This window comes from Odontesthes bonariensis, chromosome 15, assembly GCF_027942865.1.
Source record: "Odontesthes bonariensis isolate fOdoBon6 chromosome 15, fOdoBon6.hap1, whole genome shotgun sequence".
In the NCBI taxonomy this organism is placed as follows: Eukaryota; Metazoa; Chordata; class Actinopteri; order Atheriniformes; family Atherinopsidae; genus Odontesthes; species Odontesthes bonariensis.
The window spans coordinates 32,329,871-32,457,230 of NC_134520.1; the positions used below are offsets into that span (position 1 = coordinate 32,329,871).

Sequence of the window (127,360 nt, forward strand, 5' to 3'; positions counted from 1 at the left end):
CATGCTTTTGTGCACTTATATAAACATGTACTAACATGCATTCTTTTGTGCACTAATATAAACATGTACTAACATGCATGCTTTTGTGCACTAATATAAACATGTACTAACATACATGCTTTTTTGCACTAACATAAACATGTACTAACATGCATGTTTTTGTGCACTAATATAAACATGTACTAACACGCATGCTTTTGTGCACTAATATAAACATGTACTAACATGCATGTTTTTGTGCACTAATATAAACATGTACTAACACGCATGCTTTTGTGCACTTATATAAACATGTACTAACACGCATGCTTTTGTGCACTAATATAAACATGTACTAACATGCATGCTTTTGTGCACTAATATAAACATGTACTAACATACATGCTTTTTTGCACTAATGTAAACATGTACTAACATAAATGCTTTTTTGCACTAATATAAACATGTACTAACACGCATGCTTTTGTGCACTTATATAAACATATACTAACACGCATGCCTTTTTGCACTAACATAAACATGTACTAACACACATGCTTTTGTGCACTAATATAAACATGTACTAACATGCATGCTTTTGTGCACTAATATAAACATGTACTAACATACATTCTTTTGTGCACTAATATAAACATGTACTAACATGCATGCTTTTTTGCACTAATATAAACATGTACTAACATGCATGCTTTTTTGCACTAATATAAACATGTACTAACATACATGCTTTTTTGCACTAATATAAACATGTACTAACATGCATGCTTTTTTGCACTAATATAAACATGTACTAACATACATGCTTTTTTGCACTAAAATAAACATGTACTAACATGCATGCTTTTTTGCACTAATCTAAACGTACTAACATGTATGCTTTTGTGCACTAATATAAACATGTACTAACATGCATGCTTTTGTGCACTAATCTAAAAATTTATTAACATGCATGCTTTTTTGCACTAATATAAACATGTACTAACATGCATGTTTTGTGCACTAATATAAACATGTACTAACATACATGCTTTTTTGCACTAATATAAACATGTACTAACATGCATGCTTTTGTGCACTAATATAAACATGTACTAACATGCATGCCTTTGTGCACTAATATAAACATGTACTAACATACATGCTTTTTTGCACTAATATAAACATGTACTAACATGAATGCTTTTGTGCACTAATATAAACATGTACTAACATGCATGCTTTTGTGCACTAATATAAACATGTACTAACATGCATGCTTTTGTGCACTAATATAAACATGTACTAACATGCATGCTTTTGTGCACTAATATAAACATGTACTAACATACATGCTTTTTTGCACTAATATAAACATGTACTAACATACATGCTTTTGTGCACTAATATAAACATGTACTAACATACATGCTTTTTTGCACTAATATAAACATGTACTAACATACATGCTTTTGTGCACTAATATAAACATGTACTAACATACATGCTTTTTTGCACTAATATAAACATGTACTAACATACATACTTTTGTGCACTAATATAAACATGTACTAACACGCATGCTTTTGTGCACTAATATAAACATGTACTAACACGCATGCTTTTGTGCACTAATATAAACATGTACTAACATGCATGCTTTTTTGCACTTATATAAACATGTACTAACATGCATTCTTTTGTGCACTAATATAAACATGTACTAACATACATGCTTTTGTGCACTTATATAAACATGTACTAACATGCATGCTTTTGTGCACTAATATAAACATGTACTAACATAAATGCTTTTTTGCACTAACATAAACATGTACTAACATGCATGCTTTTGTGCACTAATATAAACATGTACTAACAGGCATGTTTTTGTGCACTAATATAAACATGGACTAACATGCATGCTTTTGTGCACTAATATAAACATGTACTAACATGCATGCTTTTGTGCACTAATATAAACATGTACTAACACGAATGTTTTTTTAAACTAATATAAACATGTACTAACACGAATGTTTTTTTAAACTAATATAAACATGTACTAACATGCATTCTTTTGTGCACTAATATAAACATGTACTAACATGCATGCTTTTGTGCACTAATATAAACATGTACTAACATAAATGCTTTTTTGCACTAACATAAACATGTACTAACATGCATGCTTTTTTGCACTAATATAAACATGTACTAACACGCATGCTTTTGTGCACTAATATAAACATGTACTAACATGCATGTTTTTGTGCACTAATATAAACATGTACTAACACGCATGCTTTTGTGCACTAATATAAACATGTACTAACATGCATGTTTTTGTGCACTAATATAACCATATACTAACACGCATGCTTTTGTGCACTAATATAAACATGTACTAACACACATGCCTTTGTGCACTAACATAAACATGTACTAACATACATGCTTTTTTGCACTAATATAAACATGTACTAACATGCATGCTTTTTTGCACTAATATAAACATGTACTAACATGCATGCTTTTGTGCACTAATATAAACATGTACTAACATGCATGCTTTTGTGCACTAATATAAACATGTACTAACACGCATGCTTTTGTGCACTAATATAAACATGTACTAACATACATGCCTTCGTGCACTAATATAAACATGTACTAACATACATGCCTTCGTGCACTAATATAAACATGTACTAACATACATGCCTTTGTGCACTAATATAAACATGTACTAACATACATTTTTTTTTGCACTAATATAAACATGTACTAACATGCATGCTTTTGTGCACTAATATAAACATGTACTAACACACATGCCTTTGTGCACTAACATAAACATGTACTAACATGCATGCTTTTGTGCACTAATATAAACATGTACTAACATGCATGCTTTTGTGCACTAATATAAACATGTACTAACATGCATGCTTTTGTGCACTAATATAAACATGTACTAACATGCATGCTTTTGTGCACTAATATAAACATGTACTAACATACATGCTTTTGTGCACTAATATAAACATGTACTAACATACATGCTTTTTTGCACTAATATAAACATGTACTAACATACATGCTTTTTTGCACTAATATAAACATGTACTAACATGCATGCTTTTGTGCACTAATATAAACATGTACTAACATGCATGCTTTTGTGCACTAATATAAACATGTACTAACATACATGCTTTTGTGCACTTATATAAACATGTACTAACATGCATTCTTTTGTGCACTAATATAAACATGTACTAACATGCATGCTTTTGTGCACTAATATAAACATGTACTAACATACATGCTTTTTTGCACTAACATAAACATGTACTAACATGCATGCTTTTGTGCACTTATATAAACATGTACTAACACGCATGCTTTTGTGCACTAATATAAACATGTACTAACATGCATGTTTTTGTGCACTAATATAAACATGTACTAACACGCATGCTTTTGTGCACTAATATAAACATGTACTAACATGCATGTTTTTGTGCACTAATATAAACATGTACTAACACGCATGCTTTTGTGCACTTATATAAACATGTACTAACACGCATGCTTTTGTGCACTAATATAAACATGTACTAACATGCATGCTTTTGTGCACTAATATAAACATGTACTAACATACATGCTTTTTTGCACTAATGTAAACATGTACTAACATAAATGCTTTTTTGCACTAACATAAACATGTACTAACATGCATGCTTTTGTGCACTAATATAAACATGTACTAACATCTATGTTTTTGTGCACTAATATAAACATGTACTAACATGCATGTTTTTGTGCACTAATATAAACATGTACTAACATAAATGCTTTTTTGCACTAATATAAACATGTACTAACATGCATGTTTTTGTGCACTAATATAAACATGTACTAACATGCATGTTTTTGTGCACTAATATAAACATGTACTAACACGCATGCTTTTGTGCACTAATATAAACATGTACTAACACGCATGTTTTTGTGCACTAATATAAACATGTACTAACACGCATGCTTTTGTGCACTAATATAAACATGTACTAACATACATGCTTTTGTGCACTAATATAAACATGTACTAACATACATGCTTTTTTGCACTAATATAAACATGTACTAACATACATGCTTTTTTGCACTAATATAAACATGTACTAACATGCATGCTTTTGTGCACTAATATAAACATGTACTAACATGCATGCTTTTGTGCACTAATATAAACATGTACTAACATACATGCTTTTGTGCACTTATATAAACATGTACTAACATGCATTCTTTTGTGCACTAATATAAACATGTACTAACATGCATGCTTTTGTGCACTAATATAAACATGTACTAACATACATGCTTTTTTGCACTAACATAAACATGTACTAACATGCATGCTTTTGTGCACTTATATAAACATGTACTAACACGCATGCTTTTGTGCACTAATATAAACATGTACTAACATGCATGTTTTTGTGCACTAATATAAACATGTACTAACACGCATGCTTTTGTGCACTAATATAAACATGTACTAACATGCATGTTTTTGTGCACTAATATAAACATGTACTAACACGCATGCTTTTGTGCACTTATATAAACATGTACTAACACGCATGCTTTTGTGCACTAATATAAACATGTACTAACATGCATGCTTTTGTGCACTAATATAAACATGTACTAACATACATGCTTTTTTGCACTAATGTAAACATGTACTAACATAAATGCTTTTTTGCACTAACATAAACATGTACTAACATGCATGCTTTTGTGCACTAATATAAACATGTACTAACATCTATGTTTTTGTGCACTAATATAAACATGTACTAACATGCATGTTTTTGTGCACTAATATAAACATGTACTAACATAAATGCTTTTTTGCACTAATATAAACATGTACTAACATGCATGTTTTTGTGCACTAATATAAACATGTACTAACATGCATGTTTTTGTGCACTAATATAAACATGTACTAACACGCATGCTTTTGTGCACTAATATAAACATGTACTAACACGCATGTTTTTGTGCACTAATATAAACATGTACTAACACGCATGCTTTTGTGCACTTATATAAACATGTACTAACACACATGCCTTTGTGCACTAACATAAACATGTACTAACACACATGCTTTTGTGCACTTATATAAACATGTACTAACACGCATGCTTTTGTGCACTTATATAAACATGTACTAACACACATGCCTTTGTGCACTAACATAAACATGTACTAACACACATGCTTTTGTGCACTAATATAAACATGTACTAACATACATGCTTTTGTGCACTAATATAAACATGTACTAACATGCATGCTTTTGTGCACTAATATAAACATGTACTAACACACATGCCTTTGTGCACTAACATAAACATGTACTAACACACATGCTTTTGTGCACTAATATAAACATGTACTAACATACATGCTTTTTTGCACTAATATAAACATGTACTAACATACATGCTTTTTTGCACTAATATAAACATGTACTAACACGCATGCTTTTTTGCACTAATATAAACATGTACTAACATACATGCCTTTGTGCACTAACATAAACATGTACTAACATACATGCTTTTGTGCACTAATATAAACATGTACTAACATGCATGCTTTTGTGCACTAATATAAACATGTACTAACATGCATGCTTTTGTGCACTAATATAAACATGTACTAACATACATGCTTTTTTGCACTAATATAAACATGTACTAACACGCATGCTTTTGTGCACTTATATAAACATGTACTAACACACATGCCTTTGTGCACTAACATAAACATGTACTAACACACATGCTTTTGTGCACTAATATAAACATGTACTAACATACATGCTTTTTTGCACTAATATAAACATGTACTAACATAAATGCTTTTTTGCACTAACATAAACATGTACTAACACGCATGTTTTTGTGCACTAATATAAACATGTACTAACATAAATGCTTTTTTGCACTAATATAAACATGTACTAACATGCATGTTTTTGTGCACTAATATAAACATGTACTAACATGCATGTTTTTGTGCACTAATATAAACATGTACTAACACGCATGCTTTTGTGCACTAATATAAACATGTACTAACATGCATGTTTTTGTGCACTAATATAAACATGTACTAACACGCATGCTTTTGTGCACTTATATAAACATGTACTAACACACATGCCTTTGTGCACTAACATAAACATGTACTAACACACATGCTTTTGTGCACTAATATAAACATGTACTAACATACATGCTTTTTTGCACTAATATAAACATGTACTAACATACATGCTTTTTTGCACTAATATAAACATGTACTAACATACATGCTTTTGTTCACTAATATAAACATGTACTAACATGCATGCTTTTTTGCACTAATATAAACATGTACTAACATACATGCCTTTGTGCACTAACATAAACATGTACTAACATACATGCTTTTGTGCACTAATATAAACATGTACTAACATGCATGCTTTTGTGCACTAATATAAACATGTACTAACATGCATGCTTTTTTGCACTAATATAAACATGTACTAACACGCATGCTTTTGTGCACTAATATAAACATGTACTAACATGCATGTTTTTGTGCACTAATATAAACATGTACTAACATGCATGCTTTTTTGCACTAATATAAACATGTACTAACACGCATGCTTTTGTGCACTAATATAAACATGTACTAACATGCATGTTTTTGTGCACTAATATAAACATGTACTAACATGCATGCTTTTGTGCACTTATATAAACATATACTAACACGCATGCCTTTGTGCACTAACATAAACATGTACTAACACACATGCTTTTGTGCACTAATATAAACATGTACTAACATACATGCTTTTTTGCACTAATATAAACATGTACTAACATACATGCTTTTTTGCACTAATATAAACATGTACTAACATACATGCTTTTGTGCACTAATATAAACATGTACTAACATGCATGCTTTTGTGCACTAATATAAACATGTACTAACATACATGCTTTTGTGCACTAATATAAACATGTACTAACACGCATGCTTTTGTGCACTAATATAAACATGTACTAACACGCATGCTTTTGTGCACTAATATAAACATGTACTAACATACATGCCTTCGTGCACTAATATAAACATGTACTAACATACATGCCTTTGTGCACTAATATAAACATGTACTAACATACATTTTTTTTTGCACTAATATAAACATGTACTAACATGCATGCTTTTGTGCACTAATATAAACATGTACTAACATGCATGCTTTTTTGCACTAATATAAACATGTACTAACATGCATGCTTTTTTGCACTAATATAAACATGTACTAACATACATGCTTTTTTGCACTAATATAAACATGTACTAACATACATGCTTTTTTGCACTAATCTAAACGTACTAACATGTATGCTTTTGTGCACTAATATAAACATGTACTAACATGCATGCTTTTTTGCACTAATCTAAACGTACTAACATGCATGCTTTTGTGCACTAATATAAACATGTACTAACATACATGCTTTTTTGCACTAATGTAAACATGTACTAACATAAATGCTTTTTTGCACTAACATAAACATGTACTAACATGCATGCTTTTGTGCACTAATATAAACATGTACTAACATCTATGTTTTTGTGCACTAATATAAACATGTACTAACATGCATGTTTTTGTGCACTAATATAAACATGTACTAACATAAATGCTTTTTTGCACTAATATAAACATGTACTAACATGCATGTTTTTGTGCACTAATATAAACATGTACTAACATGCATGTTTTTGTGCACTAATATAAACATGTACTAACACGCATGCTTTTGTGCACTAATATAAACATGTACTAACACGCATGTTTTTGTGCACTAATATAAACATGTACTAACACGCATGCTTTTGTGCACTAATATAAACATGTACTAACATACATGCTTTTGTGCACTAATATAAACATGTACTAACATACATGCTTTTTTGCACTAATATAAACATGTACTAACATACATGCTTTTTTGCACTAATATAAACATGTACTAACATGCATGCTTTTGTGCACTAATATAAACATGTACTAACATGCATGCTTTTGTGCACTAATATAAACATGTACTAACATACATGCTTTTGTGCACTTATATAAACATGTACTAACATGCATTCTTTTGTGCACTAATATAAACATGTACTAACATGCATGCTTTTGTGCACTAATATAAACATGTACTAACATACATGCTTTTTTGCACTAACATAAACATGTACTAACATGCATGCTTTTGTGCACTTATATAAACATGTACTAACACGCATGCTTTTGTGCACTAATATAAACATGTACTAACATGCATGTTTTTGTGCACTAATATAAACATGTACTAACACGCATGCTTTTGTGCACTAATATAAACATGTACTAACATGCATGTTTTTGTGCACTAATATAAACATGTACTAACACGCATGCTTTTGTGCACTTATATAAACATGTACTAACACGCATGCTTTTGTGCACTAATATAAACATGTACTAACATGCATGCTTTTGTGCACTAATATAAACATGTACTAACATACATGCTTTTTTGCACTAATGTAAACATGTACTAACATAAATGCTTTTTTGCACTAACATAAACATGTACTAACATGCATGCTTTTGTGCACTAATATAAACATGTACTAACATCTATGTTTTTGTGCACTAATATAAACATGTACTAACATGCATGTTTTTGTGCACTAATATAAACATGTACTAACATAAATGCTTTTTTGCACTAATATAAACATGTACTAACATGCATGTTTTTGTGCACTAATATAAACATGTACTAACATGCATGTTTTTGTGCACTAATATAAACATGTACTAACACGCATGCTTTTGTGCACTAATATAAACATGTACTAACACGCATGTTTTTGTGCACTAATATAAACATGTACTAACACGCATGCTTTTGTGCACTTATATAAACATGTACTAACACACATGCCTTTGTGCACTAACATAAACATGTACTAACACACATGCTTTTGTGCACTTATATAAACATGTACTAACACGCATGCTTTTGTGCACTTATATAAACATGTACTAACACACATGCCTTTGTGCACTAACATAAACATGTACTAACACACATGCTTTTGTGCACTAATATAAACATGTACTAACATACATGCTTTTGTGCACTAATATAAACATGTACTAACATGCATGCTTTTGTGCACTAATATAAACATGTACTAACACACATGCCTTTGTGCACTAACATAAACATGTACTAACACACATGCTTTTGTGCACTAATATAAACATGTACTAACATACATGCTTTTTTGCACTAATATAAACATGTACTAACATACATGCTTTTTTGCACTAATATAAACATGTACTAACATGCATGCTTTTTTGCACTAATATAAACATGTACTAACATACATGCCTTTGTGCACTAACATAAACATGTACTAACATACATGCTTTTGTGCACTAATATAAACATGTACTAACATGCATGCTTTTGTGCACTAATATAAACATGTACTAACATGCATGCTTTTGTGCACTAATATAAACATGTACTAACATACATGCTTTTTTGCACTAATATAAACATGTACTAACACGCATGCTTTTGTGCACTTATATAAACATGTACTAACACACATGCCTTTGTGCACTAACATAAACATGTACTAACACACATGCTTTTGTGCACTAATATAAACATGTACTAACATACATGCTTTTTTGCACTAATATAAACATGTACTAACATAAATGCTTTTTTGCACTAACATAAACATGTACTAACATGCATGTTTTTGTGCACTAATATAAACATGTACTAACATGCATGCTTTTGTGCACTAATATAAACATGTACTAACATAAATGCTTTTTTGCACTAATATAAACATGTACTAACATGCATGTTTTTGTGCACTAATATAAACATGTACTAACATGCATGTTTTTGTGCACTAATATAAACATGTACTAACACGCATGCTTTTGTGCACTAATATAAACATGTACTAACATGCATGTTTTTGTGCACTAATATAAACATGTACTAACACGCATGCTTTTGTGCACTTATATAAACATGTACTAACACACATGCCTTTGTGCACTAACATAAACATGTACTAACACACATGCTTTTGTGCACTAATATAAACATGTACTAACATACATGCTTTTTTGCACTAATATAAACATGTACTAACATACATGCTTTTTTGCACTAATATAAACATGTACTAACATACATGCTTTTGTTCACTAATATAAACATGTACTAACATGCATGCTTTTTTGCACTAATATAAACATGTACTAACATACATGCCTTTGTGCACTAACATAAACATGTACTAACACACATGCTTTTGTGCACTAATATAAACATGTACTAACATGCATGCTTTTGTGCACTAATATAAACATGTACTAACATGCATGCTTTTTTGCACTAATATAAACATGTACTAACACGCATGCTTTTGTGCACTAATATAAACATGTACTAACATGCATGTTTTTGTGCACTAATATAAACATGTACTAACATGCATGCTTTTTTGCACTAATATAAACATGTACTAACACGCATGCTTTTGTGCACTAATATAAACATGTACTAACATGCATGTTTTTGTGCACTAATATAAACATGTACTAACATGCATGCTTTTGTGCACTTATATAAACATATACTAACACGCATGCCTTTGTGCACTAACATAAACATGTACTAACACACATGCTTTTGTGCACTAATATAAACATGTACTAACATACATGCTTTTTTGCACTAATATAAACATGTACTAACATACATGCTTTTTTGCACTAATATAAACATGTACTAACATACATGCTTTTGTGCACTAATATAAACATGTACTAACATGCATGCTTTTGTGCACTAATATAAACATGTACTAACATACATGCTTTTGTGCACTAATATAAACATGTACTAACACGCATGCTTTTGTGCACTAATATAAACATGTACTAACACGCATGCTTTTGTGCACTAATATAAACATGTACTAACATACATGCCTTCGTGCACTAATATAAACATGTACTAACATACATGCCTTTGTGCACTAATATAAACATGTACTAACATACATTTTTTTTTGCACTAATATAAACATGTACTAACATGCATGCTTTTGTGCACTAATATAAACATGTACTAACATGCATGCTTTTTTGCACTAATATAAACATGTACTAACATGCATGCTTTTTTGCACTAATATAAACATGTACTAACATACATGCTTTTTTGCACTAATATAAACATGTACTAACATACATGCTTTTTTGCACTAATCTAAACGTACTAACATGTATGCTTTTGTGCACTAATATAAACATGTACTAACATGCATGCTTTTTTGCACTAATCTAAACGTACTAACATGTATGCTTTTGTGCACTAATATAAACATGTACTAACATGCATGCTTTTGTGCACTAATCTAAAAATTTATTAACATGCATGCTTTTTTGCACTAATATAAACATGTACTAACATGCATGTTTTGTGCACTAATATAAACATGTACTAACATACATGCTTTTTTGCACTAATATAAACATGTACTAACATGCATGCTTTTGTGCACTAATATAAACATGTACTAACATGCATGCCTTTGTGCACTAATATAAACATGTACTAACATGAATGCTTTTGTGCACTAATATAAACATGTACTAACATGCATGCTTTTGTGCACTAATATAAACATGTACTAACATGCATGCTTTTGTGCACTAATATAAACATGTACTAACATGCATGCTTTTGTGCACTAATATAAACATGTACTAACATACATGCTTTTTTGCACTAATATAAACATGTACTAACATACATGCTTTTGTGCACTAATATAAACATGTACTAACATGCATGCTTTTGTGCATTAATATAAACATGTACTAACATACATGCTTTTTTGCACTAATATAAACATGTACTAACATACATGCTTTTTTGCACTAATATAAACATGTACTAACATACATGCTTTTGTGCACTAATATAAACATGTACTAACACGCATGCTTTTGTGCACTAATATAAACATGTACTAACACGCATGCTTTTGTGCACTAATATAAACATGTACTAACATGCATGCTTTTTTGCACTAATATAAACATGTACTAACATACATGCTTTTGTGCACTTATATAAACATGTACTAACATGCATGCTTTTGTGCACTAATATAAACATGTACTAACATGCATGCTTTTGTGCACTAATATAAACATGTACTAACATAAATGCTTTTTTGCACTAACATAAACATGTACTAACATGCATGCTTTTTTGCACTAATATAAACATGTACTAACACGCATGCTTTTGTGCACTAATATAAACATGTACTAACATGCATGTTTTTGTGCACTAATATAAACATATACTAACACGCATGCTTTTGTGCACTAATATAAACATGTACTAACACACATGCCTTTGTGCACTAACATAAACATGTACTAACATACATGCTTTTTTGCACTAATATAAACATGTACTAACATGCATGCTTTTGTGCACTAATATAAACATGTACTAACATACATGCTTTTTTGCACTAATATAAACATGTACTAACACGCATGCTTTTTTGCACTAATATAAACATGTACTAACATGCATGCTTTTGTGCACTAATATAAACATGTACTAACAGGCATGTTTTTGTGCACTAATATAAACATGTACTAACATGCATGCTTTTGTGCACTAATATAAACATGTACTAACAGGCATGTTTTTGTGCACTAATATAAACATGTACTAACACGCATGCTTTTTTGCACTAATATAAACATGTACTAACAGGCATGTTTTTGTGCACTAATATAAACATGTACTAACATGCATGCTTTTGTGCACTAATATAAACATGTACTAACAGGCATGTTTTTGTGCACTAATATAAACATGTACTAACACGCATGCTTTTTTGCACTAATATAAACATGTACTAACATGCATGCTTTTGTGCACTAATATAAACATGTACTAACACGCATGCTTTTTTGCACTAATATAAACATGTACTAACATGCATGCTTTTGTGCACTAATATAAACATGTACTAACAGGCATGTTTTTGTGCACTAATATAAACATGTACTAACATGCATGCTTTTGTGCACTAATATAAACATGTACTAACAGGCATGTTTTTGTGCACTAATATAAACATGTACTAACACGCATGTTTTTGTGCACTAACATAAACATATACTAACATGCATGCTTTTTTTTACTAATATAAACATGTACTAACATGCATATCTTTGTGCACTAATATAAACATGTACTAACATGCATGCTTTTGTGCACTTATATAAACATGTACTAACATGCATGCTTTTGTGCACTAATATAAACATGTACTAACATGCATGCTTTTGTGCACTAATATAAACATGTACTAACATAAATGCTTTTTTGCACTAATATAAACATGTACTAACACGCATGCTTTTGTGCACTAATATAAACATATACTAACACGCATGCTTTTGTGCACTAATATAAACATGTACTAACACACATGCCTTTGTGCACTAACATAAACATGTACTAACATACATGCTTTTTTGCACTAATATAAACATGTACTAACACGCATGCTTTTGTGCACTAATATAAACATGTACTAACACGCATGCTTTTTTGCACTAATATAAACATGTACTAACATGCATGCTTTTGTGCACTAATATAAACATGTACTAACAGGCATGTTTTTGTGCACTAATATAAACATGTACTAACACACATGCCTTTGTGCACTAACATAAACATATACTAACATGCATATCTTTGTGCACTAATATAAACATGTACTAACATGCATGCTTTTGTGCACTTATATAAACATGTACTAACATGCATGCTTTTGTGCACTAATATAAACATGTACTAACATGCATGCTTTTGTGCACTAATATAAACATGTACTAACATGCATGTTTTTGTGCACTAATATAAACATATACTAACACGCATGCTTTTGTGCACTAATATAAACATGTACTAACACACATGCCTTTGTGCACTAACATAAACATTTACTAACATACATGCTTTTTTGCACTAATATAAACATGTACTAACATGCATGCTTTTGTGCACTAATATAAACATGTACTAACAGGCATGTTTTTGTGCACTAATATAAACATATACTAACATGCATGCTTTTTTTTACTAATATAAACATGTACTAACATGCATATCTTTGTGCACTAATATAAACATGTACTAACATGCATGCTTTTGTGCACTTATATAAACATGTACTAACATGCATGCTTTTGTGCACTAATATAAACATGTACTAACATGCATGCTTTTGTGCACTAATATAAACATGTACTAACATGCATGCTTTTGTGCACTAATATAAACATGTACTAACATGCATGCTTTACCTACATACCTATGTATGTATGCATATACATACTTATCTATGTATGTATTTAAGTGCATACCTATGTTTGTATGTATGTATGTATGTATGCGCATACAAACAAGAACATACATAGGTCCACATATGTATTTGCATGTGTGCATGTATATACATTCCAAGCCCTACTCCAAGATATTTGCTCATGTCTCCATTTTCGTATAAGCACATTAATAAAATTGTCTTTTTATCTGTAAAGAATTTCCACAGCCACATCCCTCAAAGGAAGAGGAATATACCACAGACCAGGAAAAACTTGAAACTTTGCATTTGACCGAAGTTGTAGTTCTGAAACGGCTACAAAGATCGACATCTCAGTAACGTAAAAAGATTTAGTTTCTCCATTTAAAGCGCACGTTTGACTTTTGAGGATGGTTCTGAAGGTTAATTTATGTAATGCCTCTTTTTCCGTTAGTTCTGAGCAGTGGTTTAAAACGTGTTTTAATTCAAATACTCACACAGTGCTTCTTATTCAGTCCTCTGTTGCTTTGAAGCTTGTGGGCTGGCGTCATGGTGGAAACTTTGGTATGTTCAAGATGTTATTTTCTGTTTTTCTTAAAAGCATCTAAATTAGATTCAATTACAAGAAACAATGGAACGGAAACGATGTGTTCTCACTCATCACATCGGTTGATTCTTCTGCCCACAAAAAAAAACAACAAAAAAAACATGCTTTATTCAGAGCAAAGTACATCATGTAGCCATACAACAAAATTAACAACTTCATTTACAAGTTGCATGTCTTTAATGCTGAAAAAAAACACAGATATGTGTTAGTTATTTCTTACATACAGGCATTTGTCAGCTGGGAACATCTTGGCACACACGTGAGAGTGGTCATTGTGTATTATGGGGTGTCGTGCAGCGACGGAGGGTTCCTGATATTGCTGGGAACTACATTGACTTCCAGCCTCCCCTTGACCGATCCTTGATACATGCCAGGTGCTGACTTCCTCATCTGTCATCAGGAACTGGAACGTTTTTGAGTTCCTCCACAAATGGAGTGGGGCCATTAAACACCTCCTCAAAGAGCAGCTTCATCAGGTCACAGATGTAGCCTGAAAAAAATGTGTTGACTGTGTCAGCTGTGCTACTTAGAAGGACTCTTTTGTGAGTATATAAATGTATTTTTAATGATTAATTAATTTGTATCTTACAGTGACTTCAGGCTGATATTTTGTTTACAATTTGTTCAAAAATGTATTTTAGAATAAATGGCATTTTGTACTCAGTGGTTGTCTGCTCTGTTGTCACTGGCCGAGCTGCAGGATGACCCTCCTTTGTCTTGGGAACACTGATCTTGTCTGCAGCCAGGCCCCCAGAGCGCTGTAGATGATCAGCATTCGCTGCCAGATATAGCCTGGAACGGTAAAGGTTCTTCAATCTAAAACATCCCCAGCTTAAAGGGATAGTTCGCCTCTTTTGACATGAAGCTGTGTGACATCCCATACTAGCAATATCGTGCATAAACATTGACTTACCCCCCCGCTGCGTCCTGTGAGGAGAGTTCCAGCCTCGTTTTGGTGTTGATGAAGGTAGTCCAGCTAGTTGGCTGGGGTTTAAAAAATAAAGCGTTTTGCTTCTCAAAACAATATGCGTTCAAAAGAGTAATACATTTGCATCACAAAATCGTTCTCCAGGAAAAAGTCAGACCTCACAATCACTTGGACCTATTTTCTCTCCCTTCGTATCACTGCCTGCTGTGCAGACCGTGCAGACTGAAGTGCAGACCGAGCAGTTCCCTGCTTCCGAGCAGCGAACACCGTAACAGGTGCGGCTGTCGGCAGTCCCCTGCTTCCAGTGATACTAAGGGAGAGAAAATAGTGCCAAGCGATTGTGAGGTCTGACTTTTTATGGATGAACAATTTTGTGATGCAAATGTTTTTTGTTTTGAGAAGCAAAACACTTTATTTTTTAAACCCCAGCCAACTAGCTGGACTACCTTCGTCAACGCCAAAACGAGGCTGGAACTCTGCTCACAGGACGCAGCAGGGGGTAAGAAAATGTTCATAAATGATATTACTAATATGGGATGTCATACAGCTTCATGTCAAAAGAGGAGAACTATCCCTTTTAGTTTGAAAACAAGTGTTATTTACTGAAATGACTATTACCTGCACAGCATTCCAATAACGGAAAAACAATTTATAGAGTGAACACACTGATGGACGGCACTCACCAAAGCAATGTGTCAATACAAACACATTTTCAGTTTTAGTTGGATTTACCTTTTTCAAAGTGCCAAACGTCTTAGTACTGTGGGATTTTCCTATCCTTCAGATACTTCTGCACTTGGGTGTTGCTGTCAGTCCCAATGTACTCCACATTTATTTGTTTGGACTCTAGAAGATCCAGACCTTCTTGAATGGGTCCTTCTTTCTTCATGTGGACACTGCCACCAACCTGAATACTCTACAGGAAGGACAGATAACTGCAGCTGCACATAAAGCTGTGAGGCTGCTCACTGTACGGACGGTGAAAAGCTTACCTGAAGAAGTTGAACATCCAGAATTGGGTTGGTTTCCAGGTACATCAGTGTGTAGCTCCCATATTTGACCAAATGCTCTTAATATTGAATGCATTTGTAAATTAGCATGTCACATTTGCAGGATTTAGCAGTCATGGAAAGTAAAAGCATCTCATTTTAGTTTTCACAATCACATTTTGAGCCCTCATATCGCCACTCACTGCAATTTCTCTGTGCTGCTGGAGTTCTTGAAATGTGGCCTGCTGATCTGTCTTCCACTTGTGAAATATGGATGATTCCAGATACATCCGGGCATGCTTCCTGAATGTTTCATAACGGTGAATCTGCAGTTTCAAAGCTTTGCAGATCTGAAAACAAGCCCACAAATCAAGATGGAGGCCCTCTTTGTGACCACTGAAAGTTCACTGTGGAATGCTCCTCTCTGATATACCTTTACCATCTGAATGAATGATCCACCATTAAAATATACTGCAGCAAGTGAGGTGCATCCTTTAACGGGCTGACTGTCATTTTCTGGAGTATTGGCAGTGGCTACAGATCTGTCCAACGGAGACGAACATCGTAAGTTGCTGTTGCTGGACATCACAAGCACATTTGCACACTGGACACGTTTCGAAAAGCTTTCATAAACAATTAACTTTTTGTCCATTGCACTATAAAGTAAGGACAAAGTTTGGCAAGTCATTGAAATGTGCAATACCACGGGTTAACTGATGAACAACACGATACACTGAAACTATATCACCTATTTTCTGTGGGATCCATGACAAAATCATCAGGCTCAGAAGAGGAATCATGAGGCGATGGAATATCAGAAAAACTGATATCTTCCTCTTTTCTCCTCCTCCATTTCCACACAGGGCCTTTTTACAGGTCTAGCATGGAGTCCAGATGTGGATGCCTTTGCACGTGTTGATGACGGCTCCATCCACGTTATTGTTCGGGGGGGGGGGGGGGGGGGGGGGGTCTCAGTAGCAGTACTTGTGCACTTGCAGGTTCTCCGACAGGAAATAACTATAAAAAATATGCATTCCCTTTAAATAAAATTTTTAAAAAGACATACATACCTTTGCTTCTTACAAAAGGTTTAAATGTACCAAAGGATAACTGTGTGGTAACAGATCTTAGAGGTGTCTGTGTTGCGGCAGGTTTTGGCAATAGGCATCTTTGAAGCTGGGCATGAAGGGAGCCTGCCCAGATGTCATCTGAAATGAAAATAAAAACCTCTAGAGACTAAAATAAGTCAGTGGATCTAAGATTATTTGCTGTTATCAAGTTGTTAGAAAAGAATGCGTATGATAGTTTATATGCTGTATGAGAAGTGTATTAACGTGTAGCTTTATTTACACACTCCATCGTTAACTGAAGCTAAATGGCTAATTGCTATTCTTTATGCGCGATATGTTAAGTGCGTGGCAGCTTGGTTCATGCAAACTCATTGCTTGTATGATTAACTTAAGTGTGTCTAAGCTGTTGTAGAAGCAACACATGGATCATTTCAGTTGTCTTGTGTGTACATTTGTGAACACAAAGTATTGTTATTCCCCTTAGCTGCCTTTACACTCGTGATTTTTGCACTAAAATAATTTTATACAACTAATGTCAACACAACTCAGACATCTTAAACAGACTTTTGACTCACTGCTTGTGGTTCAGACTCCTGCTTCAGTCCTGGAACATCCTCAACTTTCACCTCCAGTGGCAGTTCAGTTTCAACTTCCAGCGTCGACTTGCAGTTTAAGACTCCCTGCAAAGCCAGCATCACCCACTGAGCAAAGAGATGTTCACACGACGACTAATTTTGGTCCCCTGAAGGTGCAGACTGTTACTCCAGAGGGCGTCTATTGAACGTCCATTTAGGAGCTATTTCTAGTCCAAAAGTGGTCTTTGGACTCATTTTAGACATTTTATACTGTATTGCTCAAAGTTTCTATGCATAACTGTAGTCCCACATCAGAAGGTGGCATGCTGTTCAAGTTAATTTTCCTACAGCTTTGACTTTCTCACCAGCAGATGGTAACTGGAAATGCATACTAAGACATTTCCACTTCAAATCTGTTGCCAAGCCAAATGAAGCTACAGTCAAATGAACTGGTACAGGAAACGGGTTCCTACCTTCTGGACTACAGTCAGGTTAACAATAAATCACAATCCAATCCCAACTGTTGTTTTCCCCATCTTTATTGCAAACATAAAAAAAAAAAAAAAAAGGATGAAAAAAAAATACAATAAATAAAATTACACCTCTTGGACAATTAAAATACAAAAAAAATAAGTGAACACTGGGGTAAAATCGAACTGAAAACAGAAACATTAAAAGAACGACCAGATTCACCTAATGAAAATAAAAAAATAAATCTGAACTTTTTACACAGATAAATGGAATGACACACATTCCCCTGGTCTATCCCATCATTAAAGCTATGGTAGGTAATCCTAGAGAGCTAGCAAGAGAGCTAGCAAGATTCGAAAGTGTCCACTCCTCTAAGCTCCATCCCCCCCTCCCCATTCCGTCAGTGCTTCATCCAAAGCCGGTGGAACCGCATGCGCACATGGAGCAGGGAGCCGGCAGAGGGGGGCGTAGGCAGAAAGCAGAGGCATCTGATTGGTTTTTTGTAGGCGACCAATCCGAGATCAGCGGGATTGGTCAGCTTTTTCTCAGTCCTGCAGCTGCCACAGAGGTCTGATTATTTTCGTCCCTTTTTCTAAATACATCTTGTATAGATTTCTCTCAGGATAGACGGACCATTTCACCCAGTATTACAAAATGTGTTTCTGAACAGGATTACCTACCATGTCTTTAATAAGCAAAATAAAAAATAAAATACAACAGCAGCTACAGTGTCATATGCACATGTAAAAAAAACAGTATTAGCCGAGCATAGTTTCTTCAAACAAAATCAGCCCTGAGTGACTGAAGCCTGCGTCTGCATATCTGTAAGCAATGTTGCTCATGCTATGCATCAACTACTAATACAAAACAATCAGCCATTGTAGACAGTTGGCATTGTAGTTTAGATGTTAACAGGGAAGGAAATGTTTTGTCCAATCAAGTCAATTTTCAGAGATTTTTGCTATTTTCTTCACCTGTTGAGATAAGTACACGATAAAGTTGACTGACAGTCCCCAGAGGAACCCAACACTGTGCGAGTGCACTGGTTCTGTATTTCAGACTTGTAAAACCTACCAGGGTATCAAAGGCTTCTTTGTCACATAGCTGTTGCTCTTTCTCGAAATCCTCAATTTTGTCCATCCTCTCAATGTGGACTGAAGAGGGAGGCTGTGCTATCTTTTACTGATTCCGGAGGTCAACCAGTAAACCCAAGACCTTCTTCTGGTACACTGAAATAAATGAGCACATTTGTTGATTACAATGGTTACCTCCAATTTCAATAGCTAGGCTAGCAAGCTGTTTCACAATTGTTTTTGTAATCAGCTTCAGTGTTTGTCATTAATACAAGCATAGGTTTTTTTTTTTTTTAAAGTTCAAATGTTATCTGACATGATCAGGGGTGCAAACAGAGGTATGGTCAAAAAGGAGTGAGATTATCAAAGCCCACGCCCCCGCAGGAATTATCATATAATTACATTTTGCCACCACCTCTGCCATCCAGGGCTCACCCTATTCACACAAAAATGTTCTTTATATGAAAATACACTGTCCCAGTTCCTTGGAAATTCTTAAAAGTAAAGAATACTGAGACAACGCTGGAAACATTTGGCATGTCCCCTTTTTTTCAGTTTTTTTGAAAAAGTCTGACATTTTGAATATGACTCAATACACACAAGTTCCAAAATATCACACCATTAACAACCTCAGTTCACTCTCATAGACTTTTATATCACCACAACTTTCTTTAGCACACCGAGAAACAACAGAAAAATAGCCTCAGAGCAGCTAAAAAGACAAGTTTCTCACCGTTGCTCTCTGTATTTCAAATTACGCCGATATCGGAGCTTGCAGCGGCTCAACAGGTGACAGGTGAGTGTTAAGCTGGGCATACACCGTGCGATTTTTTTCAATCGCGGTATTCAGCTGCTGCTCATACTGTACGAGTGAATCGCAAGGGATAAAACGTCACAGCTCACGATTCCTGTTCTCACATGACTATCTCCAAAATAGTCGCACGAGTGAAAATCTTGTCGATATCGGGCCAAAAATCGCACAGTGTATGCCCAGCTTTAGCCTGTTAGACACAGAGCTAGCATTAGCATGGACGACGGTAAGCGTTAACAAGCCTTTATTTTGATAACTGACTCGTCTTACCGACGTACTTGTCTCCGGACTTCCAATCGGTATGTGCTCTGACTTTCTCGGGATTTTTCTCCTTTTTCTGTCATTTTCACAAGTAGCTTCGCTTTACTTCTCTGGTTAAGGTCAGAAAATAACGTAAAAATCGTGCGCCTGCAGTTCACCTGGCTGTTGAGGCACTCCCCATGTGGGGTCATACGAACTGTGCGGTGCATTCAAATGCAACAGGAACATTAAACTTTACCGATGCAAACATAAAATAAATACTCTCCCGCTTCTTTTATTGGTCTCTATGTCAGTCCAGAGATTCGGGGCTGAACTTTGATGAAATTATAATCAGACATTACAACACCCCCCCCCCCCCCCCCCCCACCCCCTAAAAAAAACTCATCGGATCTGCACGATTCACACAAGTCCCCCAGACAGCTGTGAAAAGGGCGGCATCCGCCAAAAGGCGCACCGTTTGCACCCCTGCATGATAACGTAGAAAATATGATGTAGAAAATAAAGCCCCAAGGGATGTGAATCTTTGGGTGTAATGTAAACAAAAAGGTGAGCATTACGTCTGATAAATATTTACCCAGTGTTGACATTTCCCTTTCCCCAGATCCACTGGCAGACCAGATAAGGCTGAAATATATGATTGAGCCTATATCTACTGTCTTGTGTGAAAAGAATATGTGTATAGTGAATATTGCAAAGGGAGAAGTAAATACCCCCAAGGACTGGACATTTCCCTGCCCCAAGAGTCGTCTGCACACTCCACTTGTAGGGACATGTTTTCATCTCCAGAGGCTGAAACGCATCCAAAATCAGCCTGTAACTATCATGTTGTCAATACAACACATTATCATGCTTCATAAGTTGTCATCAGTACTCACAAGCATTGTCTAGGATAGCTGTGTCCTGAATGGACTGCAGCTTTTCCGATGGAGTAGGGCAGTTGGGCAGCTCGACACCTAGAGGTTAGTAGAACAAAAAAATATGCATGCTCATCTCCAACATTTTTCATCAAATTTAAGAGTTCTGAAACTGGCATTTCACAAGTATTGTATTAAAATATTACCCCTGACACTCTGTCCCAGGAACGCTGTCACTTGTTAAACTATGTGGGGTCCCAGGCTCACTGCTACAACTACTCTGAGTCCCAGACTCAACATTGCAATTAATTTCCATGCTCCGATGTTCATCTTCGCTGTCAGAATAACGTAGTTGATCCATGTCTCTTTGGCGTTTTCGCCATTCTCTCATTTTCATAGCCATCTGTAGACACAGATGCAATCAGTTTAGTTTTACAATTTATTTGACTGGGTGTGTGCAAAGGAACATGAGGACACAAACTGTACCTTGTGGCTTGCCTCCAAAGGACAGGACATCTCATTCCACTTTCAAAAGAGGACCTCACATCACCTGATAAAAGGATAAGACTGATTTAGAAACACCCAACCAAAGCTTTACAATACATAGCTCAGTCATAGATATAGAATGGCTAGAGGTGTTACGTCTGAGTTTAGAACGTCCGCACAAGTCGACCATCTTACCACAGGGGGAGATGTCCGGGAGACAGTCAAACCTGAGGTAAACTGAGTTACGGTAAGTGATCTGCTCTGACGCTATTACTCTTATCTCGCAGAAATCTCAACGATTTTACACTATTTTACATACTAAAGGACCCTGTGCGATATTTTATTTATTCGGTCATCTGTGCAATAATTCACGTCACTACTGTGCAATACCTTATCTATTTATGGTTAGACTATGTACATACAATGTGTAATTAACACAAGTGTAGTGCAATATGGGCAATAACTCAACCATAGTGCTATAATTTATTTTATTTAACTCTCTTTACTTTGTATATCTTGTATAGCCTATATTCTTTTTTGCACTTTGTTTTAGATTATTCTATATTAATTATATTTTAATTATATATTATATTAACTATTCTATATTATACTGTATTTTAGATTTATAGAGATCCTATGTGTGTGTTTGGAGCTACTGGGGACTTGAATTTCCCTGAGGAAGTCATCCCAAAGGATAAATAAAGTTGAGTCATGGAGCAAATAAACGTGAAATATTTACGTTTTTATTTAAAAATAAATAAATATGGACTTCGTCTGTAGTGGGATAATTAGCTTACTACTTTGATGTTTATAATAACCTAAACGTTTGAGAATTAAGCAAGTTTGAATGTTTCACCATCAACACAATGTTGTCGGCGAAAGAGCTGCCTGTGGTAAGATGGCGGCCATCTGCGGACGTTCGACTCCGTTGACCAGCAACGCGGACGAGACATCTAGCCATTCTATACATATCTATGAGCTCAGTACTCCGTTGCACTAAATTGATATACGTTTAGCTGCGAACCCCCACCTGATGGCTGTGTCTGCAGGGCGACGCTAACTTCGGCTAGCGGTAGCAGTTAACATCCGCCGCTAACACCTGCTTCCCAGCTAACCTAAACTCTCTACCTTTACTACTACTACACAAATAAACACGTCGTAAGATCGTATGTGTGGTATAACGTTACCCACCGCTCTGTGTATTGATTTTTCGCCGGCTTCGTTGTAAACAAATGGTCGTGTTCAAAAGCTAACGTTAGCAGATGCAATGCTAATTGTAGCGACAACAGGTTTGATGTAGACTAACACAACAAAGCTAAAATGACAAACGCTATAAATTCATAAATGAAGATAAAAATTAACTCGGAGGTCTATGGGCTGATCGAACTTACCTGCAATTTAGTGGACACTAATTTCGGTCGGCTGCGGGTTAAGTTCACGGTGCATAGAGCATGGCATTGAATCGGGCGGCCATTTGCTTCCACGGCAGAGAAACACCTGAGCCAATGGGCGTGGCTCTTAGATGTACGTTGTGATGACGCAATGCCTCAGCCAATCACAAAGGCATTAACTCTTTCCCCCCGCCCAATATACCTTAATTCAATTTGTTGTATTAACAGAATAACACTATTTTAGAAAAGAAAAACAGAAAAATGTAAACAAACCAAAATATCACTTTTATTAAAAAATAATGTTTAATCTCAAATAATCATGTTCATACTACTACACTACATTACATTACGGTCATTTTGCAGACGTTTTTATCCAAAGAAAATTGGGTTCAAAACTTCAATTTTCAATTTTCCAGACAACTCAGAAAACAGATAATTGATGTTCTTTGTTCATTTCATTGTAATGTGTCGGTGGAAAGTAAAATGAGTTAATATTCCAATTTTCAATTTCTGCGTCGTGGTAGGACTGAACCATGCACGCGGGGGCCGGGGGGATGTCTTGGCTCGAGTAGCGCCAGATGTGTTTTGTAGAGATAGGCCTACAAATGAAATGGATGGCAAGTCAGCTTGAGACGTACAGATCTGACAGAACGACTGGAAACGTTTCAATACAAACACAGAACAACCTGCAAACTTTCCAATAGGCTACAGTACCCTATTAAGTTGCGGCATGATTTAATATTGTCATATGTTTTACGCCCTTCGCACTATCAATACTGCACTATCTGTTTCATGAACGAGGACACAGTGGTGTTGGTATACTTGACTATTCATGTTGTAACAAGAGAGCGCAAGTTACAGTGGGTAATCATACAACAGGAGAACCACAGATGCAGTACCACATAACAAAGACAGATGGCAGCAGCACCACATAAATAAAGGCAGGTGGCAGCACACGTCCTGCAACACTATCAGTAAAGAAACGGTGATGCTGAGTGTTGCCTATCCACTTAGGCTATATTTGGGCACGAATAGCCTACATTTTGTTAAACGGTCAGTATGAGTAGCCTATTTAATTAGGTTAATACTAAGTGTGTAAACCCCGCCCTCTGCGTAAACACACTGGCCTATAGGACAATATCCTAAGTTTTATTTTAGTACATTCACTGCACGAAGATGATTGCCTACAAATACGCAGATGTAGGCTACATTAAGAATGTGACAGGAATAAGTTCGTGAATGACCTCTGCAAAGCAGACATCAGCTGAACCGAAACATTGCATGGGTTACAGCGCAACTGCCCCCGGGGGTCCGTGTTTTGCAGTGATTTGCTCCATTTTTAGAATTCACCTGAAGTCAGGCTCCCGTTCCCGCAACGTTATCATTGCATTTATCATAACGTAACAAAATATAAATATAAAATATAAATAATACACACGTAATGTGCATTGAGCAGGAATCAAACCCCGGCCACCCGAGCCGCACGCAGATGCGCTACCACTAGCGCCAACACATGCGTGTAAAAAAAAAAAAGCCCTATCTCTGATACATAAGTAATTGTGAGTCACAAAGTTAAGCCTAAATCTATTATCAATTGAGCTGTGCTCCCCTTATATTAGTCAACGCCCTCCCCCCTTGTGGTTCAGCCCAACTAAAATCGAAACAAAAATTACAAAGAATACATCAACAAATTTTACTTTAGTTTCAGTTGATATTTTGTTTTGTTTTTTCATCGTTTTTGATCACCGACTGAATAAAAATAACGCTATTTATCTATTTACGGACTAGTTTCAAAATTGAAAATTGAAGTTTTGAACCCAATTTTCATCTTTTTCATGTGAATTCTGAAAATGGATCAAAGCACTGCAAAGCGTTACACGGACCCAACACCCTTTATCTCATTTAATTTTTTTCTTTCTTTAATTTCTTCTTAGCTCTTTCAGCTTTTTTGACACAGTTTTTTTTTTCTGCGGTAACGATGAAGAAGACCTTTACTGAACTCACTCTGTTAAGGCCACACTGTCACTTACATTGACTTTCCTGAATATTTACCACTAGCTGTTGTAAACTAAATCACTCATAGTCAAAAAGTTTTGTATTCCTATTATTTGTACTCTGTCAGAACATAAAATGTTTATCTCTAACCAAAACTGTAAATATATTTTGTATTTTTGAGCAGCAGCAGTCACTTCCTCATGGATAACATCTCTCAGTAACTGAGCTGAAGGCATTTTTACTCGTATTTGATTGATTTCTGTGTGAGTTTTCATGTGTGCAGGCAAATGACAACTCACAGCGAAACTTTTCCCACATGATAAGCTACTTATCATGTGAACTCTGTAGTGTTTTTCTGCATTTCTACCAGAATATCTGCCCTATCTGAACAAAGTTGTAAATTCAGACAGACACTTGAAATAACTTTAGTTTTGCTCTCCATTAGGAACAGCATATTTTCAAATGTTAAGTTAAAATAGTTATTTCATTTAAACTTGGTTTAATGCTTCACTTAGACGTGTAATTGAAATCTTAATTGGCACCATAAACAACATGTAGACTAAATTGATTACAGGCAATTAAATAAATGAAAAAATCCATAACATTTGTATTACCTTTAATCTCAATTTTTAAGATTTCCTGGCTGTAAGAGGCCCAAATGGCCAACATAATAAGCACCTGACATATTCCTGACAAGACGTTTGCATTAGTTTTTTAAATAAGAAATATCATAGAGAGGGGATACGATGTGAAATCATTCTTTTGCTTTGGCAATGTTGATGTACTTTTGGTAGATATCATGAGAATTTGATGAATAAAGGTTAGAAAAAGTGATGTGGCAGGTGAGAGCAGCATTATGTGTGAAACTTTTACTGCATATTTATTTCACATAAGTACAGCTTCTCACCAATGTGAATTTTCATGTGGCGTAACAAATTGGTCTTTCGTTTAAATACTTTCCCACACTTCTCACAAACATAAGGCCCCTCACTTGTGTGACTTTTCATGTGGGCAGACAAATTACAACTAAGGGAGAAACTTTTCCCACATATTTTACAAGAATGCGGCTTATAACCTGTGTGAACTGTGATGTGGCAGGTGAGAGCAGCATTATGTGTGAAACCTTTACCGCATATTTTACAAAAGTACAGCTTCTTCTCGCCAATGTGAATTTTCATGTGGTGTAACAAATTGGCCTTTCGTTTAAATATTTTCCCACATTTCTCACAAACATAAGGCCCCTCATCTATGTGAGTTTTCATGTGAATAGACAAATTACAACTGTGGGAGAAACTTTTCCCACATATTTTACAAGAATGGACCATTTCGCTTGTGATGATTTTGTAATGATTCTTCTTCTGGACAGTTTTCTTAAAAGTTTTGCCATAAACACCACATTTGACACCTGTGTCTGAATCACAATGACTGTTGGACACTGAAGAATGCTCTACATTGTTACTGTTACTTGGGACGCTGCCATGTTTTGTCTTTGTCTTCAGTTCTGAATTCATTATTGATCCAGAGTCGACATGCTTGCCTCCCATCTGAAACTGACTTTCAGCTAAAGAAGAGTCAGGAGGACAGAGCTGTTCATCAGTAGAGTCTGGTTTACCGTGGTCACTTTCTTCATCAAAAGGAGTCACCATTATGGTATCAGCCTCCTGCTTCAAAACAAGCTGTTGTCCCTGCTGAAAGGTGCAGAGTTCCTCCAGTTCTTCTTTTTTCTGTGGAGGTGCTGCTTCCTCCTGATCCAGAATAGAGCTCCCTTCCTGGTTACACATCTCCTGGTCAGCAGGAACCTCCTCATCCTCCTTTAAGACATGTTGCTGTGCAGAGTCTTTGAACAAAGAAACAAGTTTATATGCGATTCTTATGAAACGGAAGAACTGTCAGAGGAAAAGGTTAATCTAAATACCCCTCTGATCTGTTTTGTCAGTACATTTTATTGAATTTACAGCGGGTTATCTTTAGATTTATTGGTGTTTCATCAATGAACACATTATGAAACGGTTTCTAGTTCATTTTGGGGATATCTGTAAACTTTTCTCTATTTTCCTCAAAATTCAAGAGAAAATAAAAAGGTTTATTATGTCAATAATCATTGCCATGAATAGATAAGACAAAAAACAGCAACCGACTGGAGTGAAACGTGGAGTGGATTTCTTTATCCATCTTTAATGCTAAAGCTCCATGTTTGTAGCGATTTAGTAGAGCTTAATCTGTGAGTGAAAATATATTTTATAGCAGGAAGAAGGTTCAGGAAACAGTAGAATTGCCAAATTCTTAGATGTAAACATTTTCCTGCATTGAAACAGAACTAAAAAAAAAGCAATTCATACATTTTATAAATATCATGTAAACCAAGATGTTTCTCAAAGAAAAGATGCTATTATCTCGTTCATCAAGGTCATTGTTGTATTACAAACCTATTCTTTGTAGCTTTATTTGCGGCATGCACATCTGCAGCGTTTCGGAGGTTTCCAGCAGTTTGCGCTGACGATCGATCTCTTCTTCGTATCTTACAGTTATTTTCTCAAACTCTGTGAATATTTCCTGAGCAGCAGCTGTTAGCCGCTGGCTGATAAGATCTCTCAGATAATGGACTGAAGACATAGTTCCAGAAGCCACTGAGATACTTATCTAAGAGCAAATTCCGCACAAACTTATTGGGGACTGTTGATTGTTTCTGCCTACTTTTTGTACTACTTCTTCGTCCTTCTTTTCTTCTTCGTGAGTTGTATAGGCGGTTGGTAAATAATTGGCACATTACCGCCACCAAGTGGCAAGGTAAGGCAATTTTATTTATAGAGCACAATTCATACACAAGGCAATTCAAAGTGCTTCACAGCTACACAAGAAGGCAATAAAATCATTAAAAAATTATAATAAAAATTAAAATTAAAAAACCCATTAAAAATAATCATTAATGAATTAATTTAAAAGTGAAGAGTGCAGATAAAATACTTTCAAGTGTCATATGCACAGTTAAATAGAACTGTTTTCAGCCTGGATTTAAACATTGTCAGAGTTTAAAGTGGTGTGGAAGGTAGACGATTCCCCTAACAATTGTTTGATTAATAAACATCACCTCCCCACATCTCTGTAAACTTTTGAATCTTCTCTTCTTTCTTCCTAATTATTATCATTGATTTAATAATTAACCAGAACATGTTCTACTCATTCTGACCCTTGTAGCTATTTAGTCCCAATCTAAGTCTTGATACCAAATTCATCTCAAACGATCCTTTCAATTCTGTAAAACCAAGTATTTTCTCTCCTCCTTCCATTGCTTTTACCATCTTCTTCCACTTTCTGCTTCATCATTTTTCTTTCTGACCAGCTAAAGTTAACTAGCACATCAATGGGATTTCCTTTGTAGCTTATCATGTGAACTCTGTAGTGTTTTTCTGCATTTCTACCAGAATATCTGCCCTACTATCTGAACAAAGTTGTAAATTCAGACAGACACTTGAAATAACTTTAGTTTTGCTCTCCATTAGGAACAGCATATTTTCAAATGTTAAGTTAAAATAGTTATTTCATTTAAACTTGGTTTAATGCTTCACTTAGACGTGTAATTGAAATCTTAATTGGCATCATAAACAACATGTAGACTAAATTGATTACAGGCAATTAAATAAATAAAAAATCCACAACATTTGTAATACCTTTATTCTCAAATTGTAAGATTTCCTGGCTGTAAGAGGCCCAAATGGCCAACATAATAAGCACCTGACATATTCCTGACAAGACGTTTGCATTAGTTTTTTAAATAAGAAATATCATAGAGAGGGGATACGATGTGAAATTATTCTTTTGCTTTGGCAATGTTGATGTACTTTTGGTAGATATCATGAGAATTTGATGAATAAAGGTTAGAAAAAGCTGATATACTGGAATTACTGAAAAATCAAATGAACACTTTCACTGTACCAAGGCAGCACACATCATTTCCACTCACGTGTTTTCATAAAATGATTTTATAAAGTATCTTTGCAAATGTTTCGTGATTTGGCGCTATATGAAGAACGACCCTGCAGTTGGATTAAGTGGGTGTAGAAAATGGATGAATACAAGCAAGATACAGTAAAAAGGTACGACATTAATGAACCTTTCGAACCATCTTGAACAGTGAAGTAGAGCTAAATTTAAATAGAAATGCTCTTTAAAAAAGGCAGCTCGGTTTTTAGCCTGAACATATTCCTATGCTTGGCTTTCCAGACACTTTTCCATGCAGCCGTTTCAGAACTACACCTTCTGACCTTGGTGAGTTTTCATGTGACATTTAATACTACTTCTGTGAGAAAAACTTTTCCCACAGACATTGCAAGAATAAGGTCTATGCCCAGTGTGAATTCTCTTGTGAACAACAAGATTAGAACTATTCGCAAAACTTTTACCACACGTTTCACAAGAGTACGGCCTCTGCTTGGTGTGAGTGTTTAAGTGGTTACTTAAGGAAACCTTATATAAGAAACTTTTACCACATATTTCACAACAATATGGCTTTACGTCTGTGTGTATTTTCACGTGTTTCATTAAACCGGATCTTTGGGAGAATTCTCTGCCGCATTTCTCACAAAAATAGTGCGCTCCAGTTGTGTGGTGATGTTTGAAGTGGGCGGACAAACTATTCCTGAGGGTAAAATTTTTCCCGCATGTTTTGCAAGAAAACGGACCCTCACCTGTGTGAGAGATCATGTGGTGATTCAGGCGCCAGTTAAAGAGAAAGCTTTTATGGCACACTGTGCACGTATAAGGCCTTTCACCTGTGTGGATTTTGCAATGACGATTCAACTGGTATCTTTTCAGAAAGGTTTTTCCACAAACATCACATTTGATATAGTTTTTAGCTTTGTCAAAATCACAATGACTATTGTGATCGTTTTCTTCGTTGTTAGCGTGATTTTGGAAACCGTCATGTGTTGTCTCTACTTTCAGTTCTAAACAATTTATTGTTTCAGAGTCCACGGGCTTGCTTCCCAACTCATCTCGACTTTCAGCTTGAGGAGATGAGAGAGGGAGGAGCTGCTCACTCATAGAGTCCGTCTCACTGTGGTCCCTTTGTTCATCAACAGGAGACACCGCAATGGTATCGCCCTCCTGCTTCAGAACTGGCAGTTCTCCCTGTTGAGTGGTGCAGAGTTTCTCTGGATCCTCCTGGTTAAAACTGGAGCTTTCCTCCTGGTTACACACACCTTGGTCAGCAAGAGCCTCCTTTTCCTCGAAGTCATGCTGCTGGGGAAAGTCTTTAGGAACAAAGAAAGGCATTTATTAATGTAAAAAACAGAAATGTAAGCAGATATACTGTAAACCACAAGGTGGGATCTACAGTGTTGAGAGCCGCAGTCTGAGGAGATGGAAACAAACAGTCAATACAAGCCATCAAACAACACCTACAAGCTGGCGGCTCTGATCAGAAATCTGTGGAAGTGTGAAGTCTACATGGAAATCCTTATTGATCCATTTTTGAGGAGGATAACATCCGACACCTGCACCTCCACAGTCCCTTTCTATATGAAATGCTGCATGGATACAACAATACATCGATGCCAGGTCAGAACTGAAGACGGGCACCAGGGGGCGCCGAGGAGAAGTTCACAGGAAGTGGATTTAGAGCCACTTTGGCAGCTCAGACCCCCGACATGTATACTCTGACATCTACAACACCTCACTGAGTCAGGCTGTTGTTCCCACATGCTTTAAAACCACCAACATAATCCCGGTCCCAAAGAAGTCATCACCCTCCTGCTTCAATGACTATCGTCCAGTTGCACTCACTTCCATCCTCATGAAGTGCTTCGAACGGCTGGTCCTGCAACACATCAGGTCTACCCTCCCCACCTCCCTGGACCCGTACCAGTTTGCATATCGGTCTAATCGCTCAACCGAGGATGCGATCTCCACTGCTCTCCACTCAGCCCTTACACATCTGGACAAGAAAGACACCTACGTTAGAATGCTGTTCATTGACTTTAGCTCAGCTTTCAACACCATCATCCCCCAAAAGCTCATTCACAAACTGGATCGACTAGGGTTGGAAACATCACTGTGCAACTGGATACTAGATTTCCTAACTGGAAAACCACAGGCAGTACTTGTTGGCAGCAACTCATCCAGCACCTACACGCTGAACACAGGGGCCCCCCAAGGTTGTGTGCTGAGCCCCCTCCTGTTTACTCTACTGACCCATGACTGCACTCCTTCACACACCTCCAACCTCTTTATCAAGTTTGCGGATGACACGACTGTGGTGGGTCTCATCAGCAATAATGATGAGTCTCTCTACAGAAGCGAAGTGAGCCGCCTGGCCTCTTGGTGCATAAAAAATAATCTCTCTCTGAATGCAGAGAAGACCAAGGAGATTGTGGTGGACTTCAGGAGAACCCACACTCAGCATGCTCCTCTATCCATCAATGGAGTTGCTGTGAAGAGGGTAAGCAGCACCAAGTTCCTGGGTGTGCACGTCACTGAGGATCTATCCTGGACCATCAACACAGCATCTCTGGCCAGGAAGGCTAACCAACGGCTCTACTTTCTCCATAAGCTAAGAAGAGCTGGAGCCCCCACCCCCATAATGAGCACGTTTTACAGGGGAGCCATTGAAAGCATCTTGACCAGCTGTTTTACAGTGTGGTATGGAGCCTGCACAGCTTCCTGCCGCAGGACCTTCCAGCGCATCGTGAGGACAGCCGAGAAGATTGTTGGCACCCCTCTCCCCTCCCTCTCGGATTTTTTCTGCCTTCGCCTCACGCGGAAAGCACTCCGCCTGGTGGGTAACCCGACCCACCCTCTACACGGCCTCTTCAGCCTGCTGCCGTCTGGACGGAGACTCCGGAGCCTCAAAGCGAGGACAAGCAGACTGAGGGACTCTTTTGTCCTTCTGGCTGTACGGAATCTGAACTCGCTTCCTGCTCTACCCCCCCTCCCCCGGTCTTCCTGATCACCCCAAACCCCCCTCCCACACTGGGTCTTTTAAGAACTGGCATGCACTATAATACCCCTATTAGGACCCACAATCCTTTCAAGACTTAATTTTAGCATAGTTATGCATTGACCACTTTAGCCAGCCTTAAGCTATTTTACAAATTTCTTGCACCTTAAATCCACAAAATTTTATACTGGTTTTATTGCAATATTGTCTAACCGTTATAACCTCCATATACTACCTCCTTATTCCTCCATGAGAGGAACGCACTGTCCATATTGTCTTAAGTGTTTGGTGTCCATAATGTCTTATGTCTTTTCTTATTTTAGTGCCTTATTGTGGATATTTTATTTCTTTAGCTTAGATGTTCTTAGTGTATGTATAAATGTCTCTTTTTAGCTGCAGCCTTGGTAGGAGAGTAACGTAATTTCAATCCTTGTATGTCCGGTACATATGCAGAATTGACAATAAACTGAATTGAATTGAATTGAATTGAATTTAATTGAATAAACAGCAGTGACATGAGGGCTCATTCAAAAGATGATTGTTAAAACTAAACTGAGATGCTTTTACTTTCCATGACTGCTAAATGCTGCAAATGCGACATGCTAATTTACAAATGCATTCAATATCAAGAGCAGTTGGTTAAATATGGGAGCTACACACTGATGCACCTGGAAACCAACAGAATTCTGGATGTTCAGGCTTCTACAGGGAAGCTTTTCACTGTCTGTACAGCGAGCAGCCTCACATCTGTGTGTGCAGCTGCAGTTATTTGGTTTTCCTCTGGAGCAGGGTGGTTGGTGGCAGTGTCCTCATGAAGAAAATGACTCAAGAGGTCTGGATTTTCTAGAGTCCAAACACTTAAATGTGGAGTAGGTGTAAAAAAATAAATAAATAAATAAATCCTGCATTGAAACAGAAATCGGAGAAATGCTATTTCTACATTTTTTTTTAATTTTTAGATACATCTCAAAGAAAAGATGCCATTCTCTCGTTCCTTTAAGGTCATTATTGTACTCCAAACCTATTTTATGGAGCTTTATCTTCGGGATCCACATCTGCAGCGTTTCGGAGGTTTCCAGCAGTTTGCGCTGACGATCGATCTCTTCTTCGTATCTTACAGTTATTTTCTCAAACTCTGTGAATATTTCCTGAGCAGCAGCTGTTAGCCGCTGGCTGATAAGATCTCTCAGATAATGGACTGAAGACATTTTTCTATAAGTCATTGAAACATTTAGTTAAGAGTTAATTCTACACACGCTAACTGAAGTATACGACTGTTTCTGTTTACTTTTCGTACTACTTCTTCTTCGTCCACCGTTTTGTTTCTTCTTCGTGAGTTGTATAAGCGGTTGGTAAACAATGAATTGGCACATTACCGCCACCAAGTGGTGTAAACTAGATAAAATTTCATTCGATTTTATATGGAGAAATGAGTGTCATTATCTAATTTTTTTTTTTGAAAAAATGGGGGTCTGGAGGTCTTAAGTTTGGAAACATTGAATAATACTTTTAAAATTAAATGGCTTACAAAATTAATTAAAGAAGAAGATAATATTTGTAATGCTTTCCCTAAATTAATTTTTTTTTCGTTTTTTTTTTTTATTCAAAAAAGCACAAAGTAAGATACTTTAAATACAATATCTTGAATTGTTTTGTTTTCTTTTTAACTAAACAGAACCCACCCACCCACCACACCCATATACTGCTCAAAGGAAAAGGAAAAAAAAATAAAAAATTCATAAGCATAAATAGCAAAGTTAAATAAATAAACAATGCCATAAATTAAATAAATAAATAAATAGATCAAAGAAAATAACAGTAATAATGATAGTAGTTATGCTAGTAAGAATTAAAGTGTCCATAATGTAATGACAAAATTAAGAAGAAAATAAATAAACAAACACTAATAATAATGAAAATAAAAATAATGACAGACAATGGGGGCATTATATATCCATGTACATGTCAATAATTAGGCAAGGTCAAATATACATCTCAGGGCTTCATAGGCTTATGGAAGGGCCTTAAGATTTTTAAAGTATTCAATTAGAGGTTCCCACATCTTGTAAAATTGTTTTGTTGAGCCTCTAGAAAAGTATTTAATTTTCTCTAATTTAAAAAAACATTAATTCAGTGAGCCAGACAGACACTTTAGCAGCTCGTTCATGCTCGCACTATTTTCTTAGCGGTGGCGGAGTAATATCAACGATCATCCAGTACAAAATGTCAAATAAAACACGACAAAAGCAACTTTTCGCCACGAAATTTGATATGGATTACCAGTGCACACCAGTAACCACTCCGGTGAGTTGATGATTTTGAAAACGGACGTTTATGGTGCTTTTACGGACCTTTCTAGACATGCGCATGACTTGCCATTCTGAAGCAGGTTGAGAAGAATCAAAATTAGGCAAATACCGGAGACAGCAGTAAACATCAAAAAAGCGGTGAGGAGGGTTCTAAAACATTGCAGACGACTCAGAAAATAGGCTTAATGTTGAAAATACCGCAGTTCCCCTTTAACATTTGAGAATATGCTGTTCCTAATGGAGACCCAATGGAAGGAGGAGAGAAAATAGTTGGTTTTAGAGAATTGAAAGGAGCATCTGAAATTAAATTGGTGTCAAGACTTAGATTGGGACACATTGGGACTAAATAGTCTGCTACAAGGGTCAGAATGAGTAGAACATGTTCTGGTTAATTATTAAATCAATGATAATAACTAGGAAGAAAGAAGAGAAGATTCAAAAGTTTACAGAGATGTGGGGAGGTGAGGTTTATTAATCAAACAATTGTTAGGGGAATCGTCTTTAGAACCATGTCACACGTCCACCTTCCACACCACTTTAAACTCTGACAATGTTTAAATCCAGGCTGAAAACAGTTCTATGTAGCTGTGCATATGACACCTGAAAGTATTTTATCTGCACTCTTCACTTTTAAATTAATTTAATTAATGATTATCTTTAATGTTTTTTTATTTTAATTTTAATTATTATTTTGTATTTCTTTTTAATGATTTTATTGCCTTCTTGTGTAGCTGTGAAGCACTTTGAATTGCCTTGTGTATGAATTGTGCTCTATAAATAAAATTGCCTTACCTAGCCACTTGGTGGCGGTAATGTGCCAATTATTTACCAACCGCCTATACAACTCACGAAGAAGAAAAGAAGGACGAAGACGTAGTACAAAAAGTAGGCAGAAACAATCAGCAGTCCCTAAGAAGTTTGTGCGGAATTTGCTCTTAGATAAGTATCTCAGTGGCTTCTGGAACAATGTCTTCAGTCCATTATCTGAGAGATCTTATCAGCCAGCGGCTAACAGCTGCTGCTCAGGAAATATTCACAGAGTTTGAGAAAATAACTGTAAGATACGAAGAAGAGATCGATCGTCAGCGCAAACTGCTGGAAACCTCCGAAACGCTGCAGATGTGCATGCCGCAAAAAAAGCTACAAAGAATAGGTTTGTAATACAACAATGACCTTAATGAACGAGAAATAGCATATTTTCTTTGAGAAACATCTTGGTTTACATGATATTTATAAAATGTATAAATTGCTTTTTTTTTTTAGTTCTGTTTTAATGCAGGAAAATGTTTACATCTAAGAATTTGGCAATTCTACTGTTTCCTGAACCTTCTTCCTGCTATAAAATATATTTTCACTCACAGATTAAGCTCTACTAAATCGCTACAAACATGGAGCTTTAGCATTAAAGATGGATAAAGAAATCCATTCCACGTTTCACTCCAGTCGGTTGCTGTTTTTTGTCTTATCTATTCATGGCAATGATTATTGACATAATAAACCTTTTTATTTTCCCTTGAACTTTGAGGAAAATAGAGAAAAGTTTACAGATATCCCCAAAATGAACTAGAAACCGTTTCATAATGTGTTCATTGATGAAACACCAATAAATCTAAAGATAACCCGCTGTAAATTCAATAAAATGTACTGACAAAACAGATCAGAGGGGTATTTAGATTAACCTTTTCCTCTGACAGTTCTTCCGTTTCATAAGAATCGCATATAAACTTGTTTCTTTGTTCAAAGACTCTGCACAGCAACATGTCTCAAAGGAGGATGAGGAGGTTCCTGCTGACCAGGAGATGTGTAACCAGGAAGGGAGCTCTATTCTGGATCAGGAGGAAGCAGCACCTCCACAGAAAAAAGAAGAACTGGAGGAACTCTGCACCTTTCAGCAGGGACAACAGCTTGTTTTGAAGCAGGAGGCTGATACCATAATGGTGACTCCTTTTCATCCTGAAAGTCAGTTTCAGATGGGAGGCAAGCATGTCGACTCTGGATCAATAATGAATTCAGAACTGAAGACAAAGACAAAACATGGCAGCGTTCCAAGTAACAGTAACAATGTAGAGCATTCTTCAGTGTCCAACAGTCATTGTGATTCAGACACAGGTGTCAAATGTGGTGTTTATGGCAAAACTTTTAAGAAAACTGTCCAGAAGAAGAATCATTACAAAATCATCACAAGCGAAATGGTCCATTCTTGTAAAATATGTGGGAAAAGTTTCTCCCACAGTTGTAATTTGTCTATTCACATGAAAACTCACATAGATGAGGGGCCTTATGTTTGTGAGAAATGTGGGAAAATATATAAACGAAAGGCCAATTTGTTACACCACATGAAAATTCACATTGGCGAGAAGCTGTACTATTGTAAAATATGCGGTAAAGGTTTCACACATAATGCTGCTCTCACCTGCCACATCACAGTTCACACAGGTTATAAGCCATAAGGGTAGCTTTACTAACCACGTAAACACTCACACAGGTGGGAGGCCGTACGCGTGTAAGATATGTGGTAAAAGTTGTAAAATGTACTTCTCATTTGTCTGTTTGCATGCATACTCACAGCGGATAAGCGTTATTCTTGCCACTTCTGTGGAAAAGGTTTCACTCAAAGCTGTAGTTTGAATTGTCCCCTGAAAGCACACACAGGTGGGAAAGTGTAGTCCTGAGTAAACTGGAGTTAACAGCTTTGTTTCTCTTGGTTTATTCAATAAAAGGAACGGAAACTGATTACATTTTGATCTTCCTTTTCTTAGAAAATGCGTAAAAAGTTCCTTAGAAAGTAAAGGAGTTGAAATAATGTGTGCTGTTGGGATAGTTCTTGTTCTTACAATGGTATCTGTTTGTATGTATTCCAATTTCAACTTTGCACATGCATGAAGTTCTCCTAATAAATCCCTGTCTTCTAAAAATTGTCTTTTGCCTTTTTTCAGTGTTTTCCAACCTGTGGCGACCTCCTATTTTAATCATCAAAAAGCTTATTGACCCACACAAATCAAAACACTAATAAAACTCAGTAATCTCCTCTCCATCCAGGGTGTTCCACATCCTCCATGCTGGAAAACTAGAGGTCCAACAGCCATGATTCATTTGAAATGTACACATCAACATCTGTGAAACTGTACCCGTGTGAAAAACTGTTTTAGTTCCCCTTTTTCAAAAGAATCGAGGGAAAGGATGGAACCCACACTTACTTAAGGCCCAAACTGCTTCAATTGACCAAAAAATGGCTGAATGGAGGCAGGAGCTCAGCCTTTAGATGCACTATATTGCCCAAAGTATTCACTCGCCCATCCAGGAGCTGGGCTGGGCCCCTTTGTTCCAGTGAAAGGAACTCTGAATGCTTCAGCAAACCAAGAGATGTTGGAACATTTCATGCTCCCAACTCTGTGGAAACAGTTTGTGGAAACAGTTTGGGGAAACAGTTTGAGGAAACAGTTTGTGGAAACAGTTTGTGGAAACAGTTTGGGGAAACAGTTTGGGGGAAACAGTTTGAGGAAACAGTTTGGGGAAACAGTTTGTGGAAACAGTTTGGGGAAACAGTTTGGGGAAACAGTTTGGGGGAACAGTTTGGGGGAAACAGTTTGGGGAAACAGTTTGGGGAAACAGTTTGTGGAAACAGTTTGGGGAAACAGTTTGGGGGAAACAGTTTGAGGAAACAGTTTGGGGAAACAGTTTGTGGAAACAGTTTGGGGAAACAGTTTGGGGGAAACAGTTTGGGGAAACAGTTTGAGGAAACAGTTTGGGGAAACAGTTTGTGGGAAACAGTTTGGGGAAACAGTTTGAGGAAACAGTTTGTGGGAAACAGTTTGGGGAAACAGTTTGGGGAAACAGTTTGGGGAAACAGTTTGGGGAAATAGTTTGGGGAAACAGTTTGAGGAAACAGTTTGGGGAAACAGTTTGAGGAAACAGTTTGTGGGAAACAGTTTGGGGAAACAGTTTGGGGAAACAGTTTGAGGAAACAGTTTGGGGAAACAGTTTGGGGAAACAGTTTGGGGAAATAGTTTGGGGAAACAGTTTGAGGAAACAGTTTGGGGAAATAGTTTGGGGAAACAGTTTGTGGGAAACAGTTTGGGGAAACAGTTTGGGGAAACAGTTTGAGGAAACAGTTTGGGGAAACAGTTTGGGGAAACAGTTTGGGGAAACAGTTTGAGGAAACAGTTTGTGGGAAACAGTTTGGGGAAACAGTTTGGGGAAACAGTTTGAGGAAACAGTTTGGGGAAACAGTTTGGGGAAACAGTTTGGGGAAATAGTTTGGGGAAACAGTTTGAGGAAACAGTTTGGGGAAACAGTTTGGGGGAAACAATTTGTGGGAAACAGTTTGGGGAAACAGTTTGAGGAAACAGTTTGGGGAAACAGTTTGGGGGAAACAGTTTGGGGAAACAGTTTGGGAGAAAAAGTTTGTGAGAAACAGTTTGGGGGAAACAGTTTGGGGAAACAGTTTGGGGAAACAGTTTGAGGAAACAGTTTGGGGAAACAGTTTGGGGAAACAGTTTGGGGGGAAACAGTTTGGGAGAAAAAGTTTATGAGAAACAGTTTGGGGGGAAACAGTTTGGGGAAAATGTTTGGGGAAACAGTTTGGGGAAACAGTTTGAGGAAACAGTTTGGGGAAACAGTTTGGGGAAACAGTTTGGGGAAACAGTTTGAGGAAACAGTTTGGGGGAAACAGTTTGGGGAAACAGTTTGGAGAAAAAGTTTGTGAGAAACAGTTTGGGGGAAACAGTTTGGGGAAACAGTTTGGGGAAACAGTTTGTGGAAACAGTTTGGGGGAAACAGTTTGGGGAAACAGTTTGGGGAAACAGTTTGGGGAAACAGTTTGTGGGAAACAGTTTGGGGAAACAGTTTGGGGGAAACAGTTTGGGGAAACAGTTTGGGGGAAACAGTTTGGGGAAACAGTTTGGGAGAAAAAGTTTGTGAGAAACAGTTTGGGGAAACAGTTTGGGGAAACAGTTTGGGGGAAACAGTTTGGGGGAAACAGTTTGTGGGAAACAGTTTGGGGAAACAGTTTGGGGGAAACAGTTTGAGGAGACAGTTTGGGGAAACAGTTTGAGGAAACAGTTTGTGGAAACAGTTTGTGAGAAACCGTTTGGGGGAAACAGTTTGGGGAAACAGTTTGGGGAAACTGTTTGGGGAACAGTTTGTGGGAAACAGTTTGGGGAAACAGTTTGGGGGAAACAGTTTGGGGGAAACAGTTTGGGGAAACAGTTTGGGGAAACAGTTTGGGGAAACTGTTTGGGGAACAGTTTGTGGGAAACAGTTTGGGGAAACAGTTTGGGGGAAACAGTTTGGGGAAACAGTTTGGGGAAACAGTTTGGGGAAACAGTTTGGGGAACAGTTTGTGGGAAACAGTTTGGGGAAACAGTTTGGGGGAAACAGTTTGTGGGAAACAGTTTGTGGGAAACAGTTTGTGAGAAACAGTTTGGGGGAAACAGTTTGTGAGAAACAGTTTGGGGGAAACAGTTTGGGGAAACAGTTTGGGGAAACAGTTTGGGGAAACTGTTTGGGGAACAGTTTGTGGGAAACAATTTGGGGAAACAGTTTGGGGGAAACAGTTTGTGGGAAACAGTTTGGGGGAAACAGTTTGGGGAAACAGTTTGTGGGAAACAGTTTGTGGGAAACAGTTTGTGGGAAACAGTTTGGGGAAACAGTTTGGGGAAACAGTTTGGGGAAACAGTTTGAGGAAACAGTTTGTGGGAAAAAGTTTTGGGAAACAGTTTGGGGAAACAGTTTGGGGGAAACAGTTTGGGGAAACAGTTTGTGGGAAACAGTTTGTGGGAAACAGTTTGGGGAAACAGTTTGGGGAAACAGTTTGTGGGAAACAGTTTGTGGGAAACAGTTTGTGGGAAACAGTTTGGGGAAACAGTTTGTGGGAAACAGTTTGGGGAAACAGTTTGGGGAAACAGTTTGTGGGAAACAGTTTGTGGGAAACAGTTTGTGGGAAACAGTTTGGGGAAACAGTTTGTGGAAACAGTTTGGGGGAAACAGTTTGAGGAAACAGTTTGTGGAAACAGTTTGGGGAAACAGTTTGTGGAAACAGTTTGGGGAAACAGTTTGTGGGAAACAGTTTGAGGAAACAGTTTGGGGAAACAGTTTGGGGGAAACAGTTTGTGGGAAACAGTTTGGGGAAACAGTTTGAGGAAACAGTTTGGGGAAACAGTTTGGGGGAAACAGTTTGAGGAAACAGTTTGTGGAAACAGTTTGGGGAAACAGTTTGAGGAAACAGTTTGTGGAAACAGTTTGGGGAAACAGTTTGGGGAAACAGTTTGAGGAAACAGTTTGTGGAAACAGTTTGGGGGAAACAGTTTGTGGAAACAGTTTGGGGGAAACAGTTTGAGGAAACAGTTTGGGGAAACAGTTTGGGGAAACAGTTTGGGGAAACAGTTTGGGGAAACAGTTTGGGGAAACAGTTTGGGGAAATAGTTTGGGGAAACAGTTTGAGGAAACAGTTTGGGGAAACAGTTTGAGGAAACAGTTTGTGGGAAACAGTTTGGGGAAACAGTTTGGGGAAACAGTTTGGGGAAACAGTTTGAGGAAACAGTTTGGGGAAACAGTTTGAGGAAACAGTTTGTGGGAAACAGTTTGGGGGAAACAGTTTGGGGAAACAGTTTGGGGGAAACAGTTTGTGGGAAACAGTTTGGGGGAAACAGTTTGAGGAAACAGTTTGGGGAAACAGTTTGGGGGAAACAGTTTGGGGAAACAGTTTGGGGAAACAGTTTGTGGGAAACAGTTTGTGGGAAACAGTTTGGGGAAACAGTTTGAGGAAACAGTTTGGGGGAAACAGTTTGGGGAAACAGTTTGGGGGAAACAGTTTGTGGGAAACAGTTTGGGGGAAACAGTTTGAGGAAACAGTTTGGGGAAACAGTTTGGGGGAAACAGTTTGGGGAAACAGTTTGGGGAAACAGTTTGTGGGAAACAGTTTGTGGGAAACAGTTTGGGGAAACAGTTTGAGGAAACAGTTTGGGGAAACAGTTTGTGGGAAACAGTTTGGGGAAACAGTTTGTGGGAAACAGTTTGTGGGAAACAGTTTGGGGAAACAGTTTGAGGAAACAGTTTGAGGAAACAGTTTGGGGAAACAGTTTGTGGGAAACAGTTTGTGGGAAACAGTTTGGGGAAACAGTTTGAGGAAACAGTTTGAGGAAACAGTTTGGGGAAACAGTTTGTGGGAAACAGTTTGTGGGAAAAAGTTTGGGGAAACAGTTTGGGGAAACAGTTTGGGGAAACAGTTTGGGGAAACAGTTTGGGGAAACAGTTTGGGGAAACAGTTTGTGGGAAACAGTTTGTGGGAAACAGTTTGGGGAAACAGTTTGTGGGAAACAGTTTGAGGAAACAGTTTGGGGAAACAGTTTGTGGGAAACAGTTTGGGGGAAACAGTTTGGGGAAACAGTTTGGGGAAACAGTTTGTGGGAAACAGTTTGGGGAAACAGTTTGGGGAAACAGTTTGGGGGAAACAGTTTGGGGAAACAGTTTGGGGAAACAGTTTGGGGAAACAGTTTGTGGGAAACAGTTTGGGGAAACAGTTTGGGGGAAACAGTTTGGGGAAACAGTTTGGGGAAACAGTTTGGGGGAAAAAGTTTGGGGGAAACAGTTTGGGGAAACAGTTTGGGGAAACAGTTTGTGGGAAACAGTTTGTGGGAAACAGTTTGGGGAAACAGTTTGGGGAAACAGTTTGTGGGAAACAGTTTGTGGGAAACAGTTTGTGGGAAACAGTTTGGGGAAACAGTTTGTGGGAAACAGTTTGTGGGAAACAGTTTGGGGAAACAGTTTGGGGGAAACAGTTTGGGGAAACAGTTTGGGGAAACAGTTTGGGGAAACAGTTTGGGGAAACAGTTTGGGGAAACAGTTTGTGGAAACAGTTTGTGGGAAACAGTTTGTGGGAAACAGTTTGGGGAAACAGTTTGTGGGAAACAGTTTGAGGAAACAGTTTGGGGAAACAGTTTGTGGGAAACAGTTTGGGGGAAACAGTTTGGGGAAACAGTTTGGGGAAACAGTTTGTGGGAAACAGTTTGGGGAAACAGTTTGGGGAAACAGTTTGGGGGAAACAGTTTGGGGAAACAGTTTGGGGAAACAGTTTGGGGAAACAGTTTGTGGGAAACAGTTTGGGGAAACAGTTTGGGGGAAACAGTTTGGGGAAACAGTTTGGGGAAACAGTTTGGGGAAACAGTTTGGGGAAACAGTTTGGGGAAACAGTTTGGGGAAACAGTTTGGGGAAATAGTTTGGGGAAACAGTTTGAGGAAACAGTTTGGGGAAACAGTTTGTGGGAAACAGTTTTTGGGAAACAGTTTGGGGAAACAGTTTGAGGAAACAGTTTGGGGAAACAGTTTGGGGGAAACAGTTTGGGGAAATAGTTTGTGAGAAAAAGTTTGTGAGAAACAGTTTGGGGGAAACAGTTTGGGGAAACAGTTTGGGGAAACAGTTTGAGGAAACAGTTTGGGGAAACAGTTTGGGGGAAACAGTTTGGGGAAACAGTTTGGGAGAAAAAGTTTGTGAGAAACAGTTTGGGGGAAACAGTTTGGGAAAACAGTTTGGGGAAACAGTTTGGGGAAACAGTTTGGAGAAACAGTTTGAGGAAACAGTTTGTGGGAAACAGTTTGGGGAAACAGTTTGGGGAAACAGTTTGGGGAAACAGTTTGGGGAAACAGTTTGAGGAAACAGTTTGGGGAAACAGTTTGTGGAAACAGTTTGGGGGAAACAGTTTGGGGAAACAGTTTGTGGGAAACAGTTTGGGGGAAACACTTTGGGGAAACAGTTTGAGGAAACAGTTTGTGGGAAACAGTTTGGGGAAACAGTTTGAGGAAACAGTTTGTGGGAAACAGTTTGGGGAAACAGTTTGTGGGAAACAGTTTGGGGAAACAGTTTGGGGAAACAGTTTGGGGAAACAGTTTGGGGAAACAGTTTGGGGAAACAGTTTGGGGGAAACAGTTTGAGGAAACAGTTTGTGGGAAACAGTTTGTGGGAAACAGTTTGGGGAAACAGTTTGGGGAAACAGTTTGGGGAAATAGTTTGGGGAAACAGTTTGAGGAAACAGTTTGTGGGAAACAGTTTGGGGGAAACAGTTTGGGGAAACAGTTTGGGGAAACAGTTTGGGGAAACAGTTTGAGGAAACAGTTTGTGGGAAACAGTTTGGGGAAACAGTTTGGGGAAACAGTTTGTGGGAAACAGTTTGGGGAAACAGTTTGGGGAAACAGTTTGAGGAAACAGTTTGGGGAAACAGTTTGGGGGAAACAGTTTGTGGGAAACAGTTTGGGGAAACAGTTTGGGGGAAACAGTTTGGGGAAACAGTTTGGGAGAAAAAGTTTGTGAGAAACAGATTGGGGGAAACAGTTTGGGGAAACAGTTTGGGGAAACAGTTTGAGGAAACAGTTTGGGGAAACAGTTTGGGGGAAACAGTTTGGGGAAACAGTTTGGGAGAAAAAGTTTGTGAGAAACAGTTTGGGGAAACAGTTTGGGAGAAAAAGTTTGTGGGAAACAGTTTGGGGAAACAGTTTGAGGAAACAGTTTGGGGAAACAGTTTGGGGGAAACAGTTTGGGGAAACAGTTTGGGAGAAAAAGTTTGTGGGAAACAGTTTGGGGAAACAGTTTGGGGAAACAGTTTGGGAGAAAAAGTTTGGGGAAACAGTTTGGGGGAAACAGTTTGGGGAAACAGTTTGGGGAAACAGTTTGGGAGAAAAAGTTTGGGGAAACAGTTTGGGGGAAACAGTTTGGGGAAACAGTTTGGGGAAACAGTTTGGGGAAACAGTTTGGGGAAACAGTTTGGGGAAACAGTTTGTGGAAACAGTTTGTGGGAAACAGTTTGTGGGAAACAGTTTGGGGAAACAGTTTGTGGGAAACAGTTTGAGGAAACAGTTTGGGGAAACAGTTTGTGGGAAACAGTTTGGGGGAAACAGTTTGGGGAAACAGTTTGGGGAAACAGTTTGTGGGAAACAGTTTGGGGAAACAGTTTGGGGAAACAGTTTGGGGGAAACAGTTTGGGGAAACAGTTTGGGGAAACAGTTTGGGGAAACAGTTTGTGGGAAACAGTTTGGGGAAACAGTTTGGGGGAAACAGTTTGGGGAAACAGTTTGGGGAAACAGTTTGGGGAAACAGTTTGGGGAAACAGTTTGGGGAAATAGTTTGGGGAAACAGTTTGAGGAAACAGTTTGGGGAAACAGTTTGTGGGAAACAGTTTTTGGGAAACAGTTTGGGGAAACAGTTTGAGGAAACAGTTTGGGGAAACAGTTTGGGGGAAACAGTTTGGGGAAACAGTTTGTGAGAAAAAGTTTGTGAGAAACAGTTTGGGGGAAACAGTTTGGGGAAACAGTTTGGGGAAACAGTTTGAGGAAACAGTTTGGGGAAACAGTTTGGGGGAAACAGTTTGGGGAAACAGTTTGGGAGAAAAAGTTTGTGAGAAACAGTTTGGGGGAAACAGTTTGGGGAAACAGTTTGGGGAAACAGTTTGGGGAAACAGTTTGGAGAAACAGTTTGAGGAAACAGTTTGTGGGAAACAGTTTGGGGAAACAGTTTGGGGAAACAGTTTGGGGAAACAGTTTGGGGAAACAGTTTGGGGAAATAGTTTGGGGAAACAGTTTGAGGAAACAGTTTGGGGAAACAGTTTGGGGAAACAGTTTGTGGGAAACAGTTTGGGGGAAACAGTTTGGGGAAACAGTTTGAGGAAACAGTTTGTGGGAAACAGTTTGGGGAAACAGTTTGAGGAAACAGTTTGTGGGAAACAGTTTGGGGAAACAGTTTGTGGGAAACAGTTTGGGGAAACAGTTTGGGGAAACAGTTTGGGGAAACAGTTTGGGGAAACAGTTTGGGGAAACAGTTTGGGGAAACAGTTTGGGGGAAACAGTTTGAGGAAACAGTTTGTGGGAAACAGTTTGTGGGAAACAGTTTGGGGAAACAGTTTGGGGAAACAGTTTGGGGAAATAGTTTGGGGAAACAGTTTGAGGAAACAGTTTGTGGGAAACAGTTTGGGGGAAACAGTTTGGGGAAACAGTTTGGGGAAACAGTTTGGGGAAACAGTTTGAGGAAACAGTTTGGGGAAACAGTTTGGGGAAACAGTTTGGGGAAACAGTTTGAGGAAACAGTTTGTGGGAAACAGTTGGAGGAAACAGTTTGGGGAAACAGTTTGGGGAAACAGTTTGGGGAAACAGTTTGAGGAAACAGTTTGTGGGAAACAGTTTGGGGAAACAGTTTGGGGAAACAGTTTGAGGAAACAGTTTGGGGAAACAGTTTGGGGGAAACAGTTTGTGGGAAACAGTTTGGGGAAACAGTTTGGGGGAAACAGTTTGGGGAAACAGTTTGGGAGAAAAAGTTTGTGAGAAACAGATTGGGGGAAACAGTTTGGGGAAACAGTTTGGGGAAACAGTTTGAGGAAACAGTTTGGGGAAACAGTTTGGGGGAAACAGTTTGGGGAAACAGTTTGGGAGAAAAAGTTTGTGAGAAACAGTTTGGGGAAACAGTTTGGGAGAAAAAGTTTGTGGGAAACAGTTTGGGGAAACAGTTTGAGGAAACAGTTTGGGGAAACAGTTTGGGGGAAACAGTTTGGGGAAACAGTTTGGGAGAAAAAGTTTGTGGGAAACAGTTTGGGGAAACAGTTTGGGGAAACAGTTTGGGAGAAAAAGTTTGGGGAAACAGTTTGGGGGAAACAGTTTGGGGAAACAGTTTGGGGAAACAGTTTGGGAGAAAAAGTTTGGGGAAACAGTTTGGGGGAAACAGTTTGGGGAAACAGTTTGGGAGAAAAAGTTTGTGGGAAACAGTTTGGGGAAACAGTTTGGGGAAACAGTTTGGGGAAACAGTTTGAGGAAACAGTTTGGGGAAACAGTTTGGGGAAACAGTTTGTGGGAAACAGTTTGGGGAAACAGTTTGAGGGAAACAGTTTGGGGAAACAGTTTGGGAGAAAAAGTTTGTGAGAAACAGTTTGGGGGAAACAGTTTGGGGAAACAGTTTGGGAGAAAAAGTTTGTGAGAAACAGTTTGGGGGAAACAGTTTGGGGAAACAGTTTGGGAGAAAAAGTTTGTGAGAAACAGTTTGGGGGAAACAGTTTGGGGAAACAGTTTGGGGAAACAGTTTGGGAGAAAAAGTTTGTGAGAAACAGTTTGGGGGAAACAGTTTGGGGAAACAGTTTGGGGGAAACAGTTTGGGGAAACAGTTTGGGAGAAAAAGTTTGTGAGAAACAGTTTGGGGGAAACAGTTTGTGGAAACAGTTTGGGGGAAACAGTTTGGGGAAACAGTTTGAGGAAACAGTTTGAGGAAACAGTTTGGGGGAAACAGTTTGGGGAAACAGTTTGGGAGAAAAAGTTTGTGAGAAACAGTTTGGGGAAACAGTTTGGGGGAAACAGTTTGGGGGAAACAGTTTGGGGAAACAGTTTGAGGAAACAGTTTGGGGGAAACAGTTTGAGGAGACAGTTTGGGGAAACAGTTTGAGGAAACAGTTTGGGGGAAACAGTTTGAGGAAACAGTTTGTGGAAACAGTTTGTGTAAACAGTTTGTGAGAAACAGTTTGGGGGAAACAGTTTGGGGAAACAGTTTGTGGAAACAGTTTGTGTAAACAGTTTGTGAGAAACAGTTTGGGGGAAACAGTTTGGGGAAACAGTTTGGGGAAACAGTTTGGGGAAACAGTTTGAGGAAACAGTTTGGGGAAACAGTTTGGGGGAAACAGTTTGGGGGAAACAGTTTGGGGAAACAGTTTGGGGGAAACAGTTTGAGGAGACAGTTTGGGGAAACAGTTTGGGGGAAACAGTTTGGGGGAAACAGTTTGGGGAAACAGTTTGGGGGAAACAGTTTGAGGAGACAGTTTGGGGGAAACAGTTTGAGGAAACAGTTTGGGGGAAACAGTTTGAGGAGACAGTTTGGGGAAACAGTTTGAGGAAACAGTTTGGGGGAAACAGTTTGAGGAAACAGTTTGGGGAAACAGTTTGTGAGAAACCGTTTGGGGGAAACAGTTTGGGGAAACAGTTTGGGGAAACAGTTTGGGGAAACTGTTTGGGGAACAGTTTGTGGGAAACAGTTTGGGGAAACAGTTTGGGGGAAACAGTTTGGGGGAAACAGTTTGGGGAAACAGTTTGGGGAAACAGTTTGGGGAAACAGTTTGGGGAAACAGTTTGGGGAAACTGTTTGGGGAACAGTTTGTGGGAAACAGTTTGGCGAAACAGTTTGGGGGAAACAGTTTGTGGGAAACAGTTTGTGGGAAACAGTTTGTGAGAAACAGTTTGGGGGAAACAGTTTGTGAGAAACAGTTTGGGGGAAACAGTTTGGGGAAACAGTTTGGGAAAACTGTTTGGGGAACAGTTTGTGGGAAACAGTTTGGGGAAACAGTTTGGGGGAAACAGTTTGTGGGAAACAGTTTGGGGAAACAGTTTGGGGGAAACAGTTTGGGGAAACAGTTTGGGGGAAACAGTTTGGGGAAACAGTTTGGGGAAACAGTTTGTGGGAAACAGTTTGTGGGAAACAGTTTGGGGAAACAGTTTGGGGAAACAGTTTGGGGAAACAGTTTGGGGGAAACAGTTTGGGGAAACAGTTTGTGGGAAACAGTTTTGGGAAACAGTTTGTGGGAAACAGTTTGGGGAAACAGTTTGGGGGAAACAGTTTGGGGGAAACAGTTTGTGGGAAACAGTTTGGGGAAACAGTTTGGGGAAACAGTTTGTGGGAAACAGTTTGTGGGAAACAGTTTGTGGGAAACAGTTTGTGGGAAACAGTTTGAGGAAACAGTTTGGGGAAACAGTTTGGGGAAACAGTTTGGGGAAACAGTTTGGGGGAAAAAGTTTGGGGGAAACAGTTTGGGGAAACAGTTTGTGGAAACAGTTTGGGGAAACAGTTTGGGGAAACAGTTTGTGGAAACAGTTTGGGGAAACAGTTTGGGGAAACAGTTTGGGGGAAAAAGTTTGGGGGAAACAGTTTGGGGAAACAGTTTGGGGAAACAGTTTGTGGAAACAGTTTGTGGGAAACAGTTTGGGGAAACAATTTGGGGAAACAGTTTGGGGAAACAGTTTGGGGGAAAAAGTTTGTGGGAAACAGTTTGGGGAAACAGTTTGGGGAAACAGTTGGGGGAAACAGTTTGGGGGAAAAAGTTTGGGGGAAACAGTTTGGGGAAACAGTTTGTGGGAAACAGTTTGGGGAAACAGTTTGTGGGAAACAGTTTGTGGGAAACAGTTTGGGAAAACAGTTTGGGGAACAGTTTGGGGAAACAGTTTGTGGGAAACAGTTTGTGGAAACAGTTTGTGGAAACAGTTTGAGGAAACAGTTTGAGGAAACAGTTTGGGGAAACAGTTTGTGGGAAACAGTTTGTGGGAAACAGTTTGGGGAAACAGTTTGAGGAAACAGTTTGAGGAAACAGTTTGGGGAAACAGTTTGTGGGAAACAGTTTGGGGGAAACAGTTTGGGGAAACAGTTTGGGGAAACAGTTTGGGGAAACAGTTTGAGGAAACAGTTTGGGGAAACAGTTTGGGGGAAACAGTTTGGGGGAAACAGTTTGGGGAAACAGTTTGAGGAAACAGTTTGGGGGAAACAGTTTGTGGAAACAGTTTGGGGAAACAGTTTGGGGAAACAGTTTGTGGGAAACAGTTTGGGGAAACAGTTTGGGGGAAACAGTTTGGGGGAAACAGTTTGGGGAAACAGTTTGAGGAAACAGTTTGGGGGAAACAGTTTGAGGAGACAGTTTGGGGAAACAGTTTGAGGAAACAGTTTGGGGGAAACAGTTTGAGGAAACAGTTTGGGGAAACAGTTTGTGGAAACAGTTTGTGGAAACAGTTTGTGAGAAACCGTTTGGGGGAAACAGTTTGGGGAAACAGTTTGGGGAAACTGTTTGGGGAAACAGTTTGGGGAAACAGTTTGGGGGAAACAGTTTGGGGGAAACAGTTTGGGGAAACAGTTTGGGGAAACAGTTTGTGGGAAACAGTTTGGGGAAACAGTTTTGGGAAACAGTTTGGGGGAAACAGTTTGGGGGAAACAGTTTGGGGAAACAGTTTGGGGAAACAGTTTGGGGAAACTGTTTGGGGAACAGTTTGTGGGAAACAGTTTGGGGAAACAGTTTGGGGGAAACAGTTTGTGGGAAACAGTTTGTGGGAAACAGTTTGTGGGAAACAGTTTGTGAGAAACAGTTTGGGGGAAACAGTTTGGGGAAACAGTTTGGGGAAACTGTTTGGGGAACAGTTTGTGGGAAACAGTTTGGGGAAACAGTTTGGGGGAAACAGTTTGTGGGAAACAGTTTGGGGAAACAGTTTGGGGGAAACAGTTTGGGGAAACAGTTTGTGGGAAACAGTTTGTGGGAAACAGTTTGGGGAAACAGTTTGGGGAAACAGTTTGTGGGAAACAGTTTGTGGGAAACAGTTTGTGGGAAACAGTTTAGGGAAACAGTTTGGGGAAACAGTTTGGGGAAACAGTTTGGGGGAAACAGTTTGTGGGAAACAGTTTTGGGAAACAGTTTGTGGGAAACAGTTTGGGGAAACAGTTTGGGGGAAACAGTTTGGGGAAACAGTTTGTGGGAAACAGTTTGGGGAAACAGTTTGGGGAAACAGTTTGGGGGAAACAGTTTGGGGAAACAGTTTGGGGAAACAGTTTGTGGGAAACAGTTTGGGGAAACAGTTTGGGGAAACAGTTTGGGGAAACAGTTTGTGGAAACAGTTTGGGGAAACAGTTTGGGGAAACAGTTTGGGGGAAAAAGTTTGGGGGAAACAGTTTGGGGAAACAGTTTGGGGAAACAGTTTGTGGAAACAGTTTGTGGGAAACAGTTTGTGGGAAACAGTTTGGGGAAACAATTTGGGGAAACAGTTTGGGGAAACAGTTTGGGGAAACAGTTTGGGGGAAAAAGTTTGTGGGAAACAGTTTGGGGAAACAGTTTGGGGAAACAGTTTGGGGGAAAAAGTTTGGGGGAAACAGTTTGGGGAAACAGTTTGTGGGAAACAGTTTGGGGAAACAGTTTGTGGGAAACAGTTTGTGGGAAACAGTTTGGGGAAACAGTTTGGGGAAACAGTTTGAGGAAACAGTTTGGGGAAACAGTTTGTGGGAAACAGTTTGTGGGAAACAGTTTGGGGAAACAGTTTGAGGAAACAGTTTGAGGAAACAGTTTGGGGAAACAGTTTGTGGGAAACAGTTTGGGGGAAACAGTTTGGGGAAACAGTTTGGGGAAACAGTTTGGGGAAACAGTTTGGGGAAACAGTTTGTGGGAAACAGTTTGGGGAAACAGTTTGTGGGAAACAGTTTGTGGGAAACAGTTTGTGGGAAACAGTTTGGGGAAACAGTTTGGGGAAACAGTTTGAGGAAACAGTTTGAGGAAACAGTTTGGGGAAACAGTTTGTGGGAAACAGTTTGTGGGAAACAGTTTGAGGAAACAGTTTGTGGAAACAGTTTGGGGAAACAGTTTGGGGAACTAGTTTGGGGAAACAGTTTGGGGAACTAGTTTGGGGAAACAGTTTGGGGAACAGTTTGGGGATTGAACCTTCCTGTTCCAACATGACTACACACCAGAGCACAAAGCAAGGTCCATAAAGACATGGATGAGCCAGTTTGGTGTGGAAGAACCTGACCGGCCTACAGAGTCCTGACCTGATAGATAGAACACCTTTGGGATGAATCAGAGCGGAGACTCTGAGCCTTCTGTCCAACATCAGTGTCTGACCTCACAAATGAGCTTCTGGAATAATGGTCAAAAAGCCCCATAAACACTCGTAAACCTTGTGGACAAAAGCTGTTAAAGCTGCAAAGGATGGGCCGACACCATATTAAACCCTCTGGATTAAGGATGGGATGTCACTAAATTCATATGCGTGTAAAGGCAGATGAGCCAATACTTTTGGGAATATAGTGTATGTTCAAGTGCAACTTTGGCTCGCTATAAAACAGCTGGGAATGAAAGAGTTGGAGTATAAATGAGACTGCAGTTAACGAACATGACGGAGGCAGTTCAAAGGATAAAAACATGACCTTCAAAGGCTCCTGTTGGAAATGGAGACTGTCGTGTTTGGTGTGCATATTTAAAAAGTGAGATACCGTCCTTCAGAGAGGACTTTAGCTTAACTTCAAACATCTTTTAGATGCACTAAAAGCTGAAGGAAATTGAAAACTAAAAAACATTTATGAGCTCTTTAAGTTAAAGCTCATCGAAACTCCATCTGCTGAGGAATGGTGATCAGAAATGATGGGATTCTGGTGCTCAAGCTCGGATTTGCTTATATTTTTCCATCATTGCCTCAAAACAACTCAAATTCTGTCTGTGAACACACCTCAAATATATATGCTGTATTGTTTATTTTCATGTTTGTAGTCGATAACATTTATTAAATATGATCACGACTTTACAATATGTTGTTCTGGACTCATTTCCCAACGTTGGCGCCCTCCAGTGGCGGCACACGGAACACTGCCTGACAGTAATGCACGTCAGTGTTTTTGTGTCTAATTTATCTGCCTCCACAAATGTTTTTAAAAAGAATAGTTTTAAAAATGCTGTAATAAAAGCTTTAAAATGTATATTTTTAAAATTACTCTTTTTTTTTGTAATTTACAGCTTCTGATCAGACTTTATTGTTTAAAAAGAACATGTTGACAGTACGTGACATTTTTGTGTGTCATCTGCTTTTGTCCTGTGTGTGTTTGACTTAGTTTGGATGGAAACTCTGAAGGCTTTAACCTCCCTTCCCTCTCTCCACCTCCCTGGATTTCCACTGCACCACATGTGGGGACTTTGCTTGAACTTTGATTGGCTGCCTGCTGACCAGTGGCAGCACAAATGCAGAAACACCCAGAAGACATATGGAGCCGATTAGACACGGAGAGGCTGTAATATCATCCATGACCGTCTCATCCCTCTGAGGTGGATCAGGCAGCACTCACATACTACACATGTGGGCTCTTTTACAGCCTCCTCACAACTTGGCAGATGCTCAGTGCAGGGAGGAGTGTTCAGATCCTTTTTTTTACGTTCAAAATGCTGAAAATGAAATATGAAAACTCGCATTTAAAATCAGAAAAGTGTAATTTATGTTCTTTATTGTAGTTCAAAGCAACAATAAGTCTCTTTGTGGTAAAACCGCAACTTTTCCGAGTGAATTTATGATTTTACTGGAGCTTGTTTTTGTCTTGTGGTTTCCAGCTTCGGGCTCTCGCCCCTTGAAAGCATCACTAGATTCATTTTAGAGGCTGTCGCATTATTTCTGATCCACAACTTTACTAAAAAGGATCTTATCCACACATAACAGCAGATGTCTGGTATTGTTTGAATCGCCAGGTTATAAATCTATATAAATAAATAAATATTAATTGTTGTGTGGAAGGTTCAAGAGCCACTTGTTTAATAATCATTATAACTTGGGTCGTTTTTATTTTGTATGGGAAGTGTTATCTAAATAATTAGATCCTGTTCATGAATGATGGGAAGTTGGAGGGAGAGACGGATGGATTGGCGCTGCTCCGGCCCGTTGTGTTGCAGAGGGAGCTGAGCCGGAAGGGGAAGCTCTCGGTTTACTACTCCATCTTTGTTCCAAACCCTCACCTCTGGTCACAGATCTGAGTAGTGACCTAAAGAATGAGGTTGTGGATACGAGCGGCTGAAATAAGTTTCCTTTCAGAGGCAGGCTGGGCTCAGCCTTAGAGGCAGGGGGAGGAGCTCCACCATCCAGAGGGTATCTGGTTTGGATCGTCACCTCCCTTTTGGAGGTTTTTCAAGCACTGGGAGGAGGCCCCAGATGTTCCCAGATGTTCCCAGATGTTCCCAGATGTTCCCAGATGTTCCCAGGTCCCTTCTGACCTGGGAACATCTGGGATCCCCCAGGAGGAGCTGGAGGGTGTCTCTGGGGAAAGGAATGTCTGGGTTTTCTCTCCTGGCCCCCACCTTGGATAAGCAGAAGATGATGAAAAGATGGATGGAAGGAAGTCTCGTCTCAAGTGAAGTTTCCCTCCGAAGTATAAAGCTTTATAAACTGGAAACAATCAACTCAACGTCTAGTTTAGTCAATAAATGTCTTATTGAACTATTTAAAAACAATGAATCAAGTCCAATTGGAGTGCTACCTGGAACTAGTACTTAGTAGAGATGGTGCTCTTTGGTGACAGGCTTTGTTAATTCCAAAAGTTGTAGAATACCAAGGCACTACAAAGAAGATGAGTGCCTTGGTATTCTACAACTATTGGAATATTTAAAAACAATGTTCCTCAGAGAAAGATTGGCAGGGATTTGCATATTTCTCCCTCTACAGAGCAGAATATCATGAAACTATTCAAGGAATCTGAAAGAGTTTCGGTGCGTAAGGGGCAAGGGAGCAAGCCGTGACCTCTGACCCCTCAGACGGCGCTGCATCAAGAATTCATTCATCAACAGCTGATAGAAGCACACGGACAAGGGATTACTGTGGGAAACCTTTGTCCAGCACTACGATCCAGAGTTCCATCCACAGACTTTACTGTGCAGAGAAGAAGCCTGATGTTAACTTGGTCCAGAGGCGGCGTCCACTTCTCTGGGCTCGGAGGCGTCTGGGATGGAGTGTCACACGGTGACATTTGCATTTGTACGCAAAATCCAAAAATGAATTCAAAAGTAGTGTATAGCTTTTAGCATTTAGTTTTATTTTAAATGTGCTTGAATCCTTTCCTTGAATGACTTGCTGCTATCAGTTGTGTGTTTTGCCTTTAAGTGATATTTTAGACTGGAACTACTACGCTGAGAAGACAATTCAACTTGGCAGTGTTTACAGATGACTTTGGTTCTGTCGACTCCGCCGTCTGGAAGAACTTTAAAATGAAAATGGCCGAGTAAAAGTTCCGTACCCTTCTCCATGTTTGGTGGATCCGCCAATTACTTTCTTTTTCGGTTCCGCAGCAGACAGCAGCAGACTTTTACAAAATAAAAGCCTGTGAGCAACAGACTTTTTGCTGAAATGGAGCAAAGAGCAGAAGAAGCATCCAGACTGCTGTCAGCAGCCAGGCTCTGGGATGGGATGGGGTTGGATCAGCGGCGGACGTCCATCACATTACACAGGCATGGCTGAGGAGGGAGAGGGTGCAGGACTGGCCTGCCTGTGGATAAAAAGTGTTGTAATTTCTCCATGGTGGAGCTGAAATGTAGGAAAATGACTGCAGTGGCCATTTGTCCATAAAAACAAATTAAACTTAAACCAAACAAAATCAAAAGGCCACTGATGCACCATGGGGGATGTGGTTTAACGCAGGCAAAAGACGATGAATGTCCAAAATGAATTCTTGCGTTTTCTGATGATTTATTTCCAAACAATAAAACAAACAAAATAACAAAGAAAACCTGCTACTCTCTCCTGTTCCTTGGTAAAAAACCATCGGCCCACCCAGGTGCATGCTGGTACTCCAGGTGCCCAGTGTGACCCAAATAGATAGATAGATAGATAGATAGATAGATAGATAGATAGATAGATAGATAGATAGATAAATACTTTAGTAATCCCAATTTGGGAAATTGTTTTGTTGCAGCAGCATAAATTAAAGATATGAAAACAATTAAAGTAGTAAAAAACAAAACAAAAAAATAGAATAGAATAAAATAAATATAAAATAAATGAAAATAGTGACTAATACTAATACCAAAAATATTCTAAACTAACAAGGAATATTAGCAAAAAATCTAATCTAAATAAAGCACTGAAACGAATCAAATAAAGTTACTCATAATTAGCAAATTAAATTTACAACTAGAACCAAAAAAAAAAAAAAAAACAAACTTTACAAATAGCTCCTACAATGACTTTAATCACGTCTGAACTGTTTGAGTTTGATGATAATCTGAGTAACTGGGAAATGCAGCACAGTCTCCACATCATTTATGCTGTTTATTTTTCTCTATGGTGTGAATCACATCTAATAATTATCTGTAACTGCGTCTTAATCTGATTAACATGTGACATGAAATATTAATGTTACGCCCTGGAAATGTAACTTTGAGACATTTTCAGGCGAAAAGCAGGATTAACCACAGCAGCTGATGGCTGACATGTGAATGACCTCTGTTATTTGAACCCCACTTGACCTGCTGACACGAGCAATCACCCGCAGAGGTGAAGGTGCGTGTCGGCCCAGAGGGGGAGAAATCCTGCCCACCCTTCCCCATCCGAGCTGCAGATCTCCTGCAGGCCCGCGGAGGTCGCTCTGCTCTGCACCTCCGTGCTTCCCCTCACACCACTCTCCCTCCTCTCTCCTCATCCTCCCTCTGATTATACACTGAAGAAAAGAAAAAAAATCTGATCAAGCTTTTCCGGTCTGCTAGCCCTAATTTCCTCTCAGACCTCTGGCGTTGGAGCGGAGGGGACGCGCGCAAGCACTGACATCCTGGGGGATCCTGGAGAGGAGAGGCGAGGGGGGAACTGGAGCTTTAAAACGCCTCTGCACGGCTACTCCTGGCAGCTCTGAACTGGCTCATCCCGTTGTGTGCTCGGAGAGGAGGAGCAGACTGTGAGGGGACAGCAGAATGCTCCAGCCGATGGGAGCGCACACCGCCGCCGCGTCGTGCTCAGCCGTCCGCGCGTCTCTCGGTCTCCCTGAAGACGCGTCCTGCTCTCCGCCGGCCTGCTGCCGCCGCTGCTCCCACCTCCAGTTGTTTGTCCGATTCTCCGTTATATAACTCGGTGTCTTTTGTCGCTCGCGCTGACTTCATTCTTGATATCTTGTTCACCGCCCCAGCAGCGAAGCGGCGGTCCAAAGCGGGACTGTTGCTCCCTTTTGCTGTCGTGGAAACTCGAGGACGAGGAAAAGCATAAAAGGGTGGAAACCCGAATCCAGCGGTGATGAGAGCTCACCCCGAGTGGATTTCACTGGTGTTCTGCCAGAAGCATCTGGAAAGGATAACACAGGGATACACTCCCCCTCCAGAGGACCAGAGCATAATTCACATCTCAGACATTTCAAGTTCCAGCTCTGCGGCTGCTGAGTGATGCGTTTTCAGCCAATGTTTTATTGTTAAATTGTTTAAATTACACCGGCACAGCTTAGGACTCTCAAGCAGGTTTCCTCCAGGCAGCCGTGGATTCGGACATGTTGGATTACCGTGTTCCTCCGCGCGTTGACTGACAGACCAGCATCCTTCTCCAGAAACCACAACAGATAAGTAATCCCGCCAGGTTTGCTTGTAGCTATGCAGTGAAGATGTGTGCAGCCAGGTTCAGCGGCTGCCTCAATGGCTGTGCCGAGGAGGCCGCCTGCGGTGCCGCTGGTCCGGTCATGGCCTCCAGGATGCTGGACTGGACGGAGGCCGGTCCCCGCATCCTCCACAGCCTGGAGATGGGCACGGTGATGACCATCTTCTACCAGAAGAAGTCCCAGCGGCCCGAGAGGAGAACCTTCCAGATAAGGCAGGACACCAGGCAGATAGTGTGGAGCCGAAACCCGGACAAAGTAGAGGGAGAAGGTGAGTAATAAAGCCTGAGTTGGCCTCCCAAACCTCTTTTAGATCCAGTTTTTAGAGCGAAAAACAAACCGGAGACGTCAGATGAGAAACATCCAACCTAACCAGTTTTCATGTTCGAGGTCAAACTGAAAATACAGAGTAGAATCTGCATCTTAGGCACCTTTCACCACCTTCATTCTTGGTGTTATGTCTGTCAGCATGAATGTTCAAATGACCATAAGCATGCAAAGTGTCCACAGTGAGACAAAGATCCAGATAGATCAGCTGAGATCCACTAAATCTGACTGAGAGGACACAGCGCTGCAATGTGACACAAACGGAGCGTCTGTGAGGCGCAACATGACCTCAGAGCGGCTGCACACAGATGCAAATGGGCTCCAAAGACACAAAATGTCTACAGAGACCAACACAAAGAGCACGTGACAGAAATCCAGAACAACCAACAACACTAAAGTGACACAGAGGGACAACAGGGAGGCAAATGGTGACTTAAAAAAAGACAGAAAGTTGCTATAAAAACATACAAAGTGATGACAAAGAGACAAATAATGACTGCAAAGAGAAATGGTAACACTTTCTGATTTTGGGTGGGTGCATATTTGTCTTTAGGAGTCAGTTGTCTCGCTCTTTAAGTATAAATCACAACACACTTATTGGTTGTGGATCACCTGAACTGCATCGGTCACAGAACCGCTGAAACATCAGCCGAGGTTAAAGAGAAACAGAACACCACGTCCGCTTTTCTGCTGGTGTTCACGCTGTTCTCAGCCTCTGTTTGCTTTGTGTTCCCTTAAAAATCAGCCGCCGGCTCCCCGCTGAGCCCCGAGGAGGGGACATATTTGTCAGGGAAAAAGAGCCAATGTCAGAGAAAAATGCTTTCTGAGGCAAACCTTTTGTAAAATATGCAAAACTTTCAACCATGTGAAGTTCCAGACGTGATGAGATATCGATTTGGGTAGAACCTGAGCTGGTGGAAAAATATCTGGTTTTGTATTTTGGCCCATCTGACCCCTCTAAAACAACACATTTCCAGGTTCGTCCTTCCTCTGCGTGCATCTGCTGTAAAAGTTGACATTTTGCTGCGGTGGGCTGGTCCCATCCCAACCCAAACACACAGCCCAGGCGCTGTCGCGGCCTCCTCAGACCCTGTGACCTCTGCTTCCTCCAGTTTGGCTTTGGAGCAGCTCTCCAGACGGCGCGGCGTGCTGCTGCCACACGGATCCTCGCAGCTCCGAGCTTCCTGTCTGTCTGAGCGACTTCACCGCCGGTGGTGTTGCACTCCGAGCAGCAGGCGGCTGTCGAGCTGCTGCTCCAGCACATGTCTGGGACGTGGAGGCTATTTGTCCCGAGGCCTGAGGCAGGATTTGTTAAAACTTAGAGAATTCACAACTGGCATGATAAAGTTTCCTTCTGCCTGCCATGTGTCTTTTTTAACTTTATGTGAGCCTGATGTGGAGAAAAAAAGGCCCCTGTGAGACTCTTCAGTCAGGAAACTACGGAAGCTACATAGAGGTACATAGAAACTTTTTTTTGATGGTTTTCTCGAGATAACGAGATAATTATGTCGTTATCTCGAGAAAACAATGATCGTTTTGACGAGATAACGAGTAAATTGAGTAAATTGACATGTAAACAGGGGCGGACGGGGGAGAAAAAGTGGCCTCGAAAACCATCGGTAAATGAACTCGTTATCTCGAGAAAACCATCAGAAAAAATGTTTATACGTACCACGTCTGCTCTGGGCTTCCGTAGGAAACTGCAGGTGATTCAGTACAAAATCTACACAAAAACAAGCAAAGAAGTTATGTGTCTGAGATGGAGATAATCCACACAGCTTACACTGACTGTGGCTTTATTTGGGTTCAGGCAATCAGAAAATGCTGTTTATGTTTACATGCCAGTGTCATATTCAGAGTAAGGTCTTAATCGGGTAAATAATGCTGGATTATTATCCATTTAAACATTCCTTACGACCTCACTACAAATCAAAATCAGAAACACTTGCAGCCACAACAGCTGAGTGACTAACTGTCAGCAGGTTTTAAACCCCGTCAAACACACCATTGTTTCTGTCTTTGACTTGTTGTTTTGCACTGATTGTGTCCCATCCAGAAGCTGGCTTCTTTAACAAGTGATTTTAGCTGCTTTTTAAAAGAGATCAGTGTTGCTCTGTCTCCTTTAGTTCTCAGCCTCGAATGGTGCACAGCCAGCAGGCCCTGATCACATGACCGCGAGGACCTTGCTGGGGACGTTTGAATGTAAAAACAAAAGTGCAGAGCTCTGAAAATCCAAACCAGTACCTTAAAGTGGACTCTGAAGTTGATGGGAAGCCATGTGAGCACTTGCAGAACTGTGCAGAACCCGCAGATGTTACCAGGGAGTTTTACAAAGAATCCCAATAATCCAGACGTGATGAAATAAATGTATGAACAGCAATTTCCAGTTCAGAGCGTGACGCATTCGGACTTAAGTTTGCAATATTTCTTCAGTGTTAAAAACAAGAGATTTGACATGAGCATCCAAAGTGAAAGCTGAGGCGAAAGCTCCTGATTTAGCAAAAGAAGCAAATGGACCAAGAGTTTCTATGACCTTAAACGCAAATCTGTCGGGGGCACAAACAAGGACTTCTGTTTGTTGTTAGCCGTCCAACTATACAGGATCTGTAGCATAGAAACAACTGAATGTCATCTGCATAGCAGTGATAGGATATGTCCTTTAAAAGAGCTCAAAATGTGCTGAAGAGGGAGCAGATATAACAGAAACAACCAAGGCCCCAAAGCAGAACCTTGTGGCACACCGTACGCAAGAGAAGTGGAAGAGGAGCTTTACTTAGAAGCAGCCACAGAAAATGATTGTTCAGATACATATGAGGCCAACCACAGACCTCGATACACCCACCCAGCATCACAGCATAAAGAGCATAATGTGATGGCCGACAGCAAGTCAGTCACATTTATTGATGACACTCATTGGAAAAAAAAGCATTTAAGGCATCACAAAAATCGATGAAAAAGTCTGAAACCTCGACAAGAAGCATTGAAATGAAATAAAATCATATTTAACTCTCTTAAGGAGTTTAAAGCAAAGAAATAAAAGTGTTTTTCAAGACGAGAATTAAATTTACGAAATGTTGGAGGCTGTCGAACACGTATTGTCATTTGGTTCCATTGTTTTGTGGCTCCTCTGTAAGCTAGGCTTGATCGTGGGAAAGATCATTTTAGTTAGGACAACTACTTATTTTACAGATTTTTCTCAATTATTTTGGAGAAATGGTGTTCCTCATGGCTCCGTCCTGCGCCCTCTCCCGTTGTCTTTGTACATGTTGACTTTGTGCTCCATTTTTAGGAGATATTATATTCCCCTTCCACAGCTTCTCAAATCTGTTCATTGCAGCCTTTAATTGAACCGGTTAGATAACATCAAACATGTATGAATTTGATCATCTTAATCAAAACAATCTGACATCTTAAACTTGTTTTGGGCCCTTGGCCTCATATAATCAGTGCTTTGACTTTCTCTTTGTGACAGGGTGAATTTTTAAGGCTCCAACTGGTCTGAATCAAACGTATCTCGAGGAACTTTTACAGATTATTACAGATAGCAACACGTCTTTAAAAATGTGTCTATTTCATGTGTTTTCTTCAGATTTTTTAAAAGATCACAACTTCAGTGCATCTTGTGAAGACATTTTCTTAATTTGATCGGGTTTTGTCTCTTCCCCTCTTGTGTATGAAGACCAACCGCAGCTGTACACTGGAAAAAATCAAAGTCTTACCAAGAATATTTGACTCATTTCTAGTCAAAATATCTCATTACACTTAATATAAGACACAACTGCCTAACAAGCACTATTTCAGCCAGATATAGGGACTTGTTTGAAGACAATACATCTTGAATATCTTGTTAAATGAAAAAGTCTTAAAAACAAATAGTTTTGAGTCGGATTTCATATGAAACAAGCTTTTTTTTACATTTGAAGAGGTTTTTAAACTAATTTCACTTTTATCTCAAAAGTCTCTTATTTCAAGAAATCTTGACAAGTTCCATTGGCAGATTTTTTTTTGCTTATTTCAAGCAAAAACGCCTTGTATTTGTTGTTTTTCTTACTTATTTTTGGAGGGGCATTTTTTCCAGTGTAGGTGTTGTTTTTAAGGAGGCTTGTCGATCATTAATTTTCCTTTCAAAGCACGTAAATGGGGCCTTTCGCTGATCCGGGGATGAGTGAAACCACAGCAAACACCTTCTCAGCTCAGCCATCTTTGCATTCCCAAAGTGGTGAAAACAACGCTTTCACACAAACACACACACATGCTTTCATAACCCACAAAAACGCCCCTTTACAAACAACCTCCCACCGGACTAAGCCTCCAGCAGATTCCTGGAACTCGTCCCTCCTTCACTTTATCTCCCACAGCTCTATCTCTCAGCTCCCCTCTTTTCTTCCTCCTCCAGCCGTCCTGTCTCATCTTCCTGCTCCCACACATTCACCCAAACACCCATCTCATTTACCTCCCATCTCACTCTTTCTCTTTTCCTTCACTTTCTTTTTGAGATTCAAGGTCGTTTATTCATATTAATGGGACTGACCTCGTCTCTTGTCTCCTCGCCGCCCCTCCCGCGCTCCTGCTTTTCCGTCTTTTGTTTTTGTTGCCTGCTACTTTTTTTTTTCTGCTGTTGCTTTAAAATAGTTTACCCCTGCACGCACATGCGTGGATTCTGTTTTTCTTTATGAGATGAGCCACTTTGGCAAACAGTGGAGGTATGAAATCCTGAGGCACAGGAAGTGCTGGGTTATCAGGGAGTGTCTCGCTTCCTGTCTCAGATTAAAGGACTGAAAACAAAAGCTCTGTATCTTCTGCAGGAAACGCAGACATCGACCACAAATGAGGCACCAGCTGCCTCGGATCCTCTGAGTGGTTTGACCCAACGAGGAGTAATTTAAGGCACAATTAGGATTAATGAGAGCTTGGTTGAGCTAGTCTAAATATTGAGTAACTGTTTTATGGGTTTCAGAACAGCTGTCAGTTGGATGCACGGGGAATATTGCTGCCAATTGACTCCATTTTCAAACTACTCATTCTTCGAAGCTTTCCGTCTGCTTCCATGAAACTTGGCTCAGAGATCCCGATCTCACTCTCATGGCAGATTTTGTGAGTTTAATTAATTTAAACTAGGGCTGGGCAACGATTAAAATGTTTAATCTAATTAATCACATGATTTCCCTGATTAATCACGATTAATCGCATTTGTACGCAAAGTCCAAAAATTAATTCAAAAGTAGCGAATAGCTTTTAGCATTTAGTTTTATTTTAAATGTGCTGCCATATGAATAAAAGTGCCATAACATTTGTTGTGCAAACACACTTTTAACATCAGCATCTTTCTGTAGTTTTTATGTAGAAGCCTCGCTGCAGGAGTTTTTTTCAAAATTTAGTTTGAAATACGTGCTTTTATGTTGAAACAAGTAAAACAGGAAGTAGCGCCGGTTAGCTCCGTGAGCTTCACACAGACACCGAGGAGCACCTGTAACGGTGATGTTACCTGCTAGTTTATCTTTATTTTATTACTCCATGCTTCGTGGTGTTTGCTGTAACTGTGTGAATGTGATGCATTCAACAGACTTTCTGCGTTAATGCGCGATAAAATATTTATCAGCGTTAAATAATTAACAAGTTAACGCGATAATAACGAGTTAACTCGCCCAGCCCTAATTTAAACTGATCATTCTCTCATGTTTTGTCCATGTTTATTCTCCAGAAGCAGAAACAGCTGATCGTTCGCGTAGTTAATAATTTGAGTGACGTGTTTGTTCTGTCAGAGTGGTTTGCAAGAGGTGTTTCCTCTCCATCTTATGTGCTTCGTCCTATTTAAAGCGAGCAGAAAACTTTTTCCTTTCCCATTTGCTGCTCAACTCTCGGTGTGCCCGGTTGAGGCAGGTGGTTTCTCTTCCTGGTTCTGGTTCTCTTGGAGGTTTCTTCCTGTTCAAAGGGAATTTTTCTTTCCACTTTCATCACTCACATGCTCTGGACAGCAGATTGAATCGATGTTTTGATGCAGTCAGCTTCCTTAGCCAGGCTACTTCTTTAAAAAAAAAAAGATTAAATAAGAATTTAATTAATTCGATTTGATTGGATCATGATTGTTTGCAAAGAATTGGATCATAATTGGTCTGCATTGGACTGTATCTTTGACACATCCATATATAAATGAATCTGAACTGAAATTGGATACTTGCTGGATTAAGATGATGAAGGTATTTTGAAGCCACAGTCTTTTCCTAAACCTAACCAAGTAGTTGTAATGCCTGTAAAAGCTGAGGCCGCAAACAATTATGGGACTGAATTATCTCCTATCACTAATGAAGGATGGTCTGGTGTTTCCTCTGCTAAAGGAGATGATTAAGGAAGAATTGGATCTCCTTTCCTTCACATCTAAAGAAGTCAAAAAGCTCTCATCATGGACGCCACTTCGATACTTCCGGGTAATTTCACTCAGGAAGGTTCACAAGCAGAATGGGCTTTTCAACCACACCCTAAATGAGTGAAAACAGTGCGTCCTGCTTTCCTGCTGCCGCTCTCTGTCTGTGTTATGAGGACATGGTCACTTGTTCTTAAGTAAACACTTCATATTGATTTTTTTTCTGTGTTTGCTGTCAGTAAAAAAAACGTCTTTGGGGTTTGACAGAACAGTATTTCATGCTCTGGGAATGAAAACAGGTTGTCGGATCACATTATAGGAGCCCTTTGAACTGCTTAACCTTTATCAATATCTGCATACTAACCCAAACCCAAACCATAACCATCATGAATGGCTTTGTAACACTCACTGGCTGCCAGACAACCACAGACAGCTGAGGAACTCCCACTTCTGCTGAGACTTGTACTTGATTTGTGTCTCCTCTTGGCTTTGAAACAGCTGGATTCTCATGAGATTTGCAAAATTGCAAGAATCCATCTTTCCAAGCTCCACGTTGAAAGTTGAAAGTCGGGGTCCAGTACTGGTAGATGCCAGGGAGATTAGGTGTGATGACTGGTTTAACAGGGTTCAATTTGCTGGTAGGAGTGGAAGGGGTAAAAACTTTGAAATGCATTGAAAGGTGCATTTTAAAATAAGAAAAAGGATGAATCTGAAAGTTCAGAATGTTTTGTGCCAGCTTGCAGACACTGATCCTGGTCCAGAACCAGCCCTCCTTTCAGGCTTTCAGCCGGAATCTCCTGCTGTGGCCCGTCCTTCACATTTCTTGGACTCTCTGTAAACTGCCTGTGCCATTTGGCAGGGAGTGATGTCACCAGCTGTACCAGGAACAGTGTGTTTCACTGGAAGCGCACAGCAATTATCAGCGGCTGGTGTTTCCAGGTCAGCAGTGCACACAGCTGCCTTCAGGAGCTGTCGTTCAGTCCAGCGCTGAGAGGTGACCGGCTGGCTGTCCAGCTGCTTTTGTCCCTTTCTGCTCATCAAAGTTAGCAGTTTTTAAAGTTTTTAGAAAACCATGCTTACAGCCTGGACTGCTGCTGCTGCTTTGTGTATCTGGAGAGTTGAGCATGTGTTTGCCTCGTTGTCCCACATCTAAACTAAACTGAGAGCAATGAGGGAAAAACAGAGCATTAGTTTGGGAGGAAAACGACTCGACTTTAAAGCTTTTCGTACCTCTGAGCCATTATTCAAGTTGAATATTAATGGAAACAGCATCTTTTTGAAAAGTTAACGGCTTCCATCTCAGCACATTCCTAATCAAGATTAAAATCATCTTCCAAAATTCTCTGTGGCTTTTCACTGTATGCAGACATCTGATATTTTGCCAGCACGATTACATGTAGTCGACCAGCATCTTTGAAGTGAGTTATTAACCGAAGCGTCCAACCCAACGACACTTTGGACTGCGTGAGAACCCGTTCAAGACGTCCTGCTGCTTCCAACGCTCCCTCGCATAAGTTCAGCTGAATTCACGGCGCAGACGCTGTCTTTAAAGGGATAGTTCGTGTCTTTTGACATGAAGCTGTATGACATCCCATATTAGCAATATCATTTATGAACATCTTCTTACCCCCTGCTGCGTCCTGTGAGCAGAGTTCCAGCCTCGTTTTGGTGTTGATGAAGGTAGTCCGGCTAGTTGGCTGGGGCTTAAAAAATAAAGCGTTTTGCTTCTCAAAACAATATGCGTTCAAAAGAGTAATACATTTGCATCACAAAATCGTTCTCCAGGAAAAAGTCAGACCTCACAATCGCTTGGCTCTATTTTCTCTACCTTCGTGTCACTGCCTGCTGAAAATAGGGCCAAGAGATTGTGAGGTCTGACTTTTTCCTGGAGAACGATTTTGTGATGCAAATGTATTACTCTTTTGAACGCATATTGTTTTGAGAAGCAAAACGCTTTATTTTTTAAACCCCAGCCAACTAGCCGGACTACTTTCATCAACACCAAAACGAGGCTGAAACTCGGCTCACAGGACGCAGCAGGGGGTAAGAAGATGTTCATAAATGATGTTGCTAATATGGGATGTCACACAGCTTCATGTCAAAAGAGGCGAACTATCCCTTTAAGTTACTTGAATTGTGATTTTGTCAGATGAGGCTGTGGTTATAAAATCAGGATTTTTTTATTAAAGCAGAGCGGCAGTCTGGAAATGCTCCAGGTGTGCAGAAGTTAAGGGTTTCTGACGCGTTTAGCTGTCTGACTCTGCAGAGAGTTGAACGAGGTATCTGTTAGACGCCGAACACACGATGCTGAACAGTAAGAGATGTGTGAAGTTATGGGGGCGCCATATATCTTTGTGACACCCCATTAAAGATTGACGGGTGTCGAACTGATGACGGGAACGAATGGAATTAGCTTTGCAGGTTTTGGACAAATTAAAATTTTGACTTGATTAAAGGTAGGGTAGGAGATCCTGGATTTTGAGTCCAGCGAAGCTGCATTTTGAAAATACACAGGTCAAAAGTCCCAACCCTTTTCTTCACTTTCCCCCCGAAGGCACGCCTCTAGAGTACATGAACGCGCACGAGCGTGCAGGAGCGCTGTTCTGACAGCAAGCATCGATCGTTGCCGTATTTAGTATATAGTATATGATAACTATACGTTTAATAATGCTAGGTGCTAGCCAAGCTGGCTCTAGTTTAGCTTCCTGCCAAGCTTCTGGGTGCGTAATTCGTTCACGGAGCAGGGTACGCGCACAGGGGGAAGGAGGGGGAGGGAGGAGCAGATTGCAGTTTGATAGACGGCATCAGTATCCAATCATTGTTAACGGTCCGTTCAGTATGATTGGATAGTGTTTTTCCTAGATTGTACGTTCTAGAGGCCACTAAAACTTTTCATATTTGTGTCAAAACTTTTAATTAATTGGTTGCAATGGGGGTGTGAAGTGTATTTCAAGCAATATGTAAAAAAATGTTCCAGAAAAAGATCCCCTACCCCACCTTTAAGCAGTGCAAGTTGAAAACTTGTTAAAGTTTGTCTTTGTAGAGCCTTAATTTAACAGATAAGTATTTGCTGGAATCAATCAAACAGATGTGTTATTAAATTTGAGTTAAATCGCTCATTTTACCAAGTGACCAGAGTCAATTTTCCTGCTTCTCTTTGAGTATGAAACCTTGCAAAGTCTAGTTTTTTGCGTTGTGCTTTCGATCAGTTTAGAATAACGAATAAGAAAAAAGAATAAACTGCTGCGTGACGGCCTTCATCTGTTTTGTCTCTATCAGATGTAAACGCTCTGGATGCATCTGCTACGTTTTTAAGGCAGAAGGACGATGTTCTGTTGCTGCCAGAGGTCCAGAATAGACGAAAAGATATCACTTTATATATTAAACGGGCTTAGTGTGGCCACTGTCTCGATGCTTAAGTTTGAAATACTGGATGATAAACAAGGCTGATGAATTCCTCCTGCTGTCAGAACGTTTGCTCTTATCTTTGGATGCTTTATTAGCTGCTCATGTGTTGTGCTGTTTTGCTGAACCCTCTCATTGAAGTTCAGACATGTTTCCATGTGTTCAAAAAATGACTTTTCTCTTAATCTCATGCCAGAGCTTCTATCTGCCATCTGCACATGCAGGGCCCTCAGATCAGAACCAGATTCTCCTCGTGGCTCTTTGATTTAGGATAATTTACAACCTGCTGAAGGTGGCTCGATACACTTTTCATCGCCTTGTGTGTGTGTGTGTGTCCACTGTTGTCCGTCTTTTGGACAGAAAGCTTTGTCCAAGTTGGACCTTTTTAATGTGAAAGGGGGGAAAACTTGTTCTTGACTGCCCCAGTTATTTTTTAAGGAGCTCCTCTGTGGTGGAAAATGGTGTCCGGTGGTTATGAAATAGACATTCAGTTCACGCATGTGTGTCACAGTAGGTCTGTGTCTGGGTCTGCGAGTATCTATGAGTGAATGCTTGTGTGTGTTTGCACAGCACATCTGCTAAGTCAATAAGCCAGCGTTTTCTCTGTGGGTGTGTCGACCACTGCAAGTGTCAGAGCAGAGTCCAGAGTTTACATCACATTCTGTGGTTACCCGGCGGAGTCCGTTAACCCTTCTGAGGCACGAAGAGACTTTCTTTTTTTTCTTCATCAGGGTTCATGAAAAAGCTGAAAATAAAGAAACGAAAGTGCCTGTGACGTGCACGGCTAAGTCGAACCACAGCTGTTCTTGCCTCGGTGTACATGCATGGGAGCTGAGTCGAATCGCTGTGATGCTTTGGACCGTGTTAACCAGAGATGGGGACTCGAGTCACTGTGACTTGGACTCGAGTCGACTCGAGTCGCTGTTTTGATGACTTGTAACTTGACTTGACGAAAAATAAAAGACTCGAGACTCGACTCGGACTTGGAAGTTAAAGACTCGGCACTTGACTTGACTTGAGACACGATGACTTGAATGACTTGAGTGTTATTCAGTTCATGTTTTCAGTTTGAATCTAAAATTAATAAATTAATTTAAAAAATAATATCGATTACCCGGTAGGAGCGCAGGCTGAGAATGGCGTCATGATTGGATCCCTACCCTGTCAATCAGCCATGCCCTCTCTACATACCTTAGTGTTTATTGGAGAGAATAAACTCATATCAGATATGCATCAACATGTCAGCAGGAGGGGGACCGAGAGTCGTTGTCTTCGGCTTTCGTAATTACCATTTTGACGGCAAAAGACGAACAGCACAGTGCAAGACATGCGGCATCAACATCTCAGACAGCCAGACGACAACTTCCAACTTTGTTCGTCATTTGAAGATCCATTCTGACCAGTGAGTGCTCGTCATATTAGCTAAAATTATCCTGTTAGCCTAGTCGGTAGTTAGCTAACGTTAGCTTGATATGATACGGGGTGGGGGACAGTTACTTATATCTTGTCTTTTCACTTTATTAAGATCAGATTCTGCAGGTAAAATTGCAATAATAAGGTGACTTGACTTTGACTTGACTTGCACAAGAAAAAATTACTTGAGACTTACTTGAGACTTGCACATGTGTGACTCGGTCCCATCTCTGGTAACGGCTCAAACCCAGAGTTTGAACCGTTAAGATTGTTCTGCTGCTTCTAACTCTCTCTGCTGGAGATGATGGTGCATGTAAGCGCAGCTGAATCCACATCACACGCGTCTTTTTCAGTCACTCAGATGGTGATTTGTGTCAAATGAGGCTGCGGTTACAAAATCCGGATTTTATTAGAGCAGAGCGACAGGCCGCCAGATGTCACGCAGTCTTAATGGGCTGATTTTCAGTCCCAGTTTTTTCTGATGCATGCAGCCTTCTGACAAAGGAAACAGAAACATATGCGAAGGAGAGCAGCTGTATTCAGCTGTATTTATATAAACTTTACAGTTTTTACAAAAAGCTGCAAAAAAGATGGAACTTTGGAGCATGTACAGAGCAATGTTTTGGAAATGCCATTAAATAAATTAATAATTCGTCCATGTCTCGGTCATCTCCCGTAAATAATCGTCCACATAAGTTTTCATTATTTGAACCTGAATTTGTGTAGATGTGTAGCTCCCTCCATAAGGTTTAGGACAAAGTCCCAGAGTCCCCCCTCTGCTCCTCAGAGTAAAATTCTAAATCAAACAACTCGGACTCACTTTTTATACACAGTCCCCCTCACTTCAGGGCTCCACAGTCAGTGTGTGGGACAGTTGGCTTCCCAGGTGTTTGTGGTTACTCAGGTGTGTCAAGGAAGCTGTTATAAGGCTGAAAAATGAGAATAAAACCATCAGTTTTCCACGAGCAGTCCAAAATCAGCTGTCGGGAAGACCATTAAGAGGAAAGGATGCACTGGTGGGCCAAGGACGACAGAAGAATCCTCACTGTGGTGAAGAAAAATCCTTTAAGGCCCACAGAGGCTACACTGCAACATGCAGTTAGCCACAAAAACAGGATGGACACGTTACAGTTTTGGCCTTAAAGGAGCTGCAGAAAAGAGAAATATGTCGTTAATGGGAGACGCCACAGGGGATAAAGTTAGCATTTTTAATTGGAAGATGATACAATGAGTGATAGGATTTTTATTTCTTTTTTCTACACTTTAACAAGTAAAAGGTTGACAACATTTTAAAGTAGTGACAACTGTACATGTGACTCAGATATCTGTAAAAGTGTGTTCATAATGATAAATAATTCCTTCCTTATAGATTGATATTAGAAGAAAAAGGCGAATGTCCCTTATGCCCTCAGCTTCGTTTGGCCACGTTGTTTCTAATTTACCTTGTTTTCAGTTATCCTGGTGGTCAAAAGAGATTTTGAAGACTTGAAATATCTTTAACAATGACGCACAGATTCCTGGATAAAGTTTATTGGACTGTTTTTTTTTTTTTTTAATGCAACAATCTAAGCTCATGTTGACCATATTAATTTCTTTTCTCCTTTTAAAAGGACGTATTCCGTTAAAGACTGTGAAAAGAGTCTCTTTTTCCTTTCACCGTAGCTGTGAACTGAAGTGTTCCTGCAGTGCAGAACGTCTGCAGACGCTTCGAGCGCCCTGCAGCTGACAGCTGAGTTGGTGTGTCTGTTTTTGGGCTCATGCACACACAGTGAGCATTTGTTCAGCTCTCCAGCAGCAGATTTCTGCGTGTTTGGCAGGGAAATGAACAACGTGCCAAAATGGGATTTATGGTTTCGCATATTTGTGTTCATGCAACTCTATCCTTCCTTCCTTCCTTCCTCCCTCCCTCCCTCCCTCCCTCCAGTCGACATACGAGAGATCCGGGAGCTGCGGTTGGGGAAGGGCTCCCGTGATTTCGAGCGCTACCCGGAGGAGGCTCGTAAACTGGACTCCGCCCACTGCTTCATCGTGCTCTACGGCCTGGAGTTTCGCCTCCGGACTCTGAGTGTGGCAGGTCAGTGTGTGTGTGTGTGTGTGTGGTTCTACTTGCCACATATTTAAAGATTAAAGGTCACAGAACGTCCTTATTTTTATCTGTTCTCATACTCTTTGTTTATTTCTCAACCTAATTCCCTTAAAGCATCACGTGTGCATCGCCGTATATTTTTCTTCTTGAATAAATCCTACAAAAAGACCAAAACCAACAATATGTTGGACTCCCCCACCCTGATCTCATAGCTGGATTAATATCCTCTGAGGGGCTCCTGCCGTTATCACCAGCAGTTCCATTATTTACCCAGAAAACAGCCTGTAATCTGAAGCTGAAATGTTTAGTTGAGGACTTTAATTATGATTAAGCAAAGAAGTTGAAAAAGTTTCTTTTTTAAAGCAGAAATGCAAAAAATCTGCCTGTAACTAAATGTTTACTAGATTATCTGCATGTTTTTTTTTTTTACATTTTCTATGAAAATCAACATGTTTTTCCACCGTTGATCATAAACAACAAAAGTGTTAATGTGGGCTAACCCTAACCAACTGTTTACTAATTAAACCTGCAGCCTTAATAAGGTCACATTATGTTCTTTTGGTTTTTTTTTTTGGTTTCCTTCAGTGTGTTATTGAAGTTTTTTGCACAGTAACTAGACCCGAAATCAACACCTTCATTTCCACAGAAAGAACTGCTTGGACCATCTCTTTCGCTGTTCTTTTTGTCCTTTACTTTGATGACATCACCATTAAATGTCATTCCCTCTGGTTGCCTGGTGGGCAGCTTTGCATGCCCCAAAATAAGAATGAGTTGCTCCATCGCTGACAAACCAGCTGACTTATAAGGGAAAACACACCTTAAACGTGACAGGAGTTTCAGCAACACTAGAGAAGTGTCTGAATCTTAAAGGTTTGTGCCTCTGATTTGTTTTTATGGGCTGGGCAACGATTAAAATGTTTAATCTAATTAATCACATGATTTCCCTGATTAATTGCGATTAATCGCATTTGTACGCAAAATCCAAAAATGAATCCAAAAGTAGTGTATAGCCTTTAGCATTTAGCTTTATTTTAAATGTGCTGCCATATGAATGAAAGTGCCATAACATTTGTTGTGCAAACACACTTTTAACATCAGCATCTTTCTGTAGTTTTTATGTAGAAGCCTCGCTCCACTGTCTGTTTCCTTGAATGACTTGCTGCTATCAGTTGTGTGTTTTGTCTTTAAGTGATATTTTAGACTGGAACTACTGCGCTGAGAAGACAATTCAACTTGGCAGTGTTTACAGATGACTTTGGTTCTGTCGACTCCGCCGTCTGGAAGAACTTTAAAATGAAAATGGCCGAGTAAAAGTTCCGTACCCTTCTCCATGTTTGGTGGATCCGCCGATTACTTTCTTTTCCGGTTCCACAGCAGACAGCAGCAGACTTTTACAAAATAAAAGCCTGTGAGCAACAGACTTTTACAGAATAAAAGCCTGTGAGCAACAGACTTTTACAATAATAAAAGCCTGTGAGCAACAGACTTTTACAATAATAAAATAAATAATAAAACAGGGGTGGTCCGTGGCGTAGTGGGTTGAATAGGCGCCCCATATACAAGAGGCTATAGTCCTCACTGAAGCACCCTGTCAGGTTGGGTGAGAAAGGATGACACGGATGCGGACTTTTCAAAAAATAAAGGTTGATTTATTAACAAAAAAACAAAGTGCAAACAAAAAAGCGCTGCCGAGCCGGATTCAAAAAACTTGACTGAGGGAAAAGCAAACAAAAATTCTTGGCATAGCAATAAATAAATACTTATCTTGGTAAAATCGACGTGGAACATGGATAACAAGAATAACAGGAATCAGGTCAAGGCAGGTCAGGTATGATTGGCAAACAAAGATCCGGCAAACTAAGAGGGGAGACTGGAAACTAAATAGGGAGTGAGTGATTGGAGAGTGAGTGCAGCTGAGGGAAAAAACACAGGTGAAGTGAGTGAAACTAATGAACTAATGAGTGCAGGGAAACTAAAACATGACTAAAAACTAAACATGGACTGAAAACAAAAAACATAACCTAAAACATGAAACTAAAAACGAGAGTCCATGGGCGTGACACACCCCAGTTCGAGTTCCACATCGGACGGCCCTGTGCTGCGTGTCGTTCCCCCTCTCTCTGCCCCCTGCTTCCTGTCTCTCTGAACTTTCCTATCCATGAAAGGCACAAAAGCCCCAAAAAATAAATTAAAAAAAAACTGCGTTAATGCGTACTAAAATATATAAATAAATACCGCGTTAACGAGATAATAACGAGTTAAGTTGCCCAGCCCTAGTTTTTAACTTGTTATGCCTGAAACTGCCCAGCAGCGCCTGGGAGCTGAGGTACAACGTTTGGTTTGGAGCCTGGTACCATGTCATCCACACATTTTGTCTTACAAGGAGAAAAAATGAAGAGATAAAGTGTTTGAGCAAGACACAGGACAATGATGGACATCTGTTGTGGTTTCACTGCAGGATAGCTCAGAGTAACAACTGAGCAGACGGATGCAGAGTGAGCTTCATTGGTGCTCTCAGTGAGCAACAACTGATCAGATCTCTGGTCGAGTCGCGTTTGCTTCGCTTGGATCTGTCGGTGAAGTTGCCGCCACATTACGTTATTTCTCAGAGATTTAAATGTAATTTCTAACCTTATCGTTAATGTTGAGGTTAAAAGGTTTAACATTTATTCCTCAGATCATATTGTGATGTGGGATTAAGCTTTATGCTCACAAAGCTGTTACTCTTATCCTTAAAAAGTACATTTCAGAGACTCTGCTTCTTCACGTTTACTTGAGTAGGTTGAATCTTGCTCTCAGTCTTTAACATGTGTGATGATGGGAAAGTTTCACATGTTCCCAGAACAGTCAAAGGTAACTATAGGGCATCTATCACATGGTGCAGGTTCCCTGAACATGTCTTATTCCTACCTTCTGGAGATGAGGTAAAAGATCATCTTTTACTGTTTCCTGCACAATGAAAAAAAATTAACCAAATGACGTAATCGAAGGTTTTTATCCTATTTGATATGTTATTTAGGGTCACTGACAGTTAGAATGCTGAAAGTACATTTTGGAGGTTTGTAGACTGAACTTTCTCAGTTTAGGAGGATCGGCCTGTGACAGTCCATACTGTCCAGATTTCCATACGTGAGTCAGAATAAGCAGAAAAAACAACTTTCACAGGAAACATGCTGTATGAAACTTTCCCATCGTGTTTTAAGCTGCCACTCTTTGCTTTTCTGTGACCTAAAGTAGTTTAAAAAGAATTGACTGCAGAGGAATGTTGCAAACAAGCTTGTGGGCTCAGAAATGCACTCGGTCTACGAGGCTATTGGTTCGTTTGGTGAATCTGCAGCTTTACTGGTTTTAAATGTAGTTTTCGCTTCATGTATTAACTTTAAAAGTGAAAGAAACTTGAATGAAACTTTAAAACAAAGGAGATCACAAGCTATACTTTCACGTGTTTACTGGAGCAGAACCACAAGACCGTTGTATAGATTTATAACGAATGTTCTGTGAGCCCAACTAACAAGAAGTAACTCATCTGGGCCAAATGAGGCCCACTGAGGACCTAAATCTGAAAAAGATATCAGGTTTCAGTCAAGGCACAGCAGGACACTGTTGTTGTTAGACCAGAGCAAATAGTGTGTTTCCTGGGGACTATTTTCTCAGGCGGATTGATCTACATTTGGTCATCTGGGTGAGTGTAAACGGCGTAAATGTGTGTTCCTGGTAATAAAGAACAACATGAGCTCATTTATATCTCATCAAACTATCATCCACATACTTCTGATGAGGATTTACTGTAACAAGGGTTAATTTGGCTTGTGTATAATTCCACAAAATTATTGTTTTTAATTGTTTTTATGACATTTATAAGAATAGTCAGGTGGAACTTTTGTTTTCTTTTTCGGTTTCTGTACATTCTTTTATGGGGGAGCAACATCTGTGACAAAAGACACGGGCTGTGTTCGAAACCGCCTACTACATACTACATACTTGAAAACGGCATACTCATCGATCAGACAGTATGCAGAGCGTTTACACACAGTGCACTTCACTCCTGCCCGAGCCGAAATCAGCCGGCCTGAAAAGCTGATTTCGCTTAAGCTATAAACTCTGTAAACTTTAGCAACATTTGAAACATTTTCAGACGAGAAAGTAGTCGTTTAGATCCCCAAGGTGTTGAAAATCTGACAAAATACCGGCTATTTACAATTTTGTTACCACGAATTTGGCGCTGCTAAAGCTAGCCGCAGTGAGCAACGCACTTCCGGTTATGCCTTTTTGACTGCTCTCGTCCCGTTAACGGAATTTGACCGTTCAAATGGCGATGGGCGACGTCACGTTACGTTGCATCTTGGGTAGTTTGAGTGTGACAAGTAACCTCATGATGCATACTCAACATTTCGGCGAATCTAGTATGCATCTAGTGTACATCCGGGAACTTAAAAAAGTATGAATAGTAGGAGAAGTAGGCGGTTTCGAACACAGCCTTCCTCTTTTTTCTGATGTTCAGTGAGGAAAGGTGAGCTCCCATTTTGTCATTTATATTTGTCATTTTATTTTGTCAGGTATGCTCCATGTTTTACTTTTTTGTGCTAATGTTTGCGTCATTGTAATCGCGGCTCTTTCTTCTGATGTTCGGTGAGGAAAGGTGGAGGAAAATAAAGACCTTCGAAAGAGCAGCGGTGTGGTCTCCATTCGTTCTGACCTTAACACAACGCAGAGGGGTTTCATACCGGTTACATTAGTTAATTTAAAAATAAAACGACCTCGGTGTAACTTGGGACAGTTGAACTGTTTTGGTTGCATTTGCTGGTTGATGAAAACAAAAAGGAACATCTCAAAATAATTTTTTGTTTCTGTGTCTGTGCTTTTGCAGCCTTTAGTGAAGAGGAGGTCAACATGTGGATCACTGGACTCAACTGGCTGATGATCGACACCCAGAGAGCGCCGGCGCCACAGCAGATAGACAGGTGTGGTTACCTGAACAGACCCCGCCCTCAATCCTTAGAGAGTTAGACTCCGATTATTTCTGCTCGAGGATCGAAGAGGTGAATCTGTCTTTAATCAGATAGACTGAAAACAAATCTGTTGGGCCTTACCTTGACATTCAGATAATAATTCTTGAGTGCCACACAGCCGACAGGACACGTTTAAAAAAAAAAAAAAAAAAAAAAAAGATAAATAAGTAATTAAATAATAATAATAATAATAATAATAATAAAAAATAATAATAATTAAAAAAAAATAGTAAAAAAATTAATAATAAAAAAAAATACAAAAAAGATGGACTGAGTTCTGATCACAGGATCCCTGTAGGTTTCACTGATCACTGAACTAACTTCAGTATCCACGATGTTCTTCGTGATTTCTGATCAGCACTGAAGGATTCGAGTGTAGGACTCTTATTAAGAGATTAAGACTTTATTGTCATGTAAACGCATGAAATACACGAAATTACTCCTCCGCTTTTAACCCATGCAGGTCGGCACCTGTTGAACACACACATGCACATGCACAGGGTCACACTGAATAAATTATTTTCATTCCCCAAAATTAAACAAAAACTCAAAAAACAGTTTGTTTTAGGGGGTTTAGCACATGGATGTGACAAAAAATGGCTCCACAGCAGCGTTACAGCCCCTAAGAACCACAGATAAGTCCATCTTGAGCTGTATAACATACATCTCCAAAAATAAGAACCTCCTTTTGGGAAAGGTACTGGATTAAGAGCTGTCCAACACAACCTGGAAACCCTGCAAGGATAGTGGTGAACCGTCATCTTTGAGGAAGGAATGTGGTCGGGAGGCGATCTTTATGTTTTGTTGTGATAGTGAGAGCATTTCTGCACACAGTGTGGAAATAACTCGAGCTGTGTAGCCTTAAGAAAAGTGAGGATAATCATAATTTGTGAGACGGCTCAAAGATTGGACTGGAAAGCAGTGGAAAAAGGTCTGATGGGTCCAGATTTGCCTTGTTCCAGAGTCATGTCAACTGACTGCCTGAATATCCTGTTCCTATCCAGGTCTTTCTCCTGAGTCCAAACCTTAACTCTGCCTCTTATACAGTTATTATTACATAATGTATCTTTTTTAGAGCTGGGCAACGATTAAAATGTTTAATCTAATTAATCACATGATTTCCCTGATTAATCACGATTAATCGCATTTGTACGCAAAATCCAAAAATGAATCCAAAAGTAGTGTATAGCTTTTAGCATTTAGTTTTATTTTAAATGTGCTGCCATATGAATGAAAGTGCCATAACATTTGTTGTGCAAACACACTTTTAACATCAGCATCTTTCTGTAGTTTTTATGTAGAAGCCTCGCTCCACTGTCTGTTTCCTTGAATGACTTGCTGCTATCAGTTGTGTGTTTTGCCTTTAAGTGATATTTTAGACTGGAACTACTACGCTGAGAAGACAATTCAACTTGGCAGTGTTTACAGATGACTTTGGTTCTGTCGACTCCGCCGTCTGGAAGAACTTTAAAATGAAAATGGCCGAGTAAAAGTTCCGTACCCTTCTCCATGTTTGGTGGATCCGCCGATTACTTTCTTTTCCTGTTCCACAGCAGACAGCAACAGACTTTTACAAAATAAAAGCCTCTGAGCAACATACTTTTACAAAATAAAAGCCTGTGAGCAACAGACTTTTACAAAATAAAAGCCTGTGAGCACCAGACTTTTACAAAATAAAAGCCTGTGAGCAACATACTTTTACAAAATAAAAGCCTGTGTGCAACAGACTTTTACAAAATAAAATCCTGTGAGCAACAGACAAAAATAAAATAAATAATAAAACAGGGATGGTCCGTAGTGGGTTGAGCAGGCGCCCCATGTACAGAGGCTATAGTCCTCGCTGCAGCTGGCCCCGGTTCGAGTCCCGCATCAGACGGCCCTGTGCTGCGTGTCGTTCCCCCTCTCTCTGCCCCCTGCTTCCTGTCTCTCTGAACTTTCCTATCCATTAAAGGCACAAAAGCCAAAAAAATAAATAAATAAAACCTGCGTTAATGCGCGATAATATATTTATCGGCGTTAAATAATTAACGAGTTAACTCGCCCAGCCCTAGTTTTCAATTAAGTTTGGTTGAATGAATTCAAAAGTGAAAGAAAAACATTTTAATAGTAGCTGAAAGCATATCCTCATACAGTTAAGGTGTGGTTTGACTATTGTTCTCCTTGTTATCTCTGCCTGACATCCCCCTCTGTGACTCTGGATAGGTTTTCCTTATTTTAATGGAAGGCTGGACAGAAAGATATTGGACAGTGAGCGTGAATGGCTTCCCATCTGAAGGGTTCATTGACATCCCATCAAAGATAATTATGGCAAAGCATATTTTTAGCTCTCTCGTGTGTCGACCACTAGAACACCCGAGCCACCCTCAAGGTATAAATACAGAAAACTCCCACTGTCCTTTAATGCAGTTGTAGTTAAGATGATTATTTATACAGCAACCTTAGAAATAAAGCATTGATAAGTCCAACAAATCAGCCAATTAAAAGTTCAAAGATGAGTCTGAACACGTGCGACGGACATCTGGCTGCTGAGGAGAAGTGGCGATCTGGACGGGGAGTCGGAGGAGAGAGGAAATATTTGTTTTGGGATGAAAATATTTACTGCCGATGAAGGTGCGGAGGCTGTTTTTGGCTTCTGTGGTGAAAGCAGCAGAACACAGCGAGGTTGTGAAGGAGAAAGACAGGTTTGTTGCAGCCAGAATGTGAGGATGGTTCGCAGGAAACGAAAGGGCTAATTCTGTCTGTTTACGAAGTTGTGTAAACCGTTAGGGGAGAGGCTGCATCAGCTGAACCGGAGGTCGTATTTTTTTGCTCCATGTTAAAAAGAACAGACGGCTTTTATTCAGATTGTACCTATCGTTTTCAAATAAAGCTGCTCACGTTCTGTGAAAATAAATCTGAACTCTTTAAGGACTCAGGCCTGTTTGTGGGTGTTTGCAGTGAGATTACTTACACCCTAATTGCTCTACTGTGATTAGATAGTGTGGCCTTCCAGTGTGTGTACTGTTTTTGCCATTTTCTATTAACGATTCACCACATGTGTCTTTACAACAGTCAACCTTGGGTTGACTTTGGGAACTGTCCAGTCATAAACTGGAGGCTTATTAGTCTAATGTCACTAAATTTCCCACCAATTTTCCAGGTATTTGGTTTCACATGAATACCAGATATTCATCAGTGATGCAATACACTTGAATTAAAAATGCAGATTTTAATACTGATGTGCTGTGCAAAAGTCCACCTCTCACTCCTTTATATTTTCCAGTTTTTCTTGTAATCTTTTAAAGTGGTCTTGGACAATAGTTCTCCAGGTTTTCTTTGGACATTTTCTGCTTTTTCACTCATTTTCGGTCCAGTTTTTGTACCTGACCACTTAACTCTGACCTCTGAATCATTCAGGCAGAAAAAAGGCTCCGAACTCAAGGGATGAACCAGTGTTGTGTCGAAGAAGCCATTTTAAATTGGATCTTTAGGCACTTTGCTCCCAGCAGCCTGTCACAGAGACACATCATTTGTTCCCGTTTCTTTAGTTGCATCTATGAAAAACAGCAAAGATAACACAGTTTGACAGACAGAAAACAGGATTTCTGAAGCAACAAGGTGATTCCCAAAGAGCTGTTAGCTGAAAACTAACAGAAGCTAGTTGTATTTGTCAAGAGCCTAAAATTCTTAACATAATGTTGGAAAAAAAAAGCATTTGAGTTTACTGAGATTCTGTCTCTCCCTCTGCAGGTGGCTCAGGAAACAGTTTGAAATCATGGACAGGACCCATGAGGGCAGGTGGGTGACACGCCACAAACATGCATAACTGCTTTTTACAACCCGATCAGCATCACAACCGACTCACAGAAACTTTTCTCAGACTTTAGCTGCATTGTTACTCAATCCTCCATGCAGCAGTACTTCTTTATGTCTGTTGGACTCGGTTCCCACCAACCTCCTTCACACCGTCTCTCCTACCATAGTACCTGAAGTGCTTTGCTGGCTTCTGGCATGTTCCTGACTGCATTCAAAGAGGCTCTGGTAACATTTTCTGCTAAAAAAGACTACTCTGCCGATGGCAGTGGCTGATATTTTATCTGGTGTGTCCTGCTTGTGATGCATAAACTTTGCTCTGAAACTGGAAAGATTTATTTTACTGCTGTCAATTGATTGAAATATTTAATCACCATTAATCGCATTATTGTCCATAGTTAACTCATGATTAATTGCATTATTGTCCATAGTTAACTCATGATTAATTGCGTTATTGTCCATAGTTAACTCATGATTAATCACATGGTTTATTCATAGTTAACTCACGATTTGTCGCATGGTTTGTTCATAGTTAACTGTACATATTTAACTCATGATCAATTTTATGTTTGTCTATAGTTAACTCATGATTAATCACATGGTTTATTCATATTTAACTCATGATTAATTTTATGTTTGTCCATAGTTAACTCATGATTAATTGCGTTATTGTCCATAGTTAACTCATGATTAATCACATGGTTTATTCATAGTTAACTCACGACTTGTCGCATGGTTTGTTCATAGTTAACTGTACATATTTGACTCATGATTAATTGCATTATTGTCCATGGTTAACTTACGAGTGATTGCTTGAATATCCAACTCATGATTAATTGCATGATTGTCCATAGTTAACTGACGATTAATCGCATGATTGACCATAGTTAACTCCCGATCTTCTTTTATCTTTTATTATATGTTTTAAATGCACCTTAAAGGAATATTTAAAACTTTTATCGACATAGGAGCAGACAAACTTTCTTGTTTTATTTCAATACCTATTATATTTATTCTTCCAACAATCCAAAACAAATTGTCCCGACAAACACTGTCCAGAACATTCTTGAGCATTATCAAATAATAAATAAATAAATCATGGTGAAATGAAGCCCTACAAGCAACAACAGAAGAGCATATTGACCTAGATGTAACATTCACACAACATAATCGCACAGATTGTGACTGCAGCGAACCTTCCCGCAGGTCGAGTTGTTCAGGCGTAAGAAGCTTCTGAAACCGTTACTTTTGAAGGCTAAAATGAGGGTTTTTGATACAGTCAAAGATTGTGTGATGAAGCGCTGAAGTACTTTAAAACTGTTCAGTTATTTTCACAGTGCACATTTCATTCCTTCCCTGGAATTAAAGGGAATATAAATAACAAAAATAATCAGTATCAGCCATCGGCAAAATAAGTGAACATTGAACTCGACTGTCAACCCATGGCTGCCTGAATTAAAATAATGTGACTAATGCCGCCTACAGCGTGACCTCTGGGTCTGCTGTGAGCTGTTTAATCTCAGTCTTACAGGCTGAAGCTCCTTCTGTTCCTCTCGGTGCAGCTTTCCTTACCGTCTGAATCCAGAATGCTATCACATCTCTTTAAAGAACACATCTAACTCGTTCATTAACTTAACAATTCATTAACTGTTCTACTTCTAGTCTTTCCTTTCGAAAACAGTTTCAGCCAACACCAGGGTTTCTTACTGTAAATGCGTCACAGAGGCTGTGTTCGAAACCGCATACTACATACTACATACTGCATACTACATACTACATACTACATACTGCATACTTGCATACTACATACTACATACTGCATACTTGCATACTACATACTACATACTTGCATACTACATACTACATACTGCATACTACATACTACACACTACATACTCATCGATCAGACAGTATGCAGAGCGTTTACCCACAACGCATTTCGCTCCTGCCCGAGCCGAAATCAGCCGGCCTGAAGCTGATTTCGCTTAAGTTCTAAACTCTGTAAACTTTAGCAACATTTGAAACATTTTCAGGCGAGAAAGTAGTCGTTTAGATCCCCAACGTGTTAAAAATCTGACAAAATACCGGCTATTTACAATTTTGTTCCGACGAATTCAGCGCTACTTAAGCTAGCCGCAGTGAGCAACGCACTTCCGGTAATTTTCACAAAATAAAACACCCGTTGCCTTTTATCATAGGGAAAGTCATCACGATACAATTGGTGCTTTTGTTTTGACAACAGGAAGTGAACCTACCCTCGTTGTAGCTAGCTTGAAACTGGCGTTTTGACAGGAAATGACGATCGACGACGTCACGTTACGTTGCATCTTGGGTAGTTTGAGTATGAGTAGTAACCTCATGATGCATACCCAACATTTCAGAGAATCTAGTATGCATCCGGGAAAAAAGTCAGTATGAGTAGGATGAGTAGTAGGAGTAGTATGCGGTTTCTAACACAGCCAGAGCCTTTTAAAGTGTGGCCTGTGATGGACGCCCTATTGGCTGGCGTGTTGCAGGTGAAACCTGATCCGGGTGTCTTCAGAGAGCGTCCTACGCTCCTGTCAGCGAGCTGCCCTACACGTGCACTCTCTCGTGTCCTCGTGCTTGCATTGGTGAGTCCAGGCTTCTGTTTGGGTGGAAGCCTTTCCAGGACAAACAGCCTGCCACCGCCTGATAAGGAGCAGGAAGTGATGCGATGGGCCGGGAGAGGGCAACTTCCTGTCTCTTGTGAAAATAGTAACGGCAGCCAGACAGAGAGCAGGGAGGCGGCGGGGCTCAAACCGGGCAGAAATGGCGGCCGATGACCCCAAAGGATCCTCACCTCAGATCTCCACCTGCTTTTCTTGCTTCCTTCCTTGTTCTGTCTACTGATGGTTCCATGTGTTTTGTTAATCATTAAGCAATTATCCAGAGACTCAGACAGCAACTGCAACAACCCACCTGCAAACATCCTCACTTTATCAAATCTGTTGGGTCTAAAGCGTTCTCAGTGTTTGGAAAATGAGGTTTGAGCTAAATCTTCCTGTTGGAAACTCTGTGTCCGAACTCAGGCGGTTGGAACATGTCACCCCTCTGATGCCTGCCATCACTCAGATGTATTGAGATGGACTGATACAGCAACGCTTCTCTGACACGCCGCCTGTTTTATGCGTGACGTTTCTGACCTTGCACGGTATAAGCGGTGCGACGGGCACTTTGAGCCGGTCGTGCATCTTTAACCTGTCACGTACAGAAGTGAAAAACAGGAAGAGTTGCAGGGAAGGGTGTGTGAGCAGACTTATCTCTACAGGCATCTGCAAGGCCAATCAAAACCCCTGAAGTCTTTGGAGATGTTAGAAAAACATCAAATGCTTCCTTAAGAGTATAAAAGAATCCTGAGTGACTTCTTCTAGATCAGTGATACTCACTATTTTTTTCACAAGAGCCACATTGGCAGCAAAATCAAGGGAAGAGCCACTTTTACAACAACATACTAAGTCCCCTTTTGCAAATATGCATTTCTACATATAAAACATCCCACAAAAAAAAGAACCAACACAACCAATACATTTTAAATTAAGACCACATTTACCTTAATACTGGGATGAGCAGAAGCTGGCGTTCATGTCCTCGACTTTCTTCATGTTGTATTTGTAGTTGTTGTTGTAATCATAGTGAGAAATTCAGGATGAGCATGGTTTTTGTGCTGGTTTTTGCCCTTTTTTAGTTAAAAACCGATCCATTGTGCCTGCATCTCGCGCTGGCTAAAGGAGCTAGCGTGCTCTGCGGTCAAGTATGATGGTGGTTTAAGCGGGCTGCGTTGCCAGGTTTAACAGTTCCCCCTTTAGGAAACACCATTAAGCCTTAATTAATACTTTATACTACAAAAACGCAAACTTATTTAATACTGTGCAGTATTCGCTGTACAAAAATATTGTTATTGTTACCATAAGCTACTTCTTTTTCTTTTCCTCACCAGCGTCACAGTGAAGGAAGTCAAAGCTCTTCTGCCTCAGATCAACTACAGAGTCCCGAACATGCGCTTTCTCAAAGACAAGCTACAGGTCAGAAACTTCTTTTTTTTTTTTTAAATGTTTTTCCCAGACGCAGCTCCTCTTCCTCTGTGAATTTCTAATCCTGCATGTTCGACTCCGTCTGACACTAACTCCCGTTTTCTCCGTTTCCACAGGAGGTGGAGGCCAGGAGTGAACTGTCCTACCCCAACTTTGCACAGCTCTACAGAACACTTATGTTCGATGCTCAGAGGAGTGTGAGTGTCGGACTGTTTCAGATCGTTTCTCCGATCGTGTGAACAAAATGTCACTTTAAAGAAGAAGTTAGTGGAGACTGGAAGTCATTTTTGTGTCTTGATATTAATGGAAAAGAATAATTACCTATGGAATACATGGAATATTTAAGGTTATTTACTACACGATAAGCACACTAAGCTGGTGTGAACAGTCAAACACATTTTACTTGGAAACAAACTGTTTTAGAGGTCTGCACCAGACAAACGTTTCATTATCGTTTTATTTTTCTGTGAAAGCACAGTTTCATTATGTCAGAATTACTCTTGGGGGCTTTGTTTGAGGAACTGCACCCTCACTTGTGTGCAATGGAAAAAAATCAAAGTCTTACCAAGTACATTTGTCTCATTTGTAGTCAAAATATCTCATTAAACTTAATATAAGACACAACTGCCTAACAAGTACTATTTCAGCCAGATATAGGGACTTGTTTGAAGACAATACATCTGGAATATCTTGTTAAATGAAAAAGTCTTGAAAACAAATTGTTTTGAGTCGGATTTCATATGAAACAAGCTTTTTTTTTTTCATTTGAAGAGGTTTTTAAGCTAATTTACAAGATCACTTTTATCTCAAAAGTCCCAAATATCACATCTTATTTCAAGAAATCTTGACAAGCCGATGTTCACTAGTTCCATTGGCTGATTTTTTTTTGCTTATTTCAAGCAAAAACGTCTCGTATTTGTTATTTTTCTTACTTATTCTTGGAGGGGCATTTTTTTCCAGTGTGACAGTTCTCACCTCTGCACTCGCAGCACACCACGCTCACTTTGTCCTTTTCTGTTTATGCTTCACCCGGCCCCCTCCCACCTGTCCATCACCTGGTTCCGCCCCCTTTTTCCTCAGATTATTGAGCAGCTGGAGCTCTCCTTTCCCCTGCGGTGAGTCCCTCCACCTTCACCTCCGTCTTCCTCTGTTGTCCAGTCCTCCCTCCCTCACATCCCCACCGTTGCCCGTTTACCTGTCCAGCCTCTCTTTATCAGTTTATCAAGAAGGCTCCGGCTTTCAGCAAATGTTTCCATGTGTTTTTGCCATTTTAATAGTCCTTAAACGTTTCTTTTTTGGTTGAATGAATGTGAAACATTTTCTTAATGTTATGGGACATTAGCCTTGAAAAATGGCACAATTAGTCCGCTAATGTATCACGTCTCCATTCTCATTCAGCTTTACTTGTGCACAGCTTTCGCTCCTCTGTGATTTAACATCTTGAAATTTTTTTATTTATTTATTTTTTTCAGAAATGTAGACCGACCTGAGCTCTGTCAGATCTCCCTTTATGACTTTCAGAAGTTTTTACAGATGGACCAGAAGGTACTGTGGAAATTCAGCACCCATAAGCACGAAACGCTCCCTGAAAGGGCTCTGAGATCACTTTTCTTTTTCCCCGGCTCGTCTCAGGAATCCTGGGCGTCGGATCTGAGTCGCGTCAGAGAGTTTCTCATGGGCTACATGAAGGCGGGGCCCCACCCGGAGCCGATGCTACAACTGGATGAGGTGACGCACCGCTGAGAGGTGCAAAAAGCTGCCTGAAGCTTTGAAGATTTTTACCTACCTTATCATTTTCCCTCTGCTTCTCTAGTTCCTGACCTTCCTGTTCTCCAAGGAGAACTCTGTGTGTGACGCCCGGCTTTCACCCGTCGTTCCAGAAGACATGAAAAGGCCGCTGTCCCAGTACTGGATATCTTCCTCACACAACACGTAAGTCTTTGAATCTCTCAGCCGAGGTACCTGTGTCCAGCTCCTGGAACTTCGGTGCGACTGATTCTGAGAAGTCATCCGATATTAAAGTATAAAATGAATAATCATTCCTTCCTGTGGGAGGGAGAATGAGAACCTTCTTTCTTCTTGTGCCTTTGTGAAACAAAACATAGCACTTAATACATTTTTTGAATGTTAAAGGGATAGTTAAAGGGATAAGAAAATGTTCATAAATGATGTTGCTAATATGGGATGTCATACAGCTTCATGTCAAAAGAGGCGAACTATCCCTTTAAGGCAACCACACTCAGCATGAGTCAATGCCGTCAGTTAAGGTGATTGGAGATTTGTGCTATAATTCAGCCAAACCTTCTTTGCTATCCATGTTGTTTTTATTTGGTTTTCAGGCAATAATTATTTAGATATGAAGTCATTTAACACTCTGAAAAACGCAGTATTCCTCATAATTAGTCTTTGGTGGGTTTGTCCTTTCAGCTACCTGACGGGTGACCAGTTTTCCAGCGAGTCGTCCCTGGAAGCCTACGCTCGCTGTCTGAGGATGGGCTGCCGCTGTATTGAATGTAAGAAAGACAAAAACGTGCTGTTTGTCTTGTTGATCTTTACTGATGCTTCAGGACTTCTTCTTGCTCTGCGACAACAGCTAAGTTTCAGCCGAAGCTTCAAACTTAACTTCCATGTTTGATTGTGTGTTTTGGGACGTCAGTGGACTGCTGGGATGGTCCCGACGACCTGCCAATCATCTACCACGGCCACACTTTAACGTCAAAAATCAAATTCCTGGATGTATTGTACACCATCAAAGAACATGCCTTCGTCACATCAGAGTGAGTTCACGATTTATTTCAGCAGCTTTTTATCTGCTGACGTTTCCTCTGCATACCAGCTGCAGCAGCACTGTGAAATCCCACTAATCTCTCCAAAATGGATGCTGTTCTTCAAAATGACACCTTTAAAAGAATAGTAAGGCTGTGTTCGAAACTACATACTGCATACTCATCGATCAGACAGTATGCAGAGCGTTTACCCACAATGCATTTTGCTCCTGCCCGAGCCGAAATCAGCCGGCCTGAAGCTGATTTCGCTTAAGATCTAAACTCTGTAAACTTTAGCAACATTTGAAACATTTTCAGGTGAGAAAGTAGTCGTTTAGATCCCCAACGTGTTGAAAACCTGACAAAATACCGGCTATTTACAATTTTGTTCCGACGAATTCGGCGCTACTAAAGCTAGCCGCAGTGAGCAACGCACTTCCTGTTATTTTCACAAAATAAAATACCCGTTGCCTTTTATCATAGGGAAAGCCATTACGATACAATTGGTGCTTTTGATTTGAAAACAGGAAGTGAACCTACCCTCGTTGTAGCTAGCCTGAAACTGCCGTTTTGACAGGAAATGACGTCACGTTACGTTGCATCTTGGGTAGTTTGAGTATGAGTAGTAACCTCATGATGCATACCCAACATTTCGGAGAATCTAGTATGCATCCGGGAACTCATGATGTATACCAGTGACGCGCGGGTCGACGAAAAAACATCCCGCAACCGACCGCTTTTTCCACTAACCCGCCCGCAAGAAATATTTATGAAAAAATGTTGACCCGACCTGCTTCCCGACCCGATTTTAAAAAAAGTAGCCAATGGTCTTAATGAACATCCTAGCGTCATTGGCAATGCACAACGGACCTCATATAGCCTACCTGCATTCATTGTTAAGGTGTTAAAATTGTAAGATGGCATTGCTTGTAAGTTTATGTTGACAAACTTGCCCCGCTTCAGCATTCAAAAGTTAAATTAGCGCTCAACATCTAAAAGAATACAATAAAGGTAGCCTTCCCACAACAATTGGCTATAGGCAACTTCGTCACATGGATAAATAATAAAAGCTCTCACATCACATGCACAATATATGTCTTTATTAACGTATGTCTGTGAACGCGTGTCTCATTTTAGACAACCAAAAATATATGATCAGGTCGCATAAAGACATCTATGGTCTGTTTACTCTTTGGCTGCGATGGCTTCCCGGTGCCACACTTGTGACGGGCCATGTTGGTCGTTCCAGTTTTGTGGCTATTAAATGCATACATTGCTTCACAGGAGGTGCACATAACAAAGCCTGCACTTTGCTCATCATCTTTGATGATCTCGGCGAATGAGTCCCAAACCTTACTTTTTCTGTGTGCTTCCACTTTCCCAACTTGACCTTCTCTCTTGCCGTCTCCATACCTACTGTACTTCTGACCACGTACATCATCTCCGCGGAAGTTATTCAGCCAATAAAGTGTATTTATTTAATAGAACATTGTGTCTACTGTTTGAATTACAAATGTTTGCCACGTTATTTTTTAATGTTTATCTCAAACGACAAAATGACCCGACCGATTGCAACCCGAATATCATTAAAAATATTTTTTTATGACCCGCAACTGCGGGTGACCGCAGATGCCTGCAGGCGCCCGCTGGCTTCGGGTCAGCCCACGCATCACTGATGTATATCCAACATTTCGGCAAATCTAGTATGCATTCGGGGAAAAAAGTCAGTATGAGTAGTATGAGTAGTAGGAGAAGTATGTGGTTTCGAACACAGCCTAAGTCACGCTGTACCTCTGCAGGTATCCTGTGATCCTGTCCATCGAGGACCACTGCAGTGTGGTCCAACAGAGGAACATGGCCACGCACTTTAAGAAGGTGTTTGGAGACCTGCTGCTCACCAAGCCAGTCGACAACAGTGCCGATGAGCTTCCCTCGCCTCACCAGCTCAGGAGGAAGATCCTCATCAAGGTGCGCCCATAAACACAAGCTCATCTGTAAATCTGTGACGGTTGCAGCTCAGTGTGTCTCGTTTTTATCGCGCCGCAGCACAAGAAGCTGGTGGAAGGAACCCTTTATGAAGAGGTGGCGTCAGCCAGCTATTCTGAAAACGACATCAGCAACTCGCTGAAGAATGGCATCCTTTACCTGGAGGACCCCATCGACCACGTGGGTGTCTTGCGTGAGGAAAATATTCTGATATGTGTGGTTTATCTGAGCCTGATGTTAGTGAAATGTGTTTCTGTGTGTGATTTACAGACGTGGACGCCACACTACTTTGTCCTGACCAGTAATAAGATTTACTATTCAGAGGAGACGTCTCACTACCAGACAGCTGATGAAGAGGAAGACGATGAAGGGAAGGAGGTAAGCAGATGAGAGGGGGTGGCTTTATGTCGTATAACCTTCTCGGTTAAAGGGATAGTTTGTCTCTTTTGACATGAAGCTGTATGACACAGGGTTAAAACCGTCGTTTTAACCCTGCCTGGGTGGACAGATACCCTTTTATTTTACCACCAACTCCAAATGGTTCTTTTTTATTCAGTTAAACGCACCTTGTGATGTGCTACAGTCAGAAATATGACCAGAATGTTACTTTAGCTGCGTTTCCACAATGCAGTCCGGTACGGGTCGGCTCGGAACGGTTCGCTTATTTCAGTGTTTCCACTACCACGAAAGCGTACCGGTCCCATGGAACCCGTTACCATTTTTGTAAGATTTCATTTCAAAAGGGAGACAACATTTTGTGACCAAAATATTCTTTTTAGTATTTTAAAGTGAAAAATAGCATTGCTGTTACCTCAGGTTCTATTTGTTTAGAGACGTTTTTAATGCACTTTTTGATGTTCTTTTGTCAGATGTGTTTATTTCATTTCAAAAGGGAAAACTATTTCATCACCATGGATGTGCACTTTTTGTTTTAATGCCCGGGTTACTTCAGGAGCGAGAGTATTGCAACTACCTTAGTTAATTTAAAAGTTTTGAAATGTGTTTTTATGCACTTTTTGAAGTTGCTGTGTTTTACAAAGATACAAAGAGTGATGATGAATGATGAATAAACATCACGTTATTTCATTATATTTGTGTTATTAATAATAAATTTGTCATTACCTCCTCCTTACTGACCGCTGAAAATGTCCGGCCCAGCTTAAGGTCTCGGTTTTAAAATCTGGCCCAACTGAATTTGTAATTGCATAGCCCTGCTGTATGACATCCCATATTAGCAATATCATTTATGAACATCTTCTTACCCCCTGCTGCGTCCTGTGAGCAGAGTTCCAGCCTCGTTCTGGCGTTGATGAAGGTAGTCCGGCTAGTTGGCTGGGGTTTAAAAAATAAAGCGTTTTGCTTCTCAAAACAATATGCGTTCAAAAGAGTAATACATTTGCATCACAAAATCGTTCTCCAGGAAAAAGTCAGACCTCACAATTGCTTGGCGCTATTTTCTCTCCCTTCGTATACTGCGCGCTGCCGCCTGCCGACAGCCGCGCCTGTTATGGTGTTTGCTGCTCGGAAAGTTAACGTAACCATGTCTGACTACGACACCGATGATGAAGACATCGTCAGTTATATTAGAAACTTACACCGAGACTTGAAGCATACTCAGAAACGTGGAATAATGTTGTTATGTGGAGGCTTCACAGGTAATATGAGTGATTTGCTGCACACAATGCTATTAGCTGATTCTTGATAGTCTGTTCGTTAGCTTTACCGTTAGCTTCTAAACATGTGATAGGCGGCATCAGTTGTTCTTACCTGGGGTGCCGGCACAGCAGCACTCTTCAAAACATGTTTCTTCCTCCGTCCTAGGCATGTAGGGACATAACCGTCCTTAGTGAAGAGCGCACGACACACACAAAGCTGTTTTATCCACTTTGGTTTCCACATTATAGCCTATGGCAAGAAGCCAAAGTGGTAGGAAATCGGTGAAATATATAGGCGAATCAGACAGGTTTTTGTTATTACAGCCCGGAAAATCACAAGTCCGAACCATTTTTATATAGTTTCTAGTATAACAATATACTTATCACTAGCTAACTCTCTTGCGTCGCAGAGGTCGTCATCCGAGCAGCAAACACCGTGAAACAGGCGCGGCTGTCGGCAGCAGGCAGTGATACGAAGGGAGAGAAAATAGGGCCAAGCGATTGTGAGGTCTGACTTTTTCCTGGAGAACGATTTTGTGATGCAAATGTATTACTCTGTTGAACGCATATTGTTTTGAGAAGCAAAACGCTTTATTTTTGTGGCCCCAGCCAACTAGCCGGACTACCTTCATCAACGCCAAAACAAGGCTGGAACTCAGCTCACAGGACGCCGCAGGGGGTAAGAAGATGTTCATAAATGATGTCGCTAATATGGGATGTCATACAGCTTCATGTCAAAAGAGGCGAACTATCCCTTTAAGGTTAATGATCTAACAAAATGAAGACCTTACTTAAATATCCTGAAAGCAATTTGCACGAAACACATTAAACATACTGTATGACGTCCATCCTTTTAACTGTGTAGTAAATGATCCTCACGCAGCCTCTGTAACCCACCAGGAGTGTAACAACAACGAGCAGCACTGTGCAGAGCGCTGGTTCCACGGAAAGCTCGGCGGAGGCCGCGACGGTCGGCAGGTGGCTGAGAAACTCCTGCAGGAGTACTGCGAGGGCGGAGCTAAAGACGGCACATTTCTGGTGCGGGAGAGCGAGACATTTGTCGGAGATTACACGCTGTCCTTCTGGTCAGTATTTTCTGCCACAACTCGTAGGAGAATATTAGTGTTAAAATGTGACACAAAATACATTTTTATTGAAAAAGCAACCAAACTCCAGTTTTCTGCTCAACTTTAAGATGGTTGGTTATCGTAGATGTGGTGGCACGGTCACGTGAAAAAGGAAGTGCGCCTTCTTTTAGTTCTAAGGTTTTAAACAGCAAGGACATAAAAATCTTCAGTCATCGCCAGGTCTAATATTAGCTAAAACCAACATATTACTGTGTTGTTATTAATTGAACAAAAACTGAGACAAAACACAGAAGCAGTGTGTTAAAAACTAAAGGGGAACTGCGGTATTTTCAACATTAAGCCTCTTTTCTGAGTCGTCTGCAATGTTTTAGAACCCCCCTCACCGCTTTTTTGATGTTTACTGCTGTCTCCGGTATTTGCCTAATTTTGATTCTTCTCAACCTGCTTCAGAATGGCAAGTCATGCGCATGTCTAGAAAGGTCCGTAAAAGCACAATAAACGTCCGTTTTCAAAATCATCAACTCACCGGAGTGGTTACTGGTGTGCACTGGTAGTCCAAATCAAATTTTGTGGCAAAAAGTTGCTTCTGTCGTGTTTTATTTGACATTTTGTACTGGATGTTCGTTGATATTACTCCGCCACCGCTAAGAAAATAGTGCGAGCATGAACGAGCTGCCACAACAACAAACTACAAATACAACATGAAGAAAGTCGAGGACATGCACGCCAGCTTCCGCTCATCCCAGCATTAAGGCAAATGTGGTCTGAATAGAAAATGTATTGGCTGTGTTGTTTCTTTTTTTGTGCGATGTTTTATATGTAGAAATGCATATTTGCAAAAGGGGACTTTAGTGTGTTGTCGTAAAAGTGGCTCTTCCCTTGATTTTGCTGCCAATGTGGCTCTTGTGGACAAAATAGTGAGTATCACTGCCCTAAACTGCCTCCTGTTCCTCCTCCAGGCGTTCTGGTCGAGTCCAGCACTGCAGGATCCACTCGCGTCAGGAGTCTGGCTCCACCCGCTTCTACCTGACGGACAACCTCGTGTTCGACAGCCTCTATCGCCTCATCTGCCACTACAGAGACACGCCGCTGCGCTGCAACGAGTTTGAGATGCGGCTGGGCAGCCCGGTGCCGCAGCCCAACGCACACGAGAGCAGAGAGTAAGTCAAACCTTGAGTGGTGGAGGCGTCGTGCGGATCCTGTACCCAGGCTTCGTTAAACTCTCAGGAGGAAGCCGAATTCGTCTGTAATTGAGATTACAGACGAAAAAACAGTCACAAACTTGGGTTTTAAGATGGACGGTGATTTTAAATTGGACCGGCAAATTTGTGCAATAGTGAAGTCCAGCTTTTTTTTTTATCTTAGGCAGCTGGCAAAGGTGAAGCCCTTCCTCGCACATACACGCACTTTGAAACAGTAATCCACGCCTTCATCACATCTCGGCTGGATTACTGCAATGCTCTTTATTTTGGGGTCAGCCAGTCCTCCCTCGCCAGGGCTGGACTAGCATCTGAAAAGGGCCCTGGCAGTTTTTGATCACTGAGGGCCCAGCGCGCATATATGTATATTTATATATACACACACTTCTGTCTAATTATCATTAATCCTCCATTTAATCCTTGTAAGGTGTTCATGTTTTTGTTACATAGAAGATATTCTGGCCCAGTGAACCTGGGACTAAAGGAGGGGAAAAAAGCTGCTGTGCACCCTCATGTTCCCTTCATCCTACTTGTGAAGTTCTGAGTATCTTTGTTTTTGAGGATAAGAGATAGAGAGAGGAGGATAACTAACTTTATTTTCCAGATGATGAGCCCTGGCCAGTGAATCTCATTGTGAAAAAAGTATTCATACCATTTTCCTTCAGCAAAACCTGAAAATGGGTCCCACAGACCCAAGCCAGGGATAAGCAAAGCAATATTTCACCAACACACACAACACTGTATAGAAAAGGAGCACCAGCACCACACACTTGAGACTGATCAAAAGAGCCTAAGATAGTGCTTATGTCTGTGTATTTTTTCTCGGACACGTCATTTTTTTCACTACAGCAAAACCAAAAAATTATACCAAATGGGTATTTTTGTGACTGATTTGATGAAGTCAGGATGACAACTTGGTCTTGGTTTCAAACGTTCAGGCAATGGGAAACGAAACGCTGAAGCGCCCAATAGCTACACTGCATTGGCTAGCGGGTGTGTTGAGATGAATTCTAACCTCAATCTCTCCCTGCTGGGTCACGTCTCCTATCTCCGTCTCCTCCTCCTCTGGTTCCCCAGCTGGAACCATCTCCTCCGCCTCCTCCTGTTCATTCTCCACCACCTGTGCGCTCGTTGATGATGTACCAGCGGCGGCCCCACTGCTGCCCCAACCTGAGGTCGAGCAGCCAGGTTCCGCATCTCCCACGGCCCACTAACCGAACCTGAGCTCGAGCTTGTGCTTTTAAAAAACATATCGGTGATTTTAGCGCATTACTGCGTCGTCTCTTGGTTTTTGTTTTCTCTTTTCTTTACGTTTGTCATGGTCACTCTTTTGTTTCTCCATTTCGCGTCCTCTTTCCACCAGAGCTTTAGCCGAATATAGCCAAGTGAAGTCAGCTAAACTTGGGGTTATAATGATGATGATGACTTGGGTCAAGTGGGCCTGTAGGGAGGGGCGGGCCTTTGACAACGTTAGGCATTCTCATTGGACTAGCGCTCTGTGCGTCAGGAGAAACATCCAATGGGCCCCGACGTGTCATTTTTTTTACCGTCGCAGTCAATAAAAAATATAATATATATATGTATATTTTATTTACGGCCCTCGGAGGGCCCAAAGGGCCCAAAGGGCCCAAATCGGGGGAGGGCCGTTCGGGATATGCCCGAACGGCCAGATAGCCAGTCCAGCCCTGTCCCTCGCACGTCTCCAGTTTGTCCAAAATGCTGCCGCTCGCCTCCTAACTGGAACACGTAAGAGGGAGCACGTTACTCCCGTTTTAGCCTCCCTCCACTGGCTGCCTGAAGCCTGGCTGACGCGTCCACATCTGGATGAGATGGTGGTCTGGGAACTAGGTGTGCATTTTCTCGTATTTGAGGCGTGGTTTACGAATGCCTAGAGCCGTTTATTGGGCGCTACGAATGTCTATCAAATGGCGTCTGGTTCTTCCCATGCTGCTTTGCGCGCGATTTATAGCCATTTGTATCACTTATACCAGATGACGTATGTAGAGCGACAGAAATTCGACGAGGAAATACATCCTTCTTGGCAATGAAATCTTTCAACGCCAAACGTTGCTCTTTTTTAAAAGTAAACTTGCGTTCTAAGCTACTTAAAACACTTTCTAAGGCTGCATCGAACGGTAACGCTGTGTCCGCTGCCATGTTGGATTAACACTCTACAAGCTTCGGTGTCGCGCATAGACGTCGTCATCGTCTTGCTGCCCCCCCCCCCCCCCCCCCGTTCTGTGATTGGTTCCCTAACTCAGGCAAAAATAAGGGCGGTGGTTTCCAGGCTGCCTTTGCAGTGTGAATGAAATCGCGCGCAAAGCAGCATGGGAATTCCCAGGCTAGCTGCCTGTGCATTTTAGAGTCATTTTTAAAACCCGTCTTAGAACCCATTTTTATTGCCTGGCTTTTAACCCAGCATGAGACTCTGTTTCTGTTATTGTTTTATTGTTTTTATTGTTTTAATATTGTTATTGTTTATTATTGTTTTATTGTTTTAATATTGTTATTGTTTATTATTGTTTTTACATGTTTCTTATGTTTTATGCCTTATATTTCGTGTTGTTACTCATGTACAGCACTCTGTTTCAGCCACGGCTGTGTTAAAGGGCTTTATAAATAAAGTGGAATTGAGTTGAGATGCAGGCGTTCAGTGAAACTAGAGAAAAGTTTCCTGTTTCCCAGGTGGTATCACTCCAGTCTGTCCCGCGTCCAGGCTGAGCACATGCTGATGCGAGTTCCCAGAGACGGAGCGTTCTTGGTGCGAAAGCGCAGCGAACACAACTCTTTTGCCATCTCCTTCAGGTAGGACGTCAAATATCTTTATTGGGTTTTATTACTTTACAAAATACTTGAACTCTGACTACAACACATGTCACAGAACCAGTATCACTCACATACACATACCTAAACTTCCACAATCCTAATAACAATAACTCAAAGTACAACATTCTGAACTGAAATACAGATACATTTCAATGTAATAACAATCTCCCTTAAAATAAATATGTAAATAAACAAACATAAATAAATACATTACATTCCAGATTCTATAATGCTCATGTATGGTTCCCAAAGATGAACATACTCTTTCAGTTTTCCCTTAGCAATATATGTTAGTCTTTCTAGACCAATGCACTCTGAAAGTTCTTTTATCCTCTGTATTCTTCCAATGAAGTGCGATCACTCTCCTAGCTTGTAGAAGCCCAAAGTCCAGTAGTTTAGTCTGTTTCTTTGTTTGTATGAAGTTCAGTGGATAGATTCCAAGTGCTCTTTATGAGTTTTTTTGGTTGGTAATTGTTGTTTTCCGGGGGTGAAGGGCGGAGGGGAAGATCAAACACTGTCGCATCCAGCAGGAGGGTCGTCTCTTCATGCTGGGCAGCTCGGCAGAGTTTGAGAGTCTGGTCGATCTGGTGAGCTATTACGAGAAGCACCCGCTCTACCGCAAGATGAGGCTGCGCTACCCCATTAACGAAGACACTCTGGACCGGATGGGCACCACGGTGAGTCATTTTTAAAGGAAAATGTGGGTGTTTAATCATCGTTTAAATGCTGCTGGCAGTTTATAAGAGCACAACGGCTGCATCCAGCCTGTGGTTTCAAAATCAAATCAAATCAAATTTATGTGTAGCACATTTCATGTACAAAACAATTCAAAGTCCTTCACATAAAATAAAAGCATTGCAGCAGGGAGTGGAAGAAGCATTAAAAATACATAAAATAATATAAAGAGAAACAAATAAAATCATTTAAATGAATTTAAAAACAAGCAACAGTTTAGATAAGTTAAAAAATATCGTGCAGATTTCATGCATAGACACATGAGAAACATAGTTATCCCCTGCAGCAAATACGCATAAATGACTTTATTTATCAGCGTGAAAGACGATGGAAAATAGAATTTAAACATCTTGTTTTTTTCCTTTTTGGTATGGCAGGTTGTAAAAGAAAGTATTTTTAGAAGCCTTTGATGCAGCCTGATGGGAGGATGAATAAAATGCCGCTGTTGAAGTAACAAATGACAGTAATAAGCAAAGAAGTCACCTCTTTGATGGACAGGATGCCAGTGTAGAGACCTCAGGACTTAATATGATCCACTTTTCTGGTCTTAGTGAGGACTCGAACAGCAGACCAGTGATCAAGTCTGCTGAAGATAAATGCAAGGAGCAGCTTTTCTAAACCACTCTGACACATTAGTCCTTTAAATCTTTTAAATATTCTTCAGGGGATTGCCGGCTGACTTCATAACTGACTTAAAATGACTGTTGAGTCCATAATAACACCCAGAGTTCTAGTTTAGTTTGCGGTTTTTTGTGGCTCCAAAGACAATGACCTCTGATTTGTTTTTGTTTAACTGAAGGACGTTTTTTTGTTCCTGTTTGTAAATAATTATAATTGTTGTAGGTGCTAGCTTCCACCCACCAGTGGGCGCTAAAATGAAAAAAATACACCAGAAAGAGCAATGTTTCCATTTACAATTGCATTAATTGTAACTTGATCATGTAAATGATTATATCTGCATCAGTGTGAAACAGTCTACATTTTATATTATTTACAGTATTTACAGAAAGAATAAATCTGAGAAAATAATAATAAATGAAAGGAAGAATCTTAATTATATCTCAAGGAATAATATAAAAATGAGTAATGAAAATATTTCCACGTTCATTTCTCTTTATATTTCCACATTTGTTATTCTTTTAAAGATGTATTCTCACTCCTACCATCCCACAGTTTGGAGAAGAAACTTGTTTTCTTCCTGTTTTCAGGAGCTTGACTACGGAGCGCTGTATGAAGTTCGCACCCCTCATTTCTACGTGGAGGCCAATAAGATGCCAACAGCACGGGTCGGTGACAGCGCTCAGCGCTGTTTTTGTTCTCATGAAGTTCTGAACTGATCAGAGTCGCTAATGTTGGTCTTTAACTCGGCATTAGAAGTGCAAACTTTCCTTTACCCGAACCCTGAAAGATTTGTTTGCTTCAGAATGTTTAAAAAGCAGATAAAAGTGTGGAAATACTGTCTCATACAAACTTTAGCTGAACTTTGGGGCCCCAGGTGACCTAATTTAAACGCAGCGGGGCGTGAAGTTTGCTTTGGAAAGAGTCAGAGCAACATGCGAGAAGCTTTTATTTGTCTCAGAGAAGACCGAGCCTCTACATTTTCTCTTATTTTCTTCTTCTCTAAGTCATGTCAGGTCTGCACACAGTCTATAACAGAGATACTCATCGCGCGGCTCCTCAAGCTCTAATTGGCAGCTCGCACTCGCACAGTAGCTTATAACAATATGCTAACAATAACAATACATTTTTTCAAATAACACACAGCGAATACTGCACAGTATTAAGTATTTTTATTAAGTTTGCGTTTTTGTAGTATTAAGTATTTTTATTAAGTATTAATTAAGGCTTAATGGTGTTTCCTAAAGGGGGCACACTGTTAAACCTGGCAACGCAGCCCGCTTAAACCACCTCACACTTGACCGCAGAGCACGCTAGCTGCTTTAGCCAGCGCGAGATGCAGGCACAATGGATCGGTTTTTAATTGGCTCTATATGAATAAATTGGATTATTTTATAAATAATTATGATTACAATGAATTTAATTCCAATTGGCTTGAATTGGACATTATTATTTAAGTGCCTTTAGAATAACATTTGTTGTATTTGGCGCTATATAAATAAAAATTAATTGAGTTGAATTGAATTAATTAAAAAAGTGCAAAAACCAAACAAAAAATCAGCATGAAGACGCCAGAGAGGGGACGAGCAGGCAAACGTCGGGTGTACCGCGAGATGCAGGCACAATGGATCGGTTTTTAATTAAAAAAGGGCAAAAACCAGCACAAAAACCATGCTCATCCTGAATGTCTCACTATGATTACAACAACAAACTACAAATACAACATGAAGAAAGTCGAGCACATGCACGCCAGCTTCCGCTCATCCCAGTATTAAGGTAAATGTGGTCTTAACTGAAAATGTATTGGCTGTGTTGTTTCTTTTTTTGTGGGATGTTTTATATGCAGAAATGCATATTTGCAAAAGGGGACTTTAGTATGTTGTTGTAAAAGTGGCTCTTCCCTTGATTTTGCTCTGCCAATGTGGCTCTTGTGAAAAAAATAGTGAGTATCACTGATCTATAAGAAGGTATTTTAGGCCTTTCCACCACTAAAGTATCTCCACACCTGCATGTTTCAGTGTACGGTCAAAGCTCTGTACGACTACCGAGCTCAGAGAGAAGACGAGCTCTGCTTCCCCAAACAGGCTCTCATCCTCAGTGTGGACAAGCAGGAAGGTGGCTGGTGAGTTCTGACCCGAGCAGCTTCCTCTGTGTTCTGTAAAGAAGCCCAGCGCTGACGTGCGTGTTGCCTTTTAGGTGGCGAGGCGACTACGGAGGGAAGAAGCAGCTGTGGTTCCCTGCAAACTACGTGGAGGAGGTGCCCAGCTCTCCCACCAGAGAGCTGAATGAAGTGGTGAGCTTGGATTGACCATATGGGTGTCAAAGGAGCTTCGAAGGCTTCTTTGATACAGAGAATGTTGAAAAAGAATCTTTTTCTTTTTGTGTTGTTTCAGTCAACGGAGAACAGTCCTCTGGGAACTTTCCTCAAAGGCTTCATTGATGTACCCACCTGCCACGTTGGTGAGTAAAACAGAGTTATTCTGAGAAAAAGACGAGGCGTTCACTGGAAAAAATGCCCCTCCAAAAATAAGTAAGAAAAACAGCAAATAAAAGACGTTTTTTGCTTGAAATAAGCAAACAAATCTGCCAATGGAACTAGTGAAAATCGGCTTGTCAAGATTTCTTGAAATAAGATGTGATATTTAGGACTTTTGAGATAAAAGTGATCTTGAAATTAGCTTAAAAACCTAAAAAAAAAAGCTTGTTTCATATGATATGTGACTCAAAACAATTAGTTTTCAAGACTTTTTCATTTAACAAGATATTCCAGATGTATTGTCTTCAAACAAGTCCCTATATCTGGCTGAAATAGTACTTGTTAGGCAGTTGTGTCTTATATTAAGTGTAATGAGATATTTTGACTAGAAATGAGACAAATATACTTGGTAAGACTTTGATTTTTTTCCCAGTGTTTAAAGTCATCAGGATAACTGGGAAGAAAGCAAAGTTTCTTCAGCTAACTTTCTCATGATGTAACGATTTTGCGATCTTACATTCAGTCAGATGCTACAGTTTTTCATTTATTTAGAGCTGACGCACAATTTCAGTGTGCTTATAATGAAGGAAATATACGGTTAAATATACAAATAAAATGTATTATTTTGGAGTTCCGGAATGTTTGAACGATATAAAAATGAATTAAAAACAGACATTTCCCACTGTTGTTGGACACGTGTGGATCAAACTACTTGTCAGTTCTGTAGGAGATGGTTTGGAGTTGTTTCGGTGGAATTTTACAATGTTGTTGCAAATTGAGCCATAACAAAAACCTCTAAAAATCTTAGGTAAATACTATCAACAATACTGGGGTCTTCATTTGCCCTGTTTGGTGAATTATTATGTCAATTTTTCCACAATTCGACAAACAGCACCGCGATCAGCTGTGTTTTTATCTGACGTTTCGTTAGAAAATGCCACAAAATGAAAGTGTAAATTACACGAGGAGTTCTTTAAAGTTGCTTTTTACTGTGTTTCAGACTTTGGGAATTAAAACAGGATAAAAAGGGAGAAGAAAACTCAGGTTACACAAATGTAAAGGGTGACAAAAATGAGCTGACACACAATTTCAGTGTGCTTATATTGCACATTAATCATGCAAATGTGCTTATTTGATTATTCTGTCGCAGTTTTTAATCTATTTCCTCAGAATTGAAATGTGTAAAGTAGACAAACTTCTGTAAAAGCTCAGATTTAACTTGTTTGTTGTTTAAAAAAAAAAAAAAAAAACGCTCTTCTTCATGGATCCCTCCAGTGGTGCATAAAGACGGGAAGAATTCTCGGCCCTTCGTCTTCACCATCCACTCCCAGCACCTCTCCTCTCACCCGGTCCAGACTCTGGACGTGGCAGCCGACAGCGTTGAGGATCTCACGGGCTGGGTCGGCAAGATCAGAGAGGCGGCGCAGAGCGCTGATGCACGGGTCAGTACGCTGCTGCACAACACAGACAGACAGGACGACACGCGGTTAAGACTTTTAAAACGTTTAACTCCGCTTAAATTAGGGTTTTTACTTCATGACTCGCTTGTATTTTCACTTAATCCGAAAAAGTGTGGAATGTTCGGAGCGCCACAAATAAGAAAATGAAGGAAATATAAAGGATAAATAGAGTAAATAGGTAAATAATTAACGTCATTTATTTGTTTTATTCATTTAATTTAGGCTTTTCCCTGCTTTGTGTGCTACTCTTTAAAAATTAAAGTATTGTTAGCATGTCTTGGCCTTAAACCTGCAACCTCAAGCCGACCAGACGATGACACTCCTACTATTCCTACCACAAGATCAGCTGTACCAGGATGTTTCTTAAAAAAAAACCTGTTCACAACAGGATGCAAGACAGTCTTATACAGAACATGCATGCATGCGTATTAGCTGTCCACGAGAACCACAACCAAATGCTACTTCCTCCGTTTATTGACTTTTAATAGTAGGCACAGCCTACAAGTTAGTTTCACAGACGTGTAATCATCTGGTTGCACGTTCAAGGCCAGATGCTGCCGGCTACATTTAAATTTACCGAGTAGAGAACAGAGTAAGGAAAAAGCTCAACTAGTTGACAAACAACAAATGCTAAGGTATAGAAAAATAAAACTGTTATTTCCTCATTCTCACAGATTTGTTCTCTGTTGTGGGACATCATTTTATAAAAAAAAAAAACTAACCTAAACTGGAATCCACAATATTTGCTTTTAGGATTTTGCACAGAACTGGGAAATATTTGATGTTCTGCATGACTGCTTTTAAGAACAAAAAAAACTGTATTTATTGAGTTATATTACAACAGTTTGAGCCTAACAGCAGGGATGTCCACGTCTGGTCCCCGAGGGCCGCTATCCTGCAGGTTTTAGATGTTTTAACACACCTGATTCAGATCAATGCATCTTTAGCATGCCTGTGCAGGACTTAACAATCTTTTGAAGGGATCCATTTCATCTGAATCAGGTGCATTGAAGCAGGGAAACATCTGAAACCTGCAGGACGAAAGGACCGACTTTGGACATCCCTGCCCTGCAGCCTCAGTTGGATATCAGTCTTTTAACAAATAGATGTTTTAAGATTCTTGGTATATTCCATGAGGACGTTATGCAGTGTTCATCCTCACATGACCTAATACCCACAGCCACTGTGGAGGCATTCAGGTGCGACTGAGTAGTGATTGTTTCCAGGATTTTTGACCAATGTAAAAAGAGCTATAAAGATTCAGGGTTGGTTATCAAAATCCTACACCTTAAATTTTAAGATTCAAAATGTGACAGTAAATCTTTTAAAGCTGAACAAAATGATTTGTTTAGACCTTAAATCGGGCTAAATTCGTTCACCATCTGCCCCTGACTTAACATTTACATCATTTACATCATTTTCACCTTTGATGGAGCGTTTGTCTGATCTCCATGGCAACAGATGCAGGAGGAGAAACAGATGGAGAGGAGGAAGAAGATTGCGGTGGAGTTGTCGGAGCTCGTGGTGTACTGCAGACCCGTCCCCTTCAATGAAGACAGTGAGGCTCAAACTTCTTTTGTTCGCCATGAAAAGAAAAAAGACCACGACTCACTTCCTGTTGGATTTGCTGTTGGCAGAGATCGGGACGGAGCGAGCGTGGTACCGGGACATGTCCTCCTTCCCGGAGACCAAGGCGGAGAAGTTTGCCACTCGCAGTCGAGGGAAGCGCTTCCTGCAGTACAACCGCCGCCAGCTGTCCAGGGTTTATCCCAGAGGACAGAGACTGGACTCCTCCAACTACGACCCGCTGCCCATGTGGCTCTGCGGCTCCCAGCTGGTTGCACTAAATTTCCAGACTCCAGGTCTGCGTGTGCATATGATCTGTAACATTTATACGGATGAAAGAAGGAAATAAATGCAAATGTCTTCTGTGCGTAGATAAACCCATGCAGCTGAACCAGGCCTTGTTCATGCTCGGAGGCGGCTGTGGCTTCGTTCCTCAGCCCGACGTCATGAGGGACGACGCCTTCGACCCTTTTGACAAAGACTCACTGCACATAGAGCCGATTACTGTCCAGCTACAGGTCAGATACAGTCATTTAATTAACAAGTGCTTCACATAAAATAAAAGCATTGCAGCAGGGAGTGTAAGAAGCATTAAAAATACATAAAAGAATATAAAGAGAAACAAATAAAATGATTTAAATTAATTTAAAAACAAACAACAGTCCAGATAAATTCAAAGATATCGTGCAGATTTCATGCATAGACACATGAGAACAGAAATGTCTTTAACCTGGATTTAAAAATCTCTCCATTTGGTGAAAGTTTAATCTCCACTGGCAGTTTGTTCCACTTGTTTGCAGCATAACAGCTAAATGCTGCTTCTCCATGTTTAGTCTGGACTCTGGACTGGACCAGCTGACCTGAGTCCTTGGATCTAAGAGCTCTGCTGGGTTTATATTCTCTGAACATAATCACAGATGTAAACCATCAGCAGGCTTTTAAAATCTATTCTGTGACTGACTGGAAGCCAGAGTAAAGATTTCAAAACTGGTGTGATGTGTTCAGATCTCTTAGTCCGGGTTAAAACTCCAGCAGCAGCGTTCTGGATGAGCTGCAGATGTTTAATGCTCTTTTTGGGAAGTCCAGTTAAAAGAGCGTTACAGTGATGGAGTCTACTGGAGATGAATTTAGGAGAAAGTTTGATCATAGAAGGAAATATAAAGCCCCTGAAAATCTTTAATGATGCCCTTTCTGACTCAACCAGGTGCTGGGTGCTCGCCATATGCCCAAGAACGGCCGCAGCATCGTCTGTCCCTTCGTGGAGGTGGAAATCTGTGGGGCTGATTATGACGGCTGCAAGTGCAAGACGGACGTCGTAGGTGAGATGAGACGGCTGCTGCGTGATGGACTTTCAGCTGTTTCAGTGAAATGGCAGCATGTTAAACGTCTCCTCTCCACCCTGCAGCTGATAACGGTCTGAATCCCGTGTGGGTGCAGAAGCAGTTTGTGTTTGACATCCACAACCCCACCTTCTCCTTCCTGCGCTTCACCGTCTACGAGGAGGACATGTTCAGTGATCCCAACTTCCTGGCACAGGCGACGTATCCGGTCCGTCTGCTGCGAACAGGTGAGCACACAGTTTAACCCCGCTCAAACAAAACATTAAAGGGATAGTTCGCCTCTTTTGACATGAAGCTGTATGATATCCCATATCAGCAATATCATTTATGAACATCTTCTTACCCCCTGCTGCGTCCTGTGAGCAGAGTTCCAGCCTCGTTTTGGTGTTGATGAAGGTAGTCCGGCTAGTTGGCTGGGGTTTAAAAAATAAAGCGTTTTGCTTCTCAAAACAATATGCGTTCAAAAGAGTAATACATTTGCATCACAAAATCGTTCTCCAGGAAAGTCAGACCTCACAATCGCTTGGCCCTATTTTCTCTCCCTTCGTATCACTGCCTGCTGTGTAGACCGTGCAGACCGAGCAGCAAACACCGTAACAGGTGCGGCTGTCGGCAGGCGGCTGAACGCATTGATATGAAGGGAGAGAGAAATAGCCGACAGGAGACTAACTTTAAAGCGTTCTCCTGTCTGCAGACGCTCAGATAATGTAGTGTCAGCTGTACAAATGATGCAAAAATAGGACAAAAACACACAATTTCTGAAACTAAACTTTAGGGAATTAGAAGTAAATATACAGAGAATTATAATATGAGTGTATTGATTTAAAAAAAATACATAAATTATACAGCTTTTAGGGTATAAAGCTTTTTTTCCTGATCTCAAACAGCAAAAAACGTGTTTTTTTTATTTTTTTTATTAATTTTTTTTTACATTTTCTCTCTGTGGATCAACAAAAAAAGATTTAAAGATTTCAAATGAAAAAACAGCTAAATTCTACAGGATAAAATAATTAATATGAATAGAAGAGGAACATTAATGTGCAGCTGAATTAAAAATCAGCTGCTGGAGTCCGACTGATGTTCGTTTCTGGGTCAGTTAACGATGAGTTCTGTCTCATTCTGTCCATTCCATCAGCTTTAAGGGTTCCTCCAGTCATTTTTCTATCTACAGATTTGAATTCTTTGGGTATTAACTCAACGTTATATCCCCTGTAATAGCTTCTTGTGCATTTATGTCATTCTATAATGATGTTGCTAATATGGGATGTCATACAGCTTCATGTCGAAAGAGGCGAACTATCCCTTTAAGACATATACTCAAACTGGTTTTTGTTTTTAATATTGCCATTCTATCCAAAATGTTTCTGTGTTTATTCTTGCTTTAGGCTACAGGAGTGTACCTCTGAAGAACAGCTACAGCGAGGAGCTGGAGCTGGCTGCACTTCTGGTTCATATTGAGATCGTCAACGCAAAGGTTCATTTTGTTTTCCCTCCTTACTTTTATTATTAATCTACTATCAATTCCACAAGAAACACTTGTGGAAAGTCTAGCTTTCTCCTAAACATCCATGTAAACACTCTGATCCACACTTACCTGTCTGACTGCTGGACTCTTCATCCACACTGCAACTACAGGAGGAAGACGACGAGAACTTGTACACATCCATCCAGCGGCTCCGGGACCGAACCAGTGAGCTGTCCACCCAGGTTTCTCTCCTGGAGAGGTCGGGCTCCGCAGACCTGAGCTACCAGCAGAGTTTGGAGGAACTCCGAGCGGCTCAGGACCAGCTGAGCGAGCTGGTGGAGGCCCGAAACCGCAGGTGACCGAACACGTGACACCTGCCAGGGCTGAAATCTCTGATGAATGTGCCATAAACAATAATTAACAACAAAAAAAAAACTATTTTCCAGGCTGATGGAGAAGAAGAGGAGGGAGAAGCTGAGGCAGCAGGTGGCAGCAAAGCGTAGCTAATCCTCCCCTCCACCAGAGAGCGCTAACCTGCAACACAAACGGTGCCTGACATGCTGTGCAGTTTTGGCCTCCACAGCAGCGACGTGCAATCCGAAATTTGTAACTGGAATATTAAAAAAAAACAAAAAAACAACAAACTTCCTTCTCAGTGAAGAGTGAAAAATTCATGCGGAAGCATCTCGTTGACTAAAGGCACTAAATTAAGCTATAAAAACAATCAGGACCGAAGGCTGAGACACAGTAAGGGCAAACCGGAGAGGCTGACACGGTTAAATATACAAATAAAATGTATTATTTTGGAGTTCCGGAATGTTTGAACGATATAAAAATGAATTAAAAACAGACATTTCCTACTGTTGTTGGACACGTGTGGATCAAACTACTTGTCAGTTCTGTAGGAGATGGTTTGGAGTTGTTTCGGTGGAATTTTACAATTTTTGTTGCAAATTGAGCCATAACAAAAACCTCTACAAATCTAAGGCAAATACTATCAACAATACTGGGGTCTTCATTTGTCCTCATTGGTGAATTATTATGTCAATTTTTCCACAATTCGACAAACAGCACCGCGATCAGCTGTGTTTTTATCTGACAAAATGAAAGTGAAAAAAATAGTGTAAATTACACGCGGAGTTCTTTAAATTTGCTTTTTACTGTGTTTCAGACTTTGGGAATTAAAACAGGATAAAAAAGGGAGAAGAAAACTCAGGTTACACAAATGTAAAGGGTGACAAAAATGTTGATAACTGGATGGACTGAGGGAGCTGTGGGCACACGTAGCAAAAGGAAAGTATCCTGTCTGTGCCTTTTGTTGTTGCGCTTTGTGGAGTTTCGTTACTCCTCAGGAGGTGACAGAAAACTGTCTGCTTTCTCTAAAACTGGAAAACTGAAGGACAAATGGCTCACACCACTACTCATGAAGGGGTATAAGACTGAAGTCTGCTCCTCCAAATCGAGACAAAGTCTTTTTTGGGTGATCACACGAACTCTGCCCCCAGGTGTCGGGGGGGGGGGGGTTTCCTGTCGCTTCACTTCCTGTTTTACCTGGAAGAGCACAAACTGTCCAACGAATCCTCAGCAAACCACACCAGAAGGTCTTTTAATTCTCCTTTCTAAGGGCTCTAAATCTATCCATACTACCTTCAGAGAGGCACGAGAACAGGGGGAGGAGACGAGTGCGCCCCCCCTGGATGTCACCTGCACAGGAGCTTCGGTGTGTTCACCTGCCAGACGCACACTTACAAGAAATAAGGGCTATCACAGAGAATAAACAAGCACTCTTTTCTACCCACCGGATCAGATTTCACACCTCACACCTGAACCACCTGACCAGAATCAGTTTCCATCGTCTGTCTCTAATCAACAGGTGTGGCTCAGCTGGTCCTGGATCTGCCAAAAAATACAGGTGTGATTCTACCCACTGCATGGCTTCATGTCTAACCCCCACCATGTCTAATTTCTCATCATGTATATAACTTCTTTTATTTATCAGGCAGGTGTAGATCCTGTTTCAGTAGATGAAAGAACATACTACAAGAATGATGACAGTCTCAGACTGAAGATACTGTAACTTTATGTAGGAATTAATATTGTGTACCTTGAGCTCCCTTTAAATGTCCCCATAGACACGACCTCTCTTTCCCCCAGCAGTACGCCACACTGTGTAGGGACTTCTATGCAAAGGCATCTTGGCCTACAGCCATTGTGTATTAGGCGATTTGACTCGAGTTGTGTTTTCTCCCTGTACCTATGCTAACTATCCAGTATTATTACTCTGCATTACAAATCTTCCTTTGCAAGTTTCCAGTTAATAAAGCTCTTTCATGTACTCCAGAGTGTGCACTTGTCTTTTTAGAAGCTGGTGAACGCTAACCGTCGGAGTGCAAAAATGATCAGCCTCCTTTAACGTGGTTAAAACTGCACATTTTATGTTACAATACCATTAATATAAAGTCAACAAAAGGAAGAGCTTTTGTCTTTTCCTTGTTCAGAGTTGCTCTGACTTTGATCCTGAATCACTCTGAAGCTCAGACTGCTAGATAGAAGTTTCCAAGCAGAGTTAGGAGCTGTCTGGGAGGATTTTTACAATTCCGATTAAAACGGGCTGAGATCATTCAGCTTCAGACAGCTTTTAGTGTTCAGAAAGCCCCTGCCTGATTTAAAGATCAGCTGAACAGCTAAAAGCAGCAGGTTTCTGCTACATTTCTGTCCAGGACTTTTCATCCTACATGACAGGACAACTGGACCGATATTCAGTTTGACCTGCATGGTTCTCCCTCAGAATGGAGCCCGACAACCAGTTTCATCTTGTAAAACCCAACATGGAATAACAAAGCTCCCAAAAGTGTAGTTTCACCTGTACAAAGTCCACCTCAGAGATGAGACATTAAGTACAGAAAAAATACAACACAGAGGATTAAACATCAAACTGGGCGGGGTCAGTGGTACATTTGTGAAGTATTCACCTCTTTCTCTCTGCCGTTCATGTGAGAGTTCTGCAGGAACCTCTCCAGCATCCGTCCGACAAGAATCCTCAAATTAAAAAACGGCTGGTTTTACCGAAGGGTTTCTACGTTTAAAATTTAAAAAAGAGGCAATGACTTCCCTACGAGACGTGAATCCCAGAGTGAGAGCGATCAGAGTCTCCACACAAAGTGCTCTGCTGAGTCTGTCTGAGCACATCACACAGGTAAGTCATCTCAGCTTCAATTACAGGGACACGAATACGACTTCTGCAGGTAACACACATTAAAGAACCAATAAGCACAAGTTAATGCCCACTTTTTTTGCAGTTTAGCCCGGGAAAGAGCCCTCGTTTTACAAGACATTTAAAATCATTACTCTCAATTATTTGCCTGACAATCGACACGTTTAATAATCGGGACAGACTAACTTCACTGGAAAAAATGCCCCTCCAAAAATAAGTAAAAAAACAACAAATACAAGACGTTTTTGCTTGAAATAAGCAAAGAAATCTGCCAATGGAACTAGTGAAAATCGGCTTGTCAAGATTTCTTGAAATAAGATGTGATATTTGGGACTTTTTTTTTTTTTTTGAACTTCTTTTTATTTTCATTTATAAATTGCAGTCATACATTACATTAAATCCACAGCACAGGACAAAACAGAGCAGGTATATCCACAGGTATAAGTGTCTTTCAGGTATTCTCAGTCTCTTGGTTGCTGGTCTTGCTTATGATTGACTTCCAGTCAGTGTTTCAATAGAGATTGAGTCACAACTCACAACATAAAAATACTCCATAGATGACAACATTCCACAAATTCAAACCAGTATTCTCAGAGGTTAGTTATTCATATGAAAACCAAAAATAAAAAATTAAATGAAATACAATAAAATAACAGTATGGAATATAAAAGTAAAAATAGAAAGGAATATTAATGATTGTTAAATGAAAATGTAGGGCAATTCTTGTCCATTTCCATATAAAAGCCTCTGTTTTTAAGTGTAAAAATGCTGTCAAATTCTCTATATTATAAACCTCTTGGATTCTGTCTTTCCATTGTGCAACTGTTGGGGGTCGTGGCTGCAACCATGAGGCTGTAATAACTTTATTAGCAATCAAGAGAAGTGTTCGTAATAAATCTGTGTCATCATTTTCCTCAAGACCATCTGGTAGTACCCCTAGAATAAAATATGGTGGTTCTAGTGGTAAGTCTATTAATAAGCATTTCTTTATTTCTTTTTGTACATTTTGCCAGTAACCTGAGAGAATCGGGCAATCCCAAAAAATATGTGTATGGTCCCCCACCATACCACATCCCCTCCAACACTGCCCTGAGGTATTGCTCCATTTTGATATAATTTGTGGGGTCCTGAAGTACCTCATTCTAATCTTCCATCCAAACTCTCTCCAGTTGGGACTGCTGGTTAATTTATGTCCACGTTTGCAAGAATTTTCCCATTGTTCATCAGAAATTATGACGTTCATTTCTAATTCCCATTTTTCTTTAATGTCCATACTATTATCTTTCAAACCTTCTTGCAGTATATTATAGATATGTGATATGAACTTGGTCTTTATTGTGCCTTGAATAGTAGCAATAAAGAAATGTTCTAATTTAGATGCTGGGTTACAAAGGCTTTCCCATTCTTGGTGTTTGTGTAAGTAATGTCGTATTTGTAGATATCTGAAGAAATCCTGTTGAGGCAAATCAAATTTGTTTCTTAAATCTTCAAATGTTTTTACAGTGTGTCCCTCAAACAGCTGATCCAAAATAACTAAACCTGCCTTCTCCCATCTTTTAAAGCACCCATCAAGACCCGCTGGCACAAAGTCCACATTACTGGCAATCCTTACAGCCCTGGATATGGTCATAGGAAGATGTAATTTTTTCCTCACAATAGACCATATTCTAAGAGTGTTTTTAATCCATATATTATCTATCTTCTCCTTCCCCCATTGATTCTGACTTAAGAGTGAAATTGAATCTAATGAACCATTAGGACAATCACCTTGTTCCATGTCTACCCATATTGTGTCAGTGTCTCTTGATAGCCAAGCAGCCATGGACCTAATCTGGGCTGCCCAATAGTACTTTCTTAGGTTTGGGAGATCAAGCCCTCCATCCGCTTTTGAACATAACAGCCTTTTAAATTTGAATCTGGGTGGTTTATTTTGCCATATAAACCTTGACAACCATTTATCTATTGTGTTGAAGGTTGAAGTTGAGACATATATTGGTAGTGACTGAAAGAGAAAGAGTAGTCTGGGTAGAATTCATTCGTATCGTCTCTATTCGCCCTATAAGAGAGAGTGGTAGGATTTCCCATCTTGAAAGGTCAGCTTTTATTTGGCCCATCAGTTTACCAGTTAAGTTTAAATAGATTAGTTACATCTGTTGTTATCATAATACCCAAGTATCTAAAGCTTTGCGACCAGCGGCAGTCAAGTTTACCTGATAGTTCTGCTGGCCAGCTTCCATTTAAAGGATAAGACCGGTTTTTTGACATTGGGCCCTTGATTTCACATTATAACATGATGTTCTACTCACCCCTGCTTGTTGTTGAACATTTGGAGCTGTTCCGAAGATATTCGAGAGGCGTCTGGCTGCTCTCTTGAGATATTCGGCCATGAAACGGTTTCCTATGGGCAAGCTTATACAGGCACAAACTATGCTGTTTATAATTTATTAATTACTCTACACTAGCACTGATAACGTGGAGGTGCGTCGCTTACTTAAAAAAATCCGGGTTATTGTAATTTTGATATTTTTGTCGTAAAGTGGGTGTTACTGACGTCCTCGTGGTGCTACTACCACAGACAGCCCACAGACCTGCTGCCTATTTATTCATTCGGCTAAAATTCAAAATTAGTAACCCGGATTTTTTTTAAGTAAGCGACGCACCTCCACGTTATCAGTGCTAGTGTAGAGTAATTAATAAATTATAAACAGCATAGTTTGTGCCTGTATAAGCTTGCCCATAGGAAACCGTTTCATGGCCGAATATCTCAAGAGAGCAGCCAGACGCCTCGCGAATATCTTCGGAACAGCTCCAAATGTTAAACAACAAGCAGGGGTGAGTAGAACATCATGCTATAATGTGAAATCAAGGGCCCAATGTCAAAAAAACGGTCTTATCCTTTAACATCATTGCTTCTGATTTTGATTGATTAACCTGATATCCAGAGAGTTGTCCGTATCTTTTTAATGTATCCATTAGAGAAGGAATGGAAGTGATTGGGTCGCTAATATAGGCCAATAGATCATCTGCAAAGAGTGACATCTTGTGTTCTTTTTTAGTCATGTCGCTAATGCCTTTTATATCTATATTTTGGCGTATAGAAGCTGCCAGTGGTTCAATATTTATGGCAAAGAGCAGGGGGCTGAGGCAATCACCTTGCCTCACCCCTCTCTGTATGTTAAAAAACTCTGAGCAGCAACCATTAACCCTCACACGTGCCTTTGGATTTTTATAAATTACTCTAATCCAGTCTACAAATTGCGAGTGGAATCCCATCACAGACAAGGTTTTGTATAAAAAATTCCAGTGTACAGTATCAAAAGCATTTCGAGCATCAAAACTAATTAACATAGATGTCTTTTTTTGTTTTTTAGCACAGCTAATAATGTTTAGGGTTCTTCTGATGTTGTTTGCTCCCTGTCTTTTTGGTATGAACCCTGTTTGGTCCACATTAATTAGGTTTGTAATGTGTTTTTGAATTCTATGTGTTAAAATACTGGTTAGCAGTTTCTGATCATTACAAATCAAACTAATTGGCCTATATCCCTCACATTGTGTTGGATCCTTTCCCTCTTTATGAATCACTGATATTATTGCCTGTGACCATGTTTCAGGGGGGTTATCTTGAGATAGAGAGTATCTAAACACCTTTGTTAGTATTGGAGTAAGATCATTGACAAAACATTTGTAGAATTCCCCTGATAGTCCGTCCACGCCTGGGGATTTACTGTTTTTCAGTCTTTTAATTGCATCTCTTATTTTCGTTTCAGTGATTGCTGATATCATTTCCCTCACTATCAGAAGCTTCTTCCGATAGTGAGGGAATATCTAAGCTAGCAAGAAAGGTCTCAATATCGTCTGATGCTGGATTTGGTTTCATCTCATTATACAAATTTTGATAGAATGATGCAAAGGCATTTGCTACATCTTTAGGGTGGGACACTGTTTTCCCTACAGTAGGATGGGTAACCTTTGAGACAGTGCGATCAGCCTGAGCTTTACGAAGTTGGAAAGCTAGGAGACGGCTAGCTCTATTTCCTGATTCATAATATTTTTGTTTGGAGAATCTCAATGCTCCCTCTGCTTTATAAGACAAGAGCTTGTCCAAGGACTTTCTTACTCCTTTTAATTCTGATAAGATGCCACGTGATCCTGTGTTCCTGTGTTGTATTTCCAATTGTTTTATTTTATTTTCTAGTTTCAATTGCTCCTCCTGTCTTTGCCTCTTTAATCTTGATGATATTTGAATAAATTTCCCTCTTATGACAGCTTTTGCTCCTTCCCATAAAATAGAGGGGTTAACCTCACCATTGTCATTTATTTCAACATATTCTTTTAGGTGTTGTTTTATCTCTTTTACTATCTCTGCATTATTCAGTACTGATACATTAAGGCGCCAATATTTGAAATAGGAATGAGCAACAAAATTTATTTTCAATATCACAGGAGCATGATCGCTCGGGGTTATTGGTTCTATATGACAATCTATAACTCTATATAGATCTTGTTGAGGGAGGCAGAAAAAGTCAATCCTGGAGTAACTGTTATGAACAGAGGAGAAGAAACTGAAATCTTTCCCTTTCGGGTTTTTGGCTCTCCATGGGTCCTTTAGTCCCAGTTCTGTAAACATATTATTTAAAGTCTGTGTCTTTTTGTTATTCACCTCCTTGTCGGCTGGTGTCTTGTCTAATCTCCCATTTTGGACAGCATTAAAATCCCCACCTATTATCAGCAACCCCTTCGTGTTATCTGCAACAATATTGGAAATTTCCCTAAAAAAAGCATTGTCATATTCATTGGGGGCATATATATTCAGAATGGATATCTCAGCACCTCCCACTTTCCCAATTACCAAAACATATCTCCCCATTTTATCCGTTACCACTTTCTCAGTACAGAAAGGCAGATTTTTACTTATTAGGATGGCCACACCTCTCTTTTTACCATTTGAAGCACTGTACACCAAATTCACCCATTCTCTTCTTAATTTTGTATGTTCACTCTCTGTTAAGTGTGTTTCTTGCAATAATGCAATGGAACATTGCATCTTTTTCACTTGAGACATATTTTTTTTTCCATTTGATAGGATGATTCAGCCCATGGACATTGTAGGTCACCAAAGTTAGTTTATCCGTGTGGATATATAAAGCACTTCAATTTGAACATCAAGGACATTTTTCCACACGTAGAACTGTATCTGTAAGACTTATGCTGCACGACTGCATGGTAAGAAGTTACTATCATCTCAAACTTAAAAGATGAACAAAAAATAACAAGAAATCTGACTTCCAAAAACATGTCTGAATTGACAAACATAAAATCAGTCACAACAAAAAAGGAGAGTTGTGGCGGTCTCTCCATGAACATACACCTAGTGTAATTGCAAATAGGCATCAAATTGCCTTTGCTAAAGCCTCTCAGAAAAGGAAAAAAAAAAAAAAAACGTGGGAGGAGAAGGGGGTATGAGTGGGGAAAGGCTAGAGTAGCCTCTCTAACTAAGTAGCTCTTCACTCGAGGAGAACATTTAATTAACCTTAAAATTCAATATCTTGCCAAAACTCTTTTTAAAAGGTAAACTTAAAAGTGCCATAATGTTCTACTACTCACAGTTCACCATTATATGATGTTAGTTATTATTCGTTGGTCGCTCATAGAAAACTCTTCAGGTCCGCACTTGTCATTGGTGGGTTCGCCTGTTTTCTCGTTTTGTTCTTCGTGGATGCCTGCGCCCAGCTGTTTCTTAGAAGTTCCGCCTGAAGCTTTTCCCGTTCATCAACATGTACATGGACGCCCAATTCTGCCAGTACTGTTGTGGCGTCAGCAAGGGTCGGGAAGATCTTTACTCCGGAATCTAGATGAATTTTCAATTTCGCAGGATAGGGTGACTGTGCTTTTATATTCTTCTCCTTCAGCTGTTTAATCACGTCTCTGACGTCCTTGCGCTTTTTCTGCACCTCAGTTGTATAATCCTGGTCGAAGAATATCTTATCCATCATGTGTCACCCCGATATTTGGGACTTTTGAGTTAAAAGTGATCTTGAAATTAGCTTAAAAACCTCTTCAAATGAAAGAAAAAGCTTGTTTCATGTGAAATATGACTCAAAACAATTTGTTTTCAAGACTTTTTCATTTAACAAGATATTCCAGATGTATTGTATTAAAACAAGTCCCTATATCTGGCTGAAATAGTGCTTGTTAGGCAGTTGTGTCTGATATTAAGTGCAATGAGATACTCAATGAGACAAATATACTTGTTAAGATTTAGATTTTTTCCAGTGTTGGAGACGGTTGTTCTTTTGTTGTGACAAGGAACAGAATTTATTTTATAAATATCCCAAATCAGCAGTGACACATGCAGGTCTACAAAGCCCATAAAGTCCCCACCAAATGTGGTTATCACCCAAAGAAGACGCTGCCGATGAGAGTCCTGAAACATCTCTTTGCAGTCTCATTTTTCTTCTGTTGCTCGTCTGCGTCACCATCTAAAACATCTGCGTAATGCCACCTTTGTGGTCAGTTTAGCACAACTCAAAGGAAGGCTGAAGGGCTCCTTATCGAGCAGTGGTCTTCTTTCGATAAGAAGTTTGCTGGTTTCCAGTGCCCGGTTCATATATCCAAGTGTAAAATGGGCAGGGTGCTGAGCCCCATGTTATACCCCAATATGTTCCTCAGTTGTAAATCACTTTGGATAAAGAGTGCCTGATACATTTGATCTTGATATGATGTTGTGGTTATGTTATGAGGAAGGCCTTAAAGAGATTTTTTTTTTACACCAAACAGTGTATTCAAACATCTTTTTTGTCATTATTTTCTAAATGGTACAAAGACTGAACTGATGGTGTTTTTTCTAGTCGAGTTGACCACTCAAAGTGCTTCTACAATGCAAGCCAGCTTCATTATGATGCCACAGTGTGTAAACATGCGTTTCTGTCAGGAAAAAGTGTCATTTGACAGAGAACTGAATGCTGATTGAACCCTTTTCCAATGCACTTTAAACCCAGATGTAAGCATGCGTTAGCTGCTTTATTTGTCTATGTTTTTAAACCGGTTTCATGGATCTTCATTAGGTCCCAGACTGTATTAACACATATTCTCCTGCAGGGTGCACAACAACCCTTTAAGGAAGTGATTGATGTCAGCTCAGGTGATTCCCACAGAGCAGGAATGAAACCCCTCTCATTTGTCAGACAGGTCAGTTACAGGTTGTGCTTTTAAGTTACTTCTGGAATACTTTAGCTGCCTCTGTTCAATTATTCACATCAATTCTGTAAGGCACTGTCATGGTCTACCTATTGCAATTATTCCTTGTATGCAATAATAATAACACAAATCTTTTGACGCTTAAAATATTTAATGTTATCTGTTTTCTTTACACATGTCTCCTCTGAACCCAACCCGCTTTCTCAGGTCCTGGCGGTGTGTTTGCACCCTCAGCTGCTGAAAGATGAGGGTCTTCCTCTGGATGTCAGGCTAAGAGCTCAGAGGTTCCTTCTGGCCTGTGACGGTGAAAGTTTGGGTGAGAATTTGGAGAAAAAAATGCTTTTTTTTCTGAACAACGTGCAGGACTGTTTATCCAGATATGTAGAGAAATGATGATGCCTTATAAACTGATCTGCAGGCTCCTACACCGCCTCCTCTGGGCTGCTTTGTGTCAGACAAAACGCCGCCGAGTTCATCACGAAACGAGACGCTGGAGTTCCTGCATACAGCAAGAACATCTTCATCTCAGCAGGGGCTCAAAGAGCTCTGATGGTACGGATATAAACACACAATCAATATTAGTTCATCATATTTACAATATGAATTATTATTGGGGTGGCGTAGTCCGTAGTGGGTTGTGCAGGCGCCCCGAGTCCTGCATCGGACGGCCCTTTACTGCATGTCACCCCCCCTCTCTGCCCCCTGCTTCCCGTCTCTCTCTTCAACTACCCTGCCCATTAAAGGCATATAAAGCCTCAAAAAGTATATATATATATAAAAAAAACAATATGAATTATTAGGCCTCTAATCAAGCTAAAAGCTGTAATCTGAAACATTGTGATGATGGTGCAAAAATCTAAAAATTCAAGCAGGTTGTTAACGAGATTGTAGCTCAATCTTGGCTAATGTACCACTGACCCCGTTTGATGTTTAATCCTCTGTGTTGTATTTTTTCTGTACTTAATGTCTCATCTCTGAGGTGGACTTTGTACAGGTGAAACTTCACTTGTAGACTCGGTTCCAACTATTTTGGGAGCATTGTTATTCCATGTTGGGTTTTACAAGATGAAACTGGTTGTAGGGCTCCATTCTGATGGAGAACCATGCAGGTCATACTGAATATCGGCCCAGTTGTCCTGTCATGTAGGATGAAAAGTCTTAGATGATGCATTCATGTATGGTTGAGCTTGGACAGTGTAATGGCAGCACACCACAACTCTTCTGAGATTCTTCCCAATTTCAGTGACTGGAACTGTCTTCAACTTTAAAAATCGTCTGAAAAATTGTGTACTATATGGAAAGCTTTAGTCTACCAAGTATTAAGACGCTTAGCTGCAGGTTTTGAAGATAAAGGAAGGTAGTGAAAATAGTGAAGGAAGTGTCAGATGAGGCAGTAAAGTCCAGTCAGTGGATTTGGATTAGAAGAAGCAATAGCAGCTGGGGCCCCAGCAGGGGGAGCACTTAGGGTAAACACACTTTGAAGAAGCAAAGAAGAAACTCAAGATATTTAAGTGGAGGGTGTGGCCCATGTAAGCCTTTTGAAACCAGGCGGCCATTTTGGGTGAGTTGGCTTGCATGGCTTTGTGTTTGCTGGTATTGTTAGTGATTGTAGGACTGTTTAGGTGTGTCTTGTCCTGCCTCCACCACTGGCACCCTCTATACTTTCATTACCCCCTACCCGAACCAGGGTTTGAATCCCAATCCTACTTCTCTTTACCTCTTCTATTTCTACCCCCTACCCGAACCAGGGTTTGTATCCCCACCCCGCTTTGACTGGTGTGCAGTTGGTGAGAGGCTGGGGTAGCTTGTGGTTGTGGAAAGAAAAGATGGTTGTTGTGGTGTGAGGAGCAGTGATGGCTGGCATTAGGGGAGTGACTCTGGGACGCCAGTGATCATTGTCTAGCCTCCTGGAGGTGTCGTGGGCCCAACTAGACGAAACACTGATGAAAGGAGGCTCCCACCTGATGACCCCAATGATAAGTTGGTCAGCACTGCTCACTGATCTATGTAGGGATTATAGGGAATTATTCACTGAGTCCATTTTTATTTGTTTTTTCTTTAGCACAAGTTTCTTGTGTTTATCTTAAATAGTCTGACGTGTAAATCAGAAGGACTGAGAGTTTTGATAGAAAGAAAACAATTTGCACAAATATTTTGGGGATTTCCAGAACAGTTAAAAGAGCGTCCAGATTCAAGGGTCAGTCAGATCTAACCTGAATAGCTGTCAAAAACATACATGAAAGTGTGTGTTAATCATGCATTTAAGTCATTTTTATTTGGAGGTAAAAGCTTAAGTAGACTTGAGGCAACTCAGTATCAACAGGGCGATTGGATTTTTTCCATTTAATCATTTCATTATCATCATCAAAATCTGAAAATAAGGTTGGAATAAACCAAAGAGATTCTTTCAGTACAAATTAGAGACTGAAGATTGGATTCTTGTGCTCAGGTGGTTGTGAAGCTGTTGTCCAGTGGGGAGGGGCAGGGTCGGACAGGTGTGTTGACCCCCCTGCCCTGCCCACACACGCTGCCAATGCTGCTGGATGAGGCCGGGGTGATGGCGGTGCCATACCGGTTGATAGAGGAGCGAGGGTGGGCCTTAGACCTGAACGAGCTGCACCTAGCTATTCAGTCCTCGAGAGGGTGCTGTGAGCCCAGAGCCATTTATATCAGCAACCCAGGAAACCCAACAGGTACACGAACACAACAGCCAAAATAAGGACACCTTGTTGCCGTCACTAACGCTGCTGTTTGTGACTTTAGGGCATGTGCAGGACAGGAAGTCCATCCAGGATGTGATTCAGTTTGCAGCAGCTGAGAGGCTGTTACTGTTGGTCGATGAGGTGAACACAAACCGTCTCCTCAGACTGGCCTTTAATTCAGAATCCGTATCCACGACTTCTTCTCTGCTCTCCAGGTGTATCAGGACAGTGTGCACGGAGAGAACCGAGAGTTCATTTCCTATAAGAAGGTTCTGTTTGAGATGGACGAAGAGTTCGGAGAGACTGTGGAGCTGGTCTCCTTCCACTCTTTATCCTGCGCCACAGCGGCCGAGTGAGTTCTGTCTCTTCTACTCAACCACAGCTTCAGTGTATTTTCCCATGTGGAGCTTCATCTGTTCGATCCACCAATAATCCCACTGCCAGTCACCAATCACAGCAGCACGAGCTGAAAATCGGCCAACTCTGTTCACCATTCGACTGATCTGTGCATCCTTGAATTTTCTAAAATGATGACAGCAATGAAGAAAATGTCCTGCTGCAAAAGCAACCAGACATGACTTCATTTTTGATTTATTATAAGCTTAAGATAATCATCAGCACCATTTGCAGCTTTGAAAACTAATCCTTGGAGCCCTGACATCTGTGTCCAGGTGTGGTCTGAGAGCAGGGTATATGGAAACTGTCAACATGGACCCAGAGGTCATGCACTTTGTTGATACCATGCTGTGCACTGATATCAGTACTCCAGTCACAGGACAGCTCGCTCTGGATCTCGTGCTCAACCCCCCCAAACCTGGAGACCCCTCGTATGACACACACACTCAGGTGAGAACACAACGAAACCCTTCAAGAGCAGCTGACGTAGTTTCACATTTCTAACCGTCGACTGTCTGTTGTTGTGCTCACTGAAGGAGACACTCCTCACTCGGACCACTCTGTTCCACAACGCTCAGCGGGCTCTGGAGCTCCTGAACAATCTACCAGGGATGAGCTGTCAGCCGGCAATGGGGGGAATCTACCTTTACCCCCGTCTGGATCTGACAGCTGAGATCAGAGAGCAGGCCGAGGTTTGGATAGTTAGAGTACACAGACCTGTACAACATCTATGTAAAAACTGCCACTTAAAAAGGGACCCCACCAAAGTGTTTGCATGCTTTGGCCATTACGTGTTCAAATATTCCACATGTAGTGGCTTTGATCCTCCATAATTTTCTTTGCTCTTTATGGCATCAAAGTTATAACTTTTGGAACAAATGAAATCATCAGGTTGCAGTCATATGAGCTAAGCTGAAAGCAAACTACAGAAATTAGTAGCTTGTTTCTGCAGAGGCTTTTTCTGCCTGATTTAGCACAGTTCTCTTGATCTAATGTTTGATAAGATTCCCCTTAGATTTCACAGAACTGTGGCCAAAACTAAAGAACTAGCATTTCATGTTAGCAGGGCCATTGTTGTCATAAAATTCAGAGGGTTTTGGTTCATATTTTCACTAAATGCAAAATAACAAACGGGCGGAGTCTGTATTTTTTTTCACGAGTAAAGATTGTGCAGACGCCTGCTTCCCTAAATCAGGAGGCTATGAAGGAGAGGAATTGTGTATAAAGTCTTTAAGTTATTTTGTTTATGAGTTACATTTCTGTTTTTAGATACTCGGGGTGGAAGCAGATGTTTTGTACTGTCAGAAGTTACTGGAAGAGGAGGGTTTGTTAGTAGGTGCAGGTCAGCAGGGTGGACCAACTGGCAGCCATCATCTCAGGTGAAAGACAAGAAGTCTCATTCCGAGTCTGACGTAATGTTGTCTTTTGTCACGAGGCGACTCTTTATTTGCTTTCTCCCCTGAAGGTTAAGTGTTCTTGTTCCTCCTGACACGCTGGAGATGGTCCTGTCTCGCCTCTGTTCCTTCCACATTCGCCTGATGAACACTGACGTCGGCAGAAGTTTGACGGACAAAGACAAGAAGGAAAATCTTCATCAACTCCAGTGTTGATCAGATAGACGACATCTGACAGACATGTTTAAAGCAAGCTCCATTTCATGTTAGCTTTGCTCACTTCAAATGAATGTGAAACAAGGTTTGTTGTAGCAGCTTTTACTGTAGGAGAATGAGAGATCCAACTCTTTGAGGGATTCCATCTTTCAGGAGCTCCTTCTGCCTCCACCCTTCAAGTGTCCCCTTTCATTCAGTTCAGCTCATCTGTGGACTCACACAGAAATCTAATTTGATTTGTTCCAGGCAGCTTGTTTCTTTGGCTTTCAGTCCCACTGAAAACATTTGACTTATGTTGTTTGCCTATTCTGTTGTTCTCCTGATTGTTTGTTCCTTTGTTAAGCCACTTAACTCTGACCGATGAATCATTCAAGCAGAAAAAAGGCACCAAACTAAAGAGATGAACAGTTTTATGTGGTGGATGACCACAGATACTTTTGAGTTCACATGGGCATCAGTCTTTCAGAAAATCTGAAAACTGCCACTAAGAAGAAAGAAGATCTACTTGTCACTTACAAATATGACACTGAAGAGAACAACAAATTAAAGCTGATTCTTAAGAAAAGAATAGAGGAGCTGATACCATTTGAAAAGGAAGCCATCAAAGCTAGGTCTACAATAACCCGACTTGAACAAGAATTACGTGAGTCTTTGTCAACTTTCACAGTAACCGTAGAGGAAATGAAGCTGAAGAATAAAGAGGCTGTGCTAAGACTGAAAGAATTGAACACTGAAAAGTACAAACAAGCAGAGGAAGTCTCTGAAATGACCATAAAATCACTTAAATAGAAGGCAGAAAAAGACAAGGAGACAAAACAGAACTATGAAAAATAAATAAAAAGACTGAATGAGACTGAAAACAAAATGAAGGTCAAAAATGTAGAGAACCTGATGGCAGCGCAAAACCAAGTCATGGAAAAAGAACGGGTTGAAAACAGTTATGCCACAGCCAAGAGCAAAGAAATAATCAATGAATTGGAATACAAAATAGAAGAAATTAAAAAAGAAATCAATGATTTAAGAGCGAATGATCTCTCTTCGACAGTGGCCAAGTTACAATGCAGAAACTCAGAGTTGATCACTGGAGTCAAAAACCAAAAACAGGAGATTACTGCTCAAAACAAAACTATCGATAACCTGTTAAAAGACAAAAAGTAGAAATTGCTTTTTTGAATTATAGTGAGATGCTAAACACACTGAAGCCTCAGGCAGCTCTTTAAATAAGCATGATGATAATACATAATTCAGTAGTGAAGGAATTATCACTAGTATCCCAAAACACTGAAAGGGAGCAGGCTAACAGGAAGGTAACTGGCACCACCGAGACACGGCAGGAGCCTGGTGTAAATGGAAAATATTCAACCAGTCCTCCCTGGAACTCCCTTGGTGCTAAGCCAAAACACTACAAATCGCCTCCCTCAGAAGTGGGAAGACGGTTATCAGGCAGAACCCAACACCTGGAGACCCACAATGACTCCGAGTGGCCTGCACTATCACACAGGAATGTCTCTACCCCGATACCAAAGAAAAAGCAACGATGGACCGAGACCACCACCAAAACCAGGAGCAAATTGCCACAAGACAACAAGACTTTATGGACCTGGTAAACAAAGTTCGATGCACAAGTACAGAGGTGTTTTTCAGTGGACCTCTACCAACAGTTTGGAAAGGAGATGAGAGATTCAGCAGACTGATGATGCTAAACAGATGGCTCAAAGACATGTGTGCTGCTCATTCAATGAACTTTATTGACAATTTCAGCATCTTTTGGGGACGCAGGCACCTCTTTAAGGCAGATGGATTTCACCTTAACAAGTCAGGAGTACAGTTGCTAAGCTCCAACATTTTTTACTCTCTGCGTCACACACCAGCAGCCTCTATCAAGGACAAGACAGGACAAAACGATCCAAAACGATAGATAGGACAATGCTCTGGTGAGGGCGCTGAGACAAGGACTGACCATGGAGGACAGCAGATCCAGAAAGAACCTGCAACGTCATCATCCTCACCCCAAGATAAGGAGTCTGCAACGTCATCAGCCTCACCCCAAGATAAGGAGTCTTCACCAGCCCCAACAGCCCAACAAGTGGAGTCTCCCCCAGCCCCAGTGGGAAACCCCCAGCCTTCGCCCCCCCGGACCCCACCCAGCCCCCAGCAGTCTCCACTCAGTCTGGACTCCTCACTTCTGGATTTCTCGGACAGGATGAAGAGCTTTCTCAATATTGGAATACAATTGACACCATGCCAAAATCCCATATTCTTCCCCCCTAACATCCCACCTCATCCAGCCCCTCCCATTCCACCACGTGCATCACGTTGGAAACAACCCTCAAACAGAAGTGATCAAGTCCCCCCACCTCCTCTGAATCATCATATCTGTGAGTCTGACTGATATGTGCCGGGTCCAGGCTGTAATACTGATATCAAGAATGCTCTTCCCCAGATAAAGTCAGGGCCCTATGGAGTTCAGACAGCCTTTTCAATCCCTGTGATGACAGGTAACAGAAAAGTGGTCAAACTGGTGAGAAATAAAAAAGGTTCAGTTAAATCTACCAATCTATTGAATATAGTGTGTCAACCCCGAAACACACCAGTATCACCTGTTGTCTCCACGAGATTAGCCCTACTCAATATCAGATCACTAGCCAACAAATCCCTCTTAGTAAATGACATGATCATGACCTATAATCTAGACTTTTTATTTCTTAGTGAAACATGGCTGACTGAATGTAGCTGTGATACCATTCTCAATCAGGCCGCACCAACAAATTTCAGTTTTATCAGTAAGTGTCAAAGTGGTAAGAAGGGCGGGGGAGTTGCCGCCATTTTTAAATCAGTCTTTCAGTGCAAAGAAATTTTACTTGGTGAATTTAGCTCGTTTGAATATCTCTGTTTTTTAGTAAAGGGGGATCCAAAAGTTATCTTCCTAATCATTTATAGACCACCAAGATACCCAGGAACTTTCTTTGATGAGTTTGCTGAACTGCTGTCAGTTATTTGCACTGACTATAACTTTTTTATCATAACTGGGGATTTTAACATTCACATGGACAATAACATGGACACTAATGCCAAAGAACTCTGCTCTCTACTTGACACTTTTGGCCTCCTTCAACATGTGAATGGACCCACACATACTCGAGGCCACACACTGGATCTGGTTATCTCTAAAGGTGTTGACATTTCTTCTGTTGATATGAAGGACTTGGCGCTCTCTGATCATTTCTGTGTGTTCTCTGACTTACAGTTAACTCCAAACATTCAGTTAACCCGTGTGTCTGTTAGAAAAAAGGTACATAAATGAGAATACCAGTGCTAAATTTATGGAAGTTATAGCTATGTCATCAACTGCGAGTGCAGAGACAGTTGATGAACTCTTAGATAACTTTAACATGAAAATCTCAAATGTCATGGATACTGTTGCACCTGTTAAAAATAAGATGATCTTGAGCAGAAAGCGAACACTATGATGGTAAAGGCCTTGAAAACAGAATGCAGGAAAGCAGAGCATAAATGGAGAAAAACTAAACTTCAAATTCACCATGACCTCTACAAACAAAGTCTTTGTAATTTTAATCACGGGTTACTCCGCGCTAGACAGCAACACTTATCTGAAATGATTAATAAGAACATCAACAACACTCGTGCTTTGTTTGCTATGGTTAATAAGCTGACAACCCCCCCAAAACAGATAGTTTCAGAACTCTGTTCCACAGAAAAATGCAATGAATTTGCTTGTTTTTTCAATGAAAAAATCAAATCTATAAGGCTAAATATCAACATAAATCAGCAAAATAATAAAATGACGCAAACCTTAAAACCATCTAGGAATCAATCAACTATGATGTCAGAATTCAATACAGTTGACCAAAAAACCATAGAAGAAACAGTCCAGCATCTTAAACCATCGACATCCTGTCTTGACACAATGCCATCTGACTTCTTTAAAACTATTGTAAGCTCTGTCCAAACAGATTTGCAGCAAATAATAAACTGCTCACTTCAATCAGGCACGTTTCCTAAACCCTTAAAAGTAGCTGCCATCAAGCCACTCCTAAAAAAGACAACACTGGATGCTTCCATTTTAACCAACTACAGACCCATCTCAAATCTTCCTTTTATAGCCAAGATTGTTGAGAAAGTGGTTTTTAATCAACTCAGTAACTTCTTGAACTCCAGTGGACTCCTTGACAAATTTCAGTCAGGCTTCCAACCTCACCACAGTACAGAAACGGCTCTTATTAAAGTGTTAAATGACATAAGGTTGAACACTGACTCAGACAAGGTGTCAGTTCTGGTATTGTTGGATCTCAGTGCTGCATTTGACACTGTGGATCACAGTATACTGCTGAACAGGTTGGAAACCTGGGCAGGACTCAGCGGGACAGTCCTAGAATGGTTCAGGTCCTACTTGGAGGAGCGGAGTTATTTTGTGACTATTGGAAGTAATCAATCTGATCGAGTGGCTATGACATGTGGAGTTCCTCAGGGGTCAGTTCTTGGACCCCTTCTGTTCACTCTATACATGCTGCCTCTGGGTCAAATTCTGAAGAACTCTAAAGTCAACTACCACAGCTATGCAGATGACACACAGATATATCTGGCACTGTCTCCGGATGACTGCAGTCCTATAGGGCCATTGTGCGACTGCTTAAAGCAAGTCAAAAAGTGGATGAACCAAAATTTCCTTCAGTTAAATCAAGAAAAAACTGAGGTCATTGTGTTTGGCAACAAAGAGAAGAGGTTTGCTGTCAGTAAACATCTTGAGTCACTGTCTCTAGAAACTAAAGACCAAGTCCAGAACCTCGGCGTGCTGATAGACTCAGACCTGACCTTCAACTATCATATCAAATCAGTCACCAAATCAGCCTTTTATCAACTTAAGAACATATCAAGAATTAAGGGTTTCATGTCCCAAACAGATCAGGAGAAGCTGATTCATGCTACATGCTAATGCTAACGGTCTTCTGACTGGACTCCCCCAAAAAGAGTCTCAAACAGCTGCAGCTCATTCAGAACGCTGCAGCCCGAGTTTTAACCAGAACAACGAGATCACATCACATCACCCCAGTTCTCAAGTCTTTACATCGGCTCCCGGTCAGATACAGAATAGATTTTAAAGTTCTGCATGCTCCATGGTTTAGGTCCAGAACACATGAATGACATGCTGGTAGAGTATAAACCCAGCAGAGCTCTGAGATCTGCTGACTCAGGTCAGATAGTGGAGCCCAGAGTTCAAACTGGACCCAGTGAAGCAGCTTTTAGCTGTTATGCTGCACACAACTGGAACAAACTACCAGCAGAACTGAAATCAGCCCCAACTATGAGCACTTTTAAATCAAGGTTAAAAACATTTCTCTTTCGGTGTGCTTATGGTTGAGTTTATATCTTTCTTTTTCCCCTCTTCTTTGATTGCTTTTAACTGTGTTTTTAATTTTTATTCTATTTTTTTTTTCTCTTTAAATTGCTGCTTTATGCTGTTCTTTTAAATGCCTTGTCTTTGTGTAAAGCACATTGAGTTGCCTGTGGTATGAAATGCGCTATATAAATAAAGATGCCTTGCCTTGCCTTTGGATTTTGCGTACAAATGCGATTAATCGTGATTAATCAGGGAAATCATGTGATTAATTACCACCGTTCCACCGTGTGACGCTCCATCCCAGACGCCTCCGAGCCCAGAGAAGTGGACGCCGCCTCTGGACCAAGTTAACATCAGGCTTCTTCTCTGCACAGTAAAGCCTGTGAATGGAACTCTGTGTTGTAGTGCTGGACAAAGGTTTTCCACAGTAATCCCTTGTCCGTGTGCTTCTATCAGCTGTTGATGAATGAATTCTTGATGCAGCGCCGCCTGAGGGGTCAGAGGTCACGGGGGTCCAGCTTAGGCTTGCTCCCTTGTCCTTTACACACTGAAACTCCTCCAGATTCCTTGAATAGTTTCATGATATTCTGCTCTGTAGAATCATTAGAATATGCATGAAATCTGCACAATATCTTTGAATTTATCTGGACTGTTGCTTGTTTTTAAATTCATTTAAATTATTTTATTTGTTTCTCTTTATATTCTTTTATGTATTTTTAATGCTTCTTCCATTCCCTGCTGCAATGCTTTTATTTTATGTGAAGCACTTTAAAAAAATTTGTACATGAAATGTGCTACAAATAAATTTGATTTGGTTTGATTTGATTAGAGGGAGAAATATGCAAATCCCTGCCAATCTTTCTTTGAGGAGCATTGTTTTTAAATAGTTCAATAAGACATTTATTGACTAAACTAGACGTTGAGTTGATCGTTTCCAGTTTATGAAGCTTTATACTTCGGAGGGAAACTTCACTTGAGACGAGACTTCCTTCCATCCATCTTTTCATCATCTTCTGCTTATCCAAGGTGGGGGCCAGGAGAGAAAACCCAGACATTCCTTTCCCCAGCGACACCCTCCAGCTCCTCCTGGGGGATCCCAGATGTTCCCAGGTCAGAAGGGACCTGGGAACATCTGGGAACATCTGGGGCCTCCTCCCAGTGCTTGAAAAACCTCCAAAAGGGAGGTGACGATCCAAACCAGATACCCTCCGGATGGTGGAGCTCCTCCCCCTGCCTCTAAGGCTGAGCCCAGCCTGCCTCTGAAAGGAAACTTATTTCAGCCACTCGTATCCACGACCTCATTCTTTGGGTCACTACTCAGATCTGTGACCAGAGGTGAGGGTTTGGAACAAAGATGGAGCAGTAAACCGAGAGCTTCCCCTTCCGGCTCAGCTCCCTCTGCAACACAACGGGCCGGAGCAGCGCCAATCCATCCGTCTCTCCCTCCAACTTCCCATCATTCATGAACAGGATCTAATTATTTAGATAAGACTTCCCATACAAAATAAAAATGACCCAAGTTATAATGATTATTAAACAAGTGGCTCTTGAACCTTCCACACAACAATTAATATTTATTTATTTATATAGATTTATAACCTGGCGATTCAAACAATACCAGACATCTGCTGTTATGTGTGGATAAGATCCTTCTTGGTAAAGTTGTGGATCAGAAATAATGCGACAGCCTCTAAAATGAATCTAGTGATGCTTTCAAGGGGCGAGAGCCCGAAGCTGGAAACCACAAGACAAAAACAAGCTCCAGTAAAATCATAAATTCACTCGGAAAAGTTGTGGTTTTACCACAAAGAGACTTATTGTTGCTTTGAACTACAATAAAGAACAT

At 40.3% G+C, this 127,360-nt stretch overlaps 4 protein-coding genes across 5 annotated transcripts; 2 read left to right on the forward strand and 2 right to left on the reverse strand.

Moving 5' to 3' along the window:
- Positions 1–25,562: 25,562 nt before the first annotated feature.
- Positions 25,563–28,862, reverse strand: LOC142399912 (uncharacterized). The gene is made up of 2 exons (XM_075484473.1): positions 28,524–28,862; positions 25,563–27,934 (listed from the first exon to the last, which is right to left on the reverse strand). The coding sequence occupies exons 1-2, from the start codon at positions 28,708–28,710 to the stop codon at positions 26,967–26,969; spliced, it is 1,155 nt and encodes a 384-aa protein (XP_075340588.1). The 5' UTR covers positions 28,711–28,862; the 3' UTR covers positions 25,563–26,966.
- Positions 28,863–29,030: 168 nt separating this feature from the next.
- On the reverse strand, positions 29,031–34,354 carry LOC142400787 (uncharacterized). The gene is made up of 2 exons (XM_075485996.1): positions 34,053–34,354; positions 29,031–31,346 (listed from the first exon to the last, which is right to left on the reverse strand). The coding sequence occupies exons 1-2, from the start codon at positions 34,252–34,254 to the stop codon at positions 30,346–30,348; spliced, it is 1,203 nt and encodes a 400-aa protein (XP_075342111.1). The 5' UTR covers positions 34,255–34,354; the 3' UTR covers positions 29,031–30,345.
- A 22,103-nt stretch (positions 34,355–56,457) lies between these two features.
- LOC142400788 (1-phosphatidylinositol 4,5-bisphosphate phosphodiesterase gamma-1-like) lies at positions 56,458–107,371 on the forward strand. Of its 2 annotated transcripts, XM_075485997.1 has the most exons (32): positions 56,458–57,683; positions 70,843–70,992; positions 75,872–75,965; positions 79,743–79,790; positions 83,764–83,848; positions 83,974–84,054; positions 84,938–84,972; positions 85,330–85,402; positions 85,490–85,585; positions 85,671–85,789; positions 86,285–86,370; positions 86,514–86,634; positions 88,422–88,590; positions 88,669–88,788; positions 88,879–88,986; positions 91,164–91,348; positions 92,311–92,511; positions 95,236–95,355; positions 95,870–96,053; positions 97,320–97,397; positions 98,748–98,851; positions 98,926–99,022; positions 99,123–99,189; positions 100,481–100,647; positions 102,127–102,223; positions 102,303–102,527; positions 102,604–102,749; positions 103,436–103,550; positions 103,637–103,798; positions 104,957–105,045; positions 105,207–105,391; positions 105,483–107,371. In XM_075485997.1, exons 1-32 carry the CDS (start codon positions 57,422–57,424, stop codon positions 105,541–105,543), a joined length of 3,930 nt encoding a protein of 1,309 aa, XP_075342112.1. In that variant the 5' UTR covers positions 56,458–57,421; the 3' UTR covers positions 105,544–107,371. The 2 variants fall into 2 exon arrangements, with proteins under 2 accessions (XP_075342112.1, XP_075342113.1); XM_075485998.1 differs by lacking the exons at positions 56,458–57,683; positions 70,843–70,992; positions 75,872–75,965; positions 79,743–79,790; positions 84,938–84,972.
- A 768-nt stretch (positions 107,372–108,139) lies between these two features.
- On the forward strand, positions 108,140–119,049 carry gptl (glutamic--pyruvic transaminase-like). Its single transcript, XM_075484554.1, has 8 exons — positions 108,140–108,232; positions 115,349–115,438; positions 115,655–115,763; positions 115,866–115,999; positions 117,897–118,140; positions 118,211–118,290; positions 118,365–118,501; positions 118,821–119,049. Exons 1-8 carry the CDS (start codon positions 108,140–108,142, stop codon positions 119,047–119,049), a joined length of 1,116 nt encoding a protein of 371 aa, XP_075340669.1.
- The last annotated feature ends 8,311 nt before the right edge of the window (positions 119,050–127,360 follow it).

Bases quoted from the DNA above. Each gene is read 5' to 3' on its own strand.
- gptl (XM_075484554.1), top strand. From the start codon at position 108,140: ATGACTTCCCTACGAGACGTGAATCCCAGAGTGAGAGCGATCAGAGTC. The intron at 108,233-115,348 runs GTAAGTCATCTC...ATTCTCCTGCAG, and splicing joins TGTCTGAGCACATCACACAG to GGTGCACAACAACCCTTTAA. The intron at 118,141-118,210 runs GTACACGAACAC...TTGTGACTTTAG, and splicing joins CAACCCAGGAAACCCAACAG to GGCATGTGCAGGACAGGAAG.
- LOC142400788 (XM_075485997.1), top strand. From the start codon at position 57,422: ATGTGTGCAGCCAGGTTCAGCGGCTGCCTCAATGGCTGTGCCGAGGAG. The intron at 88,987-91,163 runs GTAAGCAGATGA...GTAACCCACCAG, and splicing joins AAGACGATGAAGGGAAGGAG to GAGTGTAACAACAACGAGCA. The intron at 105,046-105,206 runs GTTCATTTTGTT...CTGCAACTACAG, and splicing joins TTGAGATCGTCAACGCAAAG to GAGGAAGACGACGAGAACTT.
- LOC142399912 (XM_075484473.1), bottom strand. From the start codon at position 28,710: ATGTCTTCAGTCCATTATCTGAGAGATCTTATCAGCCAGCGGCTAACA. The intron at 27,935-28,523 runs GTTTGTAATACA...CTTTGTTCAAAG, and splicing joins AATAAAGCTACAAAGAATAG to ACTCTGCACAGCAACATGTC.
- LOC142400787 (XM_075485996.1), bottom strand. From the start codon at position 34,254: ATGACTTATAGAAAAATGTCTTCAGTCCATTATCTGAGAGATCTTATC. The intron at 31,347-34,052 runs GTTTGGAGTACA...TTGTTCCTAAAG, and splicing joins GATAAAGCTCCATAAAATAG to ACTTTCCCCAGCAGCATGAC.